Here is a 127,130-nt window from a genome sequence, read left to right as displayed (position 1 = left end):
TTTGCTCTGTTTTATTGATCCCCTTCTGATTTTTCCATTATAGAAAGAGGAAGACTGATAAAGTTGCATGGTCTCTCTATTTCAGTGCATAAGCACAGAACATCTATTCTTTCTGCAAGGAAAACTCTTATCAGCTTCCCAATGTCATTTTTTGTAAAGGCAACCTGTTTTTTTCTAAAGTATTGTTACAGTGGTTTAATGTGTTGCTAGGAAGCCTTCTTCCCATAGCCTGATTACTAGTCCATAGTAGAGCAGAATGTTAGAAAAGATCAGCAGAAGGATGGACTATGACAAATACAAGAATATTGATTGATGAAACTTGATCCTAAATCCATCTTTTTTACTAACTGAAGGACTGGGTATTTGGAAGGAAAAAGAAAAAAAAAAAAAAAAAAAAAAAAAGCCTGTACACATTCAGAACAAAAACAAAATGCTAACAGAGTAATCAGACAGCCCTGCTGTCTTGGTGCTTTAAACAGTAGGCTGGTTTTAGTCACATGTTTCCTCACGGAAATGCTGAGGGGAAAGGGAGAGATAGTAGCACCAGAATTTTTAGAAGCATCTATGGAGCATTCCTGCTCTCCAGTGCAGCAGCTGTTTGCACAGGCATACCCAACCTCAATTTCCCCTGGCTTTCTCAGGCACATACTAATCTTGACTAGGGCATGCTGCCCACACGGCTTCTCGGAGAGATGCTGCAAAGCAGCCTGACTGCCACAGGTCACAGCCAATGGTACCCAGCCAGGCTTGTGGATGTCTAGCCCAGACACACTTTTATAAATCCTGCTCACACTCCTGTCATACTAGCATCTCAGCATGCATCCATTTGAACAATGCTATTTATATTTTATTAATACTGTGGGCTATTTCTTCTATGCCAGCTCAAAAAGGGACAGGAATTGCTATGGTGAGTTAAAAAAAAAAAAAAAAAAAAGGAAGATGGAGAAGAAGGAAAAATAGATAGTTACTACGTGGATTTTAGGAGGTTTAAAAATAACTGACATTGATGGAGTGCCACCTGCTTCTGATATAATCATTGTTAAGTATATGCACCTGAGGTGGCTAGAAATCCACACTTGAAGTCCTGGCAACAGGAGCAACCCCTCTTTTCTTCTTTCTCCTTTTAAAGAAGTTTACTTGTTCTCTGTCTCCTTCCTGCTAGTCTACTCCTGTTGGCCTCTTTTTCCTCAGCCTAAATACTCGGGCTTGTTGCAGAAGCAGGAGAAGAAAGACAAGAATGGGATGGCAGTGGCAGACTCACCATTAGTTTAACTGATGCCGCTTAGACTCATATTCAGAATAAGTTTATTTTCCCAATTAAAAGATAACAGACCATTTTAGGAAGTGTAATATTTCATTTGGATTTCAGCCACATATAAAAATCCCACATTTAAAAATCATTTAAAGTTATGGAGAAGATTATCCTGGTGGATAATGAAAGGCAGTTAAAGAATAAAGTTGGTATCAGATGTAGTCAACATAGGTTCATCACGGGCAAGCCCTGCCTGAACAATTGGATTTGATAAGGTCACCTGCTTGGTGGATGAAGGGAAGGCAGTGAACATAGTCTCTATGGATTTCAGTAAGGCCTTTGAGCTCATCTCTTATGGCATCTTTCTGGACAAATTGTCCAACTACAAGTGAGGATGCATTCAACTCCTGCAAGTTTGCTGATGGTACTAAACTGGAAGGTGCTGTTGGCTCCCTGGAGGGACAAGAGGCCTTGTAGAGGTATCTAGATAAATTGGAAAACTGGACAATCATCTATGGCATGAAGTTCAACAACTGAAAATGCTGGGTTCTGCACCTGGGACAGATGTACAGACTGGGAGATGAGTGGCTGAATAGCTGCTCAGCAGGAAGGGATCTGGGGGTGCTTTCAATCCTGCAGGTTTGTTCCTGTAAAACAGGCTGCTGTTATGCTGCTCCAGTCCTTTCAGGTCAGGGCTGCATCTACTCCCAAACACACAGGCTGGCTCAGTGTCAGGTTTACATAATGGGATTATGAGAAACAACACTGAAACAGATCCTTAAGGGAATGAGAGAGAAACACAAACAAAAAGCTACCAGTGACATTCAGTCCTTACTGATTTTATCCAGAGGTTCAAAGGACCATCTAGCAGCTTCAAAAATCACCACAGTGAACCATATTCTGGCTCCACAGAGCTTTTCAGGTATAAAACGGGGCTGTAAGACCAGTGCTTAAAGCCATTAAAAAAAAGTATTGTCTAAATCCTGAAAAAAAATAATATCTGCCTAGATTAAACAGCTAATTGCAGATGACTAGGAGCTAGTCAGACACAAATCATTCTCTCTCATTATTCCTATTCTTTCCTCCCCTGGTTTTCATACTAATCTTGCAGTCTGTTGGATCATTAATTCCCTGTAGGCAGTCTACCTTCAGTAACCTCCAGAGAGCTGGCCTGCTCCAGAAACAGCTCAGAAGAGGGACCATTCTCAATCCTCCCACTGGAGCACATCCTGCCTTGCAGGCAGGCTCTTCCCACCTAGCCAGGCAGCTTCCCCAGCTCTTAGAAAGAAACAGAAAGGGTGTTCATGCAATGCCTCCTATGAGCCACATAGAAACAGCAAGGACATAGCCCAATGCAGTCTCAAGCTGCAGCAGTCACCAAGGCATTTTTACCTCCGTCACCTTCTCATACAGGCTGAGACCAGTAGCACCAGAATCACTGCCACTACAGCCAGTGGAACCCACCCAGCTCCTTTGCTCCTGCACAGAGCTGTGGGCTCTTGCCTTCTCCTTGGCCACTAGGAAATTGCTTCGTCTTGGCCCCTTGAGCCACTGGGCACAACAACACCCTCTTGGGTATGAACCAAGTCTGTCAGGGTGAAACCTTCCTCTTGTGTGTGCCTCTGACACAGCTAGACTGAAGATACAAATCCCCATTAAGGAACAATGAAGCAACGGACAGCACTGCCTACAACCTTGATGCTGTGAGACCACATTCTGTTTTTTAAAGCTGGAGTCTACAGCTAGATTTACACACATGTGGAAAAGTAGGAATTTGTTCGAAGGAAAGCTCATGTAGCTCATGAATTAGCTCTGAATTCAGAAATTCTTACACCCATGCTGATAATAATTGCTTTAAAAGTTATGTAAGTACAAAAACACCTTGGCAAATCAGGAAGCTGCTTAAGAGTATTTAAGAACAAAAATATTAAAAATCAGTCCTTGAAAAATATCTCTCAGCAGCAGTGACTGAGTTTAATCCATGAGAAGGGACATCTTCCTGATGAGAAAAGGTGAAAGGGAACAACCATGAAAGGAAGACATCATCTCCACTGAATGAGTGAAAGTAATTGTTAAACTTTGAATGTTAGGTTATATTTCCTTCTGTACAGAGTAATACCTACAACTTGAAATCCTGCTTTGCATTTATTTCAGTTGTGATCAACAAGGTTTTTCAGAAGACAGGTTCTGCCAGCCCAACCTCTGTTCCACATTAATATCACAATAGTGCTCAGGAGCACTAATGGTCAGATGCTTCCCTCCATGGGCTAGGAGTGTCAACTGAGGCACCCCTTTTTACCTACATGTTGCAAACCATCATGCAAGAGGTAACAGGCAGACACAAACACACAGGTGAAGTACATGGAAACAGATGACAAATGACCAGCTAGGACCACTGTCCTTCAGCCTGTTTCTTTTCTCTCAGACCAGACTACCATCCTAAAAAATAAGTTTAAAACCTAACCAATCTAGCACTCCAAGTATGCTGCAAGAGATAACGTGGGGTCTTCTGAGGAAAAATATGCTTGAAAGTTATTATATACTTCAAGAATATGCCTTGAACAAATATACTGAAGCAGATCTTCTGTTTGACTGACAGTTGGCTAGCACATACATCATGAACATGGAACCCCTTTTGCTATTGGTGGTGAAGAAGTTTAAAAAAAAATCTAAAAAACAAAACAAGCAAACAAAAAAAACCCCTATTTTTCCTGGTGGGAAGAAAGCAGTCCAAAGAGAAAGAGGATGTGCAAAGTTAGCTTCCAAGAGTAACCCAGAGACAAAGCAAACCAAACAGAAGGCGCTCAGTTATGTTCTTACATTGACATTAATGCCAGTTGAATTAGGTCCAGCATTAACAGAAAAAAAGTAGTTCTTCAAAGCACTGGTAACGCAAACACCGTTGCCATAACTACCTCTCTCCCAGAAGCATGCCATTCTAATTTCTACAGTTAAATATTTACAAAGTAGATTGCGTATTTTCAGGAGTTGCAAGAACTGCTCATAGAATTTGAATGAGCACTTCATGGTCCTCACAGAGGGTTTCCAGAATCATCCCTGGCTGCCCACAACACCAGCTGGGAAATGACCACATCAACACCTTGGTGCACTCGGGGTCTGGCACTACCCTTGCACCAAACTGCTCTGATGTGCTTCTGCTGTCACTTACATCACTGAACCACTCTGTGAACTTTAGAACTACTTCAGCTATATGTGACTGCAGTAACTGACATTTAATGGAGTCATACAAACAGGTATATAACACCAAATTCTTCCGTCCTGTTTTGGTTTTGTCCATCTCACAGCTCAGGTACTGAAGAAACTTGCACATAAAGAATCAAGACAAAACAGGCCTGTGAAGATCCTACAGATCCATGGGGAAATTCTGTGCACTACCAGGTAGAAAAGCACATTTTGGATATCTAACCTGTTTCTAAAGACCTTCAGCAATGAGAAACAGCACAGGTTTGAAGAAAATCTGTTCTTCACTATCTATACCATTAAAATACATTTTGAATCTGAAACTGCTTATTGTACTTCCCCAGTACTTAGCTTAAAAAGCTATGCATTCAGATGCATGTCTGCTTTAAATAAGAGCCCAGTCAGTTAACATGGCTCACTAGATGCACAGTTAACACCTGCAATGGTATGAAGTCGCACATTTCAGCCCCATATATAGTCTCCATCAACCTGTGACAAGAATTATGCACATGTAAAATGTTTATTCAGCTTTTTCTGATTTGTCCCTTAGAAATAATGATATGCAGTCAATTTTATCAACATGAAGCCCTACAAAATTTTTCAGGGTAGAAACTTCCTAAATCGCCTAGTTCACATTTGTAAATAATGCAGCACAAAATCCATTAAATTCTTAGGAAGGACCGAAGAGTATGAAATCAAGGTTCCTACCTAAGGCCTTTGCCCTCCACAGATCTCAACTTAAAGAAAGCACCCAAAAAACACAATCTCATCCACAATAAAAGCTCACTTTGGCATCAACAGTCAGAGGATATCACTCACAGCACCATGGGATTTAAGAGATAAAACATATTTACTTTGACAGACAGTCATGTTACATTGAGACGTATGGTAGTCTGACTCTTATAAAGCTGCCGTGTACTCCCTTGAACTTTGGGTGCTGACTATTCTAAATGGGTTCAGATGGAAGTTGTCTTAAATTAAAAAATATGCTCAGTCTTTGAAACAAGTGTTGTTTATTAAAAAATAAAATAACTTGACAATATTTTCACAAGCATACATGCAGATACAGACAGATACTACATCTTTACTATTTTGGTTTTAAAAATAGGCTGCTCTCTATAATCTTAGAAATAAAAAGGTAGTTTTAAATTAAATCACACATCAGCAATAACATTTACATTATTACATTTTATATAAATTTCAAATGAACAAAACAGTAAAACAGGCATCAAAAAAATAAGTTATTTTAAAAATATATGCTCAAATAAGAGGAAACAAAAATAATCTTAGAAGGTTAAAATTGTTCTCTAAGAGCTTGAACACTATTTCAGAAAATAAATTTATCAAAGGAAACAGATTGACATGTTGTTCTTTGCTGCAGGATTGAGCTCGTATTTCCCCAAAATAGTACCATAAATCTTACTCATTGCTAACTTCAGACATAACCCAAACTAGTACACTGATTATCTGAAACTAAAAAGTTAATTTAATATTGGAGAAATGACAATGGTTCATTTATTTTGTTATTCTTGATTTCAATGAGACCGTGAAAACTAAGGGCTGCGGGGCTGGATCACTAAATGCTGGATTTAGATAATACTTTAGGCTAATATAAGAAAAAAAAAAATCTCTATCATGTGCTTCTCTTGAAAGGTTTCATTTGCCAGTGTATAATGTATTAGTGATATACTGAAACAACCAGAAGTTTCAGAACTTAATTCAGAAGTTCATTGCAAGAGCCCAAGCAGGCTGTGCACAGCACAGTCATTCAGTAAGACTGTTAGATGGCAGCAGACGTTGCATCTGATAATGGGGCAGACTTGAAAGCACTTACTGTGCTGGCTGCAAAAATTCTGACGTGAACACAGCTTCTGCATAATCCTCACAAACATCCTGCAGCTCTGCTGCCACATCACATAGGGCTTCTTCTGTTAGTTCTTCTGCAAGACTGAGGGAGGAGAGGAAAAAAAAAAAAAGACTCAGAAGATCAGATTTCAAATTTCAGTCATTCATTCCATTGACATAAATGGTATTGAATATCTCTGATTTTAAAAGAACAATACTCTTTTTTTTCTTTCTACTGCTTAGCTTAGAAAGAGATTCCACTGCCACAGAAGTTACGTAGTGGTATGTGTTGTATAAGACAGTCTAAATTCTTTCCTCAGTCTTCTTCATAGCAAAGGATAAATACTTCAGGCTTAGAGGTGTTAACAGATCTCTGTTGCTTCCTTTTTCAAACTAACAGATACTAATCCTGCTTTGGGAGTACAACAAAATACTACTGTGCATATCCAAAGGCCGTTGAAGTAAATAGAAAGCTTCTTACTGATTTTAGCTGCTACTGAATCAGGTATTATGGAGAGCAATAGAATTTCAGGAAAAGTGAGATTAGAAATTTCCATTTTCAGAGATCTCTGGACCACAGTTGATGTCACAGAAAGGAAAATTATTTTAGTGTAAGAATACAGTTATTTACTGTTTTCTTGAAAACATATCTTCAGAGTTTTGCAAATATTCTAAAATATCATAAAGTTAGCATATCCGAGACCTTTTTAGCATAGTGTGGGCATATTTCTTTTAAACATTTTGTAATACTTATACAGAAAGATTTATAATGCCCTCTTGTGGTAAAAGTCAATGAAACATCTTGGATATCAGATTACATTTGTAGTTTGATTTCAAGTAACATGCATCATAGGCAAAAACAGTGGAATTCTGCTGTCAGAAGGAAAGATTCACTCCCATTTAATCCATCTGCCAGTCCCAAGAAAGAACTGGTCTTTCAACTATCCATGCTCAATAGATGATTTCTGAAATAAATAATACAAATTTAAAACAAATTTAAAACGATTTGTAGAAAAATCGCTCAAGAAATGTACAAGGAATGAAACCCAGTGATATCAGTTAGTTGCTGTACCTGTTATTGAACAACTGAAACACTTTTTCAACTGTGAATGCAAGGTGGCTATTCCATCTTTCACTGACATGTTTGCTTAACAAACACTGAATCAATGTGAAACATTTTTCTTTGCCAATAAATGAACTGCAATGTTGTTTATTGCTTCTTCACCTCTTCTATTTCTACTAAAAGATGGTAAACAACCTATGTCACTCTTCTCATAGTGAATTCCATGAAAGGGTCAAAATTTGAGGAAAAGGAAGCACTGAAATCTGCACTAAGGCCACTGGTGTCTTTAAGACTATTTATTGTTGTTCCATGAAACACTAACTTCGTAATCGCACACCACGAAGATTAAAGATTGAACAATTATTCCTAGTACTTTCTTTCTTTCTTTACAAAAAAAGTTGATTTGGTTTTCCTTCAGTTTACCTGTTGATACTACTGACTTAATAAATGGACAAATGCAACTACCTCCTTCTATCTTCAGATAAAATATCATGTTGTGTTCTGTGATACAATGAAAATGTCATGTTTAAGGCATTTGCAGAGTATGCTCACCAGCTAGATCTTTTACAAAGCCTCCCTACAGACTCATTCATGAATTCATTGTAGAAATGGATGAGGAAAGCTGAGTGAGAACAATTCTTCGCTGAGTTTTCTATAGTAATAGAATACCAACTTTTGCAAAATGAGGTCAAGTTAAAATTGACAATTTTCACTTCAACCAATTTAGACTTCCAAATGTAATTTACCTTGTATTTCACACAGTTGCTCTGGTGGTAACACCATACAAAGATGTGAAAAATAATCACCCCTCCAGGACATTCTTCTTCCACATCCTTTAATTTTCTCCAAGTACCTTAAAAATCCATGAACACCAAGTACCATTGGAAAAACAGTCCAGTAGCTGACTGCTTCTGGCTTTTAATATGGAATTTAAATGGCCCCTTCCCCACTCCCTTCCTAAATAAGGATAGAAAAAACTGCTCATCAGCCTATACATTCACTTCCAAAATATGTGGATAGTTCACATACCTCTCAGCAATCTGCCATGGATTGAAACCACCTATTGCCTCATGAAAAATGAGCTTTAGGTGATGTTCATATCTGCTGTTATAATCCTTAATGCTTTGGAGCATATGCTTTGTAACAGGGAGAGAAATATAGCACTCCTTCTGTATAGAATTCTGGGTCAAGGGATTCAGAATATCATTTCCAGTCGGCAATTTCTCTTTTGGTTCTTTGTTTTCATCAATATCGCTGGAAATACAGAATAATCATTAAATCAGAACTAGATTTCCAATTATCTCTTTGAAAAATCAGAAAATCTCTTTAAACAGGAACCATAATTTCCTGCAATGAAAATGCTGTAAAGAAGATGCACAGCATAAATGCACCACAGTTTCTTTCATATAGGGTCAAATATTCTACTTACTTGTCATCAAAAAGTTTTTCAATTAAAACATCTGTTTCTGGCTCTATGTCCTGGGTTAATTTGGTTATGTGAATTGGATGAGGAGATGTAGGTATTTTAGCTGTTAATGCACTTTGTTGATCTAGAAGGAAGAAAATAACATTAAGGACGTTTTATTTGGAAAAGGAAAAACTACAATTAATGCAATTAAGACTTCATAAAACTTTTCCTTACTTTATAAGCAAATCCTTCAGGTAAGTGAAGTACTGATGCTGACAACCCCCTAAAACGTAAACTTAAGACAGGATTTCCAAGAACTTGGTGTATTAAAGCTGAGCATTTTACAAATCCTACCTTTAATATAGTTTGTTGTATCAGTGGATACAACTAGAGAAGAGAGAAAATACCACTTGAAAACTAATGTAGGCTATTGAGCTTGGCAAGATATGGAAAACGATGCAACAAGATTTGGACCGTCATCATCGGCCTTATTGTGACACTTCTACCTGGTTTAAAACAATGCAGTTCCATTAAAGTTGGTATGTGATCAGAGCCTCAGCTTGGTAAATTGGTGTAGCTTCATTGTACTCAATCAAATAGTAGGATAAAGAGCAAAGGTGTGGGGGACAAATAACAAGAAAAGTTGTCTTTATTAGCATGTCACTATGGCAAACAATACTAAGATGTGCAGGTTTATGTATGGGAAATATCAGCTATAGTTTGGAATGATGGCTTTCACTAATGAACAACTTTCTTGCAACATTACAAAGGTCCCTCTCATTTAAAAAAAAAAAATCCGATGTAAAGTTAGGTGCTATTTTTAGTCTGAAGGACTTTAAATTCCTCTACTTATTTTCCATCCAACAAAAACAAGCAAGCAAAACATGATTAATGTTAACTGGAAGCATATGAGCTGTATTTTAATTTTTTAATGAATTAAATACTTATTGCTAAAACACATTGAATAATGAATTCTATTCAAAAAAAGAATTAAACTTGCAAGTATGCTGGCAAGACCTAAAAACAGTATCAGCATCACTTGAAAGGAATAAGGAAAGAGAAAAAACCTTCTAAGCTTAATTAAATAACTTAATATTACCTTCTGCATGCTACCTTTCAGACTAACCACTATATTAAAACTTAACTAACATTTACACTTGAACTTAAGTCATGTAAACTGATGATTTATTAAAGTACAGAAAAGAAAACAGGAGACACAAAAAGCCTAACAAGAAAAAGAGTGGTTTTAGGAGACCTCAAACTTAGAAAGTAAATTAACGTTCTTCTAGAGTAGAATCAAATAGCTCACAGATGAGTTGCAGTGTACATATTCAGTTATAGATTGTAGAATATCATCTCTGCTGCACTAAAATCACTACCTACAATTTGGTAGAAAAGATCTAAGTTAAGGAACGACAAGTGCCTAGAAAGGGACAGCAACATTCAAACTTAACATGGTGATTGGTAGTATGTGTTAAAGATTCAGCCAACTTGCAGTAGCAGTATTTTGCATACAAATACAATCCCAACAAAGGCAAACAGAAAATGACAGGCATTTTACAGAAGAGACCTCTCTTCTTTTAAATACTGATTTTAGAACTGTATTTCAGAAACACTGCTCTCAAAGGAGCACCTATAATAAAAAATATGTCTGTATAGTGCTATTTGATCACACATAATCTCATAATTTTGATTTCAAAACATCTGAATTTAAAGTTACAGATTACAGGAAAAACAAGCTGCACTGAAAAAACACTTACCCATTTCCTGGGCCCAGGACTTTGAATCACTATACACAATCTGGGTGAATCTCCTGCATACAGCTGCCTGGTATCTCTGTTTTTGAAAAACACAGAAGTCATTAATCAACACATACTTAACAGTTCAGCTGTAGTAGTTATCACTCAATAGGAAAGCAGGTCTCAGTCAAAGTAAGATTATTTCTCGCAGTTAATATAACACAGAAAAGGGGTGGAGGGGTGAAATCATATATAATAAATATTGTTCATTCAAAACGCCATACTAGAAGACTCAACAAGTTGCCAGTACCATAGCAGCTCCTCCCATTTCAGATCAACAGCACTTAAACAACCAGTGGGCCCTCATACCCTTCCTGTCTTACTGAAAGTGAATTCATATGTATGCTTAAGTGCCCCATATAGACACTGCACAATGTAAACTTCATGCTTCCAATTTATAAACAGATCTATAGAAGTCAATGGCACGAAACTCAGTAGTTCTAATTTAGGAAAGATTTTACTGAACAAGAAATTGAGACTAGAACCAAAAATTCTGGAAATGCTTATTAAAGAAAAGTTAATAAAAATAATAAAAATAAGCAATGTATAAGAAAGATCAAAGCTAAATTACGAACTATATTTACATAGCAAGATGGATAATTAACTGCATTTATCTGACCTCCACATATCCCCCTGGAATACTTTTGATCACCACTAAGTTTTCTTTAGAAGCTTATGCTACTGCAATATTAGGATTACATAAAAAAAATAAATTACTGATGTTCACTTTCCAACTTGTGAGACAACCAATTACGTTATCACCATACTGATTCTGATTCTTCTACTCACATATGATGATTTAAGCCACAAGAGCTTTGTGGTTGTAAGCAAACTTAGGTCTACCAACTCTAAAGTTAGCAGTAAGACCATTAGGCCAAATGTCCTTCTATTCTTACACAATTTTTTGCTGAAGTGAAAATGTCTTCCAAGTCTTCCATTTCATACACAGATCCAGTCAAACCTTGCTTAATTTAAGAATGTAGATACTTAATGATATTACTAATTATGGTCAATAAACAAGAAATTGGAACTACTGAGACCAACCAAGAGATAAAAACTTACTTCAATTTCTTCCATTCTTTGCAACATTGTCTCTAGACTAGGACCGTCAGCGATGAGCTCCTCAGCCTGGAGTTTCTTCTGCTGCTCTGTGTTCCAGAGTTCTTGAGCAGTATCTTTTAAAAGATCATCCAATACCTTCTCACTCAGGATATCTGCATTTGCTGCAACCTGCTAAAAAAGTTAAAATAAAATAAAATAAAAAATCACACAGCTGAGAGAAAGAGAGAAAGAGAGAGAGATTCAGGAAAAAAAAAAGAATGTTTATATGTCTAACATTTCTTGTAGCAGCTTATGGTAATAATCTAAATGTCATTTCAACTTTTTCTTTTAATGAAAATCCGAATAATTTCCTGTATTTTTTTTTCCCCACTCACACAATAAGCCAAATCAATAAAGAAAGCTTGGTATGTTCCTAACAATAAAATAATTGAATACAGATAAAACTTGCTACATAACTTCATTCCTAAACTGGGGCATCACAGGTTCAGAAATCACCCAGGATTCAAGTAAAGTGAAGGCCCTCACTTACAAAACACTACACACACATTTAACTGAACATACATGAGAAGTCCCACAGCAGCTCCAGGAAGTAATGAGTACATATAGAGAAATACATAGCAGGTAAACCTAGGCCAAAGCTGTAGGTTTCAGTTGTGTGCAACTTTACCAATTAGCCATGCTATGACGTCGCTATTCATGTACCTGTACTATTTTATATGAAAACATTTTTTCCCCCTCCACCAACAATTGATGTTGTTTTAAAGATGTATCTTATGCCAGTAGAAATGGCTACGTTCAAGAAATCATTGTTACTTTTTTGGATGTATTCTGCCACATGTCAAAGATAAAAATTCATCATAAATTTCAAACACCTTTACTCTATAACACACGGATAGAATAAGCCTTCTCAGCTGCATGAGTTGAAAGATGGTTTACAAAAAAAGAATACTTCAGGTGACAGTTTGTTGCCAAGGAGAGATTGATCTACTAAAAAAACATAAATCTACTCATGATAATCAAGCTGTCTGTATTTTTAGTCATAAATATTACTATTCAAAATATAATTAGTCATTAAATATGGTATTATATAAATTATTAAGATAATCTTATCGAGCCCAGTCATGGATAGTGTAGAACTTCTTTGACCATTTACTACTTGACAGGAAACTATCAAAAAAAGATAAAAACAATTAATTCAGTTTTGCCAAACTTCGTTAAAATAACTTGAGACCCACACACTGAAATGGAAATACACTTGTCAAATGTCCAAAACCATAGTGACTCCATAAATTATTTTAGATGTTTCTCCCCTAAACTGCTTACTTGCACTGTTTAAAAGAAATTTTGTATTGCCCCTTTACACATGTATCCTTCAAATACTACCATGAGCTTAAATGTCCTACCTGCGCCATATCCAACGGAGGTTCTATGCGTCTCTGTACTGCTTTCTCAATTTTGTCTACATACTGGGTTGGTGAAGCACCTTGTGACCTGCACACACACACGAAAAAAAGACAAAAAAAAAAACAGCTAAATGATGATGTCATTCTGAAACTTGGTATGAAAATAAACAAACATAAACAAACACATCAATCCACTTTTTTGTTAAGTGTGAAGACTGGAAATTTTTAATTTTAGTAGGGGGAACTAGGGGAAAGCCATATCAGATCTGATACCATTTATTAACTTTTCAAAGCAAGTCATTACCTTAGCTTTTTTATTTTTTCCATTTCTCCTTTGCTGAGGTCAGTTAGAACCTTCATCCTTTTAGCATGGCTTGAAGCCGGAACTTCAAATCTTCAAAATCAAAACAATAATATACAGAAGTTTACAAAATGCATGTTCTGACAACTGGAGAATTAAGTCATCTGATTCTGGACATTAGGTTAGAAAATGCTGAAAAAATTCAGCAAGAAAAGTAATACTGACTTTAAGATGGTATAATTCTGGAAATTCATTTGAGAACAAGGGATCTTCTTTTCTGCCTCTGCTACTGGCAAACAGGCAACTTCGTGGCTGACCACAAATACTGCCTTGATAGACAAGCTCTTCATCTTACAATATACACTGCCCACTATAGATGCAACGTCTATCAATGAAGGGACATGAAATTGAACATGAAGGGGCACAGAAGTATTTAATCATCTGTAGCTCAGTTTAGCCATCACTAGAAGGACTCCATGAATCCTTTTTCACATGTTCCTTGCTACTTATGCTGCTAGGTCATTTTCTATATTTTTATACCACATGCAAATCAAGTGAACCAATCTCTAATGAAGGGAGTAGTCCCAAATGCTGGACAAGTTATACTGGGATTATAAGACTCCAAACCCTACAGAGAAGAGGAAGAGAGAAAGGAAAGTATCCCTCCATGGCCAAAAAAAGGCTCAAATTCCTCTGAGAAAGAAAAGAGAGGTAGGGGAAAAAAAAAATAAATAAAAAAAAGAAGGCAAGCTTCATCTCATTAAACTAAGGGGACTTCATAGTTCCACATGTAGGGACGTGAAATAACTTAATCATCTGCAACTCAGCTTAGCCTTCACTAGCCTGGCCTTGATTCAACCCTTGCCTAACTACACCAGGCACTAGCTATTTACCCTCAGAATCAAACCAGCTCTAAACAAGAAAAAAAAAAAAAAAAAACATTCAGAAAAAATATTTAGTGTTTCCAACCGGAATATTCATGCCAACCTGAGAGCTTCTTTTTCCATGAGCCCTAGTCTTCTTTCTTCTGTCTTCCCTTTCTGCAAAGCTGAATGCTTATGAATGAGCTTCTTGGAACTTGCAGTCCTGGATAACCTGTAAGCAATGTCAATGGCGGGAAAACACTAATGGCAAAAAATACTATTTTGATAGCAAACATAATTATTGCACTAACCTTGGCCCAAATTATGCCCTTCAGACCATATTTAAGCTCTCAATGGGTAACTCTTCTGATCCTAATTGGCTGAATTAGAGGCATAAAACTAAGCCCGTGTAAATGTAATGGTGGAAACAAAGAGGAAGTCAATATGACATGTTTGGTAACATTCACACTGCATTTCTTCCTTAATCCTGCAAACAATCTTCCTCAGAGGTGTTGACAGAAGGATGTAGGATCTAGCTATTTCCAGGTGTTTTAATTGTTTCATTACCATTATCTATTTTTACTTTTTATTTCTTAAAAGATCTTAGAAGGAAGAGGGCAAATGATAACAAATGTATTACTATGAGGAGACTTCCCTCCAGCATAAGAATTAATTAGAACAGCCTTTCACTAATAACTCAATACTAATAATTATTTCAGATAACTCCATCCAATAAAAAGATCACTTAAAAGACATGTTCAGCCAATGTTGATTGAGATTTTTTTCTCCTGATCTAGTTCTTTTAGCATTTATCCCTGAGCATTTTTCCACAGTGAAATAACCCTGAACACATTACTACAAATAATATTAAGTGTGCACATTAGAAATGCTTACTTTTCTGACAGCAGGATTAATAAGTCTGATGTACTACAGATCAGGTACATGCCTAAAACAAAAATAAAGCCCCTAAAAACTTTCTTGTAGTGGTGCCATTTACAAAAGGCTTAACAGGCTATACATATTCTCTGATTAGTAACACATTTTGATATGATCACATTACTCCCCACACAGAAGGCACTACTAGGAACTATTCATTTAGATGAATATACTAGGAACTATTCATTTAGATGAATAATTAATTTCATGACACTTTAAGGAACATACTGCTGTTACTTTTACCTCTGTTAGTTTGAATTCAAATTAGCTTATGAGCTTGAAAAACATTATGGCAGGACCAAAAGATACAAACAGCGTAACAACATATTCTTTTAGAGGAGAACTAACCTAAGCAGAGCCAGACCACAAGCACCAACATGGCATATGAACATCCATTCTGCATGCTATGTACACTGTCAGTGCACAGCACAGTTGCCTACAGTTTTAGCCTATGACTCCCAGACAATACCGGGATGTAATCCAGGAAAAAGCATAAGGCAATGGCTTTTTCCAGGCTGTATGAATAAGGCCACTTTATGCTGAGTGAGAAAAGAATACAACTATCTGGTTGTGAGATATACTATGCCACTTGTCTTCATAGTCTGAGAGCCAGACCCAATCTATCCTATTTACTGGTACACATACAGCAACATTTCCACAGAAAAGTAAGGTAAACACTAGACTGTGGACATACCGTTTCAGTGAAGCAGGTGGAGATGTAGGGTTTGGAGGCACCCAGGGTGTTCTGCTCTCCTTAACAAGTCGTTTATTCTCTTTTAGCTGAAAAGCTATAGTTGTATCTTGAAATTGGGCATGCTTTCCTTGAGGCTGTACCTGCCTAGGTTTTTGAGGTTTAAGCGTTCCCTTAAAATTAACATAATCATATTAAAAACATGCATCTTCTGTTGTTCACTTTTGAAAATATTTTGTATTCTGCTTCAGAATTTGTCTTGAAATCAGGTATGCTGGCTTTATTGCATAGTTAACATATGTAGAGGTTTTACAACTGATTTAAAGGGAAGTACAACTGTGCCCAAACAGAACGTGCTTAATTCTGCAAATACAATTTTTGCAAGTAGCTCTAATTTCTCATTGATACTTTTCATGGGGAAAAGCTTCTGTGGACTTTTTCATAATTAGACTCTATGTTAACTCTGAGTAAATGCAAACAGATTTCCAAAGTAACATTCCTCTCAGCAATAAAACTCTAATATTGCCATATCTGCATTTGTGGCAAAGACATTCAGACTAGTCCCTTCAGTATGAATTATTGAAACGTTTAACCTTCCTGCTCACAGTTCTCACTGATATGGCAAGCAGTAAAATAGTTACATATGCATAAATCCATGTTACTAATACCAGAACTGATTTTTCAAGCTGAAGGTGATATTTAGAGGAAGAAAAAAAAAATAAAAATGAACTATTCACAAAATTTAGCATTTGAAAATAGTTTTTAAACAACTCATTTGTTTGCAACACAGAAGCCTCCTGCTGACTGGAGGAAAGATTTATCAGAAACCAGAATTTGTCTTGCATAGTTTTATAATTTCTATAATCAATGAAAAAAATCTGCCTAAATTATATCTTCCAAACGTTAGCACAGCACTACCATGGAAGGCATCAGAGGATGACTAATAAGGGGAAAATACTGCATCTTTAATTCCAAGTTGAAAAATAACCATGTTAATTTCAAAAATGAAACTAGCTTTGAGCAAATATTTTTCCTTGTTCATTCTGTTCCTCATTGTTCCTAGTTGTACAGTGCATTTTTAATGAGCAATAACATTGCATTCAAAAAACATTTGATAAAATAAAAACACCAGAAATAATACAGGCAAGTGACAGAATTTATCTCTCTATGTCTCTGAGCTCAGAATAAAAAAAAAATTAGGAAGTACAAAGCTTGACCATGCCTTACAATAAATAACAAATCCCAGGGGACAAGTTGAAGAAAGCATAAAATTCTTTTATCACTTCCATACCTGTGATTTTACAGGTAATATCAGTTCTTTCTTTTTCAAAGGGCCACTTTCAAGGATGAGATCCTTTTTTACAGCTCTAGATCTTGACTGTGAATCTATACTTCCTTTCAAAATGGCATTTCTCTCTGGAGTAGGTAGATCATTTTCTTCTTGGAATTTATTGTGCAATATATGAGCATGACTGTTCATCTTCTGAACTGCTGAAATATTTGTAACACGTTGAAGTTTATCTGTATCAAAAATAAAAAAGAAACTTTCAACTGTAAGTTCAATGGGGCAAGAATCATGTTTACATCTACATTTGACATTTCTGTTGTGCTAGGTATACCTAATCACAAAATTTAAAGCTTTACCATAATTCAAAAAAATCAAAATTAAAAACAAACAAGTGTTTTTTTTTTTGTTTGTTTGTACTTCCTGCCAACTATTAAGTAAACCGGCTTATTACACTGTTTCATTGAACAGGAAATTTTGCTTTGTGTTTGTGTATATTTATGTATACATGAAAATATACACACATTCTCTAGGTATATATACACAAATGCAGTCATTTGAAAGCCTTTGAACAGTCATTGCTATATACGGTCTAGGCAACGACTTTAAAAACAAACAAACAAACATACATATTTTTGGCCACAACATACATGAAAACCAAAAAATGCTTCTCAATATACTCTCTCTCTGGACTGCCAAAAACAATTCATGTCATAGTAGGCTTCTCCCCCTAACTTTAGTCTTCTAGTAAAAAGCAGCATAATGTATTTGAAAGACACCCCATATAAGAATGATCACAGAATCATCTAGGTTGGAAGAGACCTCCAAGATCACTTAGTCCAACCTCTGACCTAACACTAACAAGTCCTCCACTAAACTATATCACATCAGATCAATTACAGAGGTTACATAATAATGTAGTAATCTATAATGGTTTTCATGAGGTGGCAAAATATGGCAGTTAGTAACCTTATTTCAAAAGATGGCGAGAAATAATAAAGCTCATTTAATATCATATGAGGTAAATGAACAATAAAGGAAACCAATTCCAAAAGGTTGCACGGCAATCTAGTAGTGAAAAACAAAGACTTCTATCAGTGAAAAACAAAGACAACTATCAATGTGTCTCTAAGTACTGAAAGTTTGACTACAGTGCAGATGGGATGAATGCATTGTCAAGAACAAAATAAAGCCATGCCTCTCAAAACCCCTCAAAGGTAGAGAAACTGCACAAACTAATGAAACTCTGAGGCAAAGCTTCAATATGTTATTCATTGTTAAAAGTCCGATAAACAATGATAGTTTTGTTGGAGACTTGCTTACAGTCAATAACTCCGCATTTCAAAAATATTTATACAGTCTTCTCCACATAGGCATTTGGATACGTTCTTTATGCACCATTAAAGTGAATTTCTAAACTGTCATTTAGGTATACACTGAAGAAAAGCAATCCAAGAATAGCCCACTGTAAAACAAATGGACATAATAAGAATACGAAGATGATATAATTAGAAAGAGGCATATAAACCTGCAGGCCCATCATCTCATGGGAACTGCTGAAAAAAATGTCTAACAAGGCTATGTGTGTCTGATGACTACATATGGGCTGTTATGCACGTCTGTCCAGCAGTATGTAACATACTACAAAATTGAACTCCAGATGGTAAGTTTACTGATAAAGTGTATTTAAAAATAAAATATAAGCCAATCAAGAGACCTCTGGCAGCTGGAAATTTTCTAGGTTCTTGTCCATGCTTTTCCTTTAAGATGAGAGACTTTTTTCCTCCTTTTGGAGATGTCAGCTGCTTTCTGCCTGGAGATGTCTCAGTGTTCACGGGAAATTTGTGCTGAGATGCTGTAAGACATTTCTTTGATTTTTTGGCTGCTTGTTTCTTTTCCAGCAATGAATCCAGATCCTGCATGAAATATTTATAATTTTAATTACTCTCTCAGTAAACCCTATGAGATAATGAAGAATGATAAGAAGCAAATTAAAGAGAATCTAAATAATTGGAACTTTTTGGTGTGGCTTTGTTTTTGTTTGTTTGTTTTCTTGTTGGTGGTTTTATTTTATTTTATTTTTTTTGTAGTGCCTATACTTGATAGCTTGATCATGCAGCAGCATCTTTGTGTAACATGGAAAAGGTGTGCTTTTTTTTTTATTATTTACAGAAAACTCCAGCAAATTATCTGTTTACAGCATATTCAAAAAGAAACAGACACAAAGCCTACAGATGGTAAGAACACCCACATGAAAAGGATAAGACAGACAAACACTTTTTCCAATGACAAGTCCCATCTTAATTCTACTTCCCTTCCTTTTCCAAGGTAATTTTCACTCGCTGTTAATGTGCTAATAAGCAGTTCAAAGCAAAAATAACAACACAGCTCTTACAGTTAGAACAATATTTTAAGTTAAATAAAATATCTTGTGGCTATTGTATCAGCTATTTTCATTCAAATGACTTAAATACTGCTTTCATAATAGTTCAGGTTATGTAGGTTCTTACTTAAAAAATCCTGGTAGTTAGAAACTGCATCAGGAAATGTGAATCTGAACTTTTCTATTATACCAACATGTTTTAAAACATCAGATATTACCAAAACTCATTTGAAGGGCACAGAGCTTCAATATCTCTTGTAGGTACAATTTTATCTTCTGCCTAGATAAGTCTGCAGCCATGACTGCATGAGGCAGAGCCTCTACTAATCCTAAAGCATGCATTGCAAAACAATCGACACATAATGTACAGCAATACATCAAATGCAATTCTTTCAATCCTGAAAATGGCAAATGAATCAGAAATTGCCGTTCTGTTAGCACTATCACTATCAGTTTTGATTCTACCAGGACAGCCAATAAAAGGTAGGAAAAGCATCAACATGAACTACCACAGGTAGCTTCCGTGAATAGGATGCAATTTTATTTAGACCACCGCTATTTTATGAACATTAGCAACATGCTAATATATTAGGAAAATGGCCTTTAAATAAATAAATAAATATATAGATATTCTGCAATTTCATGAAGACACGATACAGCTTACACAGTCTTTTATTTCACTATTTCTCTTCTTCCTTAGCAGAAACAAAATGCTTATTCATACCTCAATTTGCAGCAAAATATCTATGATAATGTCAGAAACTGAAGAATCCACTTCTAGTTTGGCAGAACAAAGAGACAGCTGTCGAATGAGACTGCCCAGTTCCTTGTAGTGGGTAGGAATAAGTTGCTCTGTTTGATCAGTAAACTGATTGGCAAATGCCTGCAAGGCTCGTATAGCTCCTCTGTGTGCTGCTGCCAATCTGGATACTGCTTGAGACTGAAAAAATGAAAAATAAATGCTTTAATAACTATAATCTCTATGAATATGGACATAGAAACACTCAAGACTTCGGATACTTCTTATGGAGATGAGGCCATTTTTGAAACAGAACAAAACAGGCGTTTATACAACCTACTAAAGGTGCTACACAGCAGTCTACATATCAAGAATCATGCTAGTGTCAGCTAAAATAGCATGGCTGTAACACTTCATGTTGTTTCTACTATTCCATGCCTAGAGAGTGGACCCAATGTAAAACAGCATGATTGTAGAACATTCTACCTCCCCAGAATTTGTGTTAATGAAAAAAATACAGGTGATGGAAAAGCATGAGAGAATAATTGGACAATACTCGCCAAACAGTAGGAATGATCGCAGCACTATCTTTCTGAAAGATAACGAATAGGCAAGAAAATCAGAAAAGATGGCTGATAAGAATGAGTAACATGAACAAGAAGTCAAAAATAATAGTCAAGAGTAGAACACAGTGTTACTCAGAAAAGGAAACAGAATGAGGGAGGAATTAGAAGCAACATTAAAGCACAAGACCAACAGCCTTCTCTACAGTCTACTGCAGGCAGGCAAGAACTGAGTAGAAGAGGGAAGCAGCAAAGACAGCGTGAAACCAAGTTAGCCATATCTTTTCAAGAATAAGATGAAAGGTGCCAAGCACAAGGAAAACCTTCCTTCTAGAGAGAATTCAGATGTACCTTAGACAAGGTGACATTTGGCAAACTGAATTAACTAAGTTTTCTGTTAGTGAGTGACTGACAGCCTAAAGGATAATTCCATCTTACCTTTTTAGTGTGTTTGATTTCATGAGGACTCAGTTTCTCTAAATCATCCTGAATTTCTTTTACCTGTTTATCAAGAAAGGAGGGGGAGTGGGGAAAGTCAGTTAGAATTAGTTGTATGTCTATAAATGAACAATAAATCTTCACTGTAACATCCGAGTTAAAGTCCGTATTTTCCAAAACCTCTTATCTCTAACCTGTCACAAGAAATTAGTCACCATTTCAGATCCAAACTAAAATGCCATGGAAATTCAGACATATCCTGATCAAGTTCTCTTGCTTCAGTTCATTTCTGTCAAACTCATCATAATAAACATACCAGTTTGAAATGCTGGTTGTACCTGTTGTTGGAGTACATACAGCATCCGAGCTGACCGTGAAGCTTGTTTCTGTCTTCGAGTGCAAACCTGTTGCTCTTCATCACGATCTAAAATTTCTTCAACTCTCTCTAAAAAGCATGAAATGTAAAGTTGTATATCTTAATTTACCCTGTGAAAACCCTGCTTAAGCCAAAAGAATGAGCATAGCTTAGCAATAAGCCTCTTCCATGAAGGGCTCCCCTGAGCAGTAATGCAAGCTAGTCACTTTAACAGCACATCATGTATCTACTTAGCATTTGACTAAATATTCTCATACAATATAGCTTCTGATATAGTTTAGAAAATAACTCATGACTCCTTAATGTTATGACAAACTTGCACATACAACACTCAGAGTTAGGAACAGCTAAACCACCAGACAGTTATTATAAAGGGACCAATACAATGTGTAGTGGAGTCTGGGTGGAATGGAGTTAGTTTTCTTCTTAGGAACATGTATGGTGCCATTTTGGATTGACTAAAACAGTGCTGATAACACAACAGTGTTTTGGCTGTTGCTGAGGAACACTAGTACAGTGCCAAAGCTTTCTCTTTTTCCCAATTCTGACCACAAGTTAGTAAGCTGAGTGCAAGAAGTTTGGAGGGGACACAGCTGGAACAGCTGAACCAAACTGACCAAAGGGGATATGCTGTGCCATATAATGTCATGCTCAGCAATTAAAAAAAAAAAAAAAAAAAAAAAAAGCTGCTTTGGTGGAAACATTTTTTTTTCCTTTTCTTCTTCATTTTTCCTTTTTCCTTTACTTACTAAATTACCTTTACCTCAATGCATGAATTTTCTTACTTTTCCTCCTCCAGTTCTCTCCCCTGTCCTGCTGGAGGAGGGAATGCGCATAAACAACTGTGTGGTGTTTTGCTGCTAACTGGGGTTACCTCACAACACAGTGTCAGAAAGGATACTAATCACGATACTGTACAGTTATAAATCAGGTGAGTCAGACTTGTGAAATGGCATGTTATCAACTGCTGGCCCATTTCTTATCACTGCTCAAGACATAGCTAATTATGATACTGTTTTTTGCAGTCTGAAGATCTAGCCAATAGATCTACAGCAAAATCTTTCACACAACTTATTAAATAGCCTATACTGTCATTGTAGGTTGGACTGGAACTCAATACAAACACTCAAATACATTAAACCTTATTATTGCCTAAGCTGGCTAGCCATTCTAGCTTTTTTCTATTTAAAGTACATGTATATCTCAAAAATTCCAAACTAAATACAGATTCTAATCCAAGCCAATAAACAAACGAAAAAAAAAAAGAGAGAGAAAGAAGAACAAATTAACCAACCAACTATTATATATTTATATAAAATAATTACTCTTCAGTCTTACACCTTTTTTAATTAGTTCTTCTATTTTCTGGATACAACTTCTCAATTCCTTTTGTAGCCGTTGGATTTCCTGCCTACTTTTATCTTCTTTTTTGTTAACATTTGGCTTGGTGTCTGGTCTCATGTTATGGGTGGGTGAAGAGCCCAGAACAGCTGGTGTTAGTCTTCCCTCACTTGGTGTGTAGAGATAAACTTTTGCACCAGAACTGGTAGTCTCCACACGGGAAGGCTGACCAAGTTTCCCTTGATATTTCAACTCAGTTTGAGACTTCAGCACATTTTTCTTTTCTGGACTTTCAAATACTTTATTCTTCTGCTGCTGTGACTTCTGAGTCAACAATGATTCACTGACAGCATCTCCTAATACTTTCTGTTTCATTTGCTCTTCAAGATGTTTTCGTTTCATGTCCCTTTTGGCTAGCTGAATGGCCTGTTTTAGTCTCTCTTCAGATATTATTGAAAACTTGCCAGAGCTTTTGATGCTGGAGTTGTCAATTCCAGATAGATTTCTCTGATCATTGGATGGCTTCAGTTTTTCTATTATAATTGGACAGGGGTTAGAGAATCTGAGAGCCAAGTTCTCTGGAACTGCAGGAACATTTCTGTTAAACTGGAGCTGTTGCAAAGCGTAAACAGAAACTGATGTTAGGGAGAACACTCTACATTGGTGATGCATCTCTAGAGTACAACAGTAAGGAAAACAAATCTTCATTCATATTAGAATACATTCTGTCATGATGGTACTTCAACACATGAAAGGAGCTCCTCCACTCAGATAAATGCCAGTGTTCAAAATTATTTTGAATTAAGCACATAGATCTTGTAAATAACATTATGTACTTATCTGCACCCTAGTATGGGCACCCACAAGGAAAAGTCTGCTCCAAAATGACTGGGTAACAGACAATGTCATTATAAAGATCTTAAAGAGTTCTGACAATGAAATTAATGTTACAGCAATTAAAATTAATAATAGAAATTGCTCTTATTATATCATAGTGATTTAAGTCAGCCATTATTAAACTTACAAATTATGAAGGAGGCGTTCAGAGAAGAAGAAATGGAAAATTAAACTACAGTAACAGAATAAAGTTTCTAGGTTCTGTTGTCATGTGGTAAAGTAAAGGCTAAGGCAGGTAAATAATATTTAAAGGCATAATTTCTGTTCTATACAGAAGAAAAGTGTCATGATCATGTATGACAGCGTCACAAAAGCAAGTATGAAGATCTGAGTCACTCCTGTCTCAGGAAGTGTGTCATGATTATCTTTTTTGTAATGATCACAAATTAAAAGCAGTTCAGCATTGCTGCAAAAGTCAAACAATACCTGGGTTTGGAAAGTCTTTCCTTCATTCCTGTATAGCTGGGTAGTGGATACAAATGGAGCACCCGACAAAGATGGCTTGCTTGGTCCCATCACATTGACTTGATACTGAAAACTGAGTTATTTATTTTCTGCTTACAATAACAGTTATGAGGATAACTGTAATTGTAGACAAATTATATGTTATTTCTGCTTCTTGAAGGGAATCCCGGGTACAATGTGAGCAAGAGAACCAATCTGAGGAGACACAGAGAAACAATAAATATCTTATGTGCATTTATACAGGTGGTACACAGAATAGGAAGAATATTCCTACTGTTTAATGTGAAACTTACAGTTTATATCCTTCTTTACACACACCCAGGGAGAGCTGAGGAGCACCTTCGCAGGCTCTGAGGCCCACACTATGATTCATAAGAACACTGCAGAACTTGTATAGCTATTACTTACCCTAAAAGGAAATATTGTACTGCAAAGGCATGAAAACCGACCAGCAAGATAGAATACAGCATTGGTCATGAACGGCGGAACGCGGAGAGCTGCCCCCGCCCACCAGACACGGCCCGCAGCGGCCCGCTCCCTCCGGCGCGCCCTCACCTCACGGCACAGCCGCGGGGCGGGCGGGCGAGCGAGACCAGCACCGGCGGGAAGCCCCGCGACGCCCCGTCCGCTTCGGCTGAGCCCAGGCCCCGGCCTACCGGGGTCGCGGTTCAAACCCGCTCCCGGCAACCGCCGCCGCAGAGGCCGTCGGGAGGCGGCGCGGCACCACGGCGTCCGGGGCGGGTCCCGTTCTCGGCCGCCTGCAGCTGCCGCCTCCTGCGTGCGCCATGGGCTGGGAGGAGAAGCAGGTGCGCGGGTACAGCGAGTTTGTGCAGACAGCGCAGCGCTACCACGGCCGGCCCATCTTCGCGCTCTTCTGCGGCGACAAAGACGCCGAGGGCAAGAGCTGGTGCCCGGACTGCGTGACGGGTGAGGCCGGGCGGGCACCCCTAGGTCCCCCGGAGCCGTGGCGGCGCGGGCGTGGCGCAGGGAGGCGGCCTCCTCCCCTCGGCCCTCGCGGGGCCGGTGGCGGCCGGGACGCGGCTGCCCGCAGGCAGTCGCGGTCGCTGCGGATCGCGTGAAGCGGCCCCGGCTGCCCTTCCCGGGGTGCACGTGCGGAGCTGTAGGGGACGTTCAGACACCCCGAGTCCGCATCCTGCCTCCGCGAGGGAGCTGGGAGGGGTTCGGGTCCCCAGCTCTAGCTGCTGGTAACACCGCGGTGAACCCAGCTGGCGCTGCAGGCCGACGCGACTGGGAGCTGGCCAAAGCCGCTGCTTCAGAAACAAGCTGTCTGTGCTTGTCTCGGTTTTGCCAGCCCTCCCACGGAGTAGTGTGTAACGTTATACACTGTTGAGCAGAGGCTGGCACGAAGGATAGCTTTTTATCTGTCCTAGCAAACCATTTGATGTGAATCTTATGATCAGTTAATTCATCTCTGCTTCACATATCAAAAGGCAGAGATGACTTACCAGTGCCTAGCAGTAGAACGTGAAGGCAGCTTCTCAGAATGCATTACAGTGAACTTTATGGATCATGTATGCCAGATTACATATGACAACCACCTACTGCTGTTCTGCTGGGCTCTTATCCAGAAAAGAGACTAATTAATTGTCTAGCTTGTTAAACTTGAAATTGGCGTTTTTGCAAAGACCATTCCCTTTATTGTTGAACATCTAAGTTCTGCAAAGCTGGTGGATAACCAGATGAAACAAAATACAGATCTTGGCCTGAAACAAAGTGTTTATTAGCAACCTTGCTGGTTATACTAGATCCATATGATTCTATAGCACACTATTAACTACAAACAATTAAAAATTACTCTCTAGCTGAACCGGTTGTGAGGAGGGAACTTCATAACATGCCCGATGAGTCTGTGTTCATCTACTGCCTAGTAGGAGACAGAGCCTAGTAAGTAACTGTTTTAATGCCAACAACTGGTATTACCTTGCCATGTAAACCCACTACATGCTGTTTCTTGACTAGAGGTTAATTAACCTGTTGAAACTAATGACTGACTGTCCTTTTGTGAGTGTGGAGGTCTACACCATCCATAAAGGGTGTAACTATCTGCATGCTTGTTCTAAAGAGGAAGCTGGGGAGGTGGGAGGTAAAGATCTTCAAATCATCCTTTTGAAGTGATTTTAACAGATTAATTTCAAACTGCATTTTTAACACATTTTTACAAGTTGCGTTTAACTACCATCTTCCTGAACAGCTGGAAAGATCCTAACAATGAATTCAGGAAGAATCTGAAACTAACAGGAGTGCCTACACTACTTAAATATGGAACAGTAAGTGATATATTGTATCGCATGGATCTACATGCATCCAACTAAAAAACTGACAGGGGCTTATGGCCCTAAATGAGTTTGCTGTCCATGTTTTCTGATACCCTCTCTCGTTTTAAAGGAACAGTTAGGAACATCTCTTCGGCTCCCATCCATGCCTCTTCCTAGCTCTAATAGTTACTTGAGAGAGAACCAATCTGCTTTTTGTAGAATATTCTCTGTAATAAAGAAAACATATACACTTAGCACATAGTGATTTAGGGGTAGGGTAGGTTCTTAGCAATGTGGTGTTAGCTTCCTGATGTATGGCTCCTCAAATTTTAAGAAATCTAAATGCTGAATTATGGGAGTGGAACAGGATCACGTATACTGTATTTTTTGTTGAAATACACTACAGCTCCCACTCCCGTAAACTCCTGTGCTTTATAGTTGAGGGCATTAAACAGGTCAGACCAAGTATTAACTTGTACACATTCTTTAACTTAACAATTACTTTCTCAGGAATGACTCTTCCCAGACCAGAAAACCCTCAGGCGTTTTTCAATTATCATTACTCACTCTATCCTCCATCCCAACTCACACTTGCCATAACAAAAAACAATTGCTATAGTACAGCTAGTATTATGTGCAAATAGCTCTAGTCTAGAACAGATTTTTAATTGCTCCTAAAACATCTTAACTTCCTTTTTCAGCCTCAGAAGCTGGTTGAAGAAGAATGTTTTAAAGCAGAGCTTGTGCGTATGTTGTTTACTGAAGACTAAATCCCCCACTAGCCAATCATTTATGAAGATGTTCATCTCATTATTTTCATTGTCCTTTCAAGGAATCCTTACCTGTTGTCCCCTCCTGTCACCCCCCCCCCCCCCCCGCTGCAATGATCATGGTTAATTAATTCCAATTAGTTGAGGTAAATGTCAGTATATTCTAAGTTCAAATCTTCCAATAAAATCTTGCAACAAAAAAAATGTATCTTGTTGAAATAAACTTGAATTTATAAGCAGTCTCTTTTCAAAGGAGCTGAGTCATGTTATAAACCAAAAGAACAGCCTACATTTACTGAAGAGTGAGACTTAAAAAGTTATACTTTTAATAGTGAGTAAGTGTGTGTGGGAGTAGGGGGGACGGTGCAGGAGAAACAAAAAAATGTGTTTTCCTTCCTAAATCTGATTTCATGCAGCTACTGAAGCTGTTATGGTAAATTTTCAATACTAAAGATGTTTAATAGTTTACCTGTTCAGCCTAAGCTAAAGGCTACCAGTCTGGTTCTGATCACGTCACAGTACCTCCTCCTACATCAACATGAAATATAACATGAATACAGCATGAACACAATCTAAATCATGAAAATTAAACCCCTGGCGTCTGCCACAATCTGTATTCTTACAAAAGAAACCTGTACAAGAATAAGTGACAAATGCTTCTCTGTGCATTTACACCTTTCTCGTAACACAAACTGTTTTCAGTACACATACTGTAGAAAAAAGTCTAAGAGCATCCTGTATTTCACTGGAAGAAAACCAAGATTAAAGCAAGCTGACTTCAGAGGAATAGATGCAGCTACAGCCTATTTCCTTTTTGGGTATTCTCAAAGTTTATTACTTATCTCTGCTCTTAATCTTGCAGCTCGTTTCTTCACACTTCAATATTGGTCTCTAAAAACTACTGCCAGGAAAGCCCTCCAAGAACCCCAGAAACAATGATTACCAGGTAAACAGAAATAACAAATAGTAACTAATCTCTGTTTCAAGGCAAAAATCCACACGTTAAGTTTTGTGCAGCAATCACAATTACTTCAAATTTGCTCATCCTGCAGTTGTGGAAAGGGGTACATGAGGGAGCTCTTAGCCAAACTTCAAGACACATTGTTCTGCAGGGAACATGCCTACTAAGGAGACTGTTGAACTACATTTTTTGTTATGATACATATATGTTATGATATGTACACACAGAGCCAAACCTACGAAACAGTTCATTCCTCTGTTGTAAATACTTGGAGTACACCTTATCATCACTCTTCCAAGCATTTTTCATTTTACAGAGGTATTGTTTTGTTGCTGCTGCTCTGCCAGTGCCTGCTGGAGGCGCATTCTCTTCCGTGAATAGTGTTGCCAGTGAAGAATCTGTTGCTCATCAATAAACTTAGCACACTGAGCATTTACCAGTTCTTTGCGGAAGTGTTCATATTGGAGCAGCTCTAACATATGCAAACACTGAGGATACCTGGATTAAAAAAAAAAAAAACATGAATACTTTAATACAAGTTTTTACAAGTGATACTAAAACTGGAGTATCCAGTAAATCTTGAGTTCAATATCTTACTTTTATTTATTTAGTGTTTTACTTAAGTATCAAACCTCTTAAGACTGTCCATGTTCTATGCACTGCAACTTAATACCTTCACTATTAGGCTAGGAAACAAGGACTGTTACAAGCACATATACGTACTTGCCCAGACTAACTTTTCTAATGGTTGGATTTCATTAAAACACACACATTAACTAGAATGTCTGTTTCCAGGGCTCATTTAAAACACACAGACGAAAACTATTTTTCCAAAGTGTGAAGAGTTTCAATACTAACAAAAAAAATGCACAATCATCCTCTACTTCGTATAGGCATCCACAAGGCAAAAATCAGTTTAGCCCACTAACTGTTAGAATGAAGTAGTTTTGTCCAATAATGCTAAACAGTTTATTTTAAGCATATGCTAAAACATAATGCTAAACATTTTTATTTTAAGCATATTTAAGGTAGAGATAAAGGCTGCAAAACATAGATTCTATGCACAACTTACAAACAACAAGTTCTGTAATTTTGTCTATTCCTGTTAGATCCGGGTTATTGGAATCAGGAAAATTTATGTTACGCATAAATACAGTGCAGGTTTTGGATGCAGGGAAAAATCAAATTTTGAGATGCTGTCACACAGTGCATAATAGAAGGTAATTATCAAATCATTGAAATGCAGAAACCTAAGTGATTTTAATACTTACTTCAGGTATTTTGCATATTCAGGTTCTTTCCAGTATAGTAAATATTTAAGATAATTTACAAAAGCTTTGTCTTTGAAGTAGCCCCTTTGTGCAAGAACTGAAATAAAATGACAAACAAGGAGTTGTCAGTTATTGAAGTATGAAAAAATCTGCCAAATTTGAAGAATATGTATTCACAAAACTATACAGAGGAGACACTTGTGTAACAAATTTATAATTCCAAACAATTTTTTGCAACTCAAGACAAAATAAATATAAAGGGCATAATATATTTTATGTCAGCATTATAGGTATAATAAGCTAATCTCATTTCCCTTATAATGTTCCATTCATACAGCAACAAGGACGTGAACAGCTGTTTAAAACAGGAATTTTTGACTAGCATCAAAACAGACAGTGAAAATCAGAGGTATTAAGCTTAGTGCCTGAAACTATTATTAGCATTAGTTAAATTCTGGTTTCAGATAATCTAATAGTGTTAGCTGGAAATTATCATTATTTTCACTTGGACTTATTCTCTTCTGCACTAGATAGATGCATTTTATTTCATTAACACAAACATTTTGCATTTTAAAGGCTTCCTCCTTCTGCCATTAGAAATTTGGGTATATGAAATTATTTAAAGACTATCTTTATCCTCAAAAAGGATCTATTCACTTTTCTTTGTTTAACCTTTTGGTCACTGCTTAGCATTACCAATTATAATAAACACCATTAAATAATATTAATTCCTCAGGATCCTGACATTTAAGTACTTACAGTTGAGATAATTGGGATTTGCCAGACATTGAACAAATTCCAACTCCAGCTGGAACCGCAGTCGATTTCCTGTATCATCTGACATATAGGAGAGAAACAGTAAGAACTGGACCCACGTAATAGACTCGAAAGTCGATTTCTCAATTTGAGTCATACAAATAGGAATAACATTTTTAAACAGGAGATGAAACAGTAACTCCCCATAATAAATATGAACTCATTTGGCAAAGCCTTTTCCATGGATGAATCAGTGTTGGGCCTGCATTAATAAATACGTGGGTGTGTTTTGTTTTTTTAAACAGACAAAATGTAAAGAATGGAGGAATGCCCGCTGACCCTTTGTTTAGTGAAGGAAAAGGTAAAAGCAAAGAACCTGGTTTATTTGTGCGGAGAAAATTTAGGAAGGTTAAGAAGAGAGAACAGCAAGTGGCCCACCAAAATCCTAGTCGGACATAACAATGCAACAGACTGCACATTCAGCAAGATTGCATATGACAATATTGAGAGAAGTAACTGAAGCACCAGAAGATTGCACTACCATTCAGTGTGACCTCACAGGAATTTCATGAAGTTCAGCCAAGAGAAATACATAGACCTGTACGTAGGGAGGAATAACCCCATGCGACAGTACAGGCTGAGGGGCCAACCTTCTGGAAAAGTTTTGTAGAGAAGGACCTAGAAGTCATGGCAGACAAAGTCAAACATGACCTGCAACATACCTTTGTGGCAAAGAAGCTCAACAGCATCCTGAGCTGCATTAGAAAAAGCATTGCTAGCAGATAAAGGGTGGCGATCCTTACCCTCTAATTAGCACCAGTGAAACCCTATCTGGAGTGCTGCATCCAATTGTGGGGCTCCCCAGGACAAGGAAGATATGGATATACAGAAGTAAGCCCAACAAACCAACACAAAAATAAAGGATTACAGCATCTAAGGTACAAGGAGACAAAGACAGCTGTGACTGTTCAGTTTTGGGAACGAAAGACTCAGGAGAATCTTACAAATGCGTATAAATACGTGACATAAGAGAATGAAGAAGACAGAATCAAACTCTTCTCAGTAGTGCCCAGGGAAAAGACGAGGCAATGGCTACAAACTGAAATATAGGGAAATCCTTTTAAAGTAAAGATTTTTTATTTTTTTTAAATCCATAAAGGAGTATGTTGCCCAGAAAAGCTGTGGAGTCTTCATCCCTGGAGACACTGAAGACCTGACTAGACAAGACCCCGAGCAATCTGCTCTACCTGATCCTACTCTGAGGCATGCAGTAGCCTACGTGATCTCCAGAAGATCCTTTGAACGTTATTTATTCTGCAGTTCTGCCAAATAGTCCCTTCCTGGGAGATGAAATGTGGAGGAACAGACTCACTTGAACCTGATACCACATCAAAGCTCAGTAGTGCCAGTTTTCACCTGCTTAGCAATGATCATAAGAATTCCATGTAATTTCTCCATTTACACCCATGACAATGTGTGGCAGGGCTTAGCATACAGAAAAAGAGCAATGAGGAATCAACTTTCTTATTTTTAGAATCACTTCACCAAAGTATCTTCATTTTAAAAAGTGTCTCTTTTTGAATGTCACTGCACTGTTATTAGTATAAACTATTATTTGATCCAGGTTGGTTATTACAGATTTATTCTTGCCTATTTTCACCATATCACCTATGTTTGTACTCATTTTAAAAGCTATGAAATATTTCATTGAGAATACATGCTTCAGAGAATCCTGATACGAAAAAAATCCCTGTACGTTGTGATTATGCATATAAAACAATCTTTTACAAACTACTAAACAGTCAGATTTTAATCTGTTTAAAACGGCCCACACTGACTGAAGTTCTTTTAATTTCTTTGGCATCAACCAGGGCTAAATAAAATACTTTGAAATGTTAAAGTAGGTATAATTATTTATGTAATACTTATAAAAATTCTGTGATAGTAATTTGATAAATCCTACTTGACACAGTATTTTCATGACAACTCTCTGATCACTCCATCCTGTACCACTGAGCATTTCCACGCTACAGAGAAACGGCTATGTCCTTAAAAAATAACTTGAACGGAGAATTCAAGAGCTGTGCAATGCAATTTAAGAACATAGGGGGAAAAAAAGTACGTAGAATGCTTAAGTCTTAACAATAATGAACACATAGCAAACCCTTACTGACGGAAGACAGCTCAGTTCTCAGATGCCTGTTGTTATCACTAGAGATCACTTAGCCACAGGACTGCGAGGCTTACTTTCAATTCCCAGCTGCGACCACCAACAGACTGTAATACCTGGATATATATACCCCTGGAAAAGCTGCATCTAAGCACACGTTCATTTTTCTAAAATGTTGTCAAGGCAAAGCTACTAGCCCAGGGCTCACGCATAACTGTGAAAACCAACGCATTCTATAGAAATAAAGACCAAGGACAGGATGGGCTCAACTGAAGGCCCTGAGCTCCCCGACTCGCAGCTCAGACTCCTGAATTAAGGACAAACGTTAAACATGAAGTCGAGGCTGGCATCCGTGGCAAAAGGCGCAAAAGCTATCCTAGAGTTTTGGGGTAGCGGGCTTTTTTGTTCTACGGCTATCCCTTCCCACGGCGTCCGAGAGGGCGAGGGCCACAGACGCCTCCCCAGGCGCCAGGAGGGCGGCACCCGGGCAGGCCGGGGGCGGCCTCACAAGTACAGAACCACGCAGCCCCGCGGGAGCGGCACGACTTCGCCCATGGCCCCCTCTTCCGAGGAAGAGCTCCGAGCACAGCCCCACAGACGCCCGCAGCTCTCCGCGCGGCCGGACCGCAGGCGGCCTCTCCCCGGCCCACAGCCCGACCCCGACCCCGACCGCGCCGTCCCACCGTGGCGGCCCCTCACCTGCTTCCATGGCGGCCTCCCGGACCCCGCCCCGCCGAGGCACAAGATGGCGACGGGCACTTCCGGACAGAAGCCCAGCGGGGCCGGTCACCGGGGCGTCTTAGGAAGGTGGCGACGGTTGCCTGGCAACGGGCTGGGCGGTGCGGCTGCCCGCAGGGCCCTGCCCCGAGGCCTACGGGAACGCACTCCGCCGCCGCCCGTTAGCGGGAGGGACCGCGCCAGCGCGGCGCCCGGCCCCGAGGCAGCGGCACGGCGAGCCCGGCCCGCCCGGCGGAGACGCTCGGGTTGCTGCGGGGGGAGCCCGCTTCCGGCCGCACGGCCTTCGCGGCAACTCCCTCCCCGGAGAATCGCAGGGTTGGTGCTTGGGCACCGAACGCAGGAAACGGCCTCGTTGGCAGGGAGCGAGGGAGCGGGCAGGACGGGCCTGGCTGAGGCTGCGCTCGACTCGTGCCGCGCAGCTCTCCGGTGGCAAAAAAGAGCTCCCCCTGTGATACTTGTCATTCGTAGTCCTCAAACGTATGAGGAATATGTCAAAGTACAAAGTCTGGTGTATTTTTTAAATAACCGAAATTCAGTTTCATAGCAATCATTTCACTCTGCAAACTTTGCCAGCAGAACAAACGGACCTCTGAAAACTTTGCTGCCACCTTCAGGTAGCAGTCGCAAAAAAAATCTGCAAGCTTCTACCCCGTGGAAAAAAAGTCACGTATAAACTGCTAGTTTGAATGTAAGCCAGTGTAGGCATGAAGTTATGTATCATCCTGGTGTCTAAGCCTTATATATTTTTTTCCTAATCAAAAGAGAGTATTCCTTCTAACAGCAATATGGCTGGAGAGGTTAACATTTTATTAATGTTAACCAGATAAAAATAAACCAGCCATGGTCAACATATAGACAGGTGAGGAGGATATTTTAAGAGTGTATTCCTTATACTTCTGTACTGCACCCAAAATAGCAACAGAATTTCCAAAGAAGATCTGTAGATTAAATATAACAGATACTTCAAAAATTATGGACTTGCTATAAAATGGGTGTAGAGGTCTTTTCCAAATGTGGAATCAGTTTGGATTGAGACATTGCAAAGCTGGTTAAAGAAAAAGACAGAACTACCAATTTCAGTAAGTAGTTTGGTGTTTATGATATAAAGCAAGTTCTCTGTACTTAAAACCAAGTGGAAATGATTTGCCATTCTGATTTCTACAATCTACATTAAAAGGTTAATACTTAACCTAACCGAACAAAGTATTTTAAGATGGAATTCTATAAAAACATTTTAAAATGCTTTATTAAAGTTAGGATGCTCCAATAGAAATGAAAATATACCATATAAACCCATGAACAGGAGAACTTACACAATCTGGTTTCCTGTGGCTTCTTTCTGTGGAGGTTCTGTAATGCCTGAGATGCTAGTTCAGTTTATGTTAGAGCCTCCCCCAAGTCCAACCATAGCAGAGCCTGTCTCTAGACAGAACCTTTGTCTAGAAAGCAGTATGCCTTAAAACTCAATGCTAGGATTTTTCATTCTATTTACCTGTGTTACCAATGTTCCAGTCATTTATTTTCTTTCCCTTCCTTCCTCCAGATAGTTGTAGGGTAAAAGCTGGGAAGGGTAAAAGAAGAGGACTGTGTTTGGATTTGCAAAACATTCGTTTTAACTTTGCACTAGGCAAGCCGTTGATGAACGTTTCCAAAGCTGAAGAAAATGGAGAGACTCAAACCTAAAATATTGAACTACATTTTGATTTTTATTTTTGTGTTCTTTCTCTCTGCATATTGGACAGAAGTTGGAGCCTGGACTTTTTTTGTATGTTTGTTTTGTAGCAACTTTACAATGAGCCAGGTAGGTTTCAGACAACCTCTGCAGTTAATTCCTCATTCATTAAAAAGTTGTATCAGAGTGAAACCAGTTAATAAACAAACACTCCAAGAGTACAAAGCAGAACTGCACTGTTGCATCAGCACCCTGGAAAGGAGTCCAGCTTTCAGGTTGTAAATTTATTCTAGAGGTTGCAGTTTTGCCTGGGCTTACATCCAACTTTTTAGAAGTTTTTTTTTTTTATAACAAAAGCCCCTATGGTTTAACACTGTCAGGTTAGCTTAGGTTCATTGCTACTACAATTGTATGATTAGGCACTTGCGTAAGAGTACACTGTATACAGACTTACTTGAAACCTGACTGATTTTTATTTATTTATTTATTTTTAATTTTGCTATTTTTTTTTTTTTAATTTTGCTATTTTAATTTTTAATTATTAAATTTTTAATTTTTAAACTATTTTTAGGTTCTTACTTAGTGACTTAGTGATTTTTCTATATTGCCATCTCTTCCTATGCACTGTGTTGTTTTTTTCTCCCTGGAAATTGGGTTACAAAACAATCTAAACAGGATTTATGCATAGCTTTTCCTAATAAAATAGTTTTTTTGTTTTTGTTTTTGTTTTTGTTTTTTTTTAAAGGAGAGAAACCAAAAAACAAAAAATCCAAGGTTTTAGTGGTTATGGAATACTACCATTACTATAACAAAATGTAACAAGTCACTCCCCAGTAAACACATACTTTGGGCTAAAAGCAGAGATCAAACAGATCCCATGCATCTGCACTGCTATTCTGGAATGCAATTTCTCTCCCAAAACTGACTTCTGAGGAGAGAATCCTAAGAAAGGCTTGGTCACAGGAAATAAATTACTATGTAGGTTTGCCAGAGAGTTAAGTCAAACAACTCAATTCTTGGCCATCAAAACTAGGAACAAAATTGAAAGTCAGGGTCATGCTATAAAAAACAAGAACTTTCTCTAGGAAAAGTTAGGTTTATTTATGCTTTTAAATATTAGCTTAGTCAAACTTCCAAACTTTTGGTTAATGACAGTTTTTAGCTGGATACACCTTCCACTGATTTAAGCTCCAATTTTGCACTCAGGGGTTTCAGAGAGTATTAGAAGCTACAGGCTAGGTTCTGGCCTTTTTAATCATGTTGATTAGTACTGAATTAACAGTAGTGCTGTTTAGAAAACAATATGGTTTATGATGTCAAGTACAATATAGCATCACTGGAATTGGCAGAGAGACACAGTCATTAAATGAAACTATTTCTGGGATGTGAAGACACCAAGACTCCATTACACACAGGAGAAAATAGAGTCTTGTCTGAAGTGCTGTTAGCTCCTGAAGGTGGAAATGAGGGAAGTGAAACATTACTAAGAGTTTACCTATGACATCAAAGTACAATGCGTTTCCATGAGAAAGAAAAGATTCAGCAAGGCTTCATAATTGATAACAGTGATCTTGTTAAACAGTAAGTACTTTATACACAACGCTTGGACCCCAAGAGATATGCTCTCATTTACCCATCTATTTCAGTATAGGATGCACTTATATTGACATGGGTAATGACATCTTAAAGGATTTTACCCATAGAATGCAAGACAGAATTTTTCAGACTGGAGAGTAAACTGCTACAAATATGGTTAAATAACAGAGAACAGAGTATGCATTATGTTATAAATATAACAAGCCAGTAGAGAGTCTGCAATTTTTTTACTCCAATGTTATAATTGTAATTGAATAGAAGCAAGATCATAGTTATCACTGACTGAAACAACTGTCAGAACATATTTAATTAAAGGCTTAACTGTTCAATTAAGTTTGTTTGGTTTTTTTTTTTTTTTTTTAGTTCAAGAAACTGGCAGGTAACATGCATTTCAAAAGCCAACCTATGGTAATTATGGTAGAGCAATCTTCATCCGAAGACTATTAAACACCATTCAGTGGAGCAGAAAATTTTGTGAAGGAGTGTAAAGACTTAAAAGTCTGTGGCTTACAGACCGTGCAACATGTACTCATGTGACTACAATACTCTTCCAGGTTTAGGTAACCATTAGGAAGTGAAGACAAATTTAAGATTAAATGTCAAAAGGTCACAAAGCATTTTATACTTTTCTTTAATAAGTTGGTTAAAAATATGTCAGTCTTCTATTCTTAGGACACTGAGAACACAGCTGAGTATGAGGTCAGTCCTTTGCCAGGATCAATATGCTTTGAACTTTAGAGTAACATTCTGGAAGGAGTATCTTCACTAAGGTATTGCTTGTCACTTTAAGACATTTTTAAAGGTGCTTTAAAGAAAGAACTTTGAAGTGAGCCAATGGGCTTTATTTAAACTTTAAAGGATGCTTAGAACAAATGCTAAAAAACATGCAGTATTGAGTTGGAGTGTTATTAGGAGAAGCATTTCTGTTGTTCAATATTAGTAGCCTGTCAGTCTCTTATTCCAGATAGTAGGCTCTTTAATTCCATGACACATTTATGTCTGCCACCAAGTCCATAATGCTAATAACCATGAGTATTAACATTTTGATAAAAATGAGTCATGTTAGTGAAATCATTGGGGCTAAATATAAAAAACAAGATTTTTTTTTTTTTTATCTTATCACCACATCGATTGCCTGACTTAAGAGAATCAGGAAAATTAGATTTTACTAGTCTTGTACAGGAACATATAAATGTACTTGAAATATCACTGCACTTACTTATACAGCTGAAGAAGAGAGTGCTAGAATTGCAAGGCCCCTGGTAATGAAGATGTTATGATTAGTGAGAGTCCTTCCTGCCAGCAAGTAAAACTTTAAATATCCCGTATAAACTCACCCACAAGCTCACCCACCCATGATAAAAATAACTTTAATTCTTGGTCATTGCAAAGATGGTGCACAAATAGTTCTAGTTTCATGGATGCTTACATAAATATTTGGTAAAATATAAACCCTCTCTTTAGTTGCATGCTAGCCAGTCTGTCAATGCATATAGTTAAGATTATATAGCATTCAGGCAAACAGAAGTGCTGAACTCCTTAGGAGGCAAATCTAAATATACCTTATGTAGACAAGTCTCTTAACCTCCATATGTCAGGTCTACACTAGAATGTTTGAATTTTATGTCTAACATGTAAACTTAAGTAACTTGAAAAAACCTAGAACTTATTGAATAATTACACAACAGTGTAGAGCACACCTTGACATGTTCCTAGTGTTATATTCTTTTTTTTTTCTTGTTGTATTGCAGAGTTAATATCTTAATTAAAATATTTTGAGTAATTGCCATACTTTGAGCCTTTTCACAGGCCACTTTATATACACGATAAATAAGAAATGTTAAGCTACCTCTCACCATAATAATTGCTGAGCTGTCTGATCTTCTAGTTTAACCACTAAAAAAAAAAAAAAAAAAAAAAAAAAAAAAAAAGAAAAAAGTCTCAGGATCAGATCCTAGATTAATTTTGCTGTCTCTTGAGATCAGTATAATACTTTTCACTTTTCATTTTCTTAAATGTGCTTTCGATCACCCCAACTATAAGATTTGCTTTGGAAATTCAAGAGAAGATTAAGAAATCTAGGTTATTGTGCCAGGATGCTAGTCTTGTACTAAGACACTTTCCTTTCATGAACACCTTTCCAAACAGAACAGAAAATACAAGTATTATTTTCACGCTCTAGCTGAGAAGAGCATCTCCACTGATTTCAGTGCTTTTATGGAGATGAAGCACTGGTGGTGTCAGGAAGAGAATCCATCCCAATGGTTCTCATTCTATATCATTTAATTAATCAACTTTATCCCTCTCTCAACAAGGGGTAGTTTTAAAAAAGGAAAGAAGGTAAACAGATTGAATGTGTGTTCATCAGGGATCTAGAGTCACTCTTTTCAATCCATGTAACTTAGCCATCATTTGTCTGAATGTCTTCAATGCTGCTGTTTTCAGTCTTTAACCAGGTAAACAATTATTGTGTTATTATGGGGAGATGCTGTGTTGTTGCAGTGTGAGCATTAAACCAAGCAAGACAAAAAAGGAGAAGACACTCTTAGCACAAGCAGAATTTGGCCTTAAGCACCAGTGTTCCATAAGGCACATCCTATGACACTAGACATCAGCAGGGTAAACATGCTCAAAGTGCACTGTATTTCACTGAAGATGTATGTTTTGACTGTACCCAACTGAATGTCTTGGCAGTCTTGCAGGACACTGCTTACATTTTTCTCCTCCTTATCCCCAACACTAGAGTAAACACACTCCCCTCTAATATACCTCAGTGTCCTGTATCATAGCCTCTGCTTTTCTAGAAACATCTCCCCAGCCATGCAATTTCTTCACAGCAATTCTCCTAATTGCTTTGCACCAGTATCACCTATGCATCTTCTCTGGAAAGTAGAATTTTTGAACAGTAAATAGCAATATTTTTATTTGAAATGTCATTCTGGGAGTACTAGAATGAAGGAAGACAGTTTCCTACAAGCAGATTTTCTAGTAATTTTCTAAATATTTCTCTGTAATAAACATTCTCTTCTGGAGTTTCTGTGCAACTTTTCTTATGGCATAACCAGGTTCCTTTCTTCTCACCAAATACATATTATTCCAAGGCTCTCTCACCATTCAGGTGACTGGATGGAAGTCAGCCAGTTGGTCCTGGAAATATTAGATACACACTGGCAGCATAATTGCACAAGTTTCTACAGGTCTATTGTAGGGATCAGTGATGGACTTAACTTTGATCATGGGGTAGCTGCTGCCTTTTTATTTTTTTCTCTGGGTCCTTTTTTCCTTATTTTTTCTTTATCTTTTTTTTTTTTTGCCTTATTTTTCTCTCTCCCACCTTGACAGAAATTCTATTTTTGACTGTGTAACCAAGACAAACTATTGAAGAAAAATAGATACTTGCTCCAGAAATAATCATTGCTTAATTGAAAATTTTTGTTAACTTTTTTTCTGATGGAAAATTTGATATTCAACCAGCCTGCTAAAATATTTGCAAAGACCCAACCTATATTATTTTTCACGAAGATTAGTTCACACATGTATGTTGTTTTAGTATCCCGTACACTCAGTTCTGTCAAGTGTATGGTTTGCCTGTAAAAATATTTTATGAGGTGCATATTCTGACCTGGAATGGTTTCTAAAAACTCATTGAAAAGCTCTGTGCCAAATCAGACCAGGGAGTAATTTCATGTGGGTAAATAAAGTAGTGAAATAAACATGGGAAAGATAAAACATTTTTTCTTACTTAAGAAATGGTCTCTTCCTTGTGACCAGAACCTACAATCAACATTTACACCACAACTAATAGGCAACTATTGATGTAGTGCTGCAGAAAAACAAACAAACAAACAAACAAACAAACAAAAAAAAACGAAATTAGCAAAAATACCTTCATTATAATCAACTTATTTTCTAAAAAGCTAACATCTTGTTAAGCAGTCCTTAATCACCTCTGAGCAGCATGCTATGCCTACCTTTTACTCTGTGCCTCCACATGGCTTGTGCTGCAGTTGCCCCTATTCCATTTAAGACAATAGAATTCCTTAGAATTTGCCTTCAGAAGAAGCATGTTTTCCCTCCTTATAAAAAGTTACAAGTATTGACTAGTAATGCAAAAGCACAGGATGAATAAGAAAATTGTTTTCAGTATATTGAGTTGACAGTTACTACACTGGAATGCTAAACCACTGGTTAACTAACCAAGCAGTTGAGAAAAATCTACTGTAAAGAATTGTCTGTTGATAAATATAATTTATTTTTTATTAGGCTTACATTCAAGTGCAAATATAACAAAAGGAACTTAACAACATTTAACAACAAAGATTTAACAACAAGGGGAAAGGCGGGGACCAACTGTCATAATGGATAAGAAATACCACTTTGTCAGCATGGGCTCAGTTTTGCTGTACACTGCAAATCATTGCTCAAATTCACAAGCCAAACCCTCAAAATTGCAAGTCTGCATTTAAAACTAAGTAATTTAAAACTGAAACAGTGAGTTTCTGTTATTCGTTTTCATTTATTTTGAGTTAGAATCAATATCCAAAGGCATTTCTCCCATTCTGTCACAGTTTCCAACAAAAGCTAGGATTCCCACATGACTGAAAGAGTTAGAGCTTCAAGAATCACAGCAAATTTCATATAATTTGACTGAAATCAGAGCCTTCAGCAACATAACTTGCTCATTAGTTAGGCAGATCACTTAATCTTTGTTTTCATGTGTGAATTAGCAGGATATATTTCTAACCAGGGTTATAGGTTGATAAGCATTAAATACAACATTTAAAACTGAAAGAGAAAAGTTAAACAACTTGGTTGAAGTTTGAATAGAGTCCAAAAAGAAGCTTTAATAAACCAGTCTCTGGCTTCTTGCTTTATACTTACACTGTCTCTCTTTAACACACATACTTACACAAGTCTTTCCACAGTTTTCCTGACTCATTTACACACTCTTAAGTAATCCTACAGCAGTCTAGACTCACATGAAAAAATGTGAACAACTTCTTTCTGCTGTTTCTTTATGTGTGTAACATACATGCATATATACATGCATATAAAATGCGTATATACACACACACGCACACACACATATATAAACAAAGTCTGGCACACACAACTTGCTGGCGACAGAAAAGCAGTTGGCCTTAATTGCCCAAACCCATTAGTGCATTGATGGGATTGTGCTCAAATGCACAGAAGTGCTGGGGACCTCACTGAGAAACAGACAGAGCACTGTCAGAAAGTCATATGTTTATTCATCCACATTGGAAAAACAGTGTGAAAACAGTCTGTCACTAGATTCAAGTCACTTGATTTGCATCCATAGTAAATTTGACTCTATTTCTGTCTGAATGCTATTTTTAGCTTGGTGACTTCAAAATCACATAGGGAATGCTGAAAGTGGATTTAGATATAGATATAACATGTGCAAGGAATACGTGATCATAAAATCATAGAATCATCTGGGTTGGAAAAGACCTTCAAACCATTATATCTAACAAGCAATCTGACCAAGGCCTGTCTCTAAACCATGTCTCTTAGTGCCACATTCACACATTTATTAAATACCTATAGAGATGGAGACTCCACCACTTCCCTGCACAGCCCATTCCAATACTTCACCACTCTCTTAGTGAACAAATTCTTCCTAACGTCCAGCTTAAATCTCCTCTGGTGTAATTTGAGACTGTTTCCTCACATCCTATCACTTGTCACCTGAGAAAAGAGACTGACACCCTCCTCACTGCAACCTCCTTTAAGGTAGTTGTAGAGAGACATGCGGTCCCCCTCAACATCTTCTCCTCCATGGCAAAGAACCCCAGTTTCCTCTGTTACTGCTAACTTTTGTTTTCTAGTCTCTTCACCAGTTTTGCTGCTTTTCTATGCACACACTCGAGCAACTCAATATCCTTCTTGTAGTGAGGGTCCCCAAACCAAATACAATATTTGAGATGCAGTCTCAACAGTGACATGTACAAGGGGATGATCACTTGTCTCATCCTGCTGGCCAGACTATTTTTGATGCAGGCCAGGATGCCCTTGGTCTTCTTGGCCACCTGGGCACACTGCTGGCTCATGTTCACCTATCAAACAGCACTCTTTTTTTTTTTTTTTTTTTTTTTTCTGTGGGCAGCTTTCCAGTAACTCTTCCCCAAGCCTATACAGCTGCGTGGGGTTGCTATGACCCAAATACAGGACCTGGTGCTTGCCTTTGTTCAGTGGCACATGATTGGACTCTGTCCATCAATCCAGCCTACCCAGATCCTTCTGTAAACCCTTCCTACTCTGAAACAGGTCAACTGTCCCACTTAACTCAATATCATCCACAAACTTACTGAGGTTGCACTTGATACCCTCATCCAAATCACTGATAAAAATGTTAAACAAAGCTGTCCCTAACACTGAACCCCTGGGGATGGAACTGGTGATCAGCCACCAACAGAATCAAACTCCATTCACTACGACTCAGAGCCTGTCCGTCCACCTGGTTCTATACTTGTCCAAGCCATCGGCAGCCAGTGTCTCCAGAAGAATACTGTGGGAGACAGCGTTAAATGCTCTACTAAAATCAAGGTAAACAACACACACAGCTTTTCCCTCATCTTGTTGTAGAAGGAGATCAGGCAGGACTTTATTCAGGCAGGACTTGACCTTCATAAACCCATGCTGGCTGCTTTTGATCACTTGATTGTCCTATATGCGCTGTGTGATGGCAGTCAAGAACAAACCCTTTATCAGCCATATTGTAATTCTGCAGGTTTGAGATATTCATCATGTCAGTTCCAAAATTTGCAGAGACAGTATTAGCAACGTAGTAACCTGAGAGAAGAAAGGAAAAATCAAGGACCTTCTACAGAACGAACAGAAAATAGGAATGCATTAACTTTGTTCCTTTCAGGCAGCTGTTATGCTAGCTGGACAGCTGACATAGGCATTAGCAACTAAAAGTCGTGCTCTGCTCACATACAATAAAACAGGGATTATTTGCTTGTTCAACATGGCTGAGTAACCTGTCCTAACAAAGACCATGATAAGGATCCTGCTGTGTTCTCTGTTGGCTTTGGTGGTACATGTTTTCACAGAATCATAGAATCATAGTTTCGAAGTGGAGGAAAAAGGGATTCCTTTACGCTACAACCTAAAGACCATTTATATATAAAACTAAAACACTTTGATGAGAAGAAAAATAATGCCATACAAGATGAGTATCTCTAATGATACTTATCCTGTAGTGCTGTAAAGGGATGTAACCGAGCTCCAGTAACAAAGCAATTGTCCTTGCATTACCCAGTGTAAATAATACACTTATTTACTCAGCACACAGGAACAGGACGACATGCATGCTTGATGCTGAAGAAAAGTCTGTTTGTGCCTATTATACTGGAGACTATGTACAAGACTGTTTCTTAAAAGCAAGTTGTGTTTGTTAGATTCCTATGATCTATTACTCTGAAATGAACAAGATAGCTTGTAGAATTTGCCACCTGCTTTAGTCCTGCCTGAGCATTTTCAAAGACGGAAACTCACGTTATCACATAGCTGAGGAAAGGAACCCTTGATATGTAGGTCTGCAGGTACTTAAGGCAGTGTCAAAATCTCTGCTTTGCACTGATTTTCTATGGTGTGTATCCTCAAGGAACTTACTAGAACAGTACTATGCTACAGAGGAAGGCAATGCAGAAACAAGTGGTTCACTGTGTCACACAGGAAACAATCCATGCCACAGAGACAAGTTTTTGATTTTATCTTATATTTTATTTTGTTTTTATTTTTATTTGCCAGGCTCTAATTCTGCAACTTTTCCATTTTAATTAAATATATATCACTTACAGGATGTCATGAAAGTGTCTCAGAAGGAAATACTTGCAGTTAACAGACAGAGAGGTGACATATCAAATGCACCATATTTATAATAAAACCAGAGTTCTTTATTTCCCCATATATATGTTCCCCCGACTTGGCACTTCTGTCAATAAATCAACCAGTGTGACCATTCAAGAAAATAGCATTTCTCTTCTACTTGCACAGCAACAGAGAAAAGCTCTTCTTTCTGCAAATGGGAGAGGGAACTGCCTGTCACAGCTTTTAGCTGAAACAATTTTTAAGGAAATTTGTATCTGCATGAATTGAGACAGGCAAGCTCAGTGTTACCCAATCATGTGAGCACCACTGTATCTTACCTGCAATACTGAAGAACAAGCACAATGAAGTACCTGGCAATAGTGAAATGTCCTATTGTGAAGTCCATCAGAAGGTATAAAAAGTCCCTTTCTCAAGTACATTTAGATATATATAGATGCAAGTTGGCATTAAGTGGTGATTTCCAAAGTGCAGAAGCTGCTTAATGGTTTCTGGCTTCTATTCCTTCAAACAAATACTGCGATAACCTTCAGGTGGTGACACATGTCTGTGGCCAAGTCACTTCTTGGCACTAAAATTGGTCTCTTCCTTACACATACTCTGCAAGTGGAATGGTGTTTATTCACACGCTCCATCATACCATGGAAGAGGTATGAGGCTGCACCACATGCAACCAGCTGGCTAGACAGAGTGCTGTTGAAGGCACTAGAAACAACAGTTTATGGTTCCCAGCAACTTCAAAGAGCACTGAAGATAAAGGCACAGAACTCCAATCATTACTGAAGTAGTTTTCTGCTCAGAAAAAGCACCTGGTGATTTTGTGGATATGTACGTTACTCACTTTTAAAGGCAAAATGTGAATATTCTTCCAATTCTGTAAAGAACATTCAAGTTAATGACAAAACTATTAAACATCCTACACATTACTGTGCTAGAGGCCAGATCATGCACCCTGTTCCTTTATGTAGGGAATCACTGAGGATGCATAATTTGACCCTTACGTCCTCACAACACCCTTGTGAGGTAGATAGGTACCATAACAACTTTTTCAGAATGGGAAAATGAGACAAAAAGAGGTGGATTGACTTGTCTGAGGCTGCACAGCAAATCTGGAAGCAGAACTTAGGTCATGGCCATAGGTCTCTTCACTGCAACACACTGCCTTCCCTCCCAACTTCATCTCCAGGGCTGAATAACCAGCATCCATGTACCCCTGGTCCAACAATACACCTAGTCCAACAAAAATCTTTCCATAGACATTTTCTGCTTCAGAAATGACATGAACAGATGCTACAAAACACTTTTATCATGGGACCTGAATTCCAAAGTACACGAGACAACTTCTGTTGCTATCAGCCAACACAAGCCCTACTATCTGGGCTATACTATATTATTTACAAGGCTTTTGGTCAGAGACTTTCTCATGCCTTGTCTCCACTTCAAAATTCTAGAGTTAATAACGTGCATCAGGGGCTTTCTGAAAACTCCAGGAGCTTTCACCATAGGTATGAAGTCCTATGGTTCACAAGTCATTTACAAGCTGTCACTAACAAAGTACTGTTTGGCACATGAAACCACATCTACCTGGGGCCAAGAGATGGAAAGTCTCCTGGCCCTGCCAGGGCCACAGTGCAAGAAACACAAAGGCAACCTTAATTCATCATTGCCCAAGATATCATCAGAATCATGACCAGCATGGAATTATGTTATTTCAACTCTCTAAAAGGTTGTCTAAATGCAGTGAGATTTGGGAGTGAAAAGAAGGTGATGGAAAACATGGTTGGATGTTGACTTCGAAAGATTTTATCCCATAGCTAAGGCCAGACTAAAATATAACAAACCTTACACTAGATAAGTGACAACAGGTATTTCTCTGTACAGATGCTGACTTTTGGATATATATAGCTGCTAATGAATTGTCAGCCCTTGTCTGGGTGCAGTGTTCAATCACAATGATTTAAAAGTGCATACCAATGATAAAATAGTTCAAACCATCTGATATAACAGCTTGCCCTCTCTTTATTTAAAGTTAAATGAATTCTAAATCTTGATGGTAATTGGAGGTACAATAGATCACTTGATCATACTTGTGGTCCAGACACATGATCCTTAGGGTTGTGAAATTAAACAGCACATTTGGTGCCACCATGATTGGAATGAGTTGGTTCATGCCTGATCTGATGTTTGACTCCCAGAAGGTAGCAGACACCTAACACTGGATCTGAAGTGGTGACAAGACTTTATATAGTGTTTCAGGCAACAACAGAATAGGATCAAGAGTCCATTCCTTGTACAAAACATGAATTCTTCATTGCTCACTGGTTAGTTGTGCTGTTTGCCCAGGTTGGAAATGTATCCAGATCAAACATAGGTCTTCCCCATGTGTTGATGGCCAGTGTGACACAGAAGACTCCAATGATGTTCATCACTATTCCAGATCTAACCTGTGAGGACAGAAGTCCAAGCCAACAATAACCAAACACCAGCACAGCAAAATATGGAAAGACACTGAACACAAAGAAGAAACACAGTCAAAGCACAGAAATAGCCACTGCACCCACTACCCGATGTTCTTGCTTAGGTAGAAATACCAGGGAATACACCGTGAAAAGGTAAACAGTTTGCTACACAACAAATCTAGGAGCTGTAAGGGATTCAAAAAGAAGTTGCTCTTATTAAAGACCAGCTTCTGTGTCCTTCAAGTCTCCAGTTAGAAAACTGATAATATTTGGGTGTTTGGCACAGAATTTGGTACTGTGTGGTCTGGCAGGCAATCAAAGGACCAGAGTCTAGGGCAACAGATTGTTACCTTCTGCTTTCAGCTCCAGTGGAAATAAGCCTTTAGCTATACTCACCAAAGCCCCAGAAGACACTGGGAAGCACTGGCTGCATTTTAACCCCTTGGTGTTTAAGAGATTTTGACTTGTCAGATTTTAATTTCAATTGGACTGGGCTGTATGTCTGCCAAAGCCTATGAGAAAGGTAATGTTGCTGCATAGATGCAAATCTTTATTACAATACTAATACCACATAAGAGAAGGATGTAAAGTGCTAGCTACTGCCCATATGAGCTTTATGATACTTTGGAAGTGTTAGGCTAAGAAAATTAAACTCTCATCATATTTCAGAAAAAATGCAATGGAGAATTTCAGATAAGAGACCAGACAATTACCATCTTACCATATCCAAAACACGGATGTGGCCATAGGAAAACACTATTGCATTTGGAGGTGTTGCAACAGGTAGCATGAAGGCAAAGGAAGCACTGAGAGTACCAGGCAGCATAACATACAAAGGATGGATCTTGACAGATGCAGCCTGCAGTGTAATGAAGAGAACTATTATACCAGAAGTGTTACCAAAAAAAAAAAAAAAAAAAAAAAAAGCAAATAAAATTTTCCAGACCTTTGAGACACACAGGCTCAGCTCATTCCTTGGTATTACATGACCAGAGTGATTTTCAAGCATTTTATTCTGGAATCCACATGTGCTTAAAGATAACTTTGGTCTCAATCCCTGTCCCACAGTACTGAAAACAATGCTTGATTTTTTCTTGTTGTTTGTTTTGCTCTATGGTATAATTTGGAGTTCTGATCAAATTTATCCAATGATCTTTTCTTTGACCTCAGACCACATTTTTGGAGTGCTTGTCAGGGTAACATAGAGATGGAACTATAATTACAAGACATGTGGAGTAACATTCTCAGACATTACATGAACTTTGTGGGACTCAGAACTGAAGTGACAAATAGGTCAGCACCTTTACTGAGATAAATTGATATTTGCCCCACGCACAAAAAAGGACATGAGTGTATTAGAACGAGTCCAAAGGAGGGTCATGAAGATGATCAAAGGGAGGGAGCACCTCTCCTATGAAGAGAGGCTGAGGGAATTGGAGTTGTTCAGCCTGGAGAAGAGGAGGCTCCAGGTAGACCTTATAGTGGCCTTCTAGTACCCAAAAGAGGCCTACAAGAAAGCTGGGGAGGAACTCTTTGTCAGGGACTGTAGTGATAGAACAAGGAGTAATGATTTTAAACTAAAAACTCACTGTCCATTATGGTATACTGTCAAATGGATTGCTTCATTACTGGGTTTCAGATTAACATTAGAGCAACATTCAAGACAGTAAATATGATATTGTTTTGCCACTAGAGACTGACAGTTTACCCCTAATCTCCCAGCTGATAGAACAGCAGAATGGAAGTAATCTTACCATGGATGAAAAGACAGGTAGGAAGAGGGTGGCTGTGGCGACATTACTGGTGCATTCAGTGAAGACAGTTATAATAAGCGAAAGTACTGTTGCAATGGCCCAGGGTGGAATAGATCCTAATGGAGTCATTTGATGACCCAGCCAAGCCGAGAGCCCAGAGTTCTGACAAGAAAAATGTTCTTTGATGAGGCTTAGAACCCCTAGCTCCTGAACAGAAAACTCATGTTATGTGTAATGTTCTTAACATAATGCTAAATGATTCCTGAATTATATAATTACCACCCACAGAAGTACAGAGTTCTGTCATAAACACTAAAGGGATTTTCTTGCCAACTACACTAATACTCAGCCCCACTTTCCTGATTTTCCTGGAACACAAATACTTGTTCACACTTTGGTTACAAAATTAAATTTTCTGCTAAACAGAAACAATTATTGCTGAGACTACAGCGAATACTTAATCACTCACAAGATTCCTAGCATGTGTTTCTAGTGTTTCTGAAGATAATAATGCTGTATGAGTGCTAATTATATGAACACAGACAGCAATGGATTCAGACAGATTACAAAGCCTTCATGGCTTCTAATGCCCCACAGCTTTAATAATGTATGCATGTATGATGAATGTAGATGAATGTAACAGTCCAGAGCTTTAATTTACCCCATGTCTTAAAAACTGCCTAGCCACAATACTTAGATCTGAATATGACCTTCCTCAAAGAATGTCATTGTTGATATCTAAGGTTTTGATTTAGATACGTCTTAGTAGCGATGAAGTACAAAGCATGGCTTCACTCAAAATTTGTTCTTGTTTTGGGAATTCAGCCACCTTTACTATGAATTTATGAGCATAGGATTAAACCATGGGCTTATGGAGTGCAGTATATTGCCTGGCAACAGCCACTGACAAGAGACTGAAGAAACCCCACTGTATACAGTTTTGGAAAATATCTACTCACAATGATTTTCTACCTAACCAGTTCAGAAATGGTTTGGTTTAAATCTGATGTTATTTATCCTTTAAACAAACCTCAAATGGTTCTGGAAATCTTACAAGTGTTATTTATACTTCTATTTTTTCTAACCAGGGATGGGATTGGGATGACAACACAAATAAGAAAGACTGTTCTTCTGGTCTGTCCAGTCAGTGAAGATCCCCAACAAAGATGCCCTTTCAGGGCTCAGATAAATTAGAGAAACTTGGCCAATGTACACAAGTTCCTGAAAAAGAAGCACAAATATTCACCTTTCCTCCCATTTTTTGCTAATTTGGATCTACCTCCATATCTGAACATCTCTACTGGGTTTGGCTTTGGGTGCATGCCCAGTAATACATGACAAGATAACAAACCAGGGAAGTCCACCTTTGAGTCAGAGAAAAACAGATGTCAGAACATACTGCACTTGCATCTGCCAAAGCAAAACCTCCTCCCAGCAGCAGCACAATGCTCCAGGGCATCTTCCTCTGAACCACATTCCAATCCAGCAGCGGGGCTGGTAAAAATGGCTTTTTTATATCTAAAGTGAGAAATCAAAAGCAAAATACGTTTCAGCAGAGTGAAGACATTTTGTCTCTGGTTCTATAAGATACTAGGGAAAGGTTCATCAGGCAGAGGTATATTAGTGAGAAACCTACAAAAGTTAGGGTAAGGGTAACATATATGAACAGTGAGCATGCTCCAGTCCTGCCCAAGAAGTAAGGGAGGTGAGCTACCCTGAAGAACTGCATGCAAATCCAGTGCATGTTTCTGCCATGTTAGCTGGAGCTGGGTGACTTTCACAATGTTACAATGCCCCTTTTAAATACCTTCTTCAGTCTGTTCAGGGTCAGACATGCTTGAATTCCAGCCTATGAATTTGGGTTTGGTAGCAGGAAGGATGAACAATAGCAGGGCAATAAACACAGCAGGAGCAGAATCAGTGATATACCTGAAGAAGAAAAGATAGATTATAAAATAAAACATCTTTCTTCTAGAATATGGCTGCCTTCCAGCATTGCAACCACTATTCCTTGCCATTCTGTTTGGGGTTTATACATTAGCAAAATACATCGTTAGTTCATGACTGAGGTGTTTCAGATCTACCACAGCACAAACACAGTAATAAATGAAAACAGCTATAATACACACTAATAATCAAAATCATGATGAAATCAGATGAAATCAGATGAAAATGGCTCCTGGGGACAGGGTTCCTTCTTTGTGGGCAAGCCAAGATTCAAAGATCCTATTCTAATGACTTGCAAGAAAATGGCCTGAATGATTTTCCCATCACACATTTTATATTCTTAATTTGCCACATATAGTATGTGAAGAAGCTATTGAAAGCAAAGAATCAATTTCCCAGTGGTTTCTACATATGCTATTGTTTAGAGATAATACCAAACACCACCACTGATTGGAACTCATACAAACAGAATGCTAATGTGTGCTTGAAAGTGACAGAGACCAGCACTGCAGAATTTCCTTTTCCTTTAGGAGGTTCAGCCTGCTCCATATCCCACTCTCCAGCCTTCACTGCAGTACAAACTGTCAAGTGATACATCAATTGGTAGTCTTATGTGTGTGAGAGAGGATCCAGCCCAGCAAACATGAATTCAGATACAGTTGGAATCAATCAAAACAGTATCTAAGAGTAGGAGAATTTGATTCAAAACAGGGAGGGTACAGGGTGAAAAAAAAAAAAAACAGAACTTACTTTTCTCCGTCTGGGAAGAGCCTGTTGGCCCAGCCTTTTACAAAGCCTGGGTGTCTGGAAAACCACAAGAGAACCAGCAAAACAAACATGATGAGGACATTGAATTCAGCATAAGAGATAGGGCCTAATTTCTTCATTTCTGCCTTCAACACATTGTATGCAGCTTTTTCTTTAGCAGTTCTCTCTGTCCCACAGCCCCAGCTTTTTTTAAAGCTTTAAGAAAAAGGAAGAAGAAAACATTGTAAGTATTAACACATTAGAATGATTTAACATGCTTGCCAGTCTGAAGCTGTTCCTTCTGGGGACAGACACAGACTAAAGAAGAGGCCAGAAACAAAGAAGTGACAACAGTGTTGAAGTGTTTCATATGGACATGTCAGTTCTCACAGAAGAATGGGGTGTAAGAATGGATACGTCTCTGTCCAGTTTGGAGCAACCTAGTATAAAAAACTCAGTTTTGAATCAAGGGCAGCGAAACATAGACTAGCTTTTCTAGGACCTAAATTCTCAGATTTTAAATTGAAAAAGGCAGTTGTGCCTGAACATTAAGATTGCCTAGCACTTTTGGCTTAGCGTGAATCTCCCCAAACATAAAGGTTTCCAAATCTTAAAAGCTGCTGTGAAATTGAACTGCTCTCTTTTATAGCATGATCAACTTGTCTGTGCATTCATTTTATCCAGAAACTTTTCAGTGATCTGCATTAGCTAAATGGTTTACACAATATCACATAGTTAAATACATACTTGAGTCCCATGAAGGAGCACTGTAGCCAAAGCCAAGCTAGTACCAACATCAGAATCATGTTTGGGAATGCAAACCCAAACCAGGAAGCAAAATTCACAACATCATTATTGTTGGGATATAACCTGAAAAAAAAAATGCTTTCTGTATTAATGCCAAAACATTTAGTACTCTACCCTCCCTTTAATATACCTTAGTGCTAATTAGACATCTAAATCCAAGACAACCATGACAAGTAATCATAGACAACATACACAGCTTAACTGAAGTTAATAGGAAGGCAGCCCCGGGTTTCAGAGGAGAACTGAAACAATCCTCTTAATTTTCCCTGCATTTTACTCTAAAGAAGACAGGAACAGATGTTGGTATTTTAGGTCTCAGTGAGACAAGCACTGCTGAAAGGTCTCCCGTATGTTCTGGGTATCTTTCACTTCCAACATGTCTGCTCATTTATGCCATGACAGAATGTTTTTTCCTCCTCCCCATTAATAACTATAATAGGAGAGAAAGCATTGTCTTCTTCTGAAATTAATAGCTGCACTTCTGCCCACTTCAATAGAAGACTAAGTTGCTACTTAGAATCACAGAATCACAGAATCACAGAATTTCTAGGTTGGAAGAGACCTCAAGATCATCGAGTCCAACCTCTGACCTAATGCTAACAGTCCCCACTAAACCATATCCCTAAGCTCTACATCTAAACGTCTTTTAAAGACTTCCAGGGATGGTGACTACACCACCTCCCTGGGCAGCCTGTTCCAATGCCTAACAACCCTTTCAGTAAAGAAGTTCCTCCTAACATCTACCCTAAAACTCCCCTGGCGCAACTTAAGCCCATTCCCCCTTGTCCTGTCACCAGGCACGTGGGAGAACAGACCAACCCGCACCTCGCTACAGCCTCCCTTGAGGTACCTATAGAGAGCGATAAGGTCGCCCCTGAGCCTCCTCTTCTCCAGGCTGAACAAGCCCAGCTCCCTCAGCCGCTCCTCGTAGGACTTGTTCTCCAGGCCCCTCACCAGCTTCGTCGCCCTTCTCTGCACCCGCTCAAGCACCTCCATGTCCTTCTTGTAGCGAGGGGCCCAAAAATGAACACAGTACTCGAGGTGCAGCCTCACCAGAGCTGAGTACAGGGGGACGATCACCTCCCTAGCCCTGCTGGCCACACTGTTTCTGATACAAGCCAGGATGCCGTTGGCCTTCTTGGCCACCTGAGCACATTGCTGGCTCATATTCAGCTGACTATCCACCATCACTCCCAGGTCCTTCTCTGCCTGGCAGCTCTCCAACCATTCCTTTCCCAGCCTGTAGCTCTGCTTGGGGTTATTGCGCCCCAGGTGCAGGACCCGGCACTTGGCGTTGTTGAACTTCATGCAGTTGACCTCAGCCCATCGGTGCAGCCTATCCAGATCCTCCTGCAGAGCTTTCCTACCCTCAAGCAGATCGACACACGCACCTAACTTGGTGTCATCTGCGAACTTACTGAGGGTGCACTCGATGCCCTCGTCCAGATCATCGATGAAGATATTAAAGAGGACTGGCCCCAGCACCGAGCCCTGGGGGACGCCACTAGTGACCGGCCTCCAACTGGACTTGACTCCATTCACCACGACTCTTTGGGCCCGGCTATCCAGCCAGTTTCTAACCCAACGAAGCGAGCACCAGTCCAAGCCAAGAGCAGCCAGTTTCTTGAGGAGAATGCTGTGGGAGACGGTGTCAAAAGCCTTGCTGAAGTCAAGGTAGACCACATCCACAGCCTTTCCCTCATCCACCCAGCATGTCACTTTGTCATAGAAGGAGATCAGGTTTGTCAAGCAGGATCTGCCTTTCATATACCCATGCTGACTGGGCCTGATCGCCTGCTTGCCCTGCAAGTGCTGCATGATGACTCTCAGGAGGATCTGCTCCATGAGCTTCCCTGGCACTGATGTCAAACTGACAGGCCTGTAGTTTCCCGGGTCTGCCCTCTGGCCCTTCTTGTAGATGGGTGTCACATTTGCTAGCCGCCAGTCAACTGGGACCTCCCCCGATCGCCAGAACTGCTGATAAATGATGGACAGTGGCTTGGCCAGCTCCTCTGCCAGTTCTCTCTGTACCCTTGGGTGGATCCCATCTGGCCCCATCGACTTGTGCATATCCAAGTGCCGTAGCAGGTCACCAACCAGTTCTTCATGGATAGTGAGGGCCACATCCTGCTCCCCATCGCCTTCCACCAGCTCAGGGTACTGAGTATCCAGAGAACAACCGGTATTGCCGCTAAAGACTGAGGCAAAGAAGGCATTGAGCACCTCCGCCTTTTCCTCATCTCTTGTAACTAAATTTCCCCCCGCATCCAGTAAAGGATGGAGATTCTCCTTAGTCCTCCTTTTTGTGTTGATGCTGAAGCAAAAGTTTTAAGAACAGCCGCTTTTTGTTCTTCCCTGCATCTACCAATAATGACTGCAGGACAAATAGCAAAAGCAAATTTCCAGGTGGTTGTTACAATCAACAGATAATGAGAAGACTTAATACTACGTTCTTCTCAAGCTCTTCACTGCAGTTGCCCTAATCATATGCTGCATTTTAATTGAAAAAGTGGAGGCAGAAGAACCACTATCTCATATCTCAAAATTTTCTCAGGAGGCTTATAATACCAGCACATAGCTGCCTAAAAAAGGGCGGAGCAGAAAAATGATACCCTTCACTTCATATACATTTCTCACTTTCAGTTCATCAGCTGCTTATTGCTTAGAGTTTGCAACTGAAACTGTCAACTATGACTTTAGTCTGTTGGTCACAGAAACAGTAAAGTAGCAAAAGTAAAGAAACAGCAAGAATGACTTACTGGTTCATCTGGCCTTTCAATACCATGTTTGGACCTGTTCCAGTGAGTGTTGCAGTTCCTCCAATGCTGGCAGCATAGCATACACAAAGCGTCATTCCCTTACATATACGTTTCTTCATTTTCTTTTCCTCAGAAGATCTGGGGTCATCAGGGACTTGTCCATTGCTTATGACTAGACACAAAGAACATGACTTGCTCAGGTACAGTTAGGGAGGCAGAAAGTTCAGGACCAGGTCTGCAGGCTCAGTGCTTCCAGTTTTCGTATGCCTCATGCCTCATTTTAATTGAAAAACAAAACAACAAACGAAACAACAAACAACACACAGATATGTTCCTAAATATTTCAGACTTAAGTTCATAAGGGGTTGAGAAGAGAGGTTGACAATTTGGCTCCACATGACCCTAGGACGCTGTTTTCTATCTTGGTGCCACAGCTTCTCAAAAGCAATTCCCTACCTCACAGAGGGACTTACCGTCACCCAGATATTGTAGTCACTGGAACCCTTTCAACATCCCAGTAAGAACTCAACAAGCTTTAACAGCTGTGAATACGGGTGAAAAAAGTCCACCCCAAACAAAATTCTAGCCTGACACAACTGTTAAGGTTATATATTACATCAGTTTACATCAAGTGTGAAATTTTGCTGCTGTGTTCATTATTCTCTGAGGTTAACAATCTAATCATGAAGTCTGGCTGGACTAATTTTGTGAGACAATGTATTTATAACAATTACAACCAATTCAACAATACCAAAGGGTATTCTTCACATACATTTGTCACTTTTCTTGCATGTTAGGGATAAATTAGCAAAGCCAAGCAGTTCCTTCTAGGAGAACAGAAATCCATCAAAATTATTTTCTCTAGTCTTACTGCAGAAGTTCATTTTTGAGACTCAAGAATCAACATTAAAAACAACATTTGTAAACATGAAATATTATCTTAATACAACTGTTCGGATGTTAAAAATGAGCAAACTCACAGAGCACTGTGTGACTAAGTAGCATTCTCTTGGGCTTGCAAGTCTTACATAAACATAGTGCCTGAGCTTTGCACAATAATAGCACATTGTCCCATCACTAGTGAGGTAAGAAATTAAACAACCAAAAAGCAGAGAGCACTGTTGTATCTAATTTATGTTTCTGAAGTCCAGACAAATATGCCAGTTGTGAGTTAATATCTTAACAGGGCAATGACTGACACATGTGAACTACCTTCTACACTGGGTCTTCCACAGACATATAAGCTAGAAAATGGACATGGTGTGTCCCAGGCAGAAAGCTCATTCTTGCACAGAGTCACACAGGGAATTGTGGCAGATCAACATGCTAATTCAGTGAAATCGAATCTCCAAGAAAATCCCCAAGAAAATCCTTCCTCCTCTGAAAGAGAAAGGCACTACAGATTTGGTATTTAATAGCATTTCATAATATAGCTTTCTGTACCAGTGCAATGGAACAGCCAGATCAGAGGAACGGAATATGTGTGCAAGTGTGTCAAGTGAAACCTACATCAGAAACACAGAAGTGATAGAAGAACCTTGTTGAGTCAAGCACCAGGCTAAGAATACACTAAAGTGTTCCAAAGAGTAGCTTGTCTACCAGGAGTCAAATGATGCCAGCTCTTTTCCAGTATTTCTCATTTTTCTCCCTATCTCCACATTCAATATGGTCAACAAATGGGTATTTATTACCCCACAACCAAAAGAGATTGAGTTTGCACAATTTTTTTCAAACATTCCTACATGTCTTAGACGCTGAATAACACTGATAATTACAAGATCTAGAAAGTGTGATGCTGGTGTGGGTGGAAGATATTTCCCAGAAGATACGGTTTTTACTTCCCTGAGCAGGCCATTAGTTCCAGGGAAACCACAGGTGGATAAGCCCAGCTTGAAGGAGAGAACATACCAGTCTGCATGGGATCTAGCACTAAGCATAACAAAATGACAGCCACCAAAATTAGTAAACATTTTGGAAAACCTGAATGTCATACATTTAGAAGCTTTCAGTCATGTGAACATCCTTTTTCCTTGAAAAAGGTCCTTCTTGGACAGAGAGCTCCGAGTGTAACAAGTTAATTCATTCCTTAGCAGGCCCTTACCCTGCACTGAAGTGGGATCTGATACATTCTTTTCCTGCAGCTCAATCACTGTATTTGTTTGCCCGGTTGCTTGTTCCATCATGGTCACATCATATTCAGTGTTATCCATTTGCTCCAGGACAGCCTGGACAATGGGAACCATCATAGCAGTGGTGGCTGTGTTACTTATCCACATGGACAGGAAAGCAGTGACTATCATAAATCCCAACATGAGGCTGAAAAAGAAATAGGCAGACGAGAAAAGAGGAAAAAACTGAGACTGTTAGGCTCTGTAGTCGCTGTAATTTTGAGAGCAGAGTCCAGACAGGGATGTGTGTATCCTCCAATAGTACAAAGCAGGGCTAGATTCCCTCCTAGCTCTGCTACCCTCAGTGAAGGAAACCCAGAAAGGCATTTAGTTCTTTGGTCTGTGCATGATTAAGTCTGAATCATCTTGTCTCCAGTGGCGAGCACCTAGAATTTATCCAGATTAAAAAAAAATAAAACGGTAGTTCTGTAAGAGTGAACCAGAAGTGTTGTTTCCCTGGTTATTGGTATTAGGATTGTAAACTGTGCTTTCAGATCTTGTAAAATTGGCTTTTGCCTGTAGATGCAAAGTAATGGGTTCTAGGTGCTCTTCACCACCACTATTTTTGCCTAGACTTACTCTAGCCACAGAACTGGCACCGCTTAAGCATGCCAGAATGAGGGTATGGTTTTTAGATGATGATCATGTCTCCATTCACAGAGATGGTGGTGGGGACCACAGATGGCTTGGGGTCATGATAAAAGGATTTCACATGAACTGTGAATGCCAGCACATACAATAATATGCCATCTGGGTAACAATAGCACAGATGCTCTTGGACTTATAGCTTCACGGCTTTACAGAGATTCTGACTAAAAGAAGAAGCAAGGGTACAATTTATCTCACTTGACTTCAGACATGAACAACCCAGGTACTTTGATTCCACTCAGACACTTACTGCTTTGCAGCAGATGGGCACTTCTTGAGCATGAATCATCTGCCATATTGTAGATAATGGCTTCTCTCTTTTTGATGACAACAGCCACAGCCTAGCTATTTATATAAGAAGTGAATGCCTGTTTTTGGAAAACTGAATTCCACCTGTAGAGTCTCATCCAAAGATCAAACCATGGACTCAATGTGAAATGTAAGACACTATAGAGTCAGGGGCTGACATGGATATAGAAGTATTTTCAACCCATTCAAGTCATTTAGCAGTCTTGCAGTCACAGGTGTCCTCCCATGAGCCTGTATTTTGGCTAAAGGACGAATAAACCATCCATGCAGACAGGCTTCGCCTCTGGAAACTGTACAAGTACAGAAAAAGAGGTTCTTGGAGATTCCCTTCTCTGCTGACTCTTAAACACCATTCCTAGGTATCTGCTAAATTGACACAGACAAGGAAGAGGTAATGTAATGTTCTTACAGTGCAGGCTTCACCCCAAGAATTAGCAGGACCCTTAGCGCAATCCTTTTGTGAAGATTCCACTGTTCAACAGAAATTGCAACAATCAGCCCTCCAACAAAGAGCATGTTTGTGTCATTTAGATACTGCAAGCAAACCTGTAAGACAGAGAAGACAGGTCAGGGACCCAAATGTAGCCTATTGCTACTAGCTTCACTAGTACATGTTGCCTTCCACCCTCTCAAAGACATTTACTGCACCAGGCTCCATTCCAATACTGACAGAAAGAGTAGTTACAGCCTCAGCTACCTCCAGTTTCTGGAAACCTTTATCCTCTGTTTCCTTCCCAGAAAGCTGTGTAGAGGAAAAGGATCTGGGGGTGGTGATTGATGCTTGCCTGAATGTGAACCAGCAGTGTGCCCAGGTGGCCAAGAAGGCCAACGGCATCCTGGGTTGTATCAAGAATAGTGTAGCCAGCGGGACCAGCGAGGTGATCATTCCCCTGTTCTCAGCTCTGGTGAGGCCACACCTTGAGCACTGTGTTCATCTTTGGGCCTCGCCCAAATTAGGAGATTAGGAGAATCTCCACATTAGGAGACATTTCTTCTCAGAAGGAGTAGTTACGCATTGGATCACATTTCCAGGGAGGTGGTGGAGTCACTGTCTCTGGAAGCATTTAAGGAAAGGTTGTATGTGACGCTTAGGGACGTGATTTAGTGGGCAATACTGGTAGAAGGGGGATCATTGGGCCAGACGATCTTGGAGGTTTTTTCCAACCTTAATGATTCTATGACTTTAAGTGCTTAACTAGAAATAGCAGTTTCCTAAAAGACTGGTAGGGACTATGTAGATACCAGAGATGCTAGACTACAAAATAGGTTTACCAGCACCTTTAACACCCACACCCATCCTTACCAGCTGGCTGGCCAGTAGCAAATCTAAATACAGTCTCTCTGCCTTGGGCTAAAGCACTGCCCTTCCACTAGCACAAACAGTCAATTATCCTTTTGCAGAATGAGCTTTGGAGGGGACACAGTGTACTTGCTGGCATTACGCTGTCTACCATGTCAGAGGAAGTTTGTTTCATGCATTTCAAAATCTCCCAGAGGATATGTCAGCAATGCTCTCTAATGGGATGGATTATGAACACATAAGCTGCTGGTACTAGTGTGATGTTCTCCAGCAGGATCCAAGCCCACAGAAGGACATTTCCCTCTATCATCCCCAGTCCCCTTCTCCCCCTTTTCCCCCCGTAACATCTTGGGCAAATATGTATTGATTTCAGCATTTTCCCATACCAGAACCCAACTCCCTGCTTAACATGTTCAAAAACAGCATAACTGTTTTTGAGCACTTTCCTATCAGACTTGTTTGGTACATATCAATGGGGGATCAGAGCAATGGATTTCCCTTTATCAGATATGGATTTAGCAGGAACTATTCCTTACTGATTTAGAGCTCTGAACTCCAAGCAGAGGGAAAAATACCACTGGCATGAGGGAAGTAACAGCCAGTGGGATAACTTCAGTGCACCAGTACACAGCCATGATGATGATGATATATGCACATTTGGCCTCCTGCAACACAATGGAAGATGTATTTAAGAAAAAAACAAAACAAAACAAAACCAAAACAAAACCAAAACAAACAAACAAAAAAACAACAATCCTATTCTTACAGGTAAGAAAAACATTGCCGTCTCTTATAAGGGGACCAAACATTCCATTGTCTCTAGCCTAACAAGTTATGCAGAAAAAGGTAGGAGGGACATGAGGCATGAGGATTTAAATTTGTACATTTTAAGTCTTGCTCAGAAGTCACTTGCATAAAAAGTTCTTTTTGACTATAGTGGTTTTTATAATGCATCCACATAAATGTTGGGCATGAAAAACAAACAAACAAAAAAACACCTTCTACAGCTAGGTACATAGTTTGCAGTGTGCAATTACCTCTTGGCAGTTGAGGTAAGCAGATTTCACATCCAGGAGCCAAGAATTTTTAATAGTGTTGGGAGAACTGGGCATTTCTATTTTTAGTTAGCTATTTTTAAATGTATGGCTGAATTTCCTAGTGTGGATGAGTACATTTTCTGAGATTCACATTTATTTGAGGTGTGCCTAGTAACATGCCTGAGCCAAGAAACTATATCACTGAACAATTTAAAAGTTCTTAGGTAACTCTCTTACAATTTTTTTTTTTTATTTTTTTTTTGGGGGGGGGGGTAGGGGTAGTGGTAGGAGTGGCTAAGGACATATGAGGTTTTAACTTGCTTTCCCAAATCATACTGTTCTTATCTAATAAGGGGATTCCCTAGCTTAGAAATGTTGTAATGTTTTTTTTATACAGTTGGTCAGGTATTTCTGTAATCTGGCTTTCCTTGGTTTGTACTTTCAAAATTGTTAGGAGGAGTTAGCATTCATTAGTCTACAGTAAACAGCATTGTAAAGCTTGAGTCAAAGTGTTCTGTTCAGGATTTGCTCATATTTAGAGTATGTGTTTATAGGATCTGATTCTAATGCACAAATGGGACTTTATTGCAAAAATAAACGAGGTTTCAGTGACATTTTAAAATTGCTGTAAGGTTATATTTATAAATATTATAAATAGGGGTGTGCTTTCCTTTTTTTGTGCTTTTTTTTTTTTTTTTTTAAAGGAAAGAACAGCTTAGGAACCAGAGAACAGTCTTTGCAGGCAATCTGATTTTTTATTTTTTTTTTCAGCTTGAGAGGAGATTAATTACAGCACAAGTTTTGAGAGAAATGTTTTTTTATCAGAGACTAGAAGCTATCAGACAGATCCTATTTAAGTCTCTTTCCTTAATAAATACAAAGTGAGCTCATAATACCATTTAAGCTGTACAACAGTAACTAAGTGCTAGAACTAACTGTGGTTAATTTGTTGCCAATATGAAAGACATGTAAACAACTGTAAGAGAACATTACTTTGAATAAAGCTCACAATACCGAAGAAACTGGTTTTGTACAGTGGACAGTAAATAATTTACATGAAGTTCAAAAATACAGCCATACTTATAAATTAACTCCTACACTTGCAGCCAATTCAAGCAACTGAAGATTTGGAATTAAATAAATATCTGTATCTACATCTATATATGTCTGTGATTTATGGGAATGGTCACAAAATGTTTCTTTGGTCTCTGGATAGTCCACAGCAAAAACAATGACCTGTCTTCTCACTGACAGCTGGAAAAGCAGTCAATGATGGGAATGTTACTCTCGCATTGTGAAATATTGTACTTTTCCCAGATAAGACTTATGACACAATATTCCTACAGTTACTGGAAAACTGAAAAGGAACTCCTTTTTGGGGGGAAATTATCTTTCCTAGTATTGATCTTAGTAGTGCCTAGCAGCCAGAAATTCCTTTCCGTAAAGCACGGGCATTCAATTGAATGGCAGACCTGATACTGCTTAGACAGGTAAACCAGAAGTGCTGGCAATTTTGCTTATAAATGTGCATGATGTTTTTCTATATTTTAAAATACACTGAGCAATACAGGTGACTCCGAAGAAAGACCTCTTTTAGCCCTGGAATAGACTCTATAGCTCTAGTAGGCTAGAATACTGTAAAGAGAGGTTTCACATTTTGCCAAGAATGCTACAAGGTATTAAAGACAAAAGTCTTCAGTGGGTTATTCCAATTTTATGCTAGTGTAACTGCTCTGAAATCAAAGGAGTAGTGCCAACCCCATTACTGGAGTAAGATGGATGTGAACTTCAGTATATTGCATGTGAAACGATCTTATGATCACCGCACATGGTGCATGGCTTCTCACTGCACCATAGGATGAAGAATGACACTCACCAGCACTACTTAGAGTATCTCAGAGCTTCAGCAGCAGAACTAGAAAACCCAGAAGTCCTGTATTTCAGTCCACTGCCAGTCATTTCTTGACAACCTGGGATACAATTCTACTTGTCCTGACCAGCTACTTATCTTTGGGCCAAAAAGAATTGCATCTAATTTGCAAGATGGGTTGGGTCTGTGGAAGCCCCAGGTCCTGGCCCTGGCACATCCCTTTGGATGAATGGATGGGCACTGGGCTCCCATCTCAGGGCTTCTACAGTGAAGATTACTTGGGAGCAGAAGCTGTAAAACATGTCCCTGAGACCTAGGGGCGGAGGACTGAGGTCCTTTCTGAGCTGCATTGAAATTCCTCTGGGGCAGGGTGGCATGAAGAAGACGTTTCAGCATACTGTCAGGGAGTAAAGTGCCCCGGTGGGCATCAGCCACTGCTCGCTCTGGTGGCGAGACGAAGCGTCGAGGGTAGACCTGGTGGGCAGCGCTGCACCGGTTGCCGGGTGCTGGGCCCCACACGAGCAGGGCAAGCAGGCTGGGCGCCCAGCACTCCTGGGCAGCGGCGGTGCGGCTGGCTGGGACGGGGCTCGGGGCAGCCCGGCCCGGACCTGGGGGCAGGGGGAGCGGGCTCCGTCGAGCAGCAGGGCCCGGACCCGGGAAACCGCGTTCCCTGCGTGAGCCCCGCGGGCACTTACCCGTGTGGGCACAGTGACCGGCAGTGGCAGCAGCAGCAGCGGTGTGAAGAAGAGGATGGCGAAGGACCGGTACCTCAGCAGGGGCCGCAGGCACGTCGGGGCCATCTTCTGCGGGGAGACACGGTCAGGGCGCGAGCAGGAGCGGCGCCCGCCGCCGCCGCCTTAAGTACGGGGCGGCGAGGCCGCGGCGGGAGGGACGTGGCGGGGGGCGACGCGACCCGCCCGCGCCCTGGCGGGGACACCGGGCCCGCCCGCGCCCTGCCGGGAGCCGCCTCCGCCCTGCCTGGGCCGGGCTAGCGGTGCAGCCACGGATCCGGGGCGAGCGAGCCGGCGGAGAGCTGCCGGGCTGGCGCCAGCTCAGCACCCCTGGCCGGCGCCCGCCCTGCCGACCCGGGGGCGGCGCGGCCGTGCGGCGACCCTGGCACCCCCGGGCCGGCCGGCAGCAGCCCTGGAGGATGCGGGAGCAGGTGCCCGCGTCCCCGACCGACAGACACGCGGGAGATCTCGGCTCGATCTACAACAAGGGGGCTCGCTCCACCATATGGGCTTCGGTCCATAACAAGGGGCCTTTCCCCTTCCCTTGTTCCTCACGTCCATCTGTCTCTGCACTGCCTCTTGCAGTGCACTGTGTGAACAAGGAGAGATACTCGATGGCCGCATATCACGTTTCCCCCCCGAGCCGGGAAGAAGTTTTCTCCGCATTCATAGTGCTCACAGTGCTTGCCAGTGACCACGAATTCTCTTAACACACATTAACTGTGGAACCAAAATGCTGACCCAGGCTTCTCTCAGGTGCTCTGGCTGGTGGTTCTGATGGCAAAGGAGGATCATCTCTCACTCATTTACACAGCAGGGAAGGATGGAGCTCCCTTGGGGAACTGGAGAGTTAAACCTGCAGGAGGGTCTCCCCAAGACAAAGGTCTGTGAAGGCTTGCATGCATGGCTGTGTTTCACTGCCTGTTATTTGGTGAGGGACTGCGTGTCTATGATCCAAGTTAAAAATAACACAAACCGGTTAATTTGAAAGGTTATTTTCAATATGCATCATTTCAGTGGTCTGCAGTATAGCCACAGAATCAGAAGCGAGGGCACTTCTGAAAGGGTTGCAAGCACTGTTGACATGGCAGAAGGAAAAGACAGAAGTGAAGGATGGAGAGACTGGAAACCAGACTGAAGACAAACAATTTGTTGATTTTTAAGCTCTGCTTCTGTGATGTCAACAGCCACCTGAAACTGAAGACAGCAAAGACCACATCTTGACAGTTTGATCCTGCAGACTTACCAGGCAGTGAGCACAGAAATAAAGAATTTCAGATTCCACAGAAAGTAATGAGGGAGCTCTGAGTAGAACTTGCACTGTTTGTCCTATGTGGACCAGAGGATCTTGAGTGATAGAAGTTCAAAACAAAACACTCCAATGTTACTGTTCTGTTTGTAAAAGCAATGAATGTCCACTAAGGAAAACAGTAGCCAACCGGATCTGTACAGATTCCAAATCTTCAAACCTTTAGCAGCAATCCCTCTGGGTAATTTACCAACACAGAGGAAACTTCACACCATCACAGAGCCTAGCAGAAAGTGGGGAATCAGCCAAAACTTGCATTCCTGTGGCCAGTATCCAATGAAAAAATGCTTCCTAGTCAACAAAGAAAAAGCACTACAAGCACTTAATTAAAAAAATGCAAAGAGTTAACTCCAGAGGATTTGTACTGTGGTTCACTTTGTCTGACAGACCAGTGCAATATGATTTGCTATCTTTTGCTATTCATATAGCAACTGTCAAGCAGAGGGAGTGCTTTTGGGAGGAGAAAGGGACTGAAACATGGTGTTCCCTTGAGTTTCTAGAAATAAGTGATCTGGGTCAGGGATGGGAAGACAGTGCAGGCTTCCCAAGGGAGTAGAGTGCAGAAAGGAATGAGGAAAGGGGAAAACCAGGGAGGTGTCAAGACCAGAAAGTACCTGACCTTTAGAGAAAAAGACCCACTTTCCATCTATTCCAGTGGAGCTGCTGGTCAGCACCAGTAGAATAAGAAATGGAGATCCAGGAGGAACAACACTCAGTACCAATTTGAAAGAGGACATGTCTAAAGCTCTTTTAAATCTGAGTGTGTCTTTATCTGATACCCCAGGCCCTAAAGAAGGCAGCTGTAAACTTTTCAGGAATCAAGGCCAGCAGTGGTAAACTGAGTTCAGAAACCTAAATACAAGGCTGATCTCTCCCAGCAATATACTAAAGCAAAAGAAAAATTATAAGTATGACCATACAAATGAAAGCAAACAACTTATTTATTTTCTAAGTGGGCTCCTTTTCTAGAGGATTGCTTTAGCAAGAGAGCAAGTTGACTTGTGTATTTGCACGTGTGTGAAAAACGCCTGCGCTGACTCTGCTGAGAAGAAATTCAGCATATCAAGTTGAATATGAGACAGCAGTGTAGCAGTGTGCCCTGGCAGCCAGGAGGGCCAACCATATCCTGAGGAACATCAAGCACAGCATTGCTAGTTGGTCGAGGGAAGCGATTGTCCTGCTCTGCGTTGCTGCAACCTCGCCTCGAGTACTGTGTGCAGTTCTGGTCACCATGGTATAAAAAGGATGTGAAACTATTGGAAAGTGTCCAGAGAAGGGCTACAAAGATGGTGAAGGACCTAGAGGGGAAGATGTACAAGGAGCGGCTGAGGTCATTTGGCCTGTTCAGCCTAGAAAAGAGGAGGCTGAGGGGAGACCTCATCACGGTCTACAGCTTCCTCACAAGGTGGAGTAGAGGGACAGGCACTGATCTATTCTCTTTAGTGACTAGTAATAGGACCCGAGGGAATGGTGCCAAGCTGTGACAGGGAGGTTCATGCTGGATATCAGAAAGAGGTTCTTCACTGAGAGGGTTGTTGCGCACTGGAACTAGCTCCCCAGGGATGTAGTCATGGCACCAAGACTGTTGGAGTTTAAGAAGCATTTGGACTGTGCTCTTAGTCACATGGTCTGAATTTTTGTGTAGACCTGTGTGGTGCCAGGAGTTGGACTCGATCTTTGTGGGTCCCTTCCAACTCGGGAAGTTCTGTAATTCTATAATTCTATGAAATCAAATTAGTACCAACTACAGTCCCTTTGGAAGTCTGCTAAGAATTCAGCTAAAATCAAGCACAGCAGCCTGCTGTGGCAGAGTAACAAGCACTTCACTGATCTGAACCTGTAACACTGAAAGGTAAATTCTGACTTCATTCCTCCTCACAAGACATTAGACAAGACATCTTTCCACTGCACATTTCATATTTAAGATACCTCCATCACTATTTTATAATCCATTGAAGGTTTAAATGTGTCAATTCATGCTCTACTCTAAGCTGGGGGGGGGAGCAAAAAATTGGATGAATCCAGATGTTAGAACTACACATTCACATGTCATCACAAACGGTAAAAACATGGACAAGATGAAGAATATTGAGTGAGAACAAGAGAGAAGATACCTATGTTCAGATGAGGAAAAGCTTTGCAATGCATCACCAGGATGAAGGAAGGGGAGAGCATGATTGGATGAAAAGTGTGAGGAGAGCAGTTTACAATACAGACCAAGGCTGGGCTCTGATCTGAAAGAGATCAGCATACACCAACAGAGAGAAGTACAGAGGTCCAAGTTTGATTTGGCAAGTCTTCCAGCTGTTCTCTCTCTCCCTCAGTCTGTGCTCACAACTCAGATACATTTGGCTCTGGCTGGATCAGAGTGCGCTACAGGAATGGCAGTTCTTTCATGTAATTTGCTTCCTCAGTGTTCCAAGCATTGGCTGCTTGCTTTACAGAACAAGTTGACAGTGAGGCAAAGGAAGCTGCAAAGAGACCATCATGCTTAAAAAACCTCCAGCAGGAGGAGTTACAGGTGGTTCAGAAAAGAGCAATCAACACCATCTTCCCCCTTTCCCCCCACTCTTCCCCCCCAAACCTACCAATCCACTCTCCCCTTGCAGCCTGAAATGCAGTTCACGCTAATTAAGCACTAACTGCAGCCTTCAAGAAAAAAAAATACTTTACATTTCTCAATACTGCTCTAATTTCTACTGTGTTCAGAGTAGTATACGTGATATGTATGGTTTCACAGTCTTGAACTATTGCTTTAAAGGCAGAAGGTAAAATTAGATTTTTGTTGCAGACACAGTCTAGAAAGTGGAGATTCTAGTAGACTTTGGGCTAAGTTTTGCTCCCCAAACATTGAATAATAATGTTGCTCTTGTTTTTCTTGGTAGTAAGTTTCAAATCAGTTTACAAAGGAACTCAAATCTTTATATTACAAAGGGACTTAGGCATGGGTGGTGACAAGAAGCGGAACCAGCAGTTGAATAAGGTCTCTTGTATCTTAAACCCTTTCCATGGTTACCAGACATACTGCTCCCATTTACTGCTATGTGCACTGTTTTTTACCCTGATAACCATGGGTATTTTAAAGCATATCAAGAACCAAGGGCATGATGTATTAACAGAGCCAAGCCCATCTAATGGCTCACAGCCACTGACCTGCCCTGACTCTCTTGCTGTTTCTTAGCCACTGGCACTAGGACTCATTGGAGTCTTCCCCCAACTGATTGATCTGGCAGAAAACCAAGTCAACAAAGAAAGCAGAACATTTTCTGCTGAGTTAGTGAGCTGAATAGATTCAATGAAGTGTTCAGTGACCTCCAGAGCCAGCGCAAGGAACTGGGCCAGTTATGGCTGAGGTGGGAAGAGGAATAGCAGAGCCAGTAACAGGTGGCTCTTTTCAAGACAGCAAGTTCATAGATGAGCTTAGCAGCATTGTCAACAACAAACAGAACCTTTTGATCTTCCATTTTTTACTATAGATACCAGAATAAATGTATTTTTCATACGATGTGAGTCATTGTAAAGAGTTCCACTGAGAAGTGGGACACAGCTGGAGACTTGTTAACAATCACTGACCTGCATTGTTTGGGTTAGTAGAAAGAGACTAGGAGTCAAGTCCTCTTGGGAGGTAAGAATTCCAGGATCTAGCAGTCTAAGCAGGAAAAAAAAAAAAAGAAAAAAAAAAAAAAAAGAAAATTAAGATTCCAATATAGCTTAATTTGTTCCCAATAAGCCACTTTCTGATTTTTTCTTATCACTACAAGCCAATTATCCCCATTACTCTTGTTATTGCTAGATATGAATGGTTTGTGGCAAAGAGGCTTTGCAGGTTGCAGTTTATTCATTGAATTTCAGAAAAACGTACTGCCTTCCTCTAATTCAAATGCTGTCCAAGCACAAAAGTATGGTTTGCCTGTTTAAAAGCAGGCCATTTGACTTAGATAACTGTTATTCCTCTCAAAACAAAACAAGAACTCTTGTCAATTTCTTTTTAAAATTATTTCAATGCTGCAGGCTCCGTGCAACACCCAGAGGTACAAGAGTTTAACAAAATTATATTAAATGAGGAATGTAAGACCTCTGATACTTGACACTGAGAAACACAAATGAAAACAACTGACACTGAGGCATTTTAGGACTTAGCAGAAAAAGAACAGTCTTCTACCCAGGCTTTTGAAAAATCACATTTAAAAAAACAACCAGTTCAGAACTTACCTTTGTGTGATGCTTGCCTTAAAAAGATGTCTAGAAGAGATCTTGTACAATAATATTAAGCCCTGCAAGGTTTACACAGGATTTAAATAGAAAGAGTTATTACCAGCATTCAGAAAACATCACGGTCTCGTTATTTTCTGTTTTTCCTTCAGTCAGTACTTTCACAGCTACTGCCAGTCCACTGTGTTGCTTTAGGAATATCTTTCAACTAAGTTCCCAGTGGAGCATCTGATATTTTTCCAAGAAAAGCTTTTCAGGCTCTGAACGAGCAGTCCTTTCAGTACAATCCCTGTGCCCAACAACTTTCTACATAAAAGCCCTCATTATGAATTTTGAGTCAGCGGAGTTTTCTCAGTCAGCATGTGTTGCTGATCAGGCTTTCTTGAACTAGAATAGGTATTTCCTGTATAGTTTGCAAGAAACCCTAAAGCACATTAAAATATGATGCAGGCTAATGACTACAAAAGAAAATCAAAATAAAATAACAATAAAAAGCTTGATTTGGAATTTGCAACTCTGTAACCTTTCCCTTAGCTGCCATCTCATTAACATATTTGTTCAAAAGCCTTTTCTCTGCTTCATTACATAATTTGTGTTACAAAAATCTAAACACTCATTATTCCCAGGTCTAGATAATGACTTAATGGGCTTCCTCCTCCTCCTCCTCCTCTTCCTCCTCTCCCCCCCTCCCCGAAACAGGGGGACAGAGGAACAGAAGGTGTTTTTATTGGTGGGAAATTAACCACACCAAGGACATCTGTTGCATATGGCATTACAACACATTATGCAATTACTAATGAATGATCCTTCCCAATATCCCTGCATAATAGACAAGTTAAATATTATTGTCCCATTTTACAGACTAAGAATGTCAGTTCATATTTTCTGCATCTCCTGTACCTGCAGTTCCACACCTGGCAAGATATATGACATCAGAGAAGAGCTCCTCACATTGCACTGCTATAAGGGATCAGTTGTAGTAACAGGTATAAGAAACGCTAGGCCTTCATCAGAAAAACCTGAAGATGTGGGTACTGGCAGTAGAATAAAGATATGTTATTCTGTTCCTGTTTCACTCTAGCTTATGTTTCTTCATAAGCTCCCTATGTAAAAATGTAGACCTGTATGACCCCCAGCTGAGATCTAGTGGCAGGATTTACCATTAGCAAGCAGGATCTGCTGCACCTGTGGCTTCTTAATGCTGTCAGTCAGTCCCAGCCATGGTAAAATATCTCAAGGGACAGAAGATGAAATCAGTTAATGTAGGCTTTAGGTTTCACTTTGCACGTTCTTGAATGCTGAAGGGGTCCAAGGTTCACTGGGGGAACAGTGGGGCCTGGGAAGCTGCTGGGGCAGGGCTGAACAGCACTGCTGCAGGACTCAGTGAGGTGAGGCTGCAGGACCAATGCTGGGCTTCTACCTCATGGTGCCAGTGGGCAAATATTTCCCCTCCACTAGCTGGCAGTTCTCATTTGTGACATGAGCACTGCTCTGGCCCGGGTGAGCCAGCAGTGCCCCAGGGAGGTCAAGGTGGGTTTATGAGACTGGATGCTAGTGTAACCACTGCTCCAAAGGTGGAAGGGGGACACAGTTCACCCCTGCCCTCCCTGCTCACTGCAAACCAGACATGCAGCAACAGCCCCACAGCCCTTCTGCCTGGGTGGGCCGTGAGAACAATGGCCGTGATGACACCAGCCAGGTGATGGCGAGGGCCAGGGCCCGCAGCAAGGGGCTGCTGTGCGCAGACCTGTTTGCCAAGGGCTGCCCTCACTGACCGCAGAGCTCGAGGGTTTGTTTCATGGTGCTGCCTCTCCCTCTCTGCTGGCACCTGTTTGGACTGTGTCCTTGTAGACTGCAACATCATGATTATCAGCAATATATTACCAAGGGTAAGTTCACAGGTGGGCTGCCATGCTCTCTGCAGGTTCCTCTGCAGACAGGTGCTGCTGCTGCACTTGCACTGCTGCCAGTGCAGCTGCTGGGCAGGAAGGGGTGATGCGGCCTGAGGGCTGCCCATGAATATTGCCATGGCAGGCACAAGGAGATGCTGCTCTGCAGCTCTGTCTGTACTGGGCAGGAAGGGGAGGTGGAGGCCTGAGGACCTCTCAGAAGCAGTGAATGAAGAGAGCGTTCTGCTGCCCCTCTCATCCTTGAGGCACTGATGGAGGGTGTGTGAGCAGACTCCCGCTTCCCTCCTGAGGGAGCCACCAGCTTGCCCTGTGCCCTGAAGAGTGCAGACATGCCTGGGTGTTGTGGGGTAGTGGCTGACCAGGGTCAGCCCCCCACTGCACTGGGGCAGGGTTGTTCCCCTGCCCCTGACTGCTTCAGGCATCTCCAGGCAGTGACCCTGCCTGCTGCATAAACCCAATACTGGGGATAAACTTACTTAGAAAAGGAAGAAAGAGAAACCTCATAGTTCCTCTAAGGACCACTGAACTAATCTGTATGTGGAACCCACACTAGAAACTCATGCTTATCTAATAGTGCTGCAGTTCCTTATTGAAAGATCTTTTGGGTAAGCAACTGTTTGGAGTGGAGCTATTGCAACAGATGCGTTCAGTTTAATTTCTTTTACCCCTCTTCTTGTAGAAGAAAGGATACCTAGCACAATAACAAGAAAAATCATGACAGAAGAGACCAGGTTCTGCGAAAACTGGTAATAGATCTTTCTCACTCTCCATTTTCTCTGAAAAGATTTTATATTAGTTTTCACATGTCAAGGTTGCTGCTTTCTTGCTGCTTTCCTGTGGAGAGGTTTCTTGCATAGCCCTGTCCTATGCTGCAGGGCAGCATCTGGCAGAAAAGTCATTGCACAGACACACCAATCTATGCAGTCACCTCAGTTTTCACTCATGTCTGATGTTCCCTTCTGTTGCTATGTTTGTAGATATGTGATACTATATATATATTTTTAAAGATAAATAGCTCTCTCTGATAGGACAGAAGGCTAAATGGGAGAATGAAGCATAGCTTGTTGTGTCTCTAGTAGTTAGGCCATTGGGAAGATTATGTGAATGAAGACTGTAAAGCACTGCAATTAAAAAGAGTCATACCTAACAAGGTCAAATGAGCTCAGCCTCAATTTTATTTGGTCATAAAGGAAAACCAACACTTAGCCTTGCATAAAGAGAGCCTGTGTATTTCATACTAAAGGGTTGTAGGGAATGCTTTGAATAAACTTTGTCTAAAACTTCTGATAGTTGTCTCTGTAACTTCTTAAAAGAACATTCAGACAGAAAATCCATTCCATTGTTCATCCATCTTGATCATGTGAAGCTCCTGCTGATGTCTAAAGCTGATTTTCTTTAGGAAATTTATCTTCCCTAAGAAAATTAGAAGAGCTGACCTTTTGCCTCTTCCTGGGGATTTTTATTTTATTTTACTTTTTTTTTTTTTTTTTTTTTTTCCCGACTCCCCTGTTTTGAGGTCATACTGCATACTGTTGCTAATTTATGTGGTCTTAACCTAGCCATTCCATCCATGCTAAGAAACCAGCATATGTGCTGGGTAGACATTAAAACTGCATAAGGGTAAGGCCAAGGAAATGGCTAAGGAAGAGATTCACAAAAGAATTGGCAGAGGCTGGGAGGTGAGAACAGCATGTCTATGCTAGCTTTAGTTTAACCATTTAATGGAAACAAATCAATGAAGACACAAAAGGCTTCCCTTAGTGGTGTTAACTAAAGTATTAGAGTTTTCATGGTAGGCTTGTGCTCTACTGACAACCTCTACTGACATAGCACAATATTCAAATTTTTCTTTCTATTGCCTAAATCCTCCTAAATTATAGCTAGCCTAGACAGGTGAACTTTTAACACAGTTATACCTTCATTTGCCTGTGTAGATACTCCTTAGGGAGGGTATTCTTAAACAGTTTGTCACTGATGTCACCCAATGCCCTCTTCTGGTATTGATAAAAAGTTTGGAATAATTTCCTCTATTTATGTGCAGGACAAGCAATGACACAAACGAGCAATGAAATGCAAAATCTGTGTGCTGGAAATTCCCTTCAACAAGCTTCAGGAACACCTAAAAACATGTGCCAGTCGAACAGAATGGTGTTGGGAGTGTAACAAATATGTCATGTACAAAGACCAGAACAAACACAAAGATATTTGTCAGAACAGTGGTATGTCCTGTCATAAGGATGTGAACTTTCAAGTCAGTGAAGCATCTACTAATGCAAAATTTATTTACTCCACTGGTAAGCAAAATTCCTCATTGTTATGTACTGGGTCAACTCTGTTAAATGTTGATGAAAATCCTCCTGCCTTCTCTACAGTTCTCAGTAATGCAGGTTGAAGGATATTGTTGTTTAACCAACCACAGTGAAAGGGACAAGTGTTGCTTTCTATTATGCTGGTTATTGTAAAGCCAGAATGATTCCACTGACTGCTGGCTCATTGGCCATGTTCTGTTATGCTGCCCGTATAGGCTGGAAGTGAAATTCCTTCTGTCAGAAAATAACTGGATCTTCCTCTTTCTACTTGTCACACAGAGCAAAAATGATTTAAAATTTCTGAATACTTCATAAAGCCACTTATTTCTTGAAGTTGAGAACAGCTTTATTAGGCCTAAGGTATTGAACAGAGTACGTCAAAAAAAAAAAAAAAAAATCATGAATCTGGTAAAAGGTTCCAGAAAAGAACAGAAACCACTTAGTGTTCGGTAAAATGAACTGCAGAGAGCAAAACCCCCTGGCAACAGGGATATACACAGTCCTGGCCTAGAATAAGCTAGGCCAAGGCAGGAGTGAACCAACCACAAAACATGGTGCTACATTGGAATTTCAAATACTCTGAAGTGTGTGAGAAGGGATGTTGGTTTAGTTTTGAGTGATGCCAAAAGCAAAATATAGTCACAGCTCTAATTCCTTCTTGGCTAATGGAATAAACATCATCTGTTTCTGTATCACCAGTGACCATAAGTGGATCTGGGCAGCCTGTGTAGATTACTTCTGTCTGCATTTTATTTCTCCCCTTTTATCCTTCTGACGGTACCACTGACAATCTTTGTGTGAGGTGCAATAAGTCATTCCCAGATGACCAGTACTCCCAACATCTGGTAAGCATACTTGAAACTGAACGAGAATGATCTGTGTTTAATTTCAGTCAGGTTATTTTTCCAAAAAGCTGTATATTAGATAAGAAAAGGCAGTGTATCTTGGCTCTTCAAATTAAGTTTCATGATACAACATATTCAGCTGCAGCATCACTATGACATGGTTTCTACTACCCTTCCCAAAGACTTCCCTCTGTTGCAAACCACAGGATACCATGCAGTTGGGTGTAATGCAAATTTTCACTTCATTATTGTTTTCTTTTTAGCAGAATAAAAGCAGTACAGCTCATAAGCTGACAGAAGTTCTTGCTGGCCAGTCAACTTCAAAACCCAGCAGTGATCCACCACAGCCTTCTACCTCCCTGGCTCCCTCTTCCAGTTCTGAAAAGGCAATAGCATGGAAAGATCACTGTCCCAAAGGGAAAGGAAGGTACCATCCATTGACCTCCAAAACCTCGCCCAAACCTTCAAAGAACAAAAAGATGGTTGGCTTTCCTTCTCCCACAAGAGGCAGACTTTCCACATCACCTCAAGCTCTTAAAGACACCTGGTCTTACGACTTGCTGGTGAACTGTGCCCACTGCAACGTTATTCTGCCACTTCCAACTCTTCAGAAACATGAGGTGAGAGGTGATGTATTGGATTCAGCCTCCTACATGCTTGAACAAAGAGCCACACCTGCATATTAATAAGTATTTGCTACTTATCCCCTCACTGCCCAGGGTCCATTTGCTCACATCTATACAAACAAGATCCGTTGCCTATTTTTTAGGCACCTGATTTTTAGGGAAATACTAACCACAACTCAAGCCATTAATTTTAAGCTCAAATCCTGGAAAGTCTTCAGTGCCACTCTTTTGTTCTGAAGACTGGTATTGTTCCTGCTAATCAAACACTATATCTAAGCTGTATTAGAGATGGAGCTCTAGATAATTTTGCATCCCAACAAAGGGGCCTAGCTGCCTCGCTACTGAATGTGATTGTGGGTTGAATATAATGTTCTCCTCCAATACAACTATTATTTATATTTTAGATCAAACATCTACCTTTGATGTCTTTGAGAAATGCTAAGATGAACCAAATATCAAACAGTGGAAAAAAAGGTATTGCAGAACTTCAGAAACCTAGAACAGGATCCATCATTCAGGATTATTCTGTACTGGGTTAATAGGAACAATTTTGCAGAGGAAGTGCATCTGGAAGAGCTAATACTTGGAATATCACAAAGCTTTTTGGATTCCAACACATACTGCATTCCCATGAGGTTCTTGAAGTGACTCAACAGAGAGTTTTACTAACAAAGTAATGCAAAAGGCTAGTTTTTCATTTTAGTACTGGAATTAAGAGGAAGCTAGTTTAGGTCAAGAGAAAGAAAAAAAAGAATAATTTTGGGTTTCCCCAGCATTCTCTCCTCTCTCTCCCCCCTCCCACCCAGCAGAAAACATGTGTGAAGAATGCATTTTAGACAGCTGTGAAATAAAAAAGTTGATTTTGGCTTCTAAAAGTGTACATTTCACAAAATCACAAAATGGTTAAGGTTAGAAGGGACCTCTGGAGGTCATTTGGTCCAACACTCCTGCTAAAGCAGAGACACCTAGAATAAGTTGCCCAGGACCATGTCCAGACAGCTTTTGAAGACTTCTATGGAAGAAGACTCCACTACTCTGGGCAAGCTAGTTTCCAGCAAGGTATTTACAAAATTCATGCCTGCTTGCACTTAATCCAAAAGTGCCTTTTTCAGTAAACTATTTGAGCAAACACTGCTTCAGAGCCCTTGTATTTTCAGTCTTTTGCCTCACACATGCATATACATGTTGTGCCTCTCAAATTATGCTACTCTGAACAGGGCTACTATAAGCGGAGATCTGCACAAAGATTTCACAGAACAGATGTTCTGTCCCAGGAGTATCTACTCCAACTCTGAATGGAGCCTTAAAGAATTGTTTCAGAGACAAGAAGTAAAATTAATCTTTTCTCCATAGTAAAAATTGCATATTCAGTAGAAGCATTGAGATAATTATCCCAGACCATAGGAAGTGCATCTCTTTCATTCTCCTATCCCAGGTAGACTATGAATCTTATTACTTATCTCTTTTCTAACATCACTCTCTGCTTTTCAGTTCCTAACAGTATGATTTCCTTTCAGTCCAGTTAATTAAATGGAACTAAAAGCAGTTGTTCTCAGTCTGTCCCTTTATGCTTTATTCAGTAAATTAGGTATTGTTTCTCCATCTAAATCTTTCATCTCCTGTGAAATTAAAGAAAGCACCAAAGTGAGAGATAGGGAGTTTGTCTAGTTTTGAATTACAGGACATAAGTCTTGAGGAAAAAAAAAAAAAAAAGGATAATTACATGGATTATTTGACTTGCACTGCATTTCTTTATATTGCACTGCTGAGTGATGACTTAGACACAGGAAGGCTGTAAAACCGTAACTTTAACAAGACTTATAACTGGGCTTTGTTTGTTTTACAGAAGACTCTTTCTAGAGAGCTCATGATTAAATTTGGAAATAGAGAAGCATCTTCAGACTGAAACTACAGTTCAGCTTTAGCAAAAGGTATTGCAGGTGCAATAGGTTTATCAATGAAGAATAAAAGTGTCTTGCTACTCCAGATCAAGAAAAAAGAGTGACTCAGGTTTTTATTCCTTTTTAAGAAAGGCATGTCACAGGTTTCACCACTGAAACCAGTGCTTTGCACTGCTTTGCACTGGTTACACCTTCATATAGTTTACCATTCTTAATATTCTTGGATATGTATCACAGCAATGGATCCATCTGTATAAAAGCATAAGCTCTCTCTCATTTTTTTGCTTTGGTGTCTCTACAGATTCCAGCAGTGCTGGACTTACCAGGCCTCCAAGGAACTCCTTTATTGGTCTTTGAAGTCTGTTTGAGGATGGCTGGTAAACATAATACAGTCTGAAGAGAGTCCATGAATAAAACAAATTTGAAGAGGAACTGGGCAGGCAGCTCATGCTTCATAATGTAAATCTTTATACAGAGAAAGGAAAACATTTTCATCTCTTTTGAAAAGGATCTTCAAAAGCTTTGCTGCACACCTACAAAAAGTTGAATCAACCAGAGGGGGCAGCTGACAGGAAAGGGTTGCTGCTCACATGTGTGGTTGTCATCAGAAGACAGCTGCAGACTGTTGTTGTGCCCTGTCGTGCCCTCTCGTGGATTAGCCTGGCAGCACAGGGGGTCACATCTTGTACTGCGAGACAGGAACCAAAGTTGTTTTGTCTGAAAGTGTCATAAAACTGGCATTTGAGCTAAAGGACAGCTTTATCCTTGCAACAATTTTATCTATCTTATCTATCTATCTATCTAATCACCTATCATCTACCTATTTGAGGGGGGAGTGTGGAGGGAAGGCACAGCCTATTCAAAAAGCTGTATTTCCTTATTTCCTGTCCTTTAAAAAGCAACAGCATGGCTAATTTCGGGAAGCTTGTGCTGCAGTGTCATCTTTAGGCTGTTGATGGTACTGGCATGTGCTAAACCGCTTTGAGACTGGAGACCTTGGCTGCGGAGAGAGGAGGACCAGGTGCTCCCACTGGCCTGTGTCCAGCTCCCAGGCTGCACAATGACGCTGCGTGGGTTACTCTTCTGTTCTGAGGCGACAAAGCTTTTGGCACTCTTATAAAATTCAGTGATAAATAACGTCAGGCTCCTAGCTAGATTAAAGACAACAACATCTGGATGAACAGACCATCAAGCCAAGTGTTGAAAGACTGGAGCACTCCTGAAGTCTTACTGTGACATGCTTTGGGGAAGAGTATGTCCCTGTATGCAGATCTTAGTACCAGCTGCTAGGAATTTATCTCAGCAAAAAGAAGGCCACTTCTAAACCACCAGAAAATATGAGCCAAATGCAAATACATGTACTTCTCTGAAGGCTCTTGAGAACACCTGAAAACCTTCTGAACCCTTTCTCCCAGGTTGAGAGATTGGAAGTTACAACTACATCAAATGTTACTCTGGTTATGGAGGTGCTGTGCTTACCCTACCCAGCAAGGTGATCACTTCAAAAATCACTTCAATGATCACTTCAAAAGCTGTAAAAAGTTTTTTTGTTGTTGTTTCTGTTTTTGTTTCCACCTTTGTCCTCCCTTTCTCAGAAATGCTTGAGACTCAGTGAAAGAATGATTTTACTACTCATGACATGATCAGTAGTCAGATAAATGGTGTTCTGCACAAGCATGCCACCCTCTGGTACCAGCATGACAGTCTCAACTCTGGCAAGTGATGGCAGTGTTTTTCAGGTGCCCAGCTGTTTTATTTTCAGCAAGCATTGAAAGCTTTCTGTAACTATGATATTTTGGTGAAAGGTTCTGGTGCTCCATGTGAGGAGGAGGGTTTATCTGCCTGTGGACAACGCTGGATCCTTGGTTAGATGGAATCCCACAAACGGGTTATCATATACTATTTTCTGTACCATTTTATGCATCAAAGGAAGCAAATTGTTCAGACTACATTGCTAAGAGGCATCAGCACCATAATGTTAAGAGAAGCTCATTTAATATTTTTTTTCCTACCCCCAAGTAAGGTAGCTATAAATCAAAGGGCAACGATCATTCTTTTTAAACAGAAATATTATTCCAAACTCCATTGAGAAAGGTGGGTAGGATTTTTTCAAAGTCTATTAGAGAAGATACTTTTTTTTTTTTTTAAACCAATTACTCTTTCTTAAATGACTGACTTTGTCACTGACACCTGATGAAAGTATATAATATATTTAAACATTTCCTCAGAATATCAAAACCTGTAGGCATGCCTTTCCAGTCTGGAGAGGGCAATGAAATGTGGCATAATAAAATTTTAAACTAAATTGCCTATAATTTTTTTTTTTTGTCTTACAATACCAAGAAGATAAGTGTAAACAAACACCGTAACACATGAAAATTAATTCCATATTGAGTAGCTTATTGCTTCTGCAGTAAACCACACTAAAAATGATGAATGGCAAATATATTTTTATCTAAACATTTATTTTAATGGCATTAGCAAATAGAAAAATATACAGAAATATGCAAATATATTCATGAAGACATTAAAATAAAATGAACATTATCAAGTTGCTCATCCTTCATGGAGATTTTATGCTTCAATATTGTGGGCATTATTAAAATACTTATAATGAGGTTGATGGAAACACTGGAAATAGTTTTAATTCTTCAAAAACCTGAGCTTTCACTACATTTCCATGCTGAGTGCTGAAAATTTTTTAAATGGATAAATCTGTTTTATGTTGTTTTTATGACATACCTTTACATTTGTATATTTTATTATAAGAAGTGTAATTGGAACTTCTTTGTATATATTTTTATATGTATATATTTAAAAACTAAAAGAAATGGTATGAATTGTGATAAGTAGAAGATTGTATTAAATAAATTTTGCCAAAGAATGATCATTACCTACAGTAGGATTTTAAGATGTTTATTATGCACTACTAAAAACAAACAAACAAATAAACTTCCTGTTGCTGTGTAAATTTTTACTAGTCCTTAAACTACTATTTTGGAAAGGAGCTTGGAATTCTTGTGCAAATTTTGTGGGAATCTTTCCAATAGCATATCTCTAATCAAACCTATTGGCTAGTTCTCTAGTCCTCTAACTTGTGTACTTATATACATGCTACTGAAATACATCTTCAGCTCATACAAGCCACTGCCATGCTATGTTTCTTCAGAATTTATCATTAGTTTGTGCCGTCTTCACCTGAATCCTGGGAGAGGGCATGGATACAGGGCAAAGTGTTCTTAGTAGTGCAGCAGGATGGGGGAGTGGCTGAAGGCAAGCACTGCCTTGCACTAGAACAAGAAGGTCACCAAGAAGAAGAACAGGGTCACCAGAGACAAGGAGTGGGAAGGAGTCTACATCTGAAGTGTGCTCATAAATTGATGGGGATATAGAGTTTTGCATTATTCCAAGCTTTGATTAAATTTATTCTTAGAAGATTGCTTTAATGTTGAGATATTTATGTGCATGTAAGTATAGCATTTTTGGTTTTTTATTAGACAGAAAATCAAATGTGATTAGCAAACTGAGGAGGAAATTTTCTTCTTGTAGAAGTAATTATCAATCCTGCAAGGCAAATCCAGCCTATCTGCCCATGTAAGGACTGTGAAGAATGAAAAACGAGTGATAACTGAGTGCCACAGAGTGAGGGAGTTTAAGGAAGGGCTATAGTCTGGGGTGGTAGCTGGCATGCCAAGCTTGGGGTTGGTGGCCAGTGGGAACCATGCTGTTGCCAGCATGGTAGCTGTGCCAGGCCCTGTCCTGAGCGCTGCTGGGAGTACATGAGCCTGGGCCACACCATGTTTCTGCCTCTGGTGATAGCAATAGCTGCATGGTCATTGGAGAAGAAAATGGAGGGTGACCAAAGGCATCACCTGCCTGGGCTTTGGGATTTTTGGGATGGATTCCTGGAAGGGGTCGGGGGGGGGGGGGGGGGGGGGGAAGGGTGGAATGGGGTCTAGCTTGTCCCATGGTGTGGCTGCCTGTGCCACGATGGCATACATGGGGCTGCCCAGCCTCAGCTGGGGTCATTGGGGTCATAACCACCCACAGCCCCCCACCCCATGCCTTCTCCTCTCTGTATCTGGAAGTGACTCTGCTTGGGATGCGCCAACACAGTTGAGAAAGCAGCTGTATTGACATCAGTGCTCAGGTGTCTTAGAAGAGGTAAGGGAGAGTGCAGGGAGTCACTCCAAACAATGATGAACAGTTAGAGTTTGAATGGAGACTTATTTCCTTTTGCATGATGAGTTGTTCTTGCTGTGCTGTGACCCTTTTTAGACCATCTATTTATCATCCTACAGGATTGAGTTCCCCTAGCTGGAAGTGAGAAGGATGGGATGGCTTGCTGTTTTATTAGCCTTTAGTATTCTGATTGCAATTAGTTCCAATGAGTTTGTTTACATTTGTAGTTTACATTTTGACTCAGTGGAGAAAAATTAAAAATCTGTTTTATCAAGGCAGGATAATAATCCTGTCCAAGCAGGATTAAGGCAGGTGGAAGAGGCCATCTCCTCTGCTTTTCTTCCTTTAATTATCATTTAAAATGTAAAGATAACTAATCTACTCTCTCATGCTGTTGGTGTGGATTATTTCACAGCTCTTCCCACTTGTGGTTTTAATAGTGGTATAAAATGCTAGCATTTCCTAATCAGTTAATTTGTGAGAAGCATCTTCATACTCATTTCTAGTTTGTCTTGGATGAATCTCACCAGTTTGTCTCTCTCTGAAATCATCTATTTGATTTAATATTAGGCTCACACCACTGGATTGCACATAATTTGCTAATGTGCTGTGGTGGGCTGCAGAGAAATGTTTACTCAAGCTGGGCTGTCAGTTATGAATATCCCAGCCAGAGAGAGAAGTAAATAAATCCTAATCTAGGAGATGCTACAGAAATCCTGTTACGGAGAAAGTTATGGAGGCATCAATGTTTATAAAATACATCCAAGAGTCAGTTTGTTTGATGGAAACAGTCACACAGCTTTGTCCAGAAGTTCAAAATAATGATTTGTTGCAGAATTATGATTTCCATAGGAAAAAAAAGGGCAGGCGAATATTGCATTCTATTCCTACAGAACTACATACAGATAGATTTAAGTAAAAATCCTTCATGTAAGTATCTAGATATGACAGATTTTATTCTGGTGTCATTCATATACCAGATACTATTTCAGAATGAATGTTCACCTTGGAGAAACCATGATTAAACTTTTGAAAATGGCACGTGAGCAGAGGTTGTTGAAGTTCTTCCTGAAAATGTCATCATATAGCGCTGTGTTGGCATTTGTGGCACAGTGACACTGAAAGGCAGATTTTGTGTTTTTTGAAACCTTTGCACTTATGCAATTATTTGTATATGTAAGTGTGTGTATGTATATATGAAATACTTATGTTGAAGAAGGAACATAGTCCATGATGGGCACACTGGTCATTCAGAGACAGGGGAAAAGGCTGCTTTTCTCAAGGCCTTGTCACTTACAGTGGCTTCTGCAAGTAGGTCACTAGTTATAAGGCCATTTGCATTAACAACCTGTGTATTTTGCAGGAGAGACATGCCAGCTTTTTCTATCCTCTTGACCATGAGAGTTTGGGTATTGTGCAAGTTTATTTTTCAGTCTGTTCCCTGCTTCCCACAAGTCAAAACCAGCAGGATACTTCCAAATGCTTAGTGATTTCACAGGATGTGGGGGTGAGGGTCTTGTTTTTGTTTTGTTTTTCAAACTCTTTAATTGCAACTGTGAGCAAAAGCCCTCTAAATTGGCTGAGAGGCTTCTCACCCTTCTGTAAATTTGCTTTTTCATTGCTAATAATTCTTCAGCTTTATCTTCCAGTTTCTGTTCAAGCTGTATTTCTCTTCATACCACTATAATAATTAATTTATAAGCTCAGAAGTGACAGGCAATATTTATTATGGAGATGACTTCCTTGAACAATCTACTGGAGATAGGATTTGTAAGGAACCTTACATTTGATAATTAATTATGCATACTTACTTTTAACATATCTTTAGGTAATCAGAACAAAAGAAGACAGTTGTCTTTGTTAATTATCATGAAAATTTACTTATGAATATTGTAATTATGCACATTAGTGTGTCTGCTGTCACTCACAGCTTGAATACCTTTAGGCAATATTATTCTCCTCCCATTGTCACTGTAGCAAAGGGCTAATGAAAAGGGCTGAATTAGAGGTGCTGTTTCATTTCAGAAAAGATTATTCTTCATGTGGCCTCATGTTGTTTGTCCATTTCAGGAAGCCAGAGAAGTGTGACACAATTAATCATGGACTCAAAGTCAGCTTCCTGGCACTTAAGGTGGCCAAGTGCCTTGCCTCTCAGCAAATGCAAATGAACCACCAGAAAGAGCCAGCTCAACCTTTGGCCCTTCACCAAGGAAACTGTCATTAAATTAACCAAAGTTTAAAAGTCCACTTTACAGTTGCCCTTTATAGCACAAAGAATGTCTTTAAATTTCTGTAATTTGACATTCATCTGAAGTCAATAAGGTATCATTAAATATCTTTGTATGTGCTGCTAATATGCATAGTACTGGAAGCGTTAAATGTTTTTGACGACTGATTACAGACATGCCCAAAGATCTAAGCTCTATCTTTACCCTTTGCTTCCAAGACCCAGTTTTCAAAAATGCTCCTGAGTTAGCTTGGTTGAATTAGCTTCAGTGACATAGTTAGCTGACTTTTTTTTTTTTCTTTTATTTTCATTATTTGTATGAGTATTATGCCTTCTGCTGAGTTGTGCTGATGGCCCTATCATTTTCAGGAATGAGTAAATTCAGGAGGAAAGTTATGCTGTAAAGTGTTTATCCAAATACATAAGGCAGGCAAAAGGTGGGAAGAGGAAAATTCTTTTCTAACTTTTGTAGAGGTTTAGAGCTGACAGACACCAAATTCTTGTGCCTTTTCTGAGGTCAGTTAGAGGATCTGCCAGATGAGGCTTTTGGCTAATCTCTTTGTGCCAAAGGCAGAAAACAGTATAAAACCAGAGGTTGACAGTGAATCTGAAAACTGAATTTAATTGTCATGTCTGACATTTGTCTTGTGTTTCTACAATATATTAATTTTTCAGAGATTTTGAACTGATGCTAACACATGCTGCTGAATTCAGTGTCTGGAGATGGGTAAGGCTCTCCTTCCATGGAGCATGCCCATCCCTCTCACCTGTTTCAGATTGGCCTCAAGAAGCCAGTGTGGCTGCTCTGTGGAAAGGAATGGCCCACCAAGCAGAGTCCTTGACTATTCCAGTGGGGGAGTGGAGCTCACTGCAAGATGCAGGTAGGAAGCAGCTGCAGCTGCTCTTGCTGACCACTGATGGTGTGGTGGGGGATCCTGCCTGAGCTGGCCACAAGCACGGCTGGATGTCTGGTGGGCTGGGTGCAGCTGGGAGTAGTGGTGGCCAGGCTTATGCGTAGGGAGAAAGCAGCAGAAACACCATGAAGGTTTCTGGGAGGCATCAAAAAGCTTAAGAGAGACTAAGTACTGTTAATATTGCCAAGAGAGAAAGCTGTGAGGTGGTCTTTTGAAATGCATGCTGTCTGTGAATCTTTGAATAATTAAAACAGGAATTATTTCCTGCCTTGTGAGTCCTGCTGTGCTCAGGAAACAAGCTCTATATAAACTCTTTAAGCAGGAGTGTGTCAAAAAAAAAAAAAAGGCAAAGAGGTAAGACAAGAAAAAAGCTGGACTTCATCATCAGTTGCTCCTCCTGATGGAAATAACCTGCAAGGCCTCGAATTTTCAGTCTCAGAAAGTAACATTCATCCAAATCACTACTCTGAATCTGTCACATAAAAGTTTTCCCTCGTATTCTGTTTTCCAGTAGGAGGAAAACAAAACACAAAACAAGGATAGCATTGAAAGGAACACGGAACTCAAAAATCTAAAATTATGGTAGAGTGAACAGATAAATGTGTGGTACCTCTAACCTACATTAGATGTAAATGAAACTCTCTGTTTCTTGATGGTAATACCAGCTGGTATTGGCTTCTTGACCTCAAGCCCATTCTCTTCTTATCCAAGTTCTAAGTCTAGTTATCTAATCGAAAGAAGGGTAGAGAGTGCGAACTGATAGAAATGCAAGAGCTGATGCTGGTGCTTGATTTCAGAACCTGAGCTAAATGACCTTGATCTCTGCTAGACAACCTGCTTTGCAGATATCTGCAAGTACAACTGCCATCCTGTACAAAACATTTCACTGTCATGCAATTAGAAACTACAACTATGATGCCACTTCAGCTTTGTGGTTTGCCCTTTTAATTTTTTGTCTGTTGCTATGGTAGCAGCAAATGATTGCAATCACTGCTGTTTATATTGCAATCCAAGTCACATCAACAGAGATCTTGGAAACCAAACAAAAAAAATCTGACTTAACAGTATACTGCTTTTGTTATTGTACATAATAGGTTGTCCACTATAATCAGAAATCATTGAAATCTTATGTTACTGAAGCATTTGGAAAATTCTTTTAACTAGAGGGTTGTCAAATGATCACTTACTTTTGTTACATGCTTAGCCAGTGCCCTTCACATGGCTGGACATTAATTTATTTTGCACTGTTTCATGAGTATATCCTTGAAAATAATTGTTTTAATAGCCTTTCTAGTGTTGAAATATTTACTCTTATTTTTTACCTTGTACCAATCATCGTAATATCTTAGGTCTAAAATACTACATCTTTAAAAAGAGAGTTCTGTACTTTCTCCCATACTTTGTCTGCCTTGTCTATATAGTCTATACAGGCTTTTTGAGCAAGGACTGCCTTTACTATATGCAAAGGCTTCTATAAAGAACTTCTGTTATCTGTAACATTAATAAACCATAATATAAATTTATATTTTTGAATATTGTCTGCTGAGCTTTGAAGAAGTTGAGAACAGTAGAGGAGAGAGAAAGTGAGCACAGGAGTCTGTCCAGTGCTGCTCAGAGCAATCGGCAGCCTCAGAGCAGCTCTTCCTCTTGTCTGTGCTCACCCATTAGTATTGTGCTGCCTCAGAGTTTGGTTTGGGCACCCCAATGCTGCCATTTGGAAGGCGATTTAGCTATTATTGTAGAGATACAGTATAAAACCCCATGTTTCTGAAGTCTTGTGTCTTTCTCCCTTTGATTTCAGCTGCCAAGTAGGGGCAGTAGTAGGCATGTGGGGCAGCATGGGTCTTGCATCTCTGCTATGCAGCACCTGGGGAGGGAGCGCAGCCTTCTGGGCCTGTCTGCAGTGATGGGCCAGGATGGAGAGTGGAGATTGAAGGATGTAAATTTTATTTTCTCTGTGGGTAAGCTCTAGTGCCTGCTCTTTGTACACAGACCTGTAGCTGCCCTTCTCCTCAAGTCTGACGGCCAGACACAGAAGAGTCACTGGGGCTAATGTCTGATCTGAGCCCTGGGAAAGAGAGCTGTGCTGAGACTTGTCTGCTGGGTGGTGCCTCTTTTGTTAAAGTTGAATCTAGACTGTCTAAATAGGACAACAGTAAGGCAATTTGCTGTTTAAATGACCCAGTGCACATCAGGCATATTGAAGAAAAAAGCCATTTCCTAGTGAGTAAATCTCATTAAAAAAGCAATTTTCCAATCAATTACAATGTAATTTAACTGTTAATTGTTAAATTATCAAAAAAGAACTATTTTGTTCTCTGTTCCTATATTTATGAGCTGTGCTTTAAAATTTCATCCAAGGAGTAGCTGTTTGGAGGAATATGACTGCTCTATTGATACAATTATATTAAAGTTAAAATTTTCAGTTAATATATTGTGTTAGTTCAAGGGAATTGTTTGCACAGAAGCTTTTGGAATAGGAGAGACTTGTTGATTTCTACAAAAGCTCAGATCTTTATTGTTATTTTCATGCACTATAAAAATTGTATTATCTTATGTAGGTTTTATTAGAGGAACATTATTTCTATATGTTTTTAATCCTGTATGAGAATTATACTCCTTGAAGCATATCCTGAAAATTGAGCAAAGATCCTCTCAAAATAGAAGGCTTCTGCTTCTAAAGAGACTGTGAAACAGCTAAAATGCAGAGGTGATTTATAAGAGTCGGGAAGCTGGCGCCTGGCTGCGACTTCCTGTCTCAGGGTAAGCACAGCGGTGAAGGATGCGCTATAGCTCAGTTCTGGGAAAGGAAGGCATTGAAACAGTAGTGTGCCATGTCTTGTAGTTTTCATTAAAAATCTTGCAATACTCAGTGCTTCTTAAAGCCCCGGCTCCCAGTGTTATCTGAGACTTTCATGATTACTTTTCCTAATGCTGTTTCAAGCCTTTGTAGCTTAAAGGGAATGCCAAAAACAATTTTTTTCAGCCTTCAACACTGGATGAAAATTAAAAAGACTGCAAACTTATTGTTTCTTCATAGTTTGTGCTTTTTAATCTACTTTGTGTGTAGATCCTGCGTTGGTGTAACTCACGGTATCTGGCCCTTTGTCCAGGGACCCAGCTGGGTGCTCTGGTCTGAAAAGTCCAGACTCAGTTTAAATGCAGACCTTGGCAGTGCAATACTCACTCTTGCAAGCCTCAGGACACATGAGCTATCAAGGACACATCTGAGACCCCTCAGCCTGCCCCAGCTGATGGGAGAGGAGTGCTGAAGGAAATGTTGGCAGCTCCTCATCTTTGTGCTGTGACCCACCCTGGCAGAACAGGCATGGAGTGCTTTCCTCTTCTCTGACCACTGGGCATCTTACCTGTTCCAGTGCATGATCAGCCTTGCCTTGAGCAGCAGACAAGCTGTCAGAGGGCCTGAGCTGCTCATCTTCTGCTGAGCCTAGCAATACTGTGAGGCTAAATGACAGTGGGAATCCCAGTCTGTCGGGAATACTTCTTATGAAACACCCAAGAGATGTCTGGTGAACTCCACGGGGTAGCTTAGCAAGCATCAGATTGTGTACTCTGAGCCCCAAAGTTCATTCTGGGAGGTGACAGCCTTCCTGCTATTGGTGGGTCCCCCGGTCTCAGTGCAGCCTCCCAGCAGGTGATGTGTGAATTCCATGGTGCTGTGCTGCTGCAGTGATGGGCGGCTCCAGGTTGGCGCTGGTGCGCAGTGGCAGAGATGGTGATGCCCTGTTCTCAGACAATCCTTAGCCTCACAAGTAAATTCCCACCCTGGTGAATTTATATTTGCTATATCCCCACTTGAAATAAAATTACATAATTGTTGTAACAATGCATCTTGTGCCCTTGAAAATGCCAATTACATCTTTGGAAATAGTTCCCAGTGCTCAGGCATGCTTAGCCTTTGATGAGTTCAGAGAATACCCCTGACCTTTACCAGAAAGCCTTTGAGACTACAGTAATAAGCACACATCCAAGCCATTATTCCACATTTTTCCCTTTGTCTTCACCTAATGTCTTAGAACTGATGAAAACACATGGCTGAATAGAAGTATTCTGATCATTGATTCCCTGCCTGTCATGAGCATGGATATATTCCTCTTGTCCATGCCTGTACAAGGAAACTGTGCAGAGCATCACATTTAGCTGTAATTTACCTCTCTGCTGCAAGGTGAAACCAGCCAAGGGCATGTGAAACAGCTAGGTCCTGCCAAACACCAGCCTGTATTGTCTTACCTTGCATGCTGGGGCCACCTGCCCCTTCTGCTCATGGGAGCAGAGGGAGCTCAGGCTGGGGAGCATCAAATGGGCTGATGTCTGGTGACACTTGCACAAGCAGAGAAGTAAAATGGACGGTGGACTTTGTTGCTGCTTGCATAGCATGTCACATGATCTAGAAGGAGATGTCTTGTGAAGTCCGTCCTCTGAACAGGGGGAACAGAACTGAAAGGTGAAGAAATGGGTAGGACTCTTAATAAGGAGATGATTAAGTAGTCATTCTCCAAGATGTCATGGATACTAAAAGGTAGACTAATGGTGATGGGGACTGGATGTCTACATTTTGTTTCTCCTTCTCTCATGACTCTTATTTTACTGCAAGGAAGTTGATACATAGAACTCCTAAATTGGTCAAGAGCCACTTCACTGCAGATTGGCCTATAGTGATCACTTTGCTAATGTTTGCATGCCCTAGTGCATGTCCAATCAGTGTTTAAAATTATGGTGCAGAAATAATAGCAGATGAGGTGATTATGAATCTGTGGTTGATATAATGAAATTTTCAAAAACTAATAGTAGATTTAGGAGGAAAGTACCAGTTTACAGCTCAGGAACTTTACAAATCTCACTATGAACCATGATGTAGGGAAAAAAAGAAAAAGGAAAAAAAAAAAAAAAAGTGTGTGTTTGTTTGTAGAACAGATGTTTTCTCTCTTGTATGGTTATTATTCATTTCCAGTATGTCTAAGTCTGGAAAGATCTGTTTATAAGCATAATGGTATAGCACATATAATTATTTATTGATTTAGCTCAAGTGATTAATGATTCAGCTTTAACAGGTCTGCTTTATTGCTATACATAAACAATACTGAGGTAATTAAAAGAGTTTGCTTCGCAGTTTGGGTGAGACTTGGCACGCCGATACATGGTGCAGTGTCATCCTGGGGGAAAATGCCACGCAGTACAGCCGAGGTACCTGGGAAACCACAGGGCTGGTACTGTGCTTTGAGAGTGATGTGGGGTGCATGCACTGGCCTTTCCAAGGGGAGTTCTGTTAGCAAGTTTCTGAGTGAAACTCATTTGCTTGAGGTTTACATATTGACTGGGAAGACAACATGCTTTTGGTCACAATCCTATTAAGGCTTATCCTCGGGTTTTAGATTTCAGTGTGGGAGTCCTGTGCTTAACACAGAGATCAAGCATTTGAAAGATCAAAGATGCAGTGATTGGAGTGTTTGCCTTTCAAGCTGGAAGGAACAACTGTATGTGCTGATTCTGTTCAATAGCACTACACCTGCTTACAAGTGAGAGCAGGACTGTGGCTTGCAGGCTCAGACTCTGGCTTGGGTGAATTAGCTCCTCTTCCCCATGAAGCCTCTGCTTTGCAAGTGCTGAGTCCAGACCTGACCTGAGACAGGCAGCAGTCGCTGTCCTCCCAGAGTGCAGGTGACATGCAGGCACTCGTTGGCTGCTTCTGGATCACCCCCAGCTTGACCTGTGCAGGGGTGAAGCTCTTAGTACATGCTTTCTGATGTACAGCTTTCAACATACCGGAGAGTAATTGTAAAGCTTTATGACTTGATCACTGTATGTGAAGACAGAGTTGGGAATCAGTTAGCGCAGCAGGGACACGTCAGGCAGAAGGCTCAACGTGTCTTTTCACTGAAATGCCATTCTGCTCAAGCTAAAAATGCAGGAAATATAATTTGTGATAATTCCATACCTGAGTTAGATTTACAAAAACATAACTATTTTATGCATTGCTTTGGATGACTTTGATAAATTTGCTCATTTTTGTACTATCAATTTAGACGGGAGCCATTTGTTTATGAAAATTATCATAAACAGTGAGACAAAACCTAGATTTATGGCTGAATATTGTAATTGGGTTTTGCTAAAGAAAAAAAAAAAAAGTATTTTGAAAGAGTGAACTTATTATTTGTGTACACAAAAGAAGTGTGGTATATTGTAGAAAGCTTATAGACTGCCCATTGGCATATTTATGTGAGAACTACATTCAATGCCAAGCTTACCAGGGAGAGACACAACTTTGAAAAAATCTACTGCAAATGATATAAAAAGATAGAATTTTGTAGAGGCTTCTGTGTGCAGCTAAATACATGTATCCTCTGAGCCAGGTTTCCTATAGAGGCCTCTGAATCTGGCAATGTGGAGGAAATGGCAATCCAATTCATGAAGGAGGATTTTGTTTGTCTTGTTTTAAAGGCAAGACCCCAAACAAAGGGCCCTCTGTCCTGTGGGGTCCCAGCTTGGACCTTTGTGTTTATCTGGGCAAGCAGATGTTCAACAATGGTAAACCCTTTCTGATGTCAGTGAAAGATGATTTTCAGTAAATAGGGATGGCAGCAGAAGAGACATAAAAATTGGGGTATCTGGATAAGAGATGGTCTTACAAGGAAATCATATTAATCTTGTTAGTTATCACTGAGTAAACTCCACTTTTTATCCATTAAACTGTCTTCAGTATGAAGAAGGAAGATATCTCTTGGACTGACAAGGAAATATTTAACTAAATGTTTCAATCATTACATATGAATCTCATAATGAAAACATTTTATCCCCTCCCCTCCCCTTTCCTTCCCTTCCCATTGAAATCTCAGCTAGAGGTGAGTGCCTCCACAGCCAGGGAGTAGTACCCACTGGTGGGTGCACAGTGGAAGTACAGCACTGGTGATGGCGTGTGACACTTGCTGGCACTAATACAGAAAGGGAGAAGTTGTGTGCTCAGCTACTGTATCTCACTGACAGGCTTGGGGTCCCTTAGGACAGAGACCATGAGCAGGGCCATGCTAAATCATCAGCAAGGATAGATCCTCTCTAGGTGGTAATGAGCATCTGATGATTGCAACTCCAAAAGATGTGTATCCAGCTCCATCTGCAAGGCACATATATAACTGTCTGCAGGGTAGACGAAAATTAGTATTAATAGGTTGGATCATGGACTCACACAAAAATGGGTGTTGTTCAGAGGAAGTCAAAAAAGCTATATAGATTTACATGGGCCAAAGATTTGGCTCAATATTTGTATTATTGTGTGGAGATTATATCAGCAGTATGGGTATTAATTGTCCCATGACATACATATATGCTAGGATGGGGACAGTGTTAGAGCACTTGGTGAGTGTTTTCAGTACTTTTGTCAGGTCACAGTTTTCTAAATTTAGCAAGTAGCATGAACAATTCATCTTCATGAGCTGAAAATGTGGTCTTATTTTGTAACATGACAGAAGGAATTTGTGTCCACTACATGCTATGCTGTTGCAAAACTTTGCATCCTCCTTCATGGATTTCTGTGCAATTACAGCCTACTGGGGAGCTAACCAAATGAAGGATCTGACAAGTAGGCTGTAATCTGTGACTTAGATGAATGACAAAGTATAGATTTTTTTCCTTTAAATTTATCCTTTATGAATTTTAATAAGGGCATAAGTTGCAATAAAAAGTGTTCTCTGTAATAAAAATCATGCCCTGGCTTTCATGGGAGGTTAATGTTTCAGGATAGGTATTTTGTACATGACAGTAATGGAAAGGTGTCCTGCATCTTAACTTTAGGGCAGAATCAGCATGAGTGGAGTTTTGGGGACAGATCGCATTGGGATCTGCTGGCAGCTAGTATTACCACAGGCTGCAGGTTGGGAGTGTAGTAAGTGGGCGGGTATGACTGCAAAGGTAGGATTTTAAGGGTGCAAAAGTGAAATCGATTCTGATGTCAGGTAAATTAGAGATACATGTAATTTTATGGATCAGTAGAGTTGATTGTGTGAATGATACTTTGCACATCAGTGCCTATATATGATATTTTCACCTGTGTATTAGGGCTTGATTCTATGCTGTAGCTCTTAAAGCCACACAGAAAAAGAGAACTTGCATGATTTGTGCTGGTAACTCATTCTCTGGTTTCCAGGAACTGCAGTAGCACTGTCTGGTCAATTTAAAGGCATGTGTGTACATATGCTTCCTGGGCATCCATATTTCAAACAGGGACACAACAGGTTGGCTAGCTGGCACTGAAAAGGGTATTTCAGAGGGTCCTACAGAGATGTAGCTGTGGACAACCCTGAACTCCAGAACAAAGCCATTGCTGATGCTGTCCTATCCCAGTGACAGAGCTCAATCTGTATTGGGCATCCACTGTCCTTGCACAGCCCTATAGCCATGGCAGTCACTGGAGCAGGGTCTGAGCATTGTTAGCAGCTGCATCGCCTCTACTGGTGCAGCCATTCCTGAGTGTGTGGTCTGTTCCTCTGCCTCACCTGCTTGTGACATATCCCTAGGGGACAATGGGGTTTGGTCCTTCTCACAAGAACACCTGGAGCACCTTCTCTGAGGTGTGTCTGAGGAGCTGCCTGTGTGAGGATGGACCCCTGCCAGATACAGTTCTCATACACAGCTGAGTCCTGAGCACCTGCTGGTGAAAGACAGAGGATCTCAAAGGAGGCAAGCATCTGCAAAAGGACTTTGAAAATGTCCTTTAAAACAAGGTGAGAGGGGGAATCTTCTCAGAACAAATCCCTGCAAAACTTCATAACCTTTCTTAGCAGCTGAAAAAAGCTATTACAGTCTAGTGGTTACTGTATATTATAAATGTTATTTCCAAACTCTTGGCTAGAACCTGGGGAGAAAATATAGGCCTTGTGGTTGACTAGCATCTGAGCACTTCCTTTCAGATGATGTACAGCTCTAGTGTAATGAATACAGTAATCATCAGGTGCTGTGAGAAAAAGACAAATATTGTTATGATTAAATTTTGAAGGTTAAATGAATCATTTGGGAGGGCTGAGGTGTACTGATATAGGACCTACTGGGGAGCACAGAGGGAGGAAAATGCCTTTGTGAATTCTCTCTGTATATTGGTAGAGTTTTCTTCCACAAACAGAATGCCTGCTTTATGTATTTTGAAATTTTTTTAGCCCTTAAATTGAAAAGGATGTTGCCACGTATGTGTTCCTCTGAAGGCTGACATTGCCCGTGGAGAGGATCCCACGCAGGAGCAGGTGACCTGGCACGTGGGGGACCCACGTTGCAGTAGTGTGATCCTGATGGATGGACCCCGTGGTATGGAGCCATATTTGGATCCGTTCTTGAAGAGCTGCTGCCTGTGGGAAGCCCACGCAGGATCAGTTTGGGAAGGATGGCATCCCGTGGGAGGGACCACGTGTTGGAGTAGGGCAAGAGAGTGACTGAAGAGTGGTGGAGATGAAGCATTATAGACTGACCACAACCCCCATTCCCCTGCACTTCCCAGGGGAAAGAGGTGAAAGAGGTTAGATGGGGGGAAGGTGTTTTTGGTTTCTTTCCATCGTTTCTCACTTCTCTAGCTTGTTAGTAATAGGCAATAAATTCTACTGTCTCCGTACTCTGGGTCTATTTTGCCTGTGATGATAATTGTTGACCGATCTCCTTGCCCTTATCTCAAACCTTGAGCCTTTTGCATTGTTTTTTCTCCCCCTTTCCCTTTGAGGCGGCAGAGTGAGAAAGTGGTTGTGGTGGAGCTCGGCTGTCCACCCAAGTAAAACCACCACATGTTCATGGTGGAGCTCAGCTGTCCACCCAAGTAAAACCACCACATGTTCATGGTGGAGCTCGGCTGTCCACCCAAGTAAAACCACCACATGTTCATGGTTTGCCTTTCTAATGTGTTCTCTGTCACTGTCTCCTCGGTTACTTTGGGCAAAGCATTTTCCTGCTCATTCCCCAGCTTTCCCAGCTGCAAAATGGAGATATTGAGACTGTTTAAAGCTTAGGGATATATAAGTAGAAAGCAGTATAAAAGAACAGCACATTGTGAGAATTAAGGTTTCACCATGTCATGCAGTAAGGAAAACGGACCTACTAAATGTTTTTATGTTTCTACAGATTTCTCCAAGTTCAAGCTTATCTTTAACAGAGAAAATGGCTATTTTACAAGCATGAGTTGCACTCCAGTGCACAGCTGTGCCTCTGAGAAGTAATTGGATTTGGTACTTAACTTCCTTTTGAGCCTTTAGAGTTATTGCCCCAGACATAGGCCACAGGGGACAAACTATTTTTAATCAGACTCAATCAGATCTCAATTCCACCTGCTTGAATTAAAAATTGTTTCACTGATCATACCTTGAAGTAAATCTGACCAACTGACCTTTTAATTCTCATCTACCCTGCTGTCAACAGCAGGAAGACCAAAGCTTGTCTCTTATGACCTAAGGAATAACTCTCTGCCTTACCATGGACAGAGCCTGCATGAGCAGAATGGGGAAAAGAAAAATTGCATCTGCTTAGAAATAGCTGGCCCACATGTGTAGTCCAGTCTGTGCTTGTAAGTAAAGCTACTGAAGCTCTGGGTGTTTTTTGGTCTGCACTTCAATCTTTTCTGCCAACTGGCTCTCTGCTGAGTTGCAAACTGTAATTGTCAAATTAGCTGGAAAACAAACACACAAACAACAACAACAAAAGTTACTGGAAAGCAACTACATGCAGGCTCTGTGTTTTGTCTGAATCAGGTTTCTGTCATTTAATGTCTGAGGTCTACCTTGAAAGATTTCCCAAGTTTCCCATGGTGTGAGAGACATCTTGATGTCTGCCGTTATGTTCCAGTAGATGAAATGTAGGCAGAGTGCTGCTGTGCTGGGCTCTTGCACTAACAAAAATCATTGTTTCAGTCATTCCCTGTTTTCCACATTGGACAGACTTGGCCACCCTCTGGATGTCGTTTTATAAGCCCAGTGAAATCTTTCTTTCCTCCATGTATTCAATTTAATGTGTGTGGAAGATGTTAAGAAATCTCTCAAGGACCTTAAATCAAGCTCAGAATAATTTATGATGGGCTTTATGCCTGCATTTGCTTGAACTAGTCTCCTTTTTGAGCAGCTGCTAAACAGAAATGAACAAAGCTAGCGTACAACACTTGCACAGGGTCCTGGCATGTTGCTGCAGTTGTGTGGTGTTGCATGACACCTTCAAGATATTGCTGATGGTGGAACCTGAAATCCTGAACATCTTTTCATTAGTAAATATACTTCTGTAGCCAGGTGGCATCAATACTAAAACTTTTGTCTTCTAGAAATTTGTGAGTTGGGTTATTTTTGAAATGTTGCAGTAAGTCCTTAACCTCCAGCAGTTCCTAAGGGTTTCACTGCAAATATCCTGCCTTCCTTATCTGCAAGAGCTTTACAGCTCAATCCTGACTTATGCTGCTGACACCCCATGAACAGAACCATTGTGATATTTGGGAATAAGGCTCCATAAAGCAAGATTTATGAAGAAGTTATGGCATGGTGTTGCATGATGGCAATCTGAAACAATTTTTTTTTTGGAATCAGAAAGAAAGCATAGAAAGCAGGGGAGTGCAGAGAACAAGGAATCACATTTTGAAACCATTCAGCCATCTATTCAGCTAATGCAAATTAGGGTTTGACTCACTTGCTTCAGTTGAAGATCTAGAGTACTTCAGATCTCTGAGTACTTTAGCATTCTTACTCTTTACTCAGAAAGTGCAATAAGACTTTTAAGAAATAAAGAAAGAAAACATTTTAAATTGCATTTTTTTTTTCTAGCTTTGCTAAAATGACATTTCATAAAACAGATAATTGCAGAGGAGATAAAACACCTGGCATTTTTGAGAAGAGAGAGTGGGGATAATTTGCATATAGGTCAAGACATACCAACATTCATTGTTTAGTTTTTACAGAAGTGCCTTATTAACATCTGGTTGAATGCAGTAGCAAATCTGAAAGACACAGAGGGCAGAACTGACGTACTACAGGTCTAATTAAATAATGACCTCTATGGAATTTGTCCCAGTATAAATATCCCTACTGGATTTCTTTCTTTATATTTTAAATAATGCATTAAAAAAATAAAACAATTCTGCCAAGACTTGTCTACAGTCAGTCACACCTTACCAAAATGCCTCTTTCCAAATGAAATTGTTGTATGGGTTCTAGTTACTTTGTATGGGTTATAGTTACTTTGTTGTCTGGGTCTCCTAAATGGATCCAGAAAAAAAAGAAAAAAATAAACCAACTCATGGACTAATGACATTGGAGGAAGCAGACAAACATTTTTTTTATTTTTTATTTTTTTTTAAGCTCATGCATGTAGTAACTAAATAAATAGTAAAATAAATGTAGTAACTAAATTAATAACTAAAATATATGGGCACTGGGAGCCCTACAAGTAGCATAGTTTTAATGATGACCCATGGAGTGAATTCATTATCTGCTTACATTTTATTTCTTTTGCTTCTTTTGTGGACAGTTAAGAAACGGTTCCTTTACTAGTATATAGGTATCATATATCCACATTACCCCCCTAGAATGTTAAATCAGTTGAAAAACCTTATAGCTAGTTGAATGTGGTTTTTTGTTTGTTTGTTTGTTCATTTTTAATCTAATTGATTCCAATCGGTAAGTAAAGCAGACTGTCAAAGATTTTTCCATTGCTGAACAGCTGACCAATAGAACATCCAAGGAAATTCAGTGCCTGTATACACAAGTATATGCACCAGCAAAGGAATGACTCTAGTTATAGGTACATAAGGATAGACCTCATTTAGCAAAATGTCTGTCTGAAAGCATCAGCCGAGTGCTGTGCAACAGCCCCTCCAGCTTGGAAGGGATGTAGGACAGCAGAAGGGATGAGGAACAGTGAACAAGTATGCAGCCAGTTACAATCAGCCAGGGCCAAGGAGGAGCTTCTGCCCAGAAGGCATTGGCAGGCATTGCAGCTTTTCTAGGTGGGAGAGAAGCAAGGAAGAAAGTGTGTAAAGCCAGATACAGGATGGAGAAACACGAATGAGGCACGACCCTTCCCTACTAACAATGTGAAAATTGGAGGTGACCTAGGAAATGACTAGGCAGCAAGACTTTCCCCTCTGCCCTGGGCAAGGGACAATGAAAGTATGGTGCTCACAGAGATCATAGAGAGCTGTAGAGTCCAAAATCATTAAAAACCCATCAGAGGACGTAAGGGAAGCAATGTCTGTCAGAGGCTCAAGAATGCCTGGGCAGTTCCCAAAGTACTGCAGGGGTTCCAAGGGAGGGGCTGTGTCCTCCTTCCTGTCCCTGGTACTGCGCTGGCCAGCCTTGAGGAGCATTTGCTTGTTGGGACTGCAGTCTGCTCTTAAACCCAGCTCTTGTTTAGTCTCTGAGTTGAGATCAAATGCCATGCATAAAGATTTATATGAGATTTCCAGAAAGGGGAAAATTAGGTACGCTTATCTCATTCGTTGGAAGATTCAGCAATATGTAAAGAATCATTCAGTCTGGATACTCATGTCTTCAAAATCTAGAATCATAGAATATCCTGAGCTGGAAGGGGCCCACAAGGATCATCGAATCCAACTCCTGGCGCCACACAGGTCCACACAAAAATTCAGACCATATAACTAAGAGCACAATCCAAATGCTTCTTCAACTCCAACAGGCCCAATGGGACCAGAGCAATGGATTTGCTCCTCCTGGCCCAGGTACTGCAGCAATGGCTACTGTTGTTTGTTTGTTTACTAGCAACATCAAAAATATTTCATTCAAATGTTCCTAGATGTTCTTGTGTAGTATCTGAGGCTTATGCATAAATTATATGCCAAGATGTGATAGTGTCCTCAATTACAGAAAAAAACATTGTATTTGGGACCTGCTGTGATTTCTCTTTCAAGTTGCTGGGAAATGCCCATCTCCTGAAATTAATCTTTTTCTTGTCTTAGGAAGTGTAAAAAGTGAGCTACATTCACAAGCATATTAGCAGTTGTTTTATGGAAGGATTCCTCTGTGTGGAGCTTTTTTTTTACATTTAGAAGTTACAGGTGCAAAAAGCTAACAAGGAAATAGAGGAAAAAGGAAATCTGTGCTTGCAAACATAGAATAAGTGATGATAAACTGTCAAAGCAAGTGCTGCCTATAGCACAGCCTCTTCTGTCCTCTTTTCAGTATTTACATAATCTCCATAATATACACGCCTTAAGCACCTATGAGGAGACCAGTGTAAATTGTGAGATTGTGACATTAGAATACCTTGCCACTCTTGTAGGCTGTTGGATTTCAATATGTTCTCCCATATGTTTTAACACTTCTGCATTTCTTCCATCTGTTTCTGGGAAATGTGAAAGAATTTAATGATCTTTTCTAGGGTTATTAAACCAACAGCTGTTGTCATTAATAGAGGACATTCTTTAGAGCAGTGTGCAAATTCCAATGACAAATCAAGCCATGCCACCTTATATTTCTTTTTAAAGACTACAGCATTTGTACTGAAACAGAGGTTATGAATACAGTGAGTTCTTAAACTGTTATTTTATGATATATCTCTGTCATAAGAATAGGACTCTTTTTTTTAACGCTCAGTGAAACAAGATCTTTACATTTACAGAATGAGCCCTTAGTGTGTGAAATGTAGGACTGTTTTCTGAAGAAGCTAAAATTGAAATATCTCAATTTTCAAGTTACTTTTTTCTCCTGCAAATATTTGATAGTTAATTTGAGACAGCTAGTCAAATTAAAGAGACTTTTTCTTTCACGTGGTGGACTGACACATTCTGAAAACCTATTCATTATACAATCTTCTTGTAATTAAATAAGAACATGAGAGAAAGCAAAAAGGCAATGAAAAACCTCTAAAATTCAAGCTCAGATTAAGGATCAAAATTACAAATTTATTTATTTATTTATTTATTTATTTCCCTTATGAATCACTGGGAACATTTTTCCAAGCCAGATTTGACAGTAGTTTCCAGAAAGATTTTATTCTTCTGAACCTGTTGTACTGCTGAAGTAGATGGTAAGACAGCTGAATGATAACTCTTATTACAGTCATTGGGCACAGAGATGTTACCTGGGTATCGGTGACATCGTTAGCTTGCACCAGACAGCTGCTTCATTACTAGCTTGGAGTAAGTAAGTTTCTGATAATTTTTCTCACAGTATCTGTTCAAACATGGTTGGTAGAGGAACACTTGGTATCAAGTCACAAATTGCATCACAGGCACCAGTGTCACCATTAACAAGTAGTAGTCAAACTTTCTGGTTAGAAAAAGCTGAAGGTGATTTTGCAAATTTTCAGTGAGGTAAGATTTGGTGTCCTTAAATCAGATTGAAAACTAGATGTGATTTGAACATATGTCTCACTTTGGATTCCCAGAGAATGAACATCTGGTTGTAGTACAGTAGAATAATTATGGTTTGACACTTCCATCTTGTTGGGGTGAAAATATAAATGTTTAAATAACGGTGAACAAGGAACTATAAATTGTACCTGTTTATTGTCAAATACCGTTTCCAACTAACTTTATTTCATTTTAGTGAAGGAAAAATGGAGTCCTGATTTCTGCAGTTTGAGACTCTAGCAAAGACTATATAACACCCTGTTATCAAGGGACAAATAGTGGTTTCAGGTTTCTTCTGCATTGAGTCTGTGCTTGTAATTGGCTAAAAGTTATCTCTTGAAAACACTACCAGGGCTTTATACCTTTTCCCAATTTAGCTGAGTAACAATTCTTATTAAAACTGTATGCTGTATTTCTCATGTGTATGATTCTTGTTTTAATCTGAAGCCCCTAGAGAAGAGGACAGAATATCTAGTTTTATCTTACAATGATGCATTCCTCTGTGGATGATGCTTTAATGTGGGAGGTATTTGAATGAAAACAATTAACATTATACAAATACTGTTTTTGAAATTATTTTCAAACTATTTGAAATATTTAAACTAATGTTAAAGTCATATAGCCAGGAGAATTCTGATTAATTTCACTTTGGAGTAATCACTATATTTGTGTCATTAATAAATGAAAACAAGAAGGAAATATGTTTCTGTTGTCTTCTGTGGCTTATTCAACCTGCACCTTAAAAAACAAAGCATAAAACAAAGCAATTTTTCATCTTGACTGAAATGCATTTTAAAATTAATCGTTTTACTGGCTTGAAAGCTTCATAAATCGGATTAGAATCCCATATATGTAACAGACACAGGTAATGGGTGATCTAGTCTGTTTGTTATCTTTCTAATGATTTTCTCACCTGGTGTTTTAATTAAAATAATCCCTGAACTGACATCATAAGCATAGATGAGCAGGAGCTGAAATATTCTTCTGCTGTGGAAGAAGATTTGGGCTGAAATTATTAATTTAAGGAGGATTTACCAAACTTGCACAAAATGCAGATATTGGAACCTGAATTAATTAGCATGGAAATGACTAAGCACACTTAAATGCATATGTCTTATTAGTATTCAGCAATGCTACCGTGAGAGGAAAGAAGAAGAAAGGGAAAAGAAAGGATAAAATGAGTGAAAACAGGAAAAGAAAAAATAGACGTTTCATAATCTTTGGTAGTCCTTTCAGTAAATTTGCAGACCAATCCAAGGAAGTCATGCTAATGATTCATCATAAATAGTTTAATTGAAGGAAATCTATGTCCAAACACTTCTGGCTACATTTGAGATGATTAATATATGATTATGCATCTATCAAAGGGCTTTATGCTGTCACTTAGCACAGCAGTACATGTCCTCTGTGGGAAATAGAAAGCAATAACTGAAATTTATTGGTCTTCACAGAACCTTTAGTGTATACATATGTCTGTGTATATATATTATATATTATATATTATATATTATATATTATATATTATATATTATATATTATATATTATATATTATATATTATATATTATATATTATATATTATATATTATATATTATATATTATATATTATATATTATATGAGTCAAAATACTGTGTTAAAATTTGCAATCCATTTCCCAAAGAGCAGATGCTCAGATACTATGATTATGAACATCCTATGACTTTATGGGTATATAGATAGTGGGGCAGGTGTACAGTGACACTGATAGATGAATTGAACACTTGACATTCACCTCTGCAGAGAAAGAAACTACTTTGATATATAAAATGCAACTGAAATAGAAGTAAGGCCTGTGTGAAATCTCCACCCTGGTGTGCATAGATACTTTGAACAGAAATATTTGCCATTTTTTGACAAGCTGAACTCTCCATCTGATTTTTTCAAAGTAGAGAGAAGGTGAAAGGAAAAATGCAATTTGTCCTAAAAGAGCAGTTGGAACTCTGGATCATTAATTCCTTGTGGTATTTCTTCTTAAACAGAACTCTTCTGTGTATGCTTCAGGCTGAATTTTAAAGTTACTCTGGGCCTTACTTTCTGCTTCCTGGTGAACTCATTTGGAGCAAGTTTTCTTTCCAGCTGAGCAACAGTTAGCTAAGAAGTACCTTTTGCATATGGAATTAAACAAATACCTTTGTTCAGGGGAAAATACAAGACAGATTAAAACTGTCAGCTCCAATGTGGAAAGAAAAAAGAAAGTGTCCATTGGGTGATCTGATTAGAGAAAACAGATCAATGAAGTTTCAGACTAATTTTTCTCTCTGATTAAAATCCTGAAGCACAGAATATTCTTGAGAAGTGCATTTCAGATCTCATCACGGTGACTTGATCTCTTTTATCCCCTTCATACATCTAAAATGAGCTTGCAGCTTGAGAGACAATGAATACGAGAGAGAATCTGAAGGCAGGTGTTTAGAAAAGGAAAATCATCAATGATGTGTTTTATCCCTTCTGACTTGGTGGTATCTGAGGGTGTGGAGGATGACAATTTGTGTGGTTTTTGGTGAGAAGACATGGGGTTGAACCTCAAGTTTGGGGATTTTGATATCAATGAATTTCAGATGGATTCCATGTAGAGACAGAAAACAGATTTGCCATCTGCAGTAGTAGACCAAAAATATGCACGTTTTCTTGTCTATTGAGCTAAGAAGATCCTGTTAATTTAGTTGAAATCCTCAATTAACCCTCTAGTCTCTCTGCCTGACCCTGCATGCACCAAGAAGCATTAATTGCCTCTATCAGCCTGCCCTGGGACCTGTGCCCATGGCCAAAAATCTCACATGCAGTCAGGCCAGTCCCCAGTCCTTGCTGAAGCTGTGCCACAGGTACACCTGTGTCCAATCCTGTCCCCTGCTCATCCTGGCTGAGTCAATTTCTGGGTTGACCTGGGCTCCAGTTTGTTGCCTTTCATGGTCTGGTGATGCCTGGACTATCAATGGGACCTGCAAATGTCACTATTATGTCTTGCTTTGGTGCTGTAGGACTGTCCTGTCAATGTGGCCATTTCCTATCCAGTGTTGTGAGTACCCTTGGCTCCTGGCTTGTCCTCCCCCTGGCCAGCCCTGCTCCTGCTGCTCCCCAACATGCTGACAGTCCTCCCCTCCTTAAAGCTAGGCTTAATCTTCAATATCATGACCACAGTGTGGAAAAGTTGCATAAAAATCATCGTATTTCAGAAATGAAGAATCCATCTTGAAAGGGGAGATTACATTTGAAGTATATCTGGGCTTGGTAATGTTTTAAGTGTAAAGCCTCCAGCATTTTTCACTTTCAAAGCGACAGTAATTGAAAGATGGATTTCTGCAATTTTGATGTTTATAATTTGACTGAGAAAAGGTCAACTTCTTCAGGGAACCTTGTTTAAACTGGTAGAAGAACAACATGGAAATGTCACATTGTCTTTCTGATTGTGTCACCAGCACTTTGATTAATAATAGGTTCAATCTGTAATGCAGAATAAAACCCAAATTATACAAATAACTCAATGAGAGTGTCGTCCAAAGTCCTGAGAAATCAGTGGAAAGATTCCTCTTGATTCCACTAGTTTGGGGATCAGGTCTAAATTTAACACGGAGAAAAAGATAAATCAGTAGCATTATTCAATAATAGATCAGTAGGCTTGGAGGAGTCAGTACCTCTTCCCCACTTTTTTGTAGCCCAGGAGCTGGCTAGGAGCTCTCTGTGGAAAGACCCTTGAGGTGTCCTAGCCCAGGAGGTGCTAATGAGCCAGCTGGCCGTGACCAGCCTCACCTGGACCATCCCCCCCCCCCCCCCCCCCTTGCCCTGTAATGTTCTCAGAGCATTATTTAAGCTCATCTCTGGCCTGTGTTCCCTTTCTTGTCTGCAGGAGCATTAGTCCTAGCTCTGCTACAGCCTTACTGGGGGGGTTATTGCTGCATTGCTAGCTCAGCCAGAGGGTTTACTATGATTGCCTGGTGAGTCACTAGAGTCTCCTACTGTTGATTTGTCATGTGTTGGCTAACATTTCCTCTAGTCGGAGTCATACTGGGAGGATAAATCTCAAAGTAGCTTATCAAATCCTGTACTGGAGGTTAAATAGACCTATGGTCTAGGAAGCTGGTGCAATGGCCCCTGTGTAAGTAACTCGTCACAGGGGGTGGGCTTCCCACGTAGAGATCTTCAATGTTCATTTTAGCTTCATCGATTCTTCTTCCTACTTTCATTTTCCTGTAAGGTTTCAGGCTCTATCTATGCTATCTATTTTTTTATGAGGAGAGTTCATGGAGGAAATTATACTTACTGCCAGGTACCTGTACCACAAAAGATTTTTGGCCATACAAACATTTCTTCAGATGTTTCAGTGAGCTTCTCCCCTGCAGCTCTTGCTTTTTCTGTGTCTTCTGTGTCGTTGCAACAGTACTCTGGTCTTTGTTTATGCTGCCTGCCAATTGAAAGCATGCTTGATTAACTCTTCCAGCACATAATGATATTTGAAATGTGTCTCTATTACTAGATGAAGAGTGTAGTGAAGTTGTTAAAGGCTGTCTTGCTGTCTCTGAGATCAGAGATCTGGATAAAATTCAATTGCTTGGATTTATATATTTATTTATTTTGGTGGCTCTAGGAGGGTGAGGCTCTTCTTCGCTGTGTGTAACCGGCAGGCTGGAGGCTGTAAAGAGCAGCCTGTAAATTAGAGATGAACAAGACTTCGGTTGCAGAGCTGGGATGAGGCTAGGGTCAGGCCCTGGAATCCGAGCCTGGGGAAGGGCTGGAGATGAATTGGCCAATAAAATGTGTTTTTCTCCTCATGGCACACCTCCTGCTACAGACCTACCCTGGTTTCCCACTGGCCCTTGACCCCAAGGCACGGCAGATGGATGCTTGCTCTAGGGCTGATAGTGGTAGACAAGGGCGTAGATAGGGCTGCTGCTGCTCCACACCTTCAGGATCTGCTCTTCCTCTGTTACTGGAAGCACAGCGTGGGTTGGATGACCTGAATGGTGCCTTGCAATGCTATCACTGAAAGCAAGGGCTGAGGTTGGAACAGTTACTGGAAATGAGGGGGGATGTGAGTCTTGCTGGTCTTGAATGTGAACCAGGCACATAGGACTGATAGGACAGTCTATTAAATCTGTAAGAGCGAGTGCTGAGAATGGAGAAAAAAATTACAGCTAACATTTGTGGAGGTGTTTCTAATCCCAGATTTTGTGTGCATGTAACTATTTCTTCCAATGCTTTCATGAGGACCTAGACATGGGACTGATAACTGAGCTGTCTGTACTGGGATTTGTTGCATCCTAATGTATACTTCTAATTGCTCAAGTGACTTGTGCTATTGTGTGTCTATTTCTTATTATGCCCTTGGTTAGAAATCAAGTTGAGCTAACCAGCTCGGATGTAGGTTTGTCACAGATCTCTGAAGTCAAGTTTAAGTCCCCCACTCCAGGAGGAGCTTGGTGCAAAACTTTTTGGTTAAAGGGAGATTCCCCTGGTAGGTGTCTGTGTTTGCTATGGCTCTAGTTCCTGCTCAGGTTCCTTTTAGAGACTTGTGGCAAATGCATCAACAGTTAAAGGTGCAGTTCCTCCAAGAAAACTATTTGTGCATTTTCTAGCATTCACTTGGGAGTTTGAGGCTGTGAATCACTTCTAATGGTTTGGTGAACACAGAAATTTCTTAACATGCACTGAGTTATTGGTGAATGCTATTGAAGTGGCTGGCAGTTGGTGCAGTGTGGGACTGATCTAACAATTGCAGATATTAAAATAATGCTGAAATATAAACCTGTTTTACTGTAATCATCCTAATTACCAAATGTAATATTTATACACTTCAGTAGTAAATGTGCTGTGTAGACATGCCCATGTATTTCTCAATGCTTTCTTACCAGTCAGAAAAATAATGGTGTGTTGAAATGAGATAAAAGAAGCTTGACCCTTGAAAGTTAATATTTTTGAATGAATTGGATGGTCTACTGGAGGATTTAAGAGGAAGGTAATTAAATATCTTTTTCAGTAAATTGTGTGCTTCTCTAGTTCAGCAGAATTTTTTTTTTCCTAGGGAAATATATGGCAGAATTTGTTCTTTCACTGTTCCTATGAACAGAAGCTTGCTCCTATTGAGATAATTCTTTAGAGCTTCTGGGAAAGCCACTTTCTTGTATGGGCTTTTACACAATTTAAGACATGCATTCTTCTTCAGTACTAGGTTTTGTCTCAGAGCATTCTCTTGACAGTTTGATATTTAGCAAGCATGAATGCCTTTCAAAAGAGCTCTGCAATATTAAATGTTAGCTGTTTTTCCCTAAATATCTGTACACTTCAGGAACAGTGTAAGGTAAGAATGATCTGAGAAAGCCAAGGTAGGAGTAAAGCTGTTTTTCACAGTGCTGTTCCCATGAAAATTATTGGCAAAACGTTTTACATTTTATCAATTAGTTTACATTTAGAATAGAAGGAGTAGTTTTGATTCATCACCAAGACTATCCTTGGAGATATTTGGTCTGAGTTACTGGTCAGGAAAAGATACAGGGGACCATCTCATCCACTTCCCTATTCTAATGGAGAACACCTGCACTGTTCTTGACAATGGTTGTCTAACCTTAGACACTTCTTAAAAAAAAAAAAAAAAAAACTTCTAAACTCCCCCACAACTGTTTATATTTTTACACTTTAAGTTTTTAACCAATATCTGAACAGAATTTCTGGTATAATTGAAGACCTAGCTTTAAGCTGGGGATGCATATTTGTGCATGGACTCAGTAAAAAGACTATTTCATTCCCCCTTGCAAATTTATTTTCTGTGTAATTTGTAGGATGTTAGCTTGTCCTCCTTAGTCTTATCTTTAGGCTAAACTGTTCTTTCACTTCTTTTTCCCAACCAATGTTTTGAGAGCTTAGGTAATTCCTATTCTGACTCTCCCTGTCTGTCTTTGCTCTGAGCGAATACCATATAAATCTCTTCAGCTTGTTCCTTCTTCCTGGATAATGGATATTCAATTTTGATTTACTAGTAAGCAGTAAAAACTCTCATTGTGATGCAGAGTTCATTATGCATCTCCACAAGCTTATATAGCAGAATAATGTAGGCTCAGGGTATATGTCCTGCATATAGCATCATACATGTCAATGAAGAAAATATTTTAAAAAGTGCATGTTCACTTCCAGCATCTGGGTTATTGTTGCTTTTCTGTATTCTGTGAATAAGCAATATGAGTAAGGTCCTGCATGTACGTTTCTTCTGCAAAGTCAGGGGGCAGTGAAACACCACTTCTCTTGTTTCATGGCATCCCTATGATAACCTTAGTTTTTGCCTCTATGAAGGCAGAAACTGATGTTTGTGACTTGCATTTTAGGAAGCAGTTTTCCTTTTACAGCTCCAGAGAAGTGGGTTGGTTTTGGCAAAGCCTTCAGCTTGGAATCTTGCTGTGAAAACAGTCTTGCCAGCTGCTTCTTTTAGTAAAAATTCTATGAGGTACTTCTCTGTGTATTAGGGTTGTAGCAGCATGTGAGCTTTTGCAGGGAACTGACTCTGATAAGCAAACTTTTTTTTTTTTTTTTTAAAAAAAAAGCTAATCAATTGCATTGCTCTATGCCTAGTAAGCTAAGTGTGATAAACAGAGGGACTACTGAAGCTGTCACTGACACCTGTGAAGAAATGTTTTTGGTGACATTAATATACAGTAGTAGGACAGAAGAAAAAGTCTGTAGATGGAGTTCCTCTGTCTCTGATCCAGCACTTTCCCATATGCAAAATGTGTGGAAATACTACCAGCTGGGAGGCTGGTATCTCCTTTTGCACTGAAGGCCTGTAAAAGGTTGAGTTAGTCTATGGACAGAATTGGGAATTACATCTTTATCTTATCAGCTGTGGAGAAGAGATGATACAGCATGGAAGAGATAATATTGAAGAATATAAGGCTTTGTTAGTACTTTGAATTTAATCAGGGATTTGCATTATTTGATCTCTGAATGTTGGCTGGGGACAGGTGTAACAGCTTTTTTTTCCTGTATTTGATTTGTGGGCCTGGAACTGCAGCAATGTATTGGGCATTAGATTGCTCTGTTCAGTGAGCAGCTGAGTACATGAACAAAGGAGCTGAGTTATGTTCTGGACAGACAGATTTCTACATCTAGGCCAGAGGAATCATAGAACCATTTGTATTGGAAAGGACCTTAAGATCACCTAGTTCCAACCCCCTTACATAGGCAGGGATGCCACCCATTAGATCAGGTTGGCCAGGGCCTTGTCCAACCTGGCCCTCCAAGGCCTCCAAGGATGGGACATCCACAGCTTTATTCTGGGCAACCAGTTCCAGTGCCTCACCACTTTCTGACTGAAGATATTCCTCCTAACACCTAACTTAAATCTTGTCTCTTTTAGCTTAAAACCATTCCCCCTTGTCCTATCATCCGTCCAAACCAAAACATCGCTCTCCAATTTTTTAATAAGCCCCCTTAAGTATTCATGGAAAAGCTGCAGTGAGGTCTTCCTGGAGCATTCTCTTCTTCAGGCTGAGCCCTCTCATCTGCTCTCAGCCTTTCTTCATAGAAGTGCATCCATCTGATAATCTTTGTGGTCCTCCATATGCTTGTGCTGGGGCCATGGACCTGGATGAAGCACTCCAAGTAGGGCCTCACAGGGGAAGAACAGTGGAGGACAATCACCTTCTTCCACCTGGTAGCCACTCCTCTGTTGATGCAGCCCAGGGTGCTGTTGACATTCTAATATGCAAGCACACACTGTTGATTCATGTCAAGCATTTGTCCACTAGAACACCCAAGTCTTTCTTGGCAAAGCTGATTTCAGAGAGTTCTTCACCCAGTCTGTAATCATGTCTGAGGTTACCTCAATCAGGGTGAATACACAGTCGCTTAGAGTTAGTCTGCTGTGGAGTTCCTACTTCCCAGTATTTGAGAAATCTGAGTAAGACGGTTGGGTTCCTGATACAGACCAGAGTCTTCCTTGTGAGAGTTCAGCTTATCACATCCTTGAAGCAGATGGCCATTAAAATGTTGATATTTGGACTTTTTGTTTTAATAGTTAGTGTTTGAAGTTGTCATTGCTGGCCAAAGAGCTTGGATTTTGATTTAGGTGGGAATTGAGACTATGCCCCTCTTCCTTTCCTTACTATGAAATTGTTTAACTTTCAGGCTGACCTGCTGTCAGCAGTGTTGGCTGTGCTGATGCACTCTGATCTCAAGGCAACTGCTACCACCTGGGCTTGCTTTCTCATATTTTCACTGACTGCACTGCAGAATAAAGCTTGTAAAAGTTTCTTCTGTGGTTTTGGAAACAGATTCAAAACACTTGAAACATAACTGCGGCCACAGAGACTAAGCACTGAATTTTATCACAATATATTTGTATGGATTTCTGAAAGTGGAAAAAGGGCTGTTGGAAGTCTGGAAAAAGTGAAAAAAACATCAGTCATGCTGCTTAAGCCCATAGAGCCAATCAACAAAATCAGTATGTCTGGCTCCTCCTTGGGCCTTCCCTTCCATTGTGCTCCTCCCAGCAAAGAGGGAACGCATCAGCCTTCAAAGCACATCAACCCTGATCCGGAGACATGCCCCTGCGTTGTAGGTGACCCAGGCTCTGCCAGAAGTGCAAAGATAAGATGGCAAAACACTCCAAGCTATGTGCTAGGAGCAAAATGCAGGTAAAGTCAGAATTTGGGCTTTCCCCTGGATGTAAATCATATCAGGAAAAATTAATGTTTATTCCCATCACCTCTCTGCATAGTGCTGGCAATCTTTCTCTTTCCTTTATGGCACTATAAAGAAATTAACCATTAACAGCCACTGATTATGGGCTGTCTTAGCCAACAAAGTCAGCTGCAGCCAGTATTTTCTCTACAGTAGTCAAATTGTTTCTTTGGATAAATTAAGACCTCTGGCAATACATTAATATTATTGACTGCATAAATCTTTGAATGTCTGAATGGAAATAAAGTAATTGAATTTGGAAGTCCTAAGATGTATACATCTCAAGTTTCTCATCTGAAGGTAGATGCTTCATTTTAATCTTTGGCTTAAGCCTCAGTCAATAATCAACAAAGTGAATTGGACATTGAACATTGTTAGTTTTACCTATTTTATTATGCACAGATGTCTGGTTCTATTTCATGCCCTATTATGAGCCAGGTGCTAAATTGCCTTTGGCTGCCTTCATAGGCCTAAGGAGTTGTGTCTATCCCAAAGTAATTAAATGCTTACAATCAATTAAATGAAAATTGTGTAGCTGCATCATGCTAAAACCTGCTGCTGCTTCAACTAAAATTCTGTTTCTTTATTGTTCAGGCAAGTTTTAAAGTGGATATTCCATAACACTTAGGCATTTAGGTATTAAGCACAAACTGAGGGAGAGAGTAAGTATGCCATAACTCCTTCAGCTGTTATTATTCTTAGTGCAAGATACAGCGATTAAAATACACTGAACTAAGAACTTTAAGCATATTCAGCTGTTCAGGAAATGAAGTTGGAAGATTGAGAGACAGCCCAGAGACTTCTGTTCAGATACACATACTCGGTGAAAAATCTTGGCTCTCCATGCAATGGCAAAATTTCCTTTTCCTGAATAGCTACCTGAGCTTCACCTGGTTACTTCAGCCTCTGATCCTTCCAATAAAACAAATTCCTCTCCCTGTTCAGTATCTTAGCTCTCATGGCAGGATAGCACCTGTACAAGCTGTGCTTTTTGGCTCACGGCAGCTTGCTGCATCCTGTGCTGCTTCCTCTGAGTGGTACTATGGCATTCCTTCACAATTAGGAATACCCTGTATTCCTCGCAATTAGTGGTCACAGTATGACTTAGCCATCATCCAGATATGAACCATGCTTTGCTGATGTTGCTCTGTGACTATGATGAGAAATGTCTTTAGCTGAATTGGCAATTTTCTTCCTCTCAAAACCAAAGCACTTGTGCAGCTAATGAGCGTAAGAGGAGTTCAGGCTTTCAAACAGGCATGTGAAAACAGTGATTGAAAAGTTAAATAATGAAAAACAAGTTTTCTGGCACTTGGTCTTCTAAAGCTGCTTGGAACTAAGCTTTTTGTGGGCTTTTTCCCATGTCCTGAAATTTCACGTTGCCCTTGCTGTTGAGTAGACGAAGTCAGCTGAGCTCAGGGAGATGCTGTCACTACTTCCTAAGGGGTAGAATAATAGTGTGCAATTAAATTCCTGTAGGTGGCTTTACAAGAATTTGCATGAAGAATAAAACAACAACAACAAAACCAACAACAACTAGAAATGATAGGACAACTGCATCTGGAAAATAAACTGGTCCAGTCATGTGAAAGGCTAAGAGGATATTATGAGGGCAGATGCCTTGGATGCAGATCTTCCACCTGGAAGATGGCCTATGTTTAACAGTTTGCCTGTTTAGGGAGCTGCTTGCACCTGTGCTACTGCAGGGGACTGAAAATCTGCTATGGCAGGGATGTGGAAAGGCAGCAGCTGGCTGGGACTTGATGCCCTGAGGCAAGAGGAAATGGAAGCTTCATGTTCAAATAGGATAAGGCAGGCACCAGTACCTATGTTTGCATACAGATGGTTAGGAGTAACTGGCATTTGGAAGGCAGGGAGTCCAGAGGTGGGATGTCTAGGATCTGGGAGCAAAATTAGCCTGGCATATGGATGGCATTCATTTAGATACAATCCTTAGAGGATATTTTTCATCTATTTATAGCTTTGTCTGACATACTGTTGGTCTATCTTGGATTCCTTCAATATGGAAAACTGCATGGGATCACAGAAGTAGTAAAGACTCATTTTTTTCTAATATCTAGGCAACAAAGTCTATAGGATGGGGGCCTGTGTGATGGACATCAAAATGATATCTTCATTTTTCTAAATTAGAGCAGCCAGGTGATAGCACAAAATGCTTGCCCCAACATCTGTCTTGCAGTGTTGGCTGGTCCACAAATCAGCAGATTAAAGTGTTTTATATAATGCAGATTTTCCAATACCATGTAGATTTTCTAATAGCCCTTGGTGTGGGTTTTTTGGCTGAATGATTATCTAACCACAGCTTACATGAACATTTACAATGTGTGCTGCTGTGTACAGCAGTGGCACCAGCAATTCTGAAAGTCTGAGAGAGGAGAGGCAGGTAGAGCATAGGTCCTTGCTGATGGAGATCGGCTGTGCCAATTGCTTCCACAGAAGGAAGAGTTAACACTTAGCCATTTGTTCTTTTCTGCAAATTGAGATGCTTGGCAATGAAAGGACAACCAATTATTGTCTTAGCTTCTCTCCTCATATCACTTCTCCACAGAGGTGAGAACTCACTGGAAGTCTGAGTGTTAGCACCAGTGTTAAAGCAAGCCAGGTTTCCTCCAGATCACTTACGGGGTGGATTGCTTTCTCTGGATGGGTTCTGAACTGTGCATACTAAGAGAGACTTTGCTGTTACTTCACACGACAGAGGCCTGCTTCTGTAATCTGTGTTAGCTTCACTGCTGCTATGAAGGTTTTAGCAACAATTATATCTAACAGACTGCCATGCTATAGAGTACACATTTTTCTAGTATTTTTCTACTGATGTATTAGAGTATGTAGTCTGATTTCTTTACCGGACCTCACACCCAAGACATACTCCCATGCATATCTACATAGTTTTAAGCACTTAAGCCAGATTTATCTCTGGAGTATAGTTCAATAGCTTTTTGAATTTATGTACAAATATTGCTCAGATGCTAACTGTTAGGGAAAGGATGCAAGGAAGTATGCAAACGCTCAGTAAAATGTTTACCATTTTACTTTATGGTTTATTTGCCTATTAAGTGCGAGAGGATTAGCAGTATTTCCCTTAAATACACCTCAAAGATTTAAATAAGACCATACATCAACTGATGAGATCTAAACAAATCAAGAAGCACACAGAGATAATTGAATCATTTTTATTTTGACCAGTGCACATTTTGGGATTCTCTGAATAGCACTTTTGAGCACTGAATTTATTTAGAATTGATTTCACGTTTAGCTTTCTAGTCAAGTAGGATTGGGTTGGGCTTGTTAGACACTTGGCTTTCCTATGTGACTCTTCCTTATTCCTAGATGTTTTTCTGATGGTAGCAAGAAATCTTTCTCTAGGAAAAAAATATAGTTTGGGTAATTTTGTGAGCAGAAGAGGTATTAAACAAAGCACAAGTGAGGTTTGTTTTCTTCATAGTCATTACCTATGGTGTTATTGATGCTGCCGTGGTAAATGAAACCACATACTATGCCCTTCTTTTTTGTTGCCTACAGCTGTGTTCCATATTTGTGCTACTATGAACAAATGAGGTGGTGTGATGCTACCAACTAAAAGTGTCTGAGACAGCAGCTGTTACCTGTTCTGTAATCAAAGGAAGTTTGATCTTAACCACCTGTTACAAGAGTAAGCCCCTCTCCAACATTTGTATTGTTAGCATCAAATTCAGTACTTGAAACTGTTCATGTACTCATCTTGCACTTACGAGATAAGAATGCATGTTTCCAACTCTGTTGAGGGCTACAGAGGCATAAGGTATCTCTACAATGCCTTGCAAGGCAAGACTGTACAAGATAATCCTGTACATCTGGTGGCATGCCCTCAGGTAAGGTCAGTGGTACTCCAGGAAGGAGGTGGGGAAGGGGGAAAGCTTGGGTCTGAGCTATGCTTAAATGTTGGTCTTTACGTACATGCTCTGCCTTTATCTTATTAGTCTTGTTCAGCTCATAGTCATTGGTGCTACTGACCAGAAGACAATTCCTAGATGAGCGTTGATTTTATGTACAAGAGTATGAGGTATGTATAGGCAGATTTAGCTATGTGATCTGTATTTGCAAACAGTTGGCACCAACTGCGGACTTTCTGGAGCTTCCAGTATGCTGGCTTGAAGAAAGGTTGATGTAGGTGAGAGAAGATTGAGGGGAACATAGAAGTGAACCTGGGGCAAAGATATGCTGTCTTTTGCTATAAATGGACTGTTCTGTCTTGATATAGCTCTTCCTATTAGTATTATTCCTATTAGCGTTCATAATTAACGCTATGTGGAGAGGGAGTAACAAGTCTAACATCTTGGTCTCTGTACTGTACTGGGAAGCTGGAAGAACTTCCTGAGTAGCTGTAGGTATGCAAGAAGACTGCAAGCAGGTTTCAGCAGTGAGGAATAACGTCCTGTCATGTCTTCCACTGTTGATAATTATTGAAGTTTTTCTCTTTTCAGTGCTTAATCAGAATGCATTTCAGTACATATCTAGTGTGGTTGAAGATGCCAAAATGAAACTCATCCAAGCTACTACTTTAAAGTGCTGTTCCAGCTATGTTATAGTGCACAGAAAGGAAAAGGTTATGCAGAAATATGGCCTGTTGCTAACATAAAAATGCTATTCATAGATCAAGGAAATGTAATATGGCAGCTTCTTCACTTTTAATAGTGTAGTGTGAGAGGTGCTTTGTTCTTTTCCCAATATGGCAAGAAGCTTTACAAAACTAAACCTTGCAATCAAATGGCACCACTATTTTATGTCACTGGTGGTTGGGTGACGATACTCTTGGAGCTATCCCAGCTTGACTTTTTTCCAGTGTTTTTGGGAACAGAGCCTACATGGGATTAGCAAGTTTAAAAATGCTGAATAAGCACCATGAAGCTGCAGTTACTTAGTGCCTACGTGGCCCTTAGGATATGAACTGAAGTGTGTTGAAAGAGGAGGTTTTTTGAAACTGTTGAATCATGCTCTAATAAGAGGCTTCTTTGCTGATGTGTTTGGCTCCAATATTACCATTGTAATGTTTTCTTCTTCCATGTGGTGATGTCATCTAGGTATATTGCTGCTGCACTCTCCAGCCCCCACCCTCCCCACCTCCCTGACTTTGTTCTGCCATGAAAGTAATGTTCTAGATATGGGCTATTGAACTTTAAACAGCAGAAAGGATATGTGAATGTTATATGTGAATATCTGAAGCAGTAATTTAGCCAGCATTCTTCAGAATGTCAACTGTGAAGAGTCAGTGACCTCCTGGTGGAGGACAGTGGTAATGTGTCAGCTATAGCGTAACACCTTGTTTTCTTGGCTTTGTCCTAGAAAGGCTTGGTAGCCTAGGAGAAGGCTGACCAAAGGAAGCCAGTTGATATAATCTTTCTGGATTTCATTAAAGCTTTTGACACTGTCTCTCACAGTATTCTTCTGGACAAAATGACCAGAATACAGTTAGATAAAAGCATAATAAGATGAGTGAACAGTTGGCTGATGGGTTGGGCCCAGAGGGTTCTTGTAAATGAGGTTACATTAAGCTGGCGACCTGTCACTACTGGGGTTCCGCAGGGCTTCATTTTAGGACCAGTCCTCTTCAATGATTTCATAAATGATTTGGATTAAGGACTTGAAGTTTTTTTAAGCAAGATCACAGACGATACCAAATAGATTGCAGCTGTTGGGTCTGTCAAGGGTAGTGAGGTCTTGCAGAGAGATCTGGACAAATTAGAGAGCTGGGCAATCACCAACAACATGAAGTTTAACAAGAGCAACTGATGGATTCTGAACCTGCGAAGGGGCAACTCTGGTTGTACGTACAGACTGGGGGACGAGATGTTGGAGGGGTAGCCCTTTGGAAAGGGGTCTGGGGGTTTTGATAAACAGCAAGCTGAACTTGAGCCAGCAGTGTGCCCTGGCAGACAGGAGGGCCAACCATATCCTGGGGTACATCAAGAACAGCATTGCTAGTCAGTCGAGGGAAGTTATTGTCTCACTCTACTCTGTGGTGGTGTGGCCTTACCTTGAGTACTTTGTGCAGCTTTGGGTGCCATGGTATAAGACATAAAGGTGTTAGAGAGCATCCAAAGGAGGGCAACAAATACGTTAAATGGTCTAGGGGGAAGACATATGAGGTGCAACTGAAGTCACTTAGCTTGGAGGAGTCTGAGGGGAGACCTCATCACAGTCTGCAGCTTCCTCACAACAGGGAGCAGAGAGGTGGATGCTGATCTTTTCTCTCTGGTGACCAGCGGTAGGACCTGAGGGAATGGCTTGAAGCTATGACAGGGGTGGTTCAGGCTGGATATCAGGAAATATCAGGAAAAGGTTCTTCACTGAGAGGGTGGTCAGGCACTAGAACAGGCTCCCAAGGGAAGTGGGGAGCACCAAACCTGGCAGAGTTCAAGAAGTGTTTGGACAATGCTCTCAGACATGTGATCTGATTTTTTTTATATATACATTTTTTGGGGGGGGGAGGGGGGAGGGGTAGGGGAGTTCCTTTGGGGACCCAGGAGTTGGACTTGATGATCCTTGTGGGTCCCTTTGAACTTGGCTATTCTATGAATGCTTGCTAATTTGCTCAATTTTCTCCTCATACTGGAGGGTCAGAAAAACGTGTGTGGCATCCAAGGAAGCTGTGTTTGTGTCTTATCTATATTGAGGTCATTTGCTTTACAGTGACAACACAATAAAAAGTCTTTCATCAAATTCAAGTTTATCCTGTATCTGGTAATATATGTAACATAATCTGGTTTAGGGGAGAAAAAAAAAGAAATTAAACAGGGTGGCTTTAGGTGATATATCTGTGGTATTGTTAGATCTGGGATTTGAGACCTTGTGTGGCTTGCATGATGTATATGTAGTAATATCATGATTGCTCTGGAAGATTGTGTGCAATCTGGAAGATTGTGTGCAAGCAAGAAGAGCTGTTTTCACAGCAGGGCTATACTGGTACAGAACAACAGGCACAGCAGGACTACTAATAGCAGGCTCCAGTGTGTGCTGGTCCAGTGAATACCTCACAGCAGCACTTTTGCTTTGAGACACAGCAGCAAACTTTTGCTTTGAGACCCAGCCATTGTTGGTCTTTTAGAGCATAGTTATAGACACAACAACAATTAAAAAGCTGGCTTCATGAACTGGAGAAGTTAACTAGAGATAATCCAGCTGTTGATTTTAAATGTTAGTCCTGCGTGGTTTAGAGACTGTGCACGTCCAGAGTGCTCTTTTCCTCAGGATAAAATGAAATTTTCTTTTACTTGTTTGCTTTCCTTGTTTTCTTGATGCTCTTCCTCTGCCAGTCTTCCTAGAATGAGGTTCAGCAGCCACAGCTTACAAATTTAATTGATCATTAAAATGTCCCTGAGGATATGTCAGTTGTGGAATAGACAGCCATTAAGTATATAGTGAGTCATTAATCTTGGTCAGCAATGCTGCCTGAAAAGGTGGAAATGGGGGAGGATGGAATGCCTGATTTAATTGTGGCTTGGCTTCTGCTTCTGAAAGCTAAAGTTCCCTTTTCATGGAAGGAAAGAATACTGGAGGACAGGAGTCTGTGTGTATGTGAGTATACATACACACACAGCTTGATTTTTCTGCTGGAGGCATTTAGATTTCAGACCATAATCTGTAACTTCAAACAATACTCTGGCAGGAATAACATAAGTTGAGAAATCAGCCCTGCTCATGGATTCTTAGGCATGTAACTCTCAGTAACAGAAACAAGAATCCAGTGCCCAACATTACATCTGCTCTGGAGATGTGCTCCCTTTCTGTCAATTCACAGCACTTAATGAAATATCACACATGAAGGTTCCTGTACAGCATGCATCATTTGTCTGTTACATTTTTAGGACAATTTAAGACCAAGAGGATGTGGGTTGAATACTCTGGAAAATGCTTGCATGTATATTTCCTTAAAATTCTATAAATTGAGGATAATTGAACACTAGGGTGTGTAATTTCATAAACAAATTTATTTCCTTTATGTAGAAGTTAAGCAGAAGTAACAGCAATTACACTTTGAATCCAAGACTTCTTTCAAAAACGTTACTTTAAACATCTAATTTTTTTTACCTGTAAATATATCAATCACGTGTTCCTGGTTTAGCTGGTTAAATAATTGTTCTTTAAACTTGAAGGCAGGTGGTCATGCAATGATCCTACAATTAAAACATGCTGTTGCTCTAAATTATCTACTTTTTAATTCTGGAATGTGTCCTAAAACCTTTGTTCAGTTTCAGTTCTCAGCTGAAGCTGTCGCTGAATCTAGATGCCTGCACAGGACCTGGTAAAGATAGCATGGGATATGCTGATGACAAGTACAGAAGTGGGCTTGGTGATTCTTCGCAATTCTTCTGAAAACAGTTTATTTTGAGGCACTAACAAGACTATAGCAACATGTCTGTGTTGAGCATGGGATGCAGAATCTGTGTTTGCTGCCAGTGTGGCTCTTGACAAGCAACAGTGTCAAGACTCCCATGTTCCATCTCTAAGCTGTTCTCTGCCTTGCTGTATGACTTGGTAAAATTAATGAGCGGGAAGATGATTTCCAGCTCTCTAGTGTTGATCAAGGATTTTTGAGAAGGCAGGGGGAAGTGGCCTCCACCTATGTATATAGGTAGATCTGCCTTCTCTTTCAGTAGTCACCATCGAGTCCTAAATCCAGAAATTTCAGTAACAATGATGTTTTCATTGTTACTCAACAAACTGAACATTGTTACTGAAATTAGTTGCTAGCAGGATCTCTTCTCCTCTCTCACGGAGGCAAGTATTCTGAAATGGTTTGCAATGTTCATAAAGCTTTAGAGATAAAAAGGACTTTCTCAACTTAACTTTTCTTAGTAATGACAAATGTTGCCAATGCATGAAGGATGAGGATAAGAGATAATGCAGTAATAATTTAATAAATAAATATTCTTGCAGTCAGTGTAATGATTTTTCATATTTGTTTCATGATATTGAAAATGCTGGAAAGCTGCTGAAATTCTCACTGCTTCATTTCTGTGACGCAATTTACATTAGCTGAAGAACCAACATAATTTTACTGAAACAAGATTTCCTGAGCTGGTATAATTTTTGCCAGTATTGCTGTCCTTAAATTTCATGAATGGCTAATGTTTTGTCTTTAGGAAAAGAAATGAAACAAAATGTGTTATGTCAGGTAACAATATGAAGGAACTGTATAGGTTGAATGGTGAATGAGCTGATGCAGAGTTTCTTCTCTTTACCTGTTCCTTCCTGATATATTTCTGAAGCATAACTGTCATGAACATACTTGGAGTCACTTTGTGAACAGTCTTTTGGATAATGGGAAGTTGGAAAATTATTTGGGTCAACCAGTTGCTTTAAGAAGATATTACTTCTACATGACATTCAATCTTTAGGTCATTTCCCTAATGACCAAAAAAACCCACGTTTTTCTAAGTATGAAGTATAACTCATAACAAGGCTAGTAAATGGGAGTACATCTGAAGTTCAGACTCAGTTTCAGAGAGCCCAGTTTTCACTGGGGTATTTAAATAAGGAACATTTTTTTTCAGAAGTCCTCAGTACCCTCCCACTGTGTTAATTGACTTGAAAATTTGATGGCTTGACTTTGTGCTCAGCTGGGCATTGAGTGGTTCTGAAATCCTGAATTTCCTTTTATTCTTTAAAGCCCCAGGGAACAAAATCACAAAAAGCCCTGAGAAGATTAACAGCTTCCTACATGGTTCAACTGATCTTGAACCATCATATGCATCTGTAGCAAAGGCAGCTACCATCAATTCTGACACTGTCACAGGCTCAGTGAATGACACAGCATCTGACTCTGGCAGACGTATTGTCAAGAAAGAGCAAAGGTAATCATTTTCAACTTGCATGTCTGTGTAAGCTGGAGAAACTGACTCTTACATTCTTGTTTAGACCATACTGCATCAATGCCTTGCAGGGTGTTTAACGAGATGAGTACTCTGTGGTGGCAGGAGGCAGGGGGTGGATACTAAGATGGCTCCAGCCTTCCAGTGGCTTTCTTTTTCAACCATTAACAAATGATTTGAGGTTGCTGTCAGCATAAGCAGGAAGCATATGATTTTCTCATTAATATTTGCAGTAGACCAAAACACCTATAAATCTGTGGTTGCATTTCCTTGCCTTCTCTCCCTTGGTTCTAGTTTTCTTCTCCTACTCTTGCCCAAGACAGGCAGGGAAGAATCTGTGGGACAGTCATGCATACAGAGGTCAGTAATTCAGAGTGAATTGCATGGAAATAGATGTCTTGGCTCAGCCCAGTGAGGTCCTAGGACTTTCATTGATCTTGCTGGTCTTTGATTTGGACTTCAAATTTCAAAAACTATAAGTTGCTTCTATCTGCTGTCTCCCAGCTGGCTACTTGGCTGATTCTGAGACCTGACCCTCACTTCTATGAACTAATTTTTCTTTCTTTTTCTTTTTTTTTTTCTTTCGAGACACTACTTAGCTTTGTGGAGAATGTTAGATTGCTTTTGTCACGGAGGCAGTTCAGTACTGCTATTAAAATATACCCAAGGGCAATTAGTATATCTTTCCACAGACAACCATCTATACTTTTTGTCCTTGCATCCATTAAGACATTCCTTTTTCTTTTTCTGGCATATAAATCTAAGCAACACTGAAAATCAGTAGATGAATCTGACTAAGGACTGGTTTGGAATGGTATCTTCTTATCCAGAAAGATCATTCAATGACAGAAGACATGTTTGTGCATATTCCAAGCAAAAAATGTTTCCTCCAGCCATACTGTGAATTAGAAGCATGAGGCAGAGCAATAATCCTGCACTCTGAGAAGCCAGTAGTGGGGGTATACCCATACCCATTTTGCTTCATAAATTGAGATTCCTAACTATAGGAGAAAATAATAAGGCTTATACCTACTAATTTGAACATTATGTCCTTCCTATTATTGGAGGAAGTCTCTACAATGTAGGTATTATCATTATATGATGCATACTGTGTGCTATTATGAGATTTATATGGCCACTGTGGGGTAATAATTTACACCTTGCTGGGACTTCAAGTTGAATTCTGAGATGCAAGCTTTCTTCTGCAAATTAGAGAATTTGATGCCATATTCAGTTCTTGTGCTTACTGGATTTGTGTGAGAGGCAGATTGTTGTGGTGTTCAGGCAGAGGACAGTCTTGGAAAGGCTGTACTACAGATTGGTGCATGACCCTGAGCAAGACAGTGGTCTTGTAAGGATCTTGTTCAATTCTTGTGCATGCTGAACGCAGGATAAGAGTTAGGATGGCTTCCTTCACCTGTGTTGTCATTGTCCAGGGCATGGACTAGCACTAATGGCACAATTTGGACAGTGTGACCTCACCTAACTTAAGGTGTCCATGTTGTGACTGATTTCTAACAACCTTGAGAGGGTGATCTTGCAGAGAGGTGGAAAAAAAAAAAAAAGCACCTTGCAAGTTATGACTTCCGAGCAATGTAAGAGTATAAAAACATTTAATGCAGGTGTTTGCATTTTAGGAAAACGTTAGAGGAAAAGAGATGATTATATCAGGAATTATTTCTTTCCCTTGCACATTGTATTTTCAAACTAACCTCTGAACTTCCTTACGTATCTAAGCCAGAGCATATTATTGTATTCAACACTTCCTACATACCAAGCACCTAATTGTAGGCTATGTAATCAACAGCAATATATTTAATTGACTTTGAACTAAGCAACAGGTGTTTTACTATGAAAGAGATAGAAAGGTTTTGATCTTGACTTTAATTTAGACATCTGTACTGCACTCAGACTGTGATAAATAGCAAGTTCAAAGCTGACAGCTGCATAAATTGCTGGAGTGAAAGCTCTTGTTCAGAAATGAATGGTTATGAAGTAAGAATTGCTATTAATATTCTTCCACTGATATAATTAACCAGAGTGTAGTGCTAAGATCTGACCCAGAAAGGTTGTTTACCAAAAGAGTTTCCAATGTAACAGTGCTTTTGTGAGTAACAGAATATGCTTTCCAAATGAACCCTCTGCTGCTTCACGTGGCTTATTTCCTGGAAGCATACTCAGTGGGTATGAGGCAGCTCACAACAGGTAGGGAAATATATATTAATCAGATGAAAAGTATTTTTGTATTCAGTTTCTCCTACTCTTTCACCTGCAGATCTTTTTTTTTGGTTTGTTTAAAGCAGCATCAGCTCTAACAATATTGTGACTTCAGCCAGCAAAGATAGACATGGATATTAGGTAGTCTGTTTCCAGCAAATTGGCAGTTTTTTCCAAGGTATAAGGTTAGGGGAGAGATTGTATAAGTACCTTATACATCTTGTATTGGCTAAGCAATCAAAATAGGGTTGTATTGTTTTCTCAATGCTAGCTAAAGATTAGGGTGTTGTGTTTTTTTTTTTTTTGCACATTGCCTTAAAAGCGGCAGGTATACATAGACAACATAAGCCCAAAGTAGTCTGCTCAATATAATGTCACAGTATTGAAATAATGTATATTGGACTATTATCAGGTAAATCTTGAACTTGCTTCTAGTAAACATGACTGACAGTTAATCTTTACCTTAATTAATAACAAAGGGCTTTGTTTGCAGAAGTAATTCTAATTGTCCTTTCGCAATTTGCTATCCCGCAGACAATCAGTACCATCGATTGTAATGCTGGATTCAATTACTTCTGAAAACTCACTAATGTGTTAATTCTTAACTGCTATATAGCATTCAGCTTTTTCATTAAAGCATGGGCTTGAGTTTTAGTAGTTGTTAGTGGCTGTGGAAGCTGAAAGACAAATTATAGGAGAACTACTTGTCCCTCCTTACTGCCTTTCTGAAAAGTGCTTGTGGATTCATATCGAATGTAGGAAGATTAAAAAAAAAAAAAAAAAATCAAAACAAAAAGGTTTATTTTAGTAGGGCCATTGGCATTTAAAATCAATTACACAAGGAAAGGTAGAAAATGTACTTACATGTTGTGCACGGATATCTGCTCAATGGTAGTGGTGTAAAACCAGAACAGTACGGGAAATGAGAACAAAAAACTGTCTTAGTCAGATTCTTTTATCTTTGTTCAAGCTCAATCCAGAATTGCTTGATAGTAGACAACAATAAAGCCAGTGACATGCCTGAGAAAAAAGTGAAGTGCACTTCATTGCAGGGCAACTTAGAAGATCCTTGACAATGACGGTTGGCATGTGAAGGAATTTATTAATTATTCTCATTTGCCATTTAGTTTTCCTTGTCATGCTTGATGTTTTCCTTGGATGCATGGATGTCTGTATGTAGAGTGTCTTGTGTATAGTTTTCTGGAGAAAGAAAGAAAAGTTCCTCTTACCATGTTTAATGTCATTCTTCCTAATTTCTCTATGGTGGACTCTGACACCAGGCAGAAGAGATATTAGCGCTGTTCTTCTGTTTGATATAATTTGTTTTTTTGAAGATTCAAAGATGAGGAAGCCTTTGAGTATTATTTCTGCAAACAGCGGGTAGATGATAGGGCAGCCCAAAATTAAGGAGTATTACCCAGATCTTGTGAGGATCATTTGGGGTTAATCTTGAAGGTAGGTTTTTGTCACTTCAGGAAATACTGAAGAGGTTCATAATAACACTTCATGCTTGTATCAGCAATGGCTTCCAACAAAACATGGATAAGCTCAAGCAGAGATGGGGCATCAGCAGTTACATTTAGGAGTGCTTTGACTTTTATAATTTTTTGCTGACATAAATGGAGAGTGAGAGTCAACACAGTTGAAGCAGAAAGTGGCTTCTACTACTTCTGTGAATTTAACGGCAGCATTTTTTTTCTTTAGACATTTACTTCAGTTTTCCTATATTGTGATATTTTTTTGGTGGAAGAGAGGGATATTTAGTTTCCCACCCACCAATATAAGATTATTTTTTGTTCTGGAGGAACCTTCTAGACTTACCTACCACCTGATCTGACTATGGTTTGCAGGTCATCCACTCTGTAACAGATCATTTGTACAATTTCAGACATACCTCCAGAAGGCAATGCAAAAAAACAGCAATGTATTTGTAAGATAATTCTAGATAATTGTATTTTGTAAGATATGTAATTTGTAAGAAATGTAATTCGTAAGATAATTCTAGAGCTTTCTTTAAAACGGCTTTTCCATTTTGCTTTAGTGGAATGAGTTCTGTATTCAAAACTTGTCTGGGAAGGGTGTTATCTTACTAATTGTTAAAACACCATCCTGCTTTTCAGCCGTTTACAGTTTCTTGGTAAATCTTGACCACAGGAATTCAGCACTGTGACTTTTGGCTAGAGAGACTGAACACTATAGATGGTACAATAGAGCCTGCATGAGTTTCTGTTGAGTCAAGGGAATATACAGTATACAGCTAGAAATTAGGAATCAAGCAACTTTCTATCTGCATTTTATATGAATTCAAATAGCTCTTATATTAGTATCGTGACCATGGATAAAAGGAAACCATTATGTAGCATCAATGTAGCTGAAGTGCTTTTACCAGTGGAGTGTGTCGTTCTGCTGAAGGGTAAACATCCTGAAAGGAACAAAAATCCCAAGGTGCAGTATATTTAAACATTGGGCAGTAGACAGACACCTAAAATAATAAGATATGACTTACAAGAAGGTACTTTGAGTCAATGTAATATCTACAGGGCTACTGCTACATTTAGTACCACTTTGGAGCTCTGCGTTTGTCTTGAAACAGTAAAGAAGAGTGTGCTTGAACTAAGGATACTTTAGGGCTTTCATTAGGTTTGTCAGCAACATATCTTCAACAGTAGCGGCTTGTATTGAATTAAAAAAAAAATATCCTCAAATCCATTTTTAATGATGAGAATGATAGATATTAGATCAATATAACAGTATGTATTTCCAAATGAATGACAACCAGAGTCAGTACTATTCCTACCTGAAGCAGTTTTCTTCTCACAAAGTATAGTGAACAAGAAAGTGCATTGCTCCATCTGCAGTGTGGACTATCAAGTCCATCATCTCTTCAGCACACCAGCAGGTTTTCACTGACTGAAATCTTAAGTCTGAAATATTTGCAAAGTGCTGAGTTGAGATCATCTGTCAGTAGGTACAATGCAAATGCTGCCAGACTAATTTCTGTAACCAGCTGGAGTGGTGATGGGGGACAACTTCATCATATTGTTGTATATTTGCTATCATTCCTTTTAAACCTCTGAAGTGTCATTGTTAGCTGTGACAACATGAAGTTGAGACTATCTGGGAATGCACTATTGTTTGAATAACAGCCATAGCTGCAGGCCCAATCAAGGTTCATTATCTTAAGCACTGTACACATATTTATAAAAAGCAGTCCCCACTGCAGCACTTGTATAGTCATCAGTTCCATTCTTCCATGATTTCTATTCATTTACAACAGTGGGAATCTGCACAGTTGACTTTGATTTCACCATGGGGCCTCAGGACGTAACAAATTTCTTTTAATACCAGTGCTGTCATATGCCAGTCCCACCCCTCATTGTCATGTCCTTGCTTATGCTAATGGGAATGAGGCTGTAATTCTTGGATATAACTGGTTTGTGTCTGTATGGAAAGGTCTGGATCAGTTTCCAGATAGAAAAGAGAATTCTTGCATTAATGTATGCAAGAGAAACATTTATCTTCACAGTGAGATGGTTGTGGTTTGTGCAAATGACTCTCATTGCTGAATCTTTAAAAAGAGAATATAAAGCAACTCAATATTTCACTTGAAAAATATTGGCTTTTTGCTCACACAGCAGCTGTTTGGGGAAAAAAATGTTTTATTTTTGTATAGCTTAGTTAATATTGGAACTGTCATTAATTCCAAGGACACAAGCATAATCCAATGTTGAATGCTCTTAATGCCACTCTTATGGAAACTCCTTTCATGAGATTTTTGCTAACTTCAAAAGAACAGAAAAAGGACACTGACTGATTCCATATTTATTTATTTATTTATTTTTACCTGAAGGCTATGCAAAAAGGAATCTAGCAGTATCAAGGAGGGAAAAAACAAGCCAGAAGTTACCTTCATTCAGAAAACTTTTCCCACCATACAACTATCCAGGCAATAACTGCAAAGGCTTCTTATATTTGCATTTTTCCTAGAAAAAACAATTATCTGAGTGTTTTTCTTGTAATTAGGGCTTATCATTCAGTGCTCTGGCTCTGCTTTCCTTTTCCTGAAAGGAAACTTCTATTTGTTTGTCATCTTGCAACAGATGAAATTCTTCTAAACTACTTGTGAATATTCAGAGACGGTTTCTTTTTCACCAAAATAATGACCAGTATTTGTGACCAGTAAAACTTAAGGCAGTTTTTACACTCATGTCAGAAACAAAGTTTCTTGAGCTATCTTTGAATCCTTGGTGGTAAATGATCTTTCAGCACTTGATAGGCAACAACAGCATAACCTCATAATTTCTTTACTCATACACTTTTCATTTCTCTTCTTTCTCCCATTAGTATTGCATGAATAGATTGCTTCCACGGGCAGGGAGCTTGTTATTAATATCAGGTGAACCAATTACTGACACAGGAGTCAGTTCTGCTGTTCTAGAAAGGAGATATAATGAAGCCTGGCATTTCAAACCCAGTAACCTTGTTTATCTAAGCTGCAGTGATTCATAATGGAAAAATCCATGCAACAGACTGAGGAAATGCTTGTCACCTCTTTAAACATGTCATTTAAAAAAATGCATCATTGTCCTGTCTCTCATTGCTGCTTCTCATATTCCATTGAGAAACAGGAGACAAATGCAAGTCTGTACTTCTAGTTGTGAATAAAATTGCCACCACCTGCTTGAGGTGAAATGAAACTGCTTGATGCAGTGCAGTGTATGTTAAAATTTCTCCGCTGCTTTAAACAAAAAATCTTCAGGAGTCTTCTGAACTCCTTCCCCTGCCAAAAAATTATGTCTGAATATCTGTTTGGAGAACTGGAAAAATCCTTTCCTCTTAGTGTATTCTGAAACTACTTGCCATTGAAAGAATGATTTTACCTTTATAACAACGCCTAACCTGGAATTTCTTTCAGTAAATTTTCCACCTGATAAGCACAAGGAAATCAGTGTAAAGGCCCAGTTCCCCTGGGGAGCAAGCATTCCATACGTGTGCATGAGGAAGTCTGACTCCAGCTAGTGTTGGTGTATGTGAATGAGGTGCTCATTTGTTTCATTACTTCCCATTTGACATCTGTGTCTGAAACATCTTTTCAGATAGCAAGGGATCTGCAAATCTGTTATGCATCTTTGTCACGCTCACAAGCAAGATTGGCTGACCTGCTTGTATATTACTGAATAGTTTTTCCAAGATCTTGTAATGAATTGTTTGTGCAAAACAAAAATAAACACCCTGCCATCTTACTTTTTTCTGAAGACTTCAAAAATTAAGTGTACAAATTGTTTTATACATACAAGAGTTTTCTTCTTCATTTCCTTCATGAGAAGGAGTGAATGTACTAAACTTCTAATATGAGAGAAATTCTTGGGGAGTTGAATTAACCAGGAGCAAATTTAAGTGCTGCATTGCTTGATCTTTGCATTTATATATAACTGAAAAACTTTTTTTTGAGAAAAAAAAAAAAAAAACTTCCCAGGGTACTTAGAGCTATGGAGGCTCATATAAATCTTTCATATTGTTGTGTTTTAAGCCTTGTGATTTTGTTATGCCAGCCCTCAAATCAGGTTATTGGAAGAGAACTCTAAAGTTTATTTAAAACAGCATTGTCCATAGCAAATGTCTAACCTCTAACCCTGTTACTAGAGTGAGTTTCTGTTGAATTGGTTTCTAGTGATTGACTGCAGAAAATCCTGAAAATATGACTTCAGAGTAGTTAGAAGGCATCAAGGCCAGAACACAAGTTAAAATAAACCTCAAATTTTACTTGCCAAAATCCCTGTTCTGTGACAGTTTACTATTTTACTATGTTCCTGATGTGTAAGAAACTAAGTAAAATGTAATTGGCAAGCTTAACTTGCACTAAATTTGTTGGCTCCTCTCTGTATATGCTGCTGTTCTCAGCCCTTCTAAAGCATGTCTGAGAATGAGCCGCCTTCTCTGCAGCTCAAGCACACAGCTTGTGAGTGCAGTTAATGTGTGTCATCCAGAAACTGCTGGGGTCTGCTCCTTGGAGAGCTTGAGTTAGCCTAGAGCATCATGTGAGCCTTTAGTGCTGTGGCAATCTGGAGGAAGTGCATTGCCTGCAGGCACCTGCTGCTTGGCAGATGTGTGCCTCAACTGCTTTTGATCTACTCATCCTTTGAGTTAAAAAACAGCCCTGTTGCTCCATCATGTGTTCAGGTGTTTCATGAGTCAGTTCCTATAAAAGTCAGGGCAGGGAACAGTCACTAGTGACTGAAGTACAAGCTAAACCTATTAAAATCAACAATGTTTCTAAGCTCAAAAGGAGCTTTACCATCCTCATTAGTGTTAGAATGGAGGTATTGTGTGTGCATATCTCTGCTGTTTGCATCTTGCTTTATGCTGGGAAGTCATGAAACAAAATGGCTATTTTCTATTCATGCATGTCTGATTTTAATCATGCTATGCTAGGAAAGATGAAAGTTCAGGAAAAATTGGATGCTAATTTATTTATGGGTGTGGGCAAAAGAATTTGCTGTTTTTTTCAAATGAGAGAAATATCTGTATTTTCTGTTGCTCCTCAAGTAGTGGTGTTCTCTGTAGGTTTGTGACCGGTGTGCCCCACCAATAAACACAGTTGGAATCCACAGAAAGGCCATTTACTTAAATAACTATGTAAACTTGGGACCATAGTGAG

General features: G+C 39.8%; 5 protein-coding genes across 7 annotated transcripts; 2 read left to right on the top strand and 3 right to left on the bottom strand.

The window, feature by feature from the left end:
* Positions 1 to 5,582: 5,582 nt before the first annotated feature.
* On the bottom strand, positions 5,583 to 24,783 carry KIAA0753. Of its 2 annotated transcripts, XM_084299654.1 has the most exons (17): positions 24,720 to 24,783; positions 24,273 to 24,506; positions 22,949 to 23,561; positions 21,571 to 21,677; positions 21,233 to 21,295; positions 20,217 to 20,432; positions 18,827 to 19,025; positions 17,116 to 17,345; positions 15,828 to 15,997; positions 14,322 to 14,429; positions 13,338 to 13,427; positions 13,034 to 13,121; positions 11,631 to 11,801; positions 10,530 to 10,605; positions 8,791 to 8,911; positions 8,391 to 8,615; positions 5,583 to 6,401 (listed from the first exon to the last, which is right to left on the bottom strand). In XM_084299654.1, the coding sequence occupies exons 2-17, from the start codon at positions 24,360 to 24,362 to the stop codon at positions 6,284 to 6,286; spliced, it is 2,685 nt and encodes an 894-aa protein (XP_084155780.1). In that variant the 5' UTR covers positions 24,363 to 24,506; positions 24,720 to 24,783; the 3' UTR covers positions 5,583 to 6,283. The 2 variants fall into 2 exon arrangements, with proteins under 2 accessions (XP_084155780.1, XP_084155781.1); XM_084299655.1 differs by lacking the exon at positions 5,583 to 6,401 and having other exon boundaries at positions 8,474 to 8,646.
* A 176-nt stretch (positions 24,784 to 24,959) lies between these two features.
* TXNDC17 (thioredoxin domain containing 17) lies at positions 24,960 to 27,561 on the top strand. 2 transcript variants are annotated; one of them, XM_084299657.1, is made up of 4 exons: positions 25,031 to 25,238; positions 26,135 to 26,216; positions 26,524 to 26,599; positions 27,289 to 27,561. In XM_084299657.1, exons 1-4 carry the CDS (start codon positions 25,097 to 25,099, stop codon positions 27,355 to 27,357), a joined length of 369 nt encoding a protein of 122 aa, XP_084155783.1. In that variant the 5' UTR covers positions 25,031 to 25,096; the 3' UTR covers positions 27,358 to 27,561. The 2 variants fall into 2 exon arrangements, with proteins under 2 accessions (XP_084155782.1, XP_084155783.1); XM_084299656.1 differs by lacking the exon at positions 26,524 to 26,599 and having other exon boundaries at positions 24,960 to 25,238.
* Positions 27,562 to 27,930: 369 nt separating this feature from the next.
* On the bottom strand, positions 27,931 to 33,279 carry MED31 (mediator complex subunit 31). The gene is made up of 4 exons (XM_084299658.1): positions 33,215 to 33,279; positions 30,349 to 30,426; positions 29,590 to 29,686; positions 27,931 to 28,816 (listed from the first exon to the last, which is right to left on the bottom strand). The coding sequence occupies exons 1-4, from the start codon at positions 33,222 to 33,224 to the stop codon at positions 28,624 to 28,626; spliced, it is 378 nt and encodes a 125-aa protein (XP_084155784.1). The 5' UTR covers positions 33,225 to 33,279; the 3' UTR covers positions 27,931 to 28,623.
* A 13,414-nt stretch (positions 33,280 to 46,693) lies between these two features.
* Positions 46,694 to 64,502, bottom strand: SLC13A5 (solute carrier family 13 member 5; the record flags this gene model as incomplete). The annotated part of the gene is made up of 13 exons (XM_084299743.1): positions 64,414 to 64,502; positions 62,879 to 62,986; positions 59,813 to 59,941; positions 58,386 to 58,522; positions 56,953 to 57,167; positions 54,852 to 55,023; positions 52,033 to 52,155; positions 51,289 to 51,501; positions 50,399 to 50,520; positions 49,991 to 50,109; positions 48,592 to 48,753; positions 47,559 to 47,696; positions 46,694 to 46,822 (listed from the first exon to the last, which is right to left on the bottom strand). The coding sequence occupies exons 2-13, from the start codon at positions 62,981 to 62,983 to the stop codon at positions 46,694 to 46,696; spliced, it is 1,764 nt and encodes a 587-aa protein (XP_084155869.1). The 5' UTR covers positions 62,984 to 62,986; positions 64,414 to 64,502.
* Positions 64,503 to 72,398: 7,896 nt separating this feature from the next.
* On the top strand, positions 72,399 to 76,423 carry XAF1 (XIAP associated factor 1; the record flags this gene model as incomplete). Its single annotated transcript, XM_084299957.1, has 4 exons — positions 72,399 to 72,639; positions 73,432 to 73,499; positions 73,766 to 74,119; positions 76,328 to 76,423. Coding segments are annotated over 4 exons (759 nt in total), but the record flags the coding sequence as incomplete, so codon positions are not given.
* Between the last annotated feature and the right edge of the window lie 50,707 nt (positions 76,424 to 127,130).

The sequence above is a fragment of the Netta rufina genome (assembly GCF_964035555.1).
Source record: "Netta rufina genome assembly, chromosome: 21".
NCBI classification, from domain to species: Eukaryota; Metazoa; Chordata; class Aves; order Anseriformes; family Anatidae; genus Netta; species Netta rufina.
The sequence above is the reverse complement of the archived record's forward strand: the minus strand, read 5'-3'. Positions and strand labels throughout refer to the sequence as shown.

What these genes read in the sequence shown, in the direction of transcription:
- MED31 (XM_084299658.1), bottom strand. An exon ending in AAATCCCAATTATCTCAACT is followed by an intron (nt 29,687 to 30,348) that starts GTAAGTACTTAA and finishes ATTTTATTTCAG; the next exon opens with TTCTTGCACAAAGGGGCTAC. An exon ending in GAATATGCAAAATACCTGAA is followed by an intron (nt 28,817 to 29,589) that starts GTAAGTATTAAA and finishes TTTTTAATCCAG; the next exon opens with GTATCCTCAGTGTTTGCATA.
- TXNDC17 (XM_084299656.1), top strand. Translation starts at nt 25,097, where the DNA reads ATGGGCTGGGAGGAGAAGCAGGTGCGCGGGTACAGCGAGTTTGTGCAG. An exon ending in GTGCCCGGACTGCGTGACGG is followed by an intron (nt 25,239 to 26,134) that starts GTGAGGCCGGGC and finishes ATTACTCTCTAG; the next exon opens with CTGAACCGGTTGTGAGGAGG. An exon ending in CTAGTAGGAGACAGAGCCTA is followed by an intron (nt 26,217 to 27,288) that starts GTAAGTAACTGT and finishes TTCCTTTTTCAG; the next exon opens with CCTCAGAAGCTGGTTGAAGA.
- KIAA0753 (XM_084299654.1), bottom strand. Translation starts at nt 24,362, where the DNA reads ATGGGACCAAGCAAGCCATCTTTGTCGGGTGCTCCATTTGTATCCACT. An exon ending in AGAAGAACTAATTAAAAAAG is followed by an intron (nt 21,678 to 22,948) that starts GTGTAAGACTGA and finishes CATGCTTTTTAG; the next exon opens with AGAGAGTTGAAGAAATTTTA. An exon ending in TGTATGTACTCCAACAACAG is followed by an intron (nt 21,296 to 21,570) that starts GTACAACCAGCA and finishes CTTGATAAACAG; the next exon opens with GTAAAAGAAATTCAGGATGA.